The sequence below is a fragment of the Hippichthys cyanospilos genome, chromosome 3 (genome assembly GCF_059441005.1).
Source record: "Hippichthys cyanospilos isolate Australia breed blue-spotted pipefish chromosome 3, RoL_Hcya_1.0, whole genome shotgun sequence".
NCBI classification, from domain to species: Eukaryota; Metazoa; Chordata; class Actinopteri; order Syngnathiformes; family Syngnathidae; genus Hippichthys; species Hippichthys cyanospilos.
The window spans coordinates 2,102,501-2,239,326 of record NC_142371.1 but is presented as its reverse complement, the minus strand read 5'-3'; the positions used below and the strand labels follow the sequence as shown (position 1 = coordinate 2,239,326).

Sequence of the window (136,826 nt, the reverse complement as noted above, 5' to 3'; positions counted from 1 at the left end):
ATGAAATTAAAATGTGAATATCTACTGGATATTTCTTTCTTTAAAATGATTTCATTGCTTTTTAGAGTAGTACGAGTAGAGTCCTTGCACTGTCAGAAAAGAAGTGTGATCAAACATCTCGAGTTAGTGTGATAATACACTGACCAGCCACATTATTATAAGCAAATGTATGCCGTTTTCAATGACGCCGTCAGATGTGATAATTTACCAAAACATTCATCATTGCGGTTGCAATTTACTGCACCACGCTGAGCGCTGTTCCCAATATTTTTGATGCTCACGTAACTAAATGAGGTCACTAAAATAGTAGACAGTTAGACTTCTGTTAAATAATTGAATCACGCTCATAAAATTCCCTGTGGAAAGATTGAGGTTCCCACTGACAGTTGCTCCTGGCTTGAAGCCCTCTTTCTCCTGCTGAGTGTGGGGCAGAGGGGAGCCGGGGGGGGGGGCACATCGGCGGTCGCCCTTTTTACTGTTGTGCGGAACACACGGCCTATTAGCAGAGTGTGTTGTTCATTGTTTGCCGTCAGCTGGGTGATTCCGCCACGGCTCTGAATCGGTCGGGAGGCCCAACATTAGTGAGGCGGCGTTGCCGGGCTCTCCTAGGAAACTGCAAACAGGTCAACCGACTGAGCTTCCCAGGGAATCATTCATCCACAAATCAGAGCGCGTTGGGCCCGCTGCGAGCTGGGAACCAGGAGGAGAAATGTTTTTAGAGGCTCAAGCTACACGTATGTGTGAACGGAGGTTTTGCTTATGAGCGACATGAACAAACATACACGCCGACTTATGTACACCGCCGACCTATGAAAGCGCGTCAGTCATCCGGAGCTGCTCGGGGACACGGGTGGTCTACTGAAGGTGAAAACATTTTGACCCTGCTAATCTGCCGGGGTCAAAGGGCACATATATAAAACACAGTAGCTTTCCACGTCTGTGTTCTAAAGTGTAATCGATACATGTTGAGTTAATGTTTATACATAAAAGTGTATATGTAGGCGATGCCGGGGTGTTGGCCTGAACTGCGTCATGCAGCCGATTAGTTTACAAACATGTGGGTCAGTTTTTAGAAACACGGTAAATTGGATGGGCACGACTAGTTTGACAATGCGACCTTGATTATGGATGTAATTTAAAGTTTAAAAATCGCCAAATGTTGTCATTTGTAGGAACATGACACATAATATCTACTTACATTTTCTACATTGCTTGCTAATTGTGTTTGTTTAAATCACATTTACTTCCCTTGTGTAAGAATAACAAATAAGAAAGATCTGCCTTCATTTATATGCTATACTAATAAAGTTCCCTTGCCTTAAAAACTTGACACAGGAGCGCTTGACTGACGAACCAAGGACCTACCAACTGACAGATTTGCTATTCAAGTCACCATGCTGCCAATATTATATTATATTATATTATATTATATTATATTATATTATATTATATTATATTATATTATATTATATTATATTATATTATATTACATTACATTACATTACATTACATTATATCTATCCATCCATCCATCCATCCATCAACTGTCACTTTTATGGAAAAGTCTTCCGTGAAACCAACCTAAACACGCAACAAAAATATTTAATATAGAACTTAGCGTTCTATATTAAATATTTTTATTATGTGTTTTTGATCTGTAAATAATGACATTCAAAACACAACTTTTTTTTTTTTCTAGAAGTTGAGTAGAAATTTGGCTGGAGCTTCCTAAAAAGGTTTTTCCCTAGAGAGGCATACAAACCAATTTGACATAAATCATCAACCTGACAAAAGTATTAAAACAAAAACAAAGGCCAAACAAAATCTGGTGAACACCCAACTGGTAGAGCTAATCTGGCTTCCATATAAACAGATGATGTGCTAATTAGACCCAGCCGAGTGTTTGTGTGTCAATTAGTTAGCAGGATTATGCAAAAACTATACCGCCACTTTACACGAAACTGGAATGGCACATATGTAGAACTAATTATATTGTGAGAATTATTTTTACGTTTTCCCTTATGGCAGTTCACCCCAGCCCACAATTACCTTATTCTATAGCCCCTCGTGTCAACTTGTATTTTGTAATCCAACTGTTTAGTGCTATCCTCAAGTTAACTCATTTGTTTACTCATTCACTGCTTTTGTCAGTCAGCGATAACATTTGCAAGGGACAGGAGGGATTGTGTTAAAATGCTACACTCATTCATTTCTTCAAGTTCCCAGTACAAGTGTGGACTATCCGTCTCTTTTAAGCCATTCTATTGAAGACCCGTTCAATTTTGGTGACGTTCTCGATACATCTACAGATAGAGGAATTCACTATGCTGTCAGTGGACCAAGCATGGGGAAAAAGATGGGAACTTCACACAGGGCTGAAGCCAATATTAGAAACCCAAACCTCAAAACTCAAACCTCAAAACTGAGATGAACATGCTACCCACTGCCCTGTCTTTTTTGCTCTAATGATGACCTCTATGAGGGTACATAATAACGGGACAGCAACATTAATAAACCACAGAAGCCAAGCGCAGACATGTCAATAAAATACGAGTGCTATATTGAAAAGTCAAATTCCATTTCCCCTTCTGTTGCGACGAAAGACGGAGACAATGTCAGACCTTAATCCTGCACTGACAAGCCTGGTAAGGCCATCAGTGGGGGGAGGGGTACGTGGGGGGGTGACCCTCCTGCTGTCTTCCATTGCAGTAGCTTGTGGAGGAGCAGCTGTTTCCCTGCTCTGTCCACCAGGTCAGTTGTTTTCCAGACAAGTGCAGACGAGAAGAAGCAACTGCAGGCCGGCTGGCACGCCGTTCCCAGAATGTCAGCCAGGTTGCGGCGGTGACAGATACTACGTGCAAGCTTCAGTCGACCTGTTGATGCGCTGAGTGGAGCAGGGGTGAACGGTCACACTATCTGCATCCTGTCAGCAAACACTTTCCCCTCAAAACATGAATACCTGTGACTCTTTTTTTCACTCCATCTATGGATGATTTATTTACTGCATGCGTCTGCAATGATGCAGCGTAAATATATTTACAACAACAACACTTAGAGAAGTTCAAAGGTCAGTATCGTATCACATGATTAAACCATAACATTCAAAAAGATAAGTTACAGGTGAAACTACTTGGAGAAAATTATTTACTTCCAAATAATTTGAAAAAAAAAAATCAAACTTCAGAGTGTGCATGAAAGACCTTTCCATGAACTCACTTAATGGAATTAGCTAATCTTTTTGTATTCCAACAGTTTAGTGCCTTCCTCAGGTTAACTCCTTGATTCATTCAGTTGAGAGGCAGTGAAATCAAAAGCAGAAAACCGGGAGGGTTTGTAGTCATTTCATTAGCCAAGACGTAGTTCTGGGTTTCAAAATGGTTGGTGAACCAAGCTTGGTTTACCCTGTGGAAGACTTCTTGTTTAGGTTCTAGGCTCTAACGATTGCGCTAGAGATGAAGTTGAGCAAATCCAGTGCAAAGGTTCAAATGAGGGAAAAAATAATCTCCGTCATTCTCATTTTTAGGACCAAGCAGCGGTGAGCCAAAACACTAAAAATAAAGGTGACAGAAAACCAGAAAGCACTTACATTTGTAGAGGACTGAAATGGACTTACTTACAAAGCACTTTTCCATATTTAATAAAACTCGAGAGCCCTGACCTCAAGCCCAGTGACCCCTTTTGGGAGGACCGAGAAATTGGGTCCGACACATTCCACAGCAGCATCATGTAAACCATATTTTTCTTCAATTTCCACTTCCTGTACAGCCAGGTGTACCATTACCTTTGTCCATATTTGCGTTCAGGTTAAAGCACCCCCCTCCCATCCTAAAAAGTCAGCCGGTAATGGGCCAGGTTCAGCTCCATTAGTGTCTACCCTCTCCTTGCCCTTAACCCAGGCAAAACCATCAGCATTCCCTTCAATGACTTTTCCAGAGGGGGGTACGTTGAGTATATTTGGGATGACTTCATATTGTTTTGGATGCTATTATAGTACCAAAGCGGTATCAGCGCCAATGGACATCTAGGGTCATGTGGTATCCATTAAATGCAGACACAAACCACTCTCTTCACACCTGACTGTCAAGGTCCTTCACATTAGTGCCGACATTCCTCCGGCCCATTAAACATAATTAGGATTCTCCCAGCAGAATCCTTGACATTTCACCCTCGCCGCATCCAAACATTTTTACAATCTCCACTTGACTTTTGTGATAATCTATTCTGCTTTTTTTTTTTTTTTTTCATAAGAAGTCAAGCGGCGCCTGTTGACCACGGGTGAACTCAGTCGGTAGAAACGTCCCCTCAAACCGAGCGAGGAAGCTAAGCGGTATAAGCAAGCATTTGTTTGAAACTGGCGTGTGCCCAGCTGCCTTCCTCCATCTCCCATCAGGTTTCCCTTGGTGACCCTTTATAGTGTGCAAAGAGCGCGGCCCGAGTGTGTGCCGGTGCGTCTGCGTGTGTTTATGTGTGTGCGGTCGTGAGTGTGCGAGTGTGTTTAGGAGGTGCTGTTTCCCACAGCCCTGATCTAATTCCGTGGTAACTCAATCTCCGTGTGAGCGCTTCCCGGCGAGCGTTCTCCCACCCGTCGACAGTCCCCCTCTCTCTGGCCGGCCGAGTGGCTGAGCGTGTCTGACAGAGGCCCGGCTGAGTCCCAGCACCCCCCCCCACCGTCGCCCACCCCCTCCTTGGCCTCCGTGCTACCCGCCCTCCCATCAGGATTGATTTACTATGTCAACCGTTGAGGCTGTCGGCAGCAGCGGCGCTCGCAGCCGTGCCTGCATCCTGTGTGCGTGTAATGCTGATATCTTATACCTGTCAGTCAACAACTGCTCGAGTGTGTGTGTGCGCGCGAGTGTTGGCCGACGGACTCAATGAAGCCGCATGCACAAAAGGTGTGGTATTCTCATACAGACGCTCTTGAGCTATGGCGCATTATGCAAGAAAAAGCAAATGCCACCCATGCCGGTTGTAAATAGCTGGTTCCACAAAGGGAAATGTCTCCCAGACAGCTTCCATACAACAATGTTATCCTATGAAGCACAGTTTCCTGGCTGCCCCCTCTGGTTCCAGCCAGCACCCAGGCTCTATATTGGGCAGGGAAAAGACCAAGCTTGAGACCCATTCCTATAATGCCCCCCCACCCCCATCACTTCTCATTCTTTACTTTCCTGCCTTTGTTGGCATCAATTCTCATTGTGCTTTTTGGATAGGTAAGATGTGTTGACTTCCTTGTTTCTTTGTTTTGCGCTCAAAATCGTTTTTTTCCCCCCTCCTCTCAGGACCGCTTCTCATATTGTTAAAATGACACCGGCTTCTCAGCGGCAGGCGCCCATAACAAAGTTTTTAGTTACTCGCACAACATAAACAATCAAAGCATCCTATACCGATTTGGAGGACCACTTGTGCATCGGTTAGAATGTTTCAACAAAACAATCTTGATTACCATAAGGAGGCGTTTGCACGGCACCGTTTTTGACTGCAAGGAAACAGGGCCCAGCTTACCTAATAAGGAGAATGGAAATGCAAACATTTGGATTCAGGTTTCCATGTGGATGTTTTTGAAAAAGACATTGTTGTTTCCATGTAAACACTGAAAATGCTTGTTGGTGAAAATGGAGGCTATGCGTGTCTGCGTCCACGATAGCGGTTGGGCACTGGCTCAATTGTTATAAAAAATGCAAAGTCAATCCCCCAAAGGGGCTATTGGCGTGACAGTTCTGGAAAAAACAGCTTCGATTTACGGACTCCGAGGCCCTGGAAAACACGCTTGAATTTACGATGATTTAGAGTTTGGAAATGCAAACATGAAAAGGGACCGCAAAGTGGAAGTTTTTGAAAATACACACTGCAAAATGAGAGCATGCAAGTGGGGGCATGGTAGAGGACAACAACAAAAAACAACCATGCAATGTTTTGCTGTTTGTGTTGATCAAGATACTGGCTGAGCGCCGAAGTTTGAAAATGTTTGTTTGATTACTTAAAAGAGCTATATACTGCGCACAGTTCAGTTATTGTGCAAAAACAGTGGCAATTAAACATTTCGCAGCTTGGAAATGTCAACATGTAAACAAAGTAGAAGTTTTTACTGCTGATCAGAGATAGGTGAGTACCAATACCGAGTATTAGTATCGGGCTGATAACTGGCCTTATTTCAAAATTATTGGTGATTGCAGCCATTAGTAAGGAAATATTGTACGTATGTATGTAATGTATTAAAACTATCAGTGGTATCATAATTTGATATCAGTATTAGTGAGAGTATTCTATGGACTGATGAGACAAAAGTTGCACGTTTTGGAATGTGTCTGTCACACCATTTCAGAAAAAGAAAACAGTCAAACACGCTCGTGGCAGCGCAATGGAGTTACTTCAGGACCTGGATGGCTTGCTGTAATTAATTGAACTATGAATTACGCTCTTTACTGGGAAATCCTGAGGGAGAATGTTTGGCCATCAATTTGAGACCTCAAGTTTAGCTGGACTACATTCCAAAACCGACTAGCGAGAAAACTTCTGAAAGTCTTTAAAAAAAAGAGTTTGAAGTGGGCTTGTCACAGTCTGAGTGAATCTGAGTGGAATGCTGTGACATGACTTGATAAAGGATGTTCACGTTCAAAAACTCTAGTGTTGCTGAATTAAAGCAATTCTGTAATCAAGGGTGGGCCAACGGATCTCCACATAGATGTAAAAGACTCATTGAAATTTCAGAAAATACTTGGTTTCAGTTGTTGCTGCTGAGTGAGGCCCAACCGTGTTAAATTGAGGGAGCAGTTACTTTTTTCAAGGTCAGGAAGCTTTGAATAGTCAATTTTTTTTCCGCCGATGCAATTTTTTTTTCATAGACGGACAGAAAAAGAAATCTATTTCCACTGGGTCATTGTACCCATTCCAAAGTCTTTTTCGACAATGGTGCACGCTCCTTCTGTAGGCCCTCACAATGACCGTGCCCATGGCGTTTACAAGTATGCTCCCCATTAACACTTAACTTAGCAAGTCCACAAAGGAGAAATGGCAGATCACAAGGCTGCTTTCCAAATAAGCGCAACAGGAGACAGCACGTGATGTCCCCCCTCGCAGAAAGCAGCGCCGTGGAGCCGGCTACTTTTAAGGCCACACATTGTGTCGCTGCAGGAAAAACATTGTTTGCATATCAATGGAGTTGTGTGTGTGTGTATCAGTGTGGATTTGGGGAAGTGTGTGAGGGACGTCGGAGGCTTAATTGAAATGTATCTTCACCATGCAGGGAAAGTCTCAGTCCCGAGCAATGTGAACTCTGTGTGCGTATGAAACCTGCCATTGAGTCAGTCTACTGTATGAACGTCACAATTGATTCAACTCCTAGACGCGCGTGTAGCCAAGCAGGGCACTTGTGCGCTATTAATACTATCAAACTATTCAAGGCATACATGACTTACATTTTGCATAGCGACAGAATAGCAGCTAACTATGGTGGGTTACAAGTTGATTTGAAAACATTTCTCTGCAAGCCGGCTCCCTTCCCAGTGGATGCTCAGTGCCAGCTGTCTGCACTGCAGTAAAGCGCCGCTTTCCCAAGCTCCGATCCTGTGGGAAAATCTGTTGTGGCCAGTAATTGATTCCGCCCTGCCAGCCCCATTACTCTCTGCTGCAGTCAAACTGCCAGTGAGCTGCAGCAAGCCCGTTAGCACAGCCTCTTTTTAACTCCTTGATTCTGCGCAGCCCAAACATGTCCACTCTTCGCTTCATCGTCGTTTCTGTCTGCCTAGGCTTGTTCCGTTTGCTCTTATTTCTGTGTCATAATTTCACATGCTCTATTTCAGTGATACACATGACAAATTGGTTGTCTGGACACGATAGTCATTTGTTCATTATCTTTGCTCATTAATCAATGCTATAATACAGTATTATTATTGTTATTGCGAAGGAGATTTGGTTTACTGCAGGCCTTTGGAATTCACTGAGGACAGAAATTATAGTGGAATTTTTAAGTACAGTGGCTCCATCCGGTTCAAAATAAGCCTCTTAAGTTACAAAATACGTAAGTTTGAACGATTTCATGTTCTGCATGGCATTACACAAAACCACATCAAAGGATTAAGTCTCCTTGTGTTTTGCTTTTTTCTGATTTTCTTTGTAGGATAGTTGTTACATTTCTTTCAAAATAAGGATAATTAGGGCCCTTTTTTTGCCCTATTTTCACTAAATTGTCAGTTGTGTAATAGTTGCTTAGGCATGAAAGACTTTTAATCATGTCTTCTTTTTCAGCTAGGTGAACCTAATACGCCTTTGTTGAAGTCATGATGACTAAATCACGTCATGATTACTTTTAATCATGTCATGAACTGTCATCACACATTTCTAAAACGGTGTATGAGGAGTTAGAATCTCATGATGATGATTTTAAAACTCATCATGATTACTTCATCAGGATGCCTTTTAATTCAGTCATGGTGACTTTTAATTTCATCATGATTTCTCACTATTGTTTCTACCACGGCTTATTAGGGGCTCCACGACTTGGACTCTTATCGCGACGACTTTAAAACTTGTCACGGTGACTTGAAATTTTGTCAGGATGACTTTAAATCTTGTCATGTTGACTTTAAATCTCACCATCACGACTGAAAATCTCATCTTGTTTTGTTTTTGTTTTTTTTCTTTTTAACTAGGTGATCCTAATACGTCGGCTTAACTATAGTATGGGAACATTTTTTTTAAAATTATTTTTTGTTTTGTTTTTGTAATGCATCTTTATTGAATGAGTCAATCAATGTATTGGTTGCGTTTGCTTTACTATCAACAAGATTAAATGTATTTACTTAAATGTATTGACTTTTTGACCCTGGAACACATTAGTGTTATTTCCATGATTTCTAATGGGGAAAATCAAAGGTCGCACAAATCCAGTGACTTGTTTTTAGCATTTGAGAGCTGGCCTTACCAATCCACTTTAGAAGCCACTTTGGACAATGCGTTTTACACCGGTAAGCAAGAGTGAACCAAAACTGGCCACCAAGTTGAACAAACCTTTACAAGTTATTTGCCGCTTTTGGCTGGTCTTTGTAAAAAATTAAAGACACTTGAACGTTACACTTGTTCCATTGATCCACATTCACAGATGATTGGATTTGACAGGAAAGGTTAGGCAGCACTTGCCAGTACACAGAAGAGTGTCACAGACATGCATGATCGCTGTCATCAACTTGAGCACGCACTGATTACTCCACAAGGCAGCAATAGGGACACGACCCCCCTCTAAATTTACCCCACCCCACCACACACCCCTCCTCTGAAAGTGAGTCATGAAATATTAAATGCAGTCATCTGCTGAGATGGTTGAGTAGCTTGTCACGGCCTAACACTTACCACATGTCTAAACAAAGGTAAGTGCCCCCGCTAGCCAATTAATCTTCAATTAGGGGTTCTGCTCTGTGCCTTCGCATCTGTGTTTTCCAGTCTGGGCTCAGCAGGTGGGGGTGTGGGGAAAGCATGCGTCTGAGGATTATCATGCTCTGAGAGAATAAAGGATGCTTTCTGACACAAATATTCACATGACAACTCGGGCGAATGACACGTCTGAGTACGGTCTATTTAAAGTGCTGTAGATTAGAAAAAAAAAAAAGTGTATTAAATGGGCCGGTAGAAAGTCATGTTTTCATGTGATTTGCTAAGAGACATTAGAATCCTGAGTGATTCATCTGGGATTGTCATGACTCTGGCAGGCTTTATATAACTAGCAGCTGAACGCTGTACTTTCCCATGTAGAGGTCATGAGGCCACTGTCTAAGCACTGTGCTGGTTGTTTTTCACACAAGAATTCCAGCCCAATGGTGGGGGATCTAAGAGCATAAAAGAGAATCAGAGAACTGTACAGTATGTGCATCCCTTTAGAACTCCGCCCACTGCAATCTGCGCCCGGTGGCATTACGCCTTGAGCCGCGGTCCCTGTGCCTCTCACATTTTTGATAGAACAAGACGTTTCTGTGTGAAAAGCAGCGAAACCCCCCCCCCCCCCCCCCCCCCCCAATCTCCGCCCTCCACCTTTAGCCCGCTCTTGCCCCACTGTCGGTGTGCCTCGGACCAGGAGCCGGAGGCGCGGGGAGCATGGAAGGATGAAGGGATGAGGAAGATCAAAGCTGGATGCATGAAAAAGCTCAACGCACACAAGCAAGAGGCACCACTCTGACCTCTGTCAGTCGCGCACACGCGCACACGCACGCACGGCGCCCACGCTGGCCTCGGGTTCTCCCCTGATGTAGTGGTCACAAAAAGTCAAAAGCAGGGAGGGTACAGCACTCAGGGCGTGTGAGCCTCTCAGACCTGCTTGGTTACTGGACTTAAAGGGATGCCCCCTGTTGGTAGAACTCCGGTTGCACCATTTTCACACATCGCAACGCCATTATAAACAAAACAATTAAATGTGAATATGTTTTATTCTCGACTGCCCTTATGGTTCAGTGACCAACTAGATCCAAGCGATGGCGGTGCAATCGCTGAATAAAAAGGATATTCATTCTCATTGTCTCAGGTACAATACGAATAATTTTTCTCATTCAAAGTCATCCATATACTGTATGTCTTTTCAGATCCAGATAGTCATTCTCCATCATTTTTTTCTTCTTTTTTCTTTTCAAAATTCTTTCTGCGTTAAAAAAAGGGTCTGAAAATGTCTGGTACTGAATGAGTTAAATACCACAGTGCTACGTGTTGTGCTAAGTATTTTGCATGGAACATGTACATCATGATTTCATTACATCATGATGAGTGCAGATTTAGAAAGTAGATGTAGAAAGTAGAAGAAGCTACTGCAGAATTATTATTCCCCAAAGTTTAACTATGTAGAGTATGTATTTGAATAATATATCCATCCATCCTCTTGACTGTTTATCCTCACATGGGTCGCAGTGGATGCTGGTGGTACACCATGAACTGAATGCCAGCCAATCAAAGGGCAAGAAAAAACATTCACACTCCTAAATGCACCAAAGGATAATTTAGAGCATCCAATATACCCACCATGCATGCTTTTAGGAATGTGGGAGGATACCAGTGTACCTGGAGAAAAGGATGGGGAGGGATAGGGAGAGCATGCAAACTCCTCACAGGAAGGTTGGGGCCAGAATCAAACGCAGGACTTCTGAACTGTGAGGCAGATGTTCTAACCAGGCCTCCACTGTGCTGCCTATATATATATATATATATATATATATATATATATATATATATATATATATATATATATATATATATATATATATATATATATATATATATATATATATATATATATATATATATATATATATATATATATATATATATATATATATAGTTTCAGATATCAATTAATGCAGATTAAAAAAAAAAGATTAATAATTTTCTTTTCTTTTTTTTAAACCATTTTTGTTGGCATCTATTATGACACTTGCTATGAAAATCACATGAAATAACAGTTGCACAGGGGAACAACCAATCATAGCTCAGCTTGTGAACGTGACATGAACAAACCAGATTTCAGTCACAACTTTCATGCATCTCACAATGCGCTTCACAAGTTTATCACTTGTTGGTTCCTTACCAAAGGAAAAAGGTTTTCACAAGGTTCTTGGAACATGAGTTTTTTTCAGACAAATTTGTTAATGACAGCAAAATTGCCCAAATTAACGTTACTTAGAGTCAAATCTTTTTTCTTTACATCCGTCTCACGATAATCCAATGAAATCGAAGAAACACCAATCATATTTACTACATTTTTTGTTTTCTGAAAACGTTAAAAAATGTCTGGTTATTATGCTAACAGCTTGCTGCATTTCATTCAATCCGAAGCTCCCCAAGATCACAACAGCTGGATGCCATACATGTCACATGTCATATATTGATTCAAGCAATCAATGTTCCACTCTATCAAAGCCCACCAGCAGCAAAATCAACTGCGTGCCCACACTTCTACCTGCCGGCATGTAAAAGGAGCAGTTTAAGTCTACAAGAAGCCAAGTCCAACTTTTCAAATCCCTCTTGGCCTGTAGGATCCTCTCTCCATTATTCATGAATCCTCAGGTTGGACCCTGGGAACAAGCTGAGCGAGGCCCTGTGTCAATACGCAACACTGGCCGCCACAATGGGCCAGGCCTGCAACTACACTGTTGACAGACACCAACACAAAGGAGCTAAAAGGGGTCCCCCTCCGTTCTCACACACACTAAAGAATGAGTCAGTGTGCTGCCGCTCAGAGCACTGTTTGTACAGTATATACAGCTTTTGTCCAGGGCCTCTGTTCTACCATCAATGGGGCTTGAAGTGTTGATGAAAACCAGAAGGAAAGGACTTCTCTACGCCAGCCAGACAGCGTTCATCTTCATTGGATGCTATCTGGATGGATGCAGATGAAGGGCCGCATACGCATTCCATCATACAGCCGGCGTAATGAATATGTCAAGCATTAGAACCACATAATGTGCTAATGTGAAGATTGTAAATCATGTTAAGGAAATTTTCATCAATAAACACATATGTAAAAAACGGTGCAAACATTACTTTTGCAACAGCGCCTGTCTATAAAAATACCGAAAGAAAGAAAACTCCACCCATGCACACAATTAGACTGCACTTTGTGCTACACTTGTGCTGTGTGTGAAATTAGGGCCCAACATCTCAAGCAATTAGTTGGCAACCAGCCCAGTGTGTACTCAACCCCCCTCCAGAAGTCAGGTGGGATGGGCTCCAACACACGTGACCCTAGTGAGGATAAGCGGTACATACAAAGATGGATCTCAAATGTTCTGGACGTAACAAAATTTTTGGTTGTGAGAGAACTACATTACAAACAAATGCAAAATGACGGCTTTAACTGACACGGTCAAAGATGTGTTGAGAATGTTTTAATGCAGGCTGAATTACATCATTTTGGTGCTTTCACTAAAACATATTTAACATTAGCAGGTTAGGTTTTAAAGACACTGATTTTTATTTCGTATATGCTCTTAAGGTACGTCATCGGGTTCTAACACGCTTTTCTTCCGCCATCAAGTGGGGAAATCTTGCAACTACAGAAAGATGTTGCCAAGTATTTTTGATGACAAACTTTATGACACGCAGATAACCAGACCTGCAATGGTCAGCCCAATTTCCAGAACCAAACCCAATTGTAGACATCTTGAGTGTTATGGCGAGGAACACTGATGACCAGAAGCCATCAAACAAAGAAGAGGGGTTCGAAAATTTTCGGTAAGCGTGGCATCAAGTCACTCAAGCGGCAAAGTGAACGATGGCTGAGGTACATTCACGCTACTGCACATGAAGTTGTGACTGCAAATCTTAAAAAGCTATAGCTCAAATAATATTCATTGATTTATTGATGATAAACAAATGTCCTTTTAATGATTTGAGATAAGATCCCTAAATTATTTTCATTAATTGCCTTGACTTCCTCCAAATAAATACTCAGAATGACAGTTTTTTTGTAACAAGTTCAGTTGTAATGTTATCAGCAGTCTATGGAAGAAAACAAAATATTCATTTTACCCAAACACATATGGGTATCAATAATTAGTAAATGCCTTGAAACTCATAGTTTTCCAGTAAACTACACAACGCCTGTGGTGGGCAATTTTTGGGCTCAAAATTTTGTACTTGATAAAAATGTTGAAATTGACAAATGGATCAGGTCATTCATCACCGGCTCAAGGGAAAATAGTTCAAATGTGTGTGCAAGAACAGTTTATTGTCATCAAAAATAATAATTAATTGTCGTTTGTAATTAATATTTCAATTATTCCTTTTACAATTAACGAGTTATTTTTTAATGTTACAGTACATGTATATGTAAAATTCTTTAGAAACATGTTTTATTTTACAATTTTCAATAAATATTAAATAGTTTAACCGATTCATAGAAAAAAAATTGACAAAACTAATGCAAAATAGAAAAATCATATTTTATATAGTTTACTAATATATGGATCATTCATGCTTGATTTGATCATTTTTAAACAAAATACAATCACTTATTAAAATGAATAAAACAACTTTAAATAGTACGTATTTCTCAAATGTTACTAATATTCAACACATTATTTCAGATGAATACAGTATTAAAACGGAATATAAATATGACAGAGGACTATTGATATTGTAAAAGCTAAATCAATGGGATGTATGTGGCCCCTGGTCCATAATTTGCTCCCCCCATCCTGGTATTATTATGGTGAAAAAAAAATGCTTGTTTTCATGTTCACATTAAGTAAATGTTAATTTGTCAAGGAAAATAAAAACATAAAAGAATGAAAATCTACAGTCTACACTCAATGGTCCACTTCAGACCCTCACACCAGAATTTAATTTAAAGACACACCTCTTAATCCCACTGTCACCCTGGCAACGGCAGCACCTGCTCCTGATTGGGCAGCTTCACATCAAGCACAAGCTTCACCAGGCTTCAAATGTCACATTTTCTCAGGGCGTCAGTCTTTCTTCTTGTCCGCATCCTGCACCTAAAGAGTGAATTCTATTTTGTTCCTCTGTGCCACAATCCCACTCCACCATGGTTGAGCAGTTTGTTGGCACATGGAAGCTGACTTCCAGCGAGAACTTTGATGAATACATGAAGGCTATTGGTAAGCATTAAGTTCACCTCAGCATTGTTAAATGGTGCTAATTAACTCAAAATGTGTGTGCTACGGAGGTGTGGGCTTTGCCACCCGGCAGATGGGCAACATGGCTAAGCCCAACCTTGTGATCAGCGTGGACGATGCAGGCTTCATCACAATGAGGTCAGAGAGTACTTTCAAGACCAAAGAAATCAAATTCAAGCTCAATGAGGAATTTGATGAGAACACCGCGGATGACCGGAATACCAAGGTGGGTTTTCAAGGAATGTGCTTTCCCGGATGAGTCGTTAGCCGTACAATAAAAGCCAAAGTTGTTTCCAGACTGTCATCACGTTTGAGAACGGCAAACTCGTGCAGAAGCAGACGTGGGATGGCAAGTCTACAATATTGGAAAGAGAGCTTCAGGATGGCAAACTGATGGCCGTAAGTTCCGAAAAAAGGACGTTTTTTTTTTTTTTAATGCAACTTAACGATTGTGAATCCTATCTCCTCAGAAATGCATCATGGGTGATGTTGTTGCAATGAGGACCTATGAGAAGGAGGCTTAAGTCCTGTCTTTCATCAATAATGTATGTTGAACTACAAAAGCCATTGCAAATAAAAATCTAAACTGAGCGTGACTTTTCTGAATGTTTACTTTCTTTGGGAATTAAGGCCACTTTTTTTTTTTTTTTTAAAACCCACAAGTGGCCAATTGGCTGAAGTCTTGTCAGCAAAAAGACTGTTGCACCATGTGAGCAGTTTTTAAGAATTAGGTTCTAAGGCTTCTTTTGCTTAGCAGGAATTTGGGATTGGCACACAGCCATAATATCTACTTCAACTGGTCAGTTTAACACTTCAGACTGCATTTAAGAGGATTTTGTATGTCATTCACTAAAGTCACCTTTGGGTCACTCTGAAGCCTGCTGGGTTTAGCATTCTGGCGGGATACACCCCTTTCTTGACAATGGTCTTTTGTTGAAAGCAAGGACCAATTTCATATCTTCTACATTTGTGACAGAGTGGTGGTGTGGCCAAATCCCTTGAGGTCAAAGTGGTGACCCCGTACTTGCTAGGCCTCTTGTCTTGGATGCACAGACTGGAAGTAAAGCAAGCGTACTTCTAATTAAGCCTCTTTGGGGGAGTGGGCTCCTGGTGTGCCAGACTTTGTGGCTGGGGAAGATAATGACCACCCCCCTTCCCTTTTTTTTTTTTTTTAAGTAAAATTCTTTGTTAAAGAATACCAATCTTAATTTGAACGCTTTTCAATTGTATGCGGGACAGTTGTGACTTAAATGAACGGGACTGAGTATTTACATTAAGATTTTTTTTTTCCCAATAAATCTGGGTGCTTTAAAATTAGGTTGATTGTGTAACAAGTTATGCGTTGATCTTACTACAGGAATACATTTTAAAATATGACCCTGTTTATGAATTCCTTGGCCCAGCTTTGTTTCGAAATGTTGCTCACATTCAACAAAACTCATTTTGATATTAATTCGTGGGCCAATCTGGCCTGTACCATTTTCGTTTGAAGAGGGAGAATGGCGTGTGGGGTCGTTTGTTCCGTTCTTTTAATATTAAACCAACAAGTGCGTACAGCTTTAAACGTTGTAACTCCTTTGGAAGTAAATGAGTTTTCGAATTTAACCTCCCGTCAAAATCCACAAATTAAAATAAAAACGCCCCTCCAGAGGCATGGAATATTCTAGAATGACGTCGAACGTTGCGTCATTTTCATCCAACATGGCGGACACGGAAAATACAAACATGGACTCTCACACGAGTAAAGCTTCTAATGCGCTTAAACGGCGCCTCGGAGATGATTTTCAGAAAAAAGACAAGCCTAGGGGCGAGAAAGATGCACCTGAAAGCTGCACTACCGCGGAGTATTGCGAGAAGTTACAGGCGTGGATGTGCCAGTACTCCACCGGCTATGTGACTTGGCAGAGCTGGCTGGCGGCTTCTGCAGCCATGTCCTATCCGTGTGTTTTACAGTCAACCAACGGGACGTCGACGCCACGTCTCGATCCCGCAGGTCAGTATTTTGGTGTCCCGTTGTCGCCCAATGCGGCCGCCTCCGGCTCCTCTAGTAACCGAGGAGGTGAAGCCGCGGGTGGGGCGGCAGTGCCCACTCAGCCGCAGCAGCTGCCACAGGAAAATGGAAACGCACGGAGGCCAGGTAAATAGAAGTCGATGAGAGCATTACAATGTGCTACAATATCAGTGAAGCGATACATTGTGCACCTAAGTGTCTTGCAATAGCATTACCCGCTGCTCATTAAAAGGTTTTTGTTTTTTTTGCGTGCGAATTTCGGCAAAACCATGTATGTTTACCTAATCAATTTTCCAGGTCGTGAGTATACTATCCCATCACCTCTACAAAGACTCCTGGCTGAAATTGTGGACTTCTTCATTCTATTTTTCATCAAAGCGACCATTATCATCAGTATTATGCATCTGAGTGGAATCAAGTAAGTTCATAAGTGAGAGAGAAGATTTAGGGGTTGTTTGTCATACCGAATGAACCTAACTTTTTTTTTTTTTTTTAGGGATGTGTCCAAGTTTGCAAGGCATTTTATCATAGACGACATTGATGAAGAAACGTCTATGGAGGAGTTGCAGAAAATGATGCTGGTTGCTCTCGTGTACCCGATATTAGTGTGCATTTATGAGGTGAGGAGTCATGACTGGCCCATGTCAGGATATTTTACACTTTCCAGTTATAATTTTTTCCCACAATTATATGTGTGTGATGATTACATTCACCATTGGTGATTTAATTTGTGATGACGTGTTGTTGTTGGGTACAGACATATCTAACCAGGATGTCAAACATCTCATTCTCGTGCTAAAGCTGACACCCAAAACGAATCAACAATAACAAAAAAAGCCATCATTGTTGTGATCAGTAATGGGAGTCAGAGGTGGATGTGACTGAAGGAGCCAAAAACAGGCATTTTACTGACATTAAATGAACCGGAGAGGCAACAAAACAAAAGACGTGTTAAGAGACTGCACACAGGAACAGCCGATCCTCTTAGCAAATCAGACCCCTCTGGAAACTGCTCCTCATAACAGCATTTGGGGATGAATTATGTTCTTCAATGTTGATTGGCCAGCTGTATGTTCCCAAACACAATTTTTTGTCACTATGACATTTTCTACCTTAAAACTTTGTAACTAATGAATGAAACTTTGCTATTTACTCGGTTGATTGTGTGAAATCTTTCTTGCTCAACTCCGGAATAAAACTGAAAGTAAGAAACTTGAATGTAATGAATGAAATAAAAAATGGAGAAAAAAAATACCATGACTTTTAGTGTACAGTTAATGTTGAACTTTACTGACCTCACAGTCAGTTATCTTTAAATTGTGCTGTTTTTCTTTTATTTGGGTTAAACATTTACTGTTGCCAGGTCATACTAAAACATTGCTTAAGCTCATCAATTATCCAACTATATGTTTAGGTAAAAATTACACTATTCATTTGTATCCTCTGTTGCATCCATTTCGTCTCAGTAAGACATCAGTTTTAATTCTGTCCCACACAAATACATGAGACTATTTTGTGGAAAGATGAGGATGTCCTCTATTGAGCACACTAGGACTTGGTAAGGTAGTCAGTCAGTCAAAGAGGATGAGTCAAAAGATAGACCAAAAAAAAAAAACCCACAGTGGACACAAATTAACATTTCGGGTCTCTGAAGGATATAATACCTGTTTTAAGTAGACACTTATGGCTTTATTTGTCTGTCGGTTTTCCTGCAGATTGTGTGTATTTGGGGACCTGGAGGAGCCACCCCAGGAAAATTTCTAATTGGACTCAGAGTTGTGACATGTGATTCATCAGTTCTGGTTCAGCCTAACCGGGTCCTCGTGGTGCCGGCAACTGATGTGTCGCTGTCTGCGTGAGTGGAACGATTTTACTATTTTTAAAATCTCCAACACAAAAAAAATGGAATTCAAGGCAAATAAATGTTACTGCTTAATTCTTTTTGTATGAACGCTGTATTGATCAGAATACTGCTTTTAGACTAGTGCACATCAATTATATTATTTTGCAATGAAAATGTTTGCCTTGTGTTCCCCTTTAATATGTGTATTTTACTGGATGAAAGTAGTTCCTCTTGAATTATACTTTCAAATTTGGGATTATTGAATTAGAAGATTTACTTGAACGATATATTCATTGTATCTACACACAGCTTGCTATCCATTATTTATAGGCACACAACCAAAGTGTGTCATTCAAGATATATCTGAAGTCCATCTTAATGTGATCTATGTCCTTAAAACTGGTTCCCTTTAGTTTTGAAGTTGAGTTTTGGACAGAGAAGGAAATACTTTGATGGAAAAACCTGTTCTCATAATTCTCTGGCGTAATTCCTACTGTATCAGTAACAAGGCACCCTTGTAGCACACAGTAAAAGGCTTGAAATGTTGCTGCGCAGTTTGAATAGGAAACTTTAGTGCCATCTGGTGGACAAATTTGAAAGCCAGTGCTTGCCTTCTGCAATTTGAGGACCACAAACAAGCCTTGCCACATACAAAAAGTCACTAATTGTTTTTAATTTCCTGTGAATAATTTAAACTGGAACCGTCTCACAAACTATGATCCCGAAATATAAAAAAAAGCCTTAAAAAATAACACGTAAAACGAAAAACTGCAGACCAATTTGGTGAAAAAAAATCATAAGACCTTTGTCAAAGGTTTCGTGTTTACCTTTTAGCAGTCACCCAGGTGAGCAAAACCATGGTTAACTTCCTCTAGCAATCCAGACGGAACTTGTCATTAACATCCAAAGGTCCATGTTTATATTAAATTTAGATTAAGGTAAATGTGATCTTAAATCTGTATGGCACCAATGATTTTAAAAGGGACATGTTTTGTCACTAGAAACAAAGGCAGTGCATGGTAGTTTGATTTACATAGATAGCCATTTTCAGTGGTAATAAATGTGTTTCATAATTAATTTGATAACTTAATTATTTTCCCACGTACTTTTACATTTAAAAACACATTTTACAACTTGCTGTCTGAAAAGGACATGTACTCAGGGCTCAGTTAACAACAAATCACAGCTCAGCTGGTGAATGTCACGTGACCAAAACGGGTGAGCTGTGATTGGCCGAACTTTGAATACAGGTTACCAATTCCGGTTGACAAAAAAGTGGAAAATTGTATTTGTAAAGGTATTGTTACCGAAAAAAAGTTATGGTATCAAATTATTTATAGACAGAAATGTATTTTTTTACTGCTAGAAATGGTTGATAAGTATCACTCTAGGGAAATGATCAGGATTCTAAATAATAAATGTCCTCTGTCAAATTTGACATATATTGACATATTTTATGGTGGTTTGTCATTTGAGTTATGTCCATCTCTGTAACGACACATCTTTGTATCATTCAACAGATCAACTGTGCGAGCCCTGAGCAAGAACTTTTCAATCGCGTTCTTCTTCCCAGCTTTTGTCACGCTTCTGTTCTTCCAACACAACAGGACTGTGTACGACATGGTCGCCGGCACCATTGTTGTCAAGCGCTCAAGGGTCAGATGACCCAGACGAGCATCAGCGCCTCCTGCGGAACGCGCCGTGTCAAGTGTTTGAAACTAAATCTGTGCAGAACTTATTTCTGGCCAGCGTGCACAGAGGGCTCCATTATGAGGGCAGCGAGGGTCTTATGGATTGCTGCGCCACAACCTGCGCTTGGTTTGTGTCTTAACGGCTGCATGGCTGTCTGTGCCAAGTTCACGTCTCATTTTTCAAATACGGATGGTGAGGGCATCTCTTCAATGAACACATTTTGCCTTTTTAAAATACTATTTCAGATCAGGGTGTACTGTGTTTGTTCACTCTATACTGATGTTTCTAATCCACGTATTTATAAGATGATTGCATCAGTATATGCGAAATAATTTGAAACTCGGCCTTTGGACTTGGCTCATTGTTTCGGTACTTCTATTTTTCAAAAAGCACACGTGGCGTATTGAAGTCTAAACCCGGGTAATCCTCATGATTTTTTGAAGTATAAATATTAAGGAAAGCGAAACGCTCACGTGGTTGAATTGGACAAGAGTGGAGCCTGGAGCGCCACGCGTAATCTCTTCCGGAATGCAGCCTGTGCAACCTGTGCTCTGGTCAAGAAACTTAAGAATATACAAATAATTTGTACCAAGGCAGGTGGTATAATGGCAGGATGTTTAGCACACCCGCCTTACAGTTCAGAGACCCCAGTTCAAATCAAGCTCGCTCCAGCCTTCCCGTGTGGAGTTTGCATGTTCTCCCCGTGCTCTCGTGGGTCTTCTCCGGGCACATCTGTCTCCTCCAACATTCCCAAAATGTGCATGCTAGGTGTATTGGCCACTCCAAATTGCCCTTAGATGTGGTTGTGAGTGTGAATGGTTGTTTGTCCCTGTGTGCTCTGTCCGCCGCGTACTGCCCGAAGACGGCTGGCCAGCGAACCTAGTGAGGATGAGCGGCTACAAACAACGGATGGATGTACCGAGGCCTAACTATTGCATCATGAAATCTTGATTAACTGTACAAACAATGATCTTTCTAAGCTGCATTTTAATGTTTTTAACTATCACACAAGTGTTAATAAGTGAACCACACGTATAATAATTTTAAAACGTAAAAACTGTGAGTCTCTAATGACCAAAAGACAGCGATGATAATTCAAAGCAAATACTTTTTCTAAGCCTCCTTATGTGGGGGGGGGGGTGGAAAGTTGACAATTGTTTAACAAAACTAAATAAATCACTCCCTTTTATGTGACATGTTAATGGTCTTGCTGCTTTGAATGAGTTTGCTTACTTGATGTATATTCAGGGCGGAGCTCTCTCGAGGAATGACCTAAAGCCCAGTAGTTAGGTCTATTTACTTTGCTTTTTGTACAAAAGAAAATTTGCGCCAACCTATCATGAGAGCAGTCTAAAATGACCTCTAAATGCATGATTTACATTTTGTTGAAACGGCTCTTAATTCAGCTCAGCAGATGCAAGTTGTAATGCCACAAATGTTACTTAACTAAAATAAACCACTGATTTTCAATCATCTTTGTCTTTCATTGTAGATTTAGATTGGAGATTTAGATTTAGATTTGGAGATTTAGATTTTAAAACATTCTGTCAAGCTGTTGGCAGACTTGTTTTTATGAAAAACATTTGTTGGTGATGCAGTAATGTTTTTGTCTGCTACTCGGTGCAAAAATGCTGTCAATTCTCATGATTAATTCAGAGCAAGCAAAAAAACAAAAAAAGCTAGCATGTGATCATGATGTCCTCTTCCTTGGTAGACCGTGTTAAGTGTAGGTAAACAGAATCCGACATGGAGTGGTTTTATTTTTATTTACAAAATCAATTTTGGGATATTTTATATGAAGTCAGAATTGTAGTAAATGAGAATCTTGATTCTTTTGAGTATATTTTTGATAATTTGCATTTGCATCACTCAGAACATTATTTTAAAAATCCACACATGCAAGTTTTAAAACGTTGTTTCCTTATGAATTTGGCTCCCTCTAGTGTCCATTCAAGAGTTATTCATCTGCATAATATTGTCCTTGTAAACATTCATACAGCAAGCTGCAATGTAGTCGTGTCTTTGTTGTGGCAAATTAACATTGCCAATAACAGATGTAAATTGATACCTCCCAAACATCGCTATCTTTAAGATGTAATTTTTACTATAACTCCCCACACGTGCTGCCTCCTGTGGATTTAGTCATCAATTTGTACATTGGCATGTCGTGGCCCCCAACCAGAGAGAGAAACTGCAGGGAGATTTTTCAAAATAGACAAACTGATTGCTTCAATTTATGACATACATATTATTGAACTACCTCACTGCGCAATACATTTTTCCATGGGTAAAGCAAGTGTCATCGCTCTCCATTAGCCACACCAATAATTTATGTAAACTGCTGTGAGAATCGACCTTGTGTTTGTAAATTAGTCATAACTTCATAACAGTAATACCAACAGTAGATGCATAAATCCACAGAGCAGTAGAGATGGCTGGAGTAATCATTCTTATAAACTGAAGTTGGGACATTCGAATGCCGTAAAATATGTACATAATTCTATGAACAAAATTTTGTTTACTAGCAAAGTGATGTGTCGTTGTCTTGCTTCCAATTCAGAATCGATATCAGTCATGCGCAATACTTTTCTAACTTGGTCCCGTCATTATGAATGAACTCATCTCTAGTCTGGTGAATAAAAAAGTGTTACCGTGACATGAATAAAGCACTCTTCAGAGGCACACAGAGCTCTGCCGCTGCTACAAAAATAGATACGAGGCAAGCACGAAAAAACTCACGATGACTGATGTACAATCGTGAAGTTCCCCATTGCGTGCGTGGGTATTAAATAACCTTTTGGACCTAAACTGCTTTTAGTTGTTGATTTTGACCAAAATAGTTGTCTTGACAACCATGAGGGGACTGATTCTGGATTATTTCATGTTTTTCGTTGACAAGGCAGTTGCTTGCTCTGATGTGCATTTGCTGCAAATAAATTGTGTGTACAAAGGGAAAAATGTACTGGACGTTTGATGTTAATTATTTGTATTTAATTAGTTAAAATTAGTTCATGCGTGTTATTACAAACTACATAAAACAGGGTGTATGATACCTATGAATCAACAGCTAGGAATACAATTACGAGACATAAAAAATGCACTTGAATGAAGAAATTTTTTTAGTACAATTCTGCATTTGAATTGTATTTAGTGCTGCCCTCTGCTGCTGTAATGTAGTAGTGATACTGCATTAGGCAGGGGGGGAGTGGGGAGGCTTTCAGTAGGGTCAACGTGGTCATTTAAGTGATGGTTGGGTTCCTCATATGAACACACGCTGTCAGATTATATAACGGGGTGTAAATCAATATGTTACATACATGCTTTGAATATAGCATTGGTTCCATTCTAAGAGGGAGTTTGCGGCTGAAGCCAATGAGCGACACACTGAGCAGTGTTTGGCATTTTCCAGATCGGTTTGGTTCCCTATGATTCTGTTACTCCACCCCCACAAATCACTCCCTCCCGGCACTGCCTAAACTATGTTGTGGAGACGTGCGTAAGCAGTGACTTTCTATTTTGAGCTGAATGAAAAGGAGTCTTGGCACTCGGGCTCGGTCGAGAAGAAACCGGTTTTGTTCTGAGGTGTTTTGCTTTACCTATGTACACAAGAAACTAATTGTGTTTCATTATCATCCATGTTGGAAAAAAAAATCCAACTGTCAAACCTTCCAAAAACAAACCCTCGGTTACCTAGCCACCAACTCCTAATTAGGTCATTACAGCTATTTTTTTTTTTCCTGCAGGATGTCTTCCACAAAATAGTTCCAGTCACCGTCTACTTTGTTTCTCATCCTAAACAGACACTTTTTCAACTCTGACTTGGATGTGCGCTTTGAGCAATTTCAATTGAAAGACATTCAAAGCCTGAAATAATGAAATGATTCTGAACTTGTATCCGGATATAAAACGATAAACATCCTCCAGTCCAGTACAATGAACAGCCAGTGTTATGGGCATTTGACCACAACAATTTCCTGGATTTTAGCAATGAAGAGCCTGGAGCTTGTAAAGTGATTCAAATAAATTGAAATGCCTTAAAAAAATAAAATAAAAAAGAACTTGTTTTCAGCATTAAAAACAACACTATTAGTTGCACATATTTAACGCAATAGTGAATGATAATTGCAATTTTTTTTATCCACTTTTGTTGTGAATTATAATTTTCTTTTAGCAACTGTGGTGAAAATTACGAGTGAGAACTGTATCCAAGATACAACGAATGAACTAATTTCTATTTTTTTTTCTTTTAATTCATTTACCCATCAAACAAACGCAAAACAAATAAACATGAACTATTTTAATTAAGTTTAATAGGTCGGAACTGGGACAGCATACCTGTAACCACGCATCAACTGTTTGTGATTGTCTTAAATGTAACATTTTACGGTAATATATATACTTGGGATGGTACCAATACCAAGTAATGGTGTTGGGGAAATACCTGGTCTTATTTCAAGGTATCAACACCCTCCATACCTAGTGTCGGCCACTCTCTTGGAGCAGTTTTGCAATCCTGAACCACAAATTACATTCAACTTGAAGAATAGAAAATTGCCATTAATTTGAAAAATTTAGGGGTTGGGTGCGATTTGAGCTGGGTGGGGGCCATTGGACCTTGGCGCATCGCTCTCCGTTTTTATATATATATATATATATATATATATATATATATATATATATATATATATATATATATATATATATATATATAGTACGTATATATATATATATATATATATATATATATATATATATATACATATATGCATATATATATATATACATATATGCATATATCCCACCGTGTCCTGGCTGGTCCACCGTGATCAAAGGAAGGGGTGATTTCAGGACACCACTGTAATCATCCCCTCATTTTCTAATCCTATATACAGCCTAATCATTTTTGTAGGTATAATGTCAAATTAATACACATTGTTACTTTAATTCATAGCTCTAATATCAGAGGCCATCTTCTTTCCCCGAGGCACTGCAGAGAAAAGGACGAGCAGTAATATTTCCAAACAGCTAAAATGAGGTCATCCTCCATGTGGATTGCTGATTTTGTACTGTGGCCATTAACTAATTCACAGGCTCTCAATAGGCTCTTTGAGCGTGTCATGCTCCCAGCCATTGAGTCGCGGCCACGTTGCTAGCCATCTTTCTTAATGTGGACTGGAGACTGTGGAGCGGCCTTGTTGCCATGGCAGCAAGCACTTTCACATTCTCCCCGCATAGCGTCGGAGCGTTGGTGCTGCTACTTCCGAACCGGAGCCCAGCCACAGCCGGAGGAAGGTCTGCTCTCAGACTGGACCTCACCGGGGTGGTTTTACCTCCCACTCTGCTAACACATGCTCCCATAATGCTGCCACCCACTCACTATTCTCCATTCTCTATTTTACTAATGCAAAGGATTTCCCCAGGGTGCCCCCCCCCCCCCCCCCCCCCCCCCACACCGCCCAAACATTCCGCCTCCTCTTGCAGGATAGAACAGAAAACAGGACAGCTTCAGTTCACCCAGTTGGTCAAGTTTTTACAGTTTTTATGACTTTCATGTTTGTAGCTGTTGTTGCATGCTAAGAACTGTTGTGTATTTTCTTTTGAAAGACATTGTTTAAATTTGGTCTCGAACGATTCCTGCAGTTATTTGTAAGATTACTGATTATTTATATGTTTTATCAAATTACTGTAGATATTTGTTCGACGATGCATAACTGTATCTCTATCTCTTTGTTATTATTTGTTTGTCTTGAAATTAAAGAGATGCTAAAATTATTTAGCCATTTTCAGTAGCAACATTCAATTTAAAAAACAAACTTCTGTAATATTAATAAAAGGATAATATAAAATGTGTAATACAAATCCATAATTGATTTGATTTGTCATCCTTTTAAAATGCCATTTTTCCACTTGCTGTAATGTCCATTCACAGCGCAGCTTGTAAGTCAAATGACCAAATTCAGAAAACAGATGAGTGCAATGATTGGTTGTTACCTGAACCTTGAGCGCATGTGATGTCATTTTCAATCAACGGCAAGTAAAACGTTTCAAAAACTTTCTTTCGGTATAAGCTTTTTGTCCCGTAAGTGTTATCAAGACTCCCACGTTCTTGGCAGGAAACAATCTACTGAAACATGATTGGCTGGTGCATCCACGTCATGGATCGAGGCAGGAGGACATGACCAGTTCAAACAGGTATGGGTGGTATGGTGTAGATACTACGAATCCCACACGGATGCAATAGGCCATGTATTCAACCAATCGTAATCTAGGGATACCTGTTCTGCAAGCGGAAACCAATTATATTGCATATTAAAGTTATTCGTTTTTTATTAATGTTCTGCCAAGATCTCAAGTAGGATTCTTAAAATAAAGAAATAAAAAAAACTCCAGGTGTATATACTGGAAATCAACGTAAACGTTGCTGTTGCCTTACCAAAATAAGTTCAGGAATGCTTGGCGTTACTTTGGCGAAGGCAACTCAGATCATTTTCACAACAGTCTTCTCTTTTGTTTATATATCTTCCATCCTTGGAAAAGATTGTTGGCAAAGAAAAGTTGTAACAAATATGAGTCGCACCAGCTTTCCGGATAGCTTGACATATTCTTAAAGGAGAAGTCAATCCAAAATGTTTTCGTTACAATATTATGTTATTTGGGGCAGCACGGTGGAAGCCTGGTTAGCACGTCTGCCTCACTCTTCGGAGGTCTTGGGTTTTCTTCCGGCTCTGACCTTTAGGTGTGGAGTCTGCAGGTTTTGCCTGTGCCTGCGAGGGTTTTATTCTGGGGACTCTGGGTTTTTCTATTACCACTTATCCTGACTACGGTAACTGGCTTGATGGTGCCTATCCCACCTCTGTGAGCAGTAGGCGGGGGACATCCTGAGCTGGTTGACAGCCAATTGCAGCAAACAGAAAATATTGTAAAGAAAATATGTGTACTTCACTTCCTCTTCAGATATCCATCCATCCATCTATCCATCCCTCTTCTTGACCGCTTATCCTCACAAGGGTCACAGGCTTACTAGTGCCGATCCCAGTTGACTTTGTGCAGCAGAAGAGGTACATCTTGATGTGGTTGCCAGCCAATAGCATGACACACAGAAACAAATGACCATTCACATCCACAAACACATCTAAGGGCCATTTTGAGTGTCCAATATAACTAACATTCATGTTTTTGGGAGTGTGGAAGGAAGCCGGAGTATCCAGAGAAAACACACACAGGCAAAGGAAGAGCATGCAAACTCCCGACAGAACTGCCGGAGCCGAAATTGAACCCACGACCTCCGCATGTGAGGCGGACGTGCTAGCCAGTCTTCCACTATGCCGCCCCCTTTAAATATAACACCCAAAATAGTAAGCCATCCACTTATGTACTTTCAACACCACTTGTCCTTTTTTCAGTCACAAGTGAGCTGGAGAGGAGCTTTAGCCCAGATTCTCTAAACTATGAGAAAGATGTCCAATGCACTTGCACAACATGCTGCCCCAATCACGACATTTCCTTTCTGCGCTACTGTCATTTATTCCAGTCTTCTGAAAGTCAACTCACACATGTCAGCGCTTACGTCATACACTGCACAAATCTCAACACACCCCGGTTAATGGTTGTGAGAATGAGCTCTGTAGTCAGCAAGCCTGTCATTCACCTCCATGCTATGCTATAATGCAACAAGTAGACATGTTTACACCCACCTAAGTTTGCTGGCCTAATAAATATTCATCATAAGCACATATCTTTCATTAAATCAGCTTGGGATCTAGTTGTTCTTCTTGGCTGTTTGCATCATGGTTTTTATTGCTTGTGTGTGGATCAGTGCTACATGTCTGGACATGTCTGCAACACTTATAGGAGGATCTCACAGCAACCGTGCCGCGAGGAAACAGAGAAGCCAGAGGCCAGTGATGATACTTGGATCCCATTCATTTTGGACACCTACACCTTTTTGAGGTAACCTGTAGAACTTAAAACTTGGATATATTTGTCCTGTTAAAAGCTCTTGCCAGAGATAAACCGGAAATCTGAGTGTGGAATAGGGCATAGTCTAACAGCATATACTGTTCGCAAGTGTGAAACCACTGGAGATTGTGTGCAGTGTGTTGCTGTGGGCAAAAGTATTACAGTGCATGCGGGAATGTCTAGTGTATTATAGAGCTACTGGAGGTGGGTGTTAAATAATGCAGGATTGTGAGCATTAAGCAGTAGAGTGACTTCTTGAAATAATACTATGTTTATTTGAAATAACAGCTCAGCTGGCACTGCTACTATAATTTTGTTACTGCAAACACAACTCTTGAAGCATACACTGTGCTAATGCTAGTATAAATATGATCATGCTAACCTTCACAGAACTGGTGCATGTAGGCAATGTGTTGAAGGAACACAGGAATGCATGTGATAGTGGAAAAGTCTTAGATCAGAGAGACATATTTGACAGCTCCACACTCGAATGCAGTGCAGCAAAGCTTTATGCATCATAGCATTCATTGCTAGAATTCCCATTTCAAAAGCTTGTTTTAGCTCGCTCAACTGGTTTGACAATTTAACGAGGAAAACTTAATCCGTCTGCACGTGTTTTGCTTTTTTTTTCACTCTTTGACATTTAAAAAAAGGGCAGCATCAAGAGGGTGTAACAGAACATGAGAAGAGATGAAGAAGAATATGAAGATGAAAAGAAGGACTACCTAAGCAAACTCACATTCAAATCACAAGTCACATACATGTAATTGAAATCTTTTATGGGTATATTGAAATCACATTAATGACTAAATAATGTTTATGTGATAACTAAGAAAGCTAAAGCTAATACAGTATTGAAAAAGCAACATGTCAACATACATGTAAAAGCACATTATATGGTCTGTCAGTTGCTATCATTGATTTTTAAGGTTTGTTTCAAATGTGTTTGTTTTAGGCCTCTAATTAATGATTATTTAAATATTTGAGTTGTATCAATTATTTTTTAAATTACTCTGTAAATGATCAGCTCTTGAAACACGTTTCAATTCCCATCCCTTTATTCCAAACTTGGACTTTTTTTTTTTTTTTTTAGTAAAAAACGGACTATCATAGTATTTCATGATTCTATGACCTGTTTGGTCTGTAATGTCAGAAAAAAGGCAAATATGATCATGGCTGTTTTCCAAAATAAATGCAGATGTTTGGAAATGTTTCATTTTGATTCTATACAAGATTTATTTATTTTTTTTAATGGAAAAAAAAGCTGATGATATAAAATTCTGAGATGCTGAAATTCTAAGGACTGGGACAATTTTAGGTTTAACAATTGATGATTAAAATAATTCTTGATTAATCAGTACTTTGAGATATTACACAATACTCAATGACCCATTTTTAAATGTTGCACTCAACAAATATTTAATGTAATAAAGCAATGGAAACTACCTGTAATTTTAAAACGACTAAAACCTTTACCCAAACATGCATTAAAAATAGTAATAAAAAGTATAACAAAAACATCCGAATTTCACATAGTACTAAAATAAAATAAAACCTAACTATGAAAAATATAAAGCTATTATAACTGGTTTAGACATGGCTTAAATGTAAATGAGATAGACAGTTAAATCCTGGATGTTTGGCAACCAGTCCAGGGTGTCCCCCACCTACTGTCCCAAGTCAGCTGGGATAGGCACCAGCAAGCCTGTGACTAACACCCCTCCCCAAAGAAAAACATTTCTTCCCAATCATAACTTGGCAATGGAACAATCTTGCGAACTGTATCTTTTAATCTTTTTGTTCATGGAACATGGAACCCTTCCCATACAGCCAAATGATCTCGCAGAGTGTTTATTAGACCTCTTGTAAGTGTAAGATTTTGTTGGGAGTCTCTTCCTCCCACCCCCAGGGTCCTGTCAATTTGGAGGAGCCACCCTGCATGCGGCGTCTGCAGAGGGGCAGATAGCAGTCTGTCCTGGCACTAGAGTGCCTGTCTGCTGCCTGACTCGCTCTCTGCTCAGTGCCCAGCAGGGGAAAGTGGACCAAAGAGGGCCAAGTGGCTGGGTGTGGGTGTTTATTTGTGCAGTTTGCCATGTGTGTTTGTCTTGTGAGTGTGTGTATTTGAATGGAGGGGAAATATCTCTGGGGGCAAAGGCAAGGGGAGGACTGGTTGTAGGTTAGTCTGAGTCATTTTCCATCTGAAGAGAAGCTCAATCATTGCAGGCCAGATTAGATGGAGATTTGCCTCGTGAGGGGACATGCATATGAAAATGAACAAGGGCAGAGAGAGCATTAGAGGGGCTTTGCTAACACACTCCACAATTTAATCCTCTGTCAGTTTTGCGCGAACGCATATGTGCTGGTGTCTTTGCATGCCCATGTGAATAGTTGTGTATATTCACGCACATCCATGTCTGCCTATGCAAACCCTTTCTGACTCAGTTTGCTACCCTCCTTCGTCCTTCTGTCTGTTGCTCACTGCCACCCTCCCTTCCTGTGAGAGCGTAGTCTGGGCGCGCAGCCAAGTAGTGTGTTTTTTTTTTTTTTGAATGAATACCTGATGGCTGATGGGGCTGGCGGAGGGGGAGGAGCCTTGTCAGTTGGAGTACTGAGGGAGAGAGGCAGGGAGAAAGAGGAGGGAGAGTCACAGAGGGAAAGAGAGAGAGAGAGCTGGCGGTCTGGTGGCCTTGCATAACACACGTTGGAGAAGCCTCGCACGCAAGATCTGGTGTGGGGCTTTTGCACAGGAAAGGGGGGGCCGGCGGAGGGGGGGAACCTCCTCTGCCATCAGGCCGATTGCAGGGGCAACGGAGGGGCAACTCCTAAACAGGGTCCTTGCACAAAGGAGGCTTGCGAGGGTGCACGTCTCCAGGATTCACTCGGTTGAGGCGCAGGAGGAATCGTTGCACATGTTCTACAAGCGGTGGCTGTGGAAGGACTGGTGAGCTATTCTTAGTAGTCTAACCAGCAAGGGAGGGGGAGGGGGGGGGGGGGGCTCTTTGCGTTTTGATTTGTGGCATAGTAGTATTTTCTGTCCCGCTAACTCCACTGTGTCTTGCCACAAAAGAAATACAGGGAGGCGATTTCAGATGTTGAGGTGCTCGCTCTGGGAGGGGAAGGAGTGTGTGTGTGTGGGGGGGGTTCTGCTTATCAGCCTGCCCGGGTATGTATTCTGCGTGTATCCGGCACTGATGCAGAACTCTGGAGTCATTGTGGAGACAAACAGCCTGAGCGCTCAGCCCAGTGTCTGTTCTTTGGCTGTAGTCAAGCACACGGCGCGGTCCGCCTCTTAAAGGGACATGCACACGTACATTTCACACAGAGAAAAGGTGCGTGTGTTTGTGTGTGTGGCAGTAAAATCAGCAGTAAAATGGCATTTATGAATACAAATCCAGACTGTATGGTATCGATCTGACTTTTGATTTAGGCTCTGGGATAAAGGCAAGGTTCTAATTATACACAGAGAATCCCATATGGATGCCTTTCTCTGTTATTCCCCTCCGCTGTTTCATGCATGCTCAGATTGATAATGATGATGTTTTTGTTTTCTAAATATAGCCACTGCTGCACAGTGCTGTGAATCTATGTCTGGTCTAGCAGGTGAGATGAATAGAAGCATTACGGACTATGAATGTCAGTCCAGGGTCATTTTATTTTGCCTTTTTTTGGGGAGGGGGGGTATTTTTTCTTAGCCGGGACGCTCTAGATAGAATACCACTCCTTCCTTCCCTTTTCTTGCTGCAGAGATGTTATTGCTATGAACCTGAGGATCAATGCAAGCGCAAGCGTGGGTTGGATGGAGGGGGGGGGGGGGGGGGGGGGGGGGGGGGCGTACTCCTGCGTATGAGAGGACATGTATCTATCTGCCTTTCACCTGGAGACACAACAGCTACACGTAGTCATGTGATGTGTGCAGGTTTTTGTCACTTCATGGCAGCATATGAAAATGCCTCGTCCGCCCCTCCTTGTCTGATACCATACCGTCATCATACTCGTCTTTCCCAGAGGGGACGGTCCAGGGCTGGATCTAGAGTATCCTGACATGCATGTCTTGAAAGCGTGCCTTTGTTCTCCATAGCAGGCGTTTGCCAGTCCCTGATCTAATAATAGCTTACGAGATCAAGAGATGATGTTTACGCGTGACCATGTGCACAGTGAGTGCTGTGGTAATCTCGATAAAACACCTTAGGCAGTCTTTTCTTGCCTGCCGCGTTGGCCGAGATGATGATGTCATTACAGGTGTTGCTGAGGTGGGGTTGTTGCCACAGAGTGATGCTGCACAGCGTATAGTGAGAGTGAGTGAGCGTGGTGACATCGCAAGGCGGGGGCTGATGCTGCAGGCGCTGCTCAATGTGGGTCAGGAGGAGCTGCACTGTCTTTCTCACCCCATTCTCTCTCCCTCTTCCCCATTCCGAATCCTCTCCCGCTCGATCTGTCATCCTACATTGTCGATCTCGCTCTCCTCCCCCTCACTCTTTCTCTACACTCCTTTGTTACATCTGATGGCTGTACCAGGCTTTATGATCACATACGTTTGCTCAGAGTTTTCTTTTTCTGCTGCTTCCTTGAGAAGCCTGTAAACTTCTTATCTTGCAATAGGCTAATCCAAAGAGAAAGCGACCAAGGTCCACCTCTGATTACTTTATATTTCAAGTAGGCCACTTGTGATTGTCTCGTATAGTGAACCTCCTATGTAGTGTGGAAAAAAAAAGTAGCTCATTTAAATGTAATGTTGGTTGTGTGTGTTTGTGTGTAAGTGTGCCATGCACTCAATCTCTGCGCTGCCTGTAGCTAGTGAGCAATTTAGCGGTGTCTTGTTCATTGACCCACAGATAAGCCAGTATAAAAGAGCAGAACATCCAGGAAAGTACAGTGGAAAGTCATCCAATTGAATGTTGAAAAAAAAATCAGTGACAGAAATTCCAACTGCATGATGTGACACATTTGTGTATATCCTGATCCTTTTGGAGTTTTGCTTTTTCTTTAGCTTTTGATGACAGTTACTCAGATACAAGAAGCAGCCTCAGCAGGGGGTGTTTAGGGTTGAAGAATATTCACTGGACTCACTGACTCACATTCAAAGCATTCCAGTGTCACCACAAGTGTTGACACATGTTATCAAAGTTAAACGGGAGGGTTTTGTTGTTTTTACATTGTTTTGTCCAGTGGTTAACTTCTTTTTATACTTACCTAAGCAATAGTTCTGGTCTTTCTTTTTATTGTCCTTTATTTCCAATGGAAAATTCCAAATCCCAAAAAAATCACAGGTCGACCAGTGCAGCATGTTTGACTATGGTGGTTGCACTGTATAGGGCCCAATGGAAGGCAAATGTTGTTTTAGCATGTGAGGCTGCATAGTAAACAAATGTTAACAAGGTTGACTAGTGTTTGTGTGTGTTTACTGCGTTAACACATTTACAATATGCAGCAATAGAATATGTTAATTAATCCCTGCAGTCAAATATTGACCTTGGGCTTGTTGACATCGAGTAGTTGACTAAAGTAGGATTCAGAGGGATGGAACTTTGCTATAAAACTCTTCAGTGATAAGACTCTTACATTTTGCAAAAAGGCCTCTCAAATTAATGTCAGGCTGGTTTGTTCTGCTTCTTTAATGTGTCCAATGACTGAGTCTAGCTAGAGGTACATTTTTATATTTAAAATTGTCCTGTCTTATAATGAGATCTTGGAGTTGAGGAAAAGGTAATTACAAGATAGTTATTCTTTGTTACATAATTAATTCGATCTGTACTTTACTGAAATGCTTTGACACAGCCAACAACAATGCACATGCTCCACATAAGCATGGATACATTGTTTCCCAGGAAACCCCAATCACTATAACTGTGATAAAAATATAATTGTAATGCTTCTCTGATGGAAAATCTTCTTGAATTCTGGTATTTTTTTTTCAATTTTAAAGTTTTATGTCTCTCACTGTCTAATAAAAAGAAAACGAGTTGAGTTTAAAGACAGGATGAAAGTTATTCAAGAGAAAATTTGAGTTTTCCAATAAGTGTTAGAAAAATTGTACATAGGTTATCCCATATTTGTTTTCTGCAATAAGTATATTGTTAGTATGGATGATTAGAATGTTTCCTGTTACTGTTGTATGTGAAGAAATGGAATTGACATGTCTCAAGCAGCTGCAAAAAAGAGACGGGTGCCAAAGAGCAAAAGCAGAACGGGGAAAGAAGATAGCAGCAGGGACTCGTAAACCGCATCTCCCATTATCACGAACTGATTGTTCACATTGTTGTCAGATGTCTCCCTCAACCCTTAAGGACAGCAATGGCTTTTGTACCTAGGGCCAGCCCAAATGAATAAATGAGGAGTGGAAAGGATGAGTGATGAGACCGGAAGGAGATCTGAAAGGTTAGGTTCCTGCCCGCTCTCCTCGCGAGAAAAAGAACCGAGTTGTCTTCCTTCCTGTTTGTTGATTATTAAATGTTCGAGGTTGCCTGAACCTGACATTAAAAAAATTGCGTGAATGTTGGCAAGACAATTGAGCAGTTCGATACCTCCAACAAGCTTGAGAACCACTGCTCAAGAACAATAACAAGGGCCCTTATGAGGATAAGTGGCTCTAGAATGGATGTATTTATACCACCTAGTGGCTAAAACAGGCACAGCATTATTAGAAACATGAAACCAGACACACTTTTGAAGTGGAACACTATGATGTTTGCCTTTTTAGCACTCAACGCTTCACTGTAAAAACCACTTGAGGAACACATGGTTGTAATAACTGTCACATACATTATGTCTTCAAAGGTCTAATTTCAAAAGAAAACCAAAAGAACAAGTGTTGCATAACCACAATATTCCCATAATCCTGGTGGGTGTGAAGGCAAAAGAAGACAGAGGGAGTTGAGCAAGGCAAACAGAAAATGCACCTTGGACTTTACTTAAATTGAGTTGCACCACGTTTTATAGTTTCAATGACTGTAATATTTTTACATTCTTACTGAGCATGTTTGATAAATATACTCTAGTATAAACATAAAACACTGTTCATGGCAAATTGAACATCTCTGTAAGCAATATGCACACAATATATACGTACTTACCCATTGTTTTGTGTCTGCCACCAGATGCCCGCCGTTGTGGACAAACTGGATACATTAGAGATGATTCCGCGTGAAGTTTATGGAGCTCATTTTATGAGCTTTAGCAAGCCCCCCTTGTCTGGACTGAAACCTGGAGCAGTCTGCTAGTGACCACCAGCAGAGCCACTGCACCCTGGCAACGAGAGACGACATTAACACTGAGAGTGAGAGGTAGTCAGACTCTGAACACAATAGAAGCTCTAACAACAGACATTTCAAACACATCTGGCGCAATGAAATCCAATCAGGAGCGAAGTAATGGATGCCTGCCGCCTAAAAAGCGAGAAATTCTGGCGCTGGAGCAAAGGCCAGTAGTAGCGGCTACATCAACTCCTCCAGTGGTCCATCATAATCCTGCTCCTCATACTGAGAACCTAGCCTGGCTAGCCAGTGTAGCCAGTGAACGGTGCAGATCCAGAGACTCAGAGAGCCCAAGATGTCCCATACCTTCGACTTCCTCCTCTTCTCCTCCCACCATTCCAACCTCAGCTACTACTCTGTCAGCAGTGCCGCTGGCCTCGCTCCCTGCAGTTTATCCCGCAGCCATTCCTCAGCAAACAGGAACCATCCAGTTTGCTCAGCTTGGACCGAATGTTCAGTTCATAAGCTCTGGGCCCTATGCTGGCTACATTTCCTCTCATGTGGTTCCTGCCAATAGCAGCCCGATGGGACAGCGCACTCACCTGGATGGTTACACCACTGCCCTGATATCACCTGGCACCAAAGGGGAGCAGCAGTTCCAAATTGGCCTCTCTCCTACAGAGCTTGCTCCAGTCTCCCTTCCAAGCTCTCCACAAGTCACCAGCCAGTACATTCAACTTGATAGCAGAACACCTTTGACTGTCAGTGGAGCCAGTGTCTCTACACCCGGGGCCCACCTCCATATCCACCCTCATACTGCGGTCCTCCCTCAAACGCTCACCATCGCACCCTCCCAGCTGGTTGTCCAGTATGCAGATGGTTCCACCGGAAAGAAACCAGAGGTGCATGCTAAAGGTGTGCTGAACGGTGAGCTAGAAGCAGTCAAACAGATGAAAGTTCCCAACCAACCAACAAATCATCAGCAAGTTCAGAGTTATGAGGCCCGACACATCCTTGTGCCTGCAGACTATGGCCAAAACCCATCAGGGCTTCAGACCTCCTTAGTACTTGTGGCCCAGCCAAACCATAGTGCTGATCAGGAACATGGTTCGAATAAGATTTCCTTAGTTCAGACTGAGAAGGGAGGCATCTGTTTAGGGAAACCGATATCAAGATCTTCATCCTTCTCCTCCCTCCCATCATCAGAAGTGATTAAGTCTGTCACGCCCCATACAGTCATTCAGACGACTCTACCCCCTGATGAGCTGCCAGCTAGTCTTTATTCTTCGACGCAAGCACCCATTATTGGTTATATAACCAGTGCTAACCAGCATGCAGTCAGCTACCATGCGGCACTGCCACAACACCTGGTCATTCCAAGTGGTCAGTCTCTGCTCATCCCAGTCAGCAGTGCAAATAACGGCACAGAAATTGAGACCAGCCGTGCTGTCAGCTCCCTGACCGCAACCACAACGCCTCAAATATCAACCGCCATGCCTCATGCCTATCTTGCCACTGCCCTGTCCAAATGTGAGTCTCTATGCCCAGATGGAAATCAAGTTCCCCCTGCTATAGCCCCGGCTCCAGCTCACCCGGCCTTGCCTTCAAACCCTGCAGTGGCAGCAGCTACCTCCCCAGTCCCAGCTCCAGTCACCATTCCTGTCAATGCTCCGGTCCCTGCTTCCATCCAAGCTTCTCCCACCATCCCCTCTCCCTCCTCCCCTGTGGCTCTCCCGCCTTTCTTTATGCGAGGCTCAATCATCCAACTTGCTGATGGGGAGTTGAAGCGTGTGGAAGACCTTAAAACAGAGGACTTCATTCAGAGCGCAGAGATCAGCAGTGAGCTGAAGATTGACTCCAGCACAGTTGAGCGAATCGATAGTGGTCAGAGTCCTAATGCTGTGGTCATACAGTTTTCTGTGGGGGAACTCAAAGCCCAGGTGAGATTTACATTTTTCTCGCACAGTGTATCACTACTATCCATAATTGAATGCCACTTGATGGAATTTTCAGTGGGCCTGGTGGTAGAGTGAAAATGGTAGTAATCAAACTTGTAATATCATAATAGGCAGTGAACATTTTCAGTATATTGTTTCTTAGAGATAATAACATTCAGGAAATGTATCAGTGTAGACATGTTTAATATGCAAGGTTTTTTCCCATTCATGCAGCTAGCTATCTGCTGTAAAATAATCTGACACATGGTTGCTCTTCTTTTCAGTAAGTAAAACATAAAAGGCATGGTAGGGTAGCCAGGATCCTGGAAATGTAATCAACCCTTGTGCAGTATTGTCTCCATTTTCTTTTTCCAAATTCTCGCACATTCTACCTACTAGTAGTATTTTAGCCGAGGGATGGCACACTCCTGGAAATGTTAGAACTAAATGGTCATGCCATTTCAAACTTCTGACATGACAGCGCCCTAGTGTCTCATTTCAAAGCTTTTTCTTTGATGTAATATGCCTTTAATTGGAAAGGATTGGATTAAAATACTGCACAGGGGTTAGGTTCTACAGACTAAAGCATAAAGTGCTTATGGTATGTGGTATTCCTTATAGATTTTCTTTACAAACATTACAGTTTAGCAGAATGCTTCAGGTACCCACATCTGTATTTCTGCAGGTGTGTGTGGAGGTGCTGGTGGAATATCCCTTCTTCGTATTTGGACAGGGGTGGTCTTCATGCTGCCCTGACCGCACCACGCAGCTCTTTGAGCTCTCCTGCGCTAAGCTCTGCGTGGGAGATGTTTGTGTGTCGCTGACCCTTCGGGGTCTCAGGAATGCTTCCATAACAGACAGTCAGAGTTTGGGGGCTAGAATGAAGACCACAAGACTCTCTGACCCCAGCAACAACACAGATACGGCTGTCAGCAACAGTCCAAAGCCAAAAAATACAGGCATTAACAGTGGTATTTTTATGAAGGCTTCCGGTGTCGAAAGGATAGCTGGATCTGTGCTAGCACAGCAGTTCCCAACTGAAATGGAACTACATCCAGGCTCAGTGGGGGGAATCTGGGGAGGAGAATCTGTGCTGGCAATCTCTGGAACTGCAGGTAAAAGACAGGGATCAGAGAAAATAGATATGCCCACGCTCTGCAAAATACAGTCCAGAGATCCAGATAGAACCACCGTCCGTAAGAGACGGTGGTCTGCTCCGGAGAGGGACCAGACTGAAAGGGTGGAGGGGGAGCCTCCCTTGACTCTGCTCAAACCCTCCATCATTTCTCAGGAGGTGAAAATTAGCATTGAGGGGCACTCGAGCAGTGGCAGAGAAAAATGCTCAATCAAACTATAGACTATGGAGAGAGCTTCTAAGAAATGTGTTTGTACTGTGTTTATCTACGCCGTGTTCTCTCTATTCAGACTACTATACCTTAGCAGAGTTTACACAGTATCACCATTTTATTTTCTGCCATAGGTTGAGACACCTTCAACAAAGGACAGTGTGTGGTCACACACACTGTGCAATCAGTGCAATCAAGCTGTAAGCAAAAATGAGTGCAGTCAGTGTGAATGTTGAGCTTGTGTGTTGGTAAGACACTTCTAAGTGTGTCATCTATCATGTGCTGGATCTCTGTTGTCACATTGTTCACAGCCATCACATTCTGGACTAACAAACATGAACAAGCACAGAACAGATGTTCATAGGTCATAGGCGATGTTATGAGCGCTTCGCTCACATATTTAAGAGTCAAAGATCAACCAATGTATGATTTCATGACGATATTGATTTGGCAATAATCCTGGCAGAGGTATTTGCCACATTACACATGTTTATTTTTCAAATACAATCATTCAGTCTTTAACACAGAGTGTAAATGCTAAGACGGTTGGTGTGGATGTGATTGTGTTCGTCAACAGTGCGACACTTGAAGTGCACAGGGGTCAGGTACGAATGTAAAAACCACTGCTTTTTGTCCTCAATACTGACTTATGAAGTCACGGATGCGTTGTTTGCTGCACCTTCACTGACTACAATGCTTGACAATTTCAGACAGATATTCGCAATATTTGTGTGGCAGCAGTCACACAATAACATTATTATTTTTTTTTTTTTTAGTATTTTTACAATAGTTCAATCCTAAAGAAAACAGGAAGCCCTAAGAAAAGTGTTTTCACGGCTGTCAGCATTTCTATGAAAACAATCAAATTTCTGAATAGGTTCATGGCAACAATGTAAATGCTGAAAAAGTACAGTATATGACTATACCTTTCGGGGTACTAGCTTGTAACTACGGTGGTATCTCAAAAGGTTATATGCCTGAAAAAAAAGACACTTTTACAACTTGGGAGCACACCTGTACTTTTACTTTGGAGTCCATAAACCCTTTTGGGTAGGGTAAGGTAGATTGGTCCCTTCAGGGTCATAAACGGACTATTTCTGAAACTGCAATATGAAGAGAAGCCAACAGCAAACAATTGCCTTATTACGCATCCAGCAGACAAGAAGAAACCTCAACCTCCATTTGGATTCAAGCATAAGCCTGATCAAATTCACTCTCCCTTTTAGCTCTGTTTCAGTTCCCTGGGGGAAATACACTATGTGGCTCCACAGCTACTAAGTGATCCTCTTGCTCGCTATCAGCTTCCAGCTCCCTTTGCAGGCTCACCACCCTGGGCATCTAATGCCGCAGTTCCACTGCATAGTACAATATGTGCTCAACTCAGCTGTACTCTTCCTCGTTCAGAGGGGTTGATTTTACACTTCAGTATACTACTCGGAGAAACTGTGAAGAGCAAACCTGAAAGCACCAATCTGGATTAAGCAACAGCATTGGAGAAGAACGAAGTTTCTGGAAGGACAAAATCAAAATGACCAAGATGACAGCGCTGCAGCGATATCTGGAAGAATTCCTACATGAGTGCATGAAGGTGTTTCAGAGATGGTTGGGAAAGTGCGTCACCGGAGGAATTCCTTAAAGGGAAGAGTTGTCCTTTCTAATTTGCTTCTGAAAATCCTTTGTGACACCACGCCTGGAACTTTTCTGACATTACACGTAGACTACTTGAGCATCGATGACATACCTAAGGCCCTGAAGCTAACTTCGGCACACGTATGCTTTCCAGTTGGATGTACTTCTAAGCTGCAGTGATACAGCTACGATAAAGCCACTCAACTAATGAATCACCAAAAGGGGATTTCGTCACCAAAATGGTATCACATACAAATGGTATCACATCCATGAGCCAAATAAGTACTGTGCAGTGGAAAAAAAATCATGCTCTTTGGGTTTATCAGGTACAGGGAGTCCCGGGCAGTAAGGGTCTACGACTTCTGATTTGTTCAAACTACAAATGTTGCGAAAAAGAAAAAAAGTACAACTTTGTGTCATGCCGTCCTAGTCTTATTCTGGTTCCAAATGTATCTTCTTTTAAATTCTAGTCTAAATTCTACCAATAAACTGTTTGAATTGTGATAGTCAATTGTTACTATCAAAGCAGCTGCATGAGTAATAAGCAACGTCAAGGCTAAAGCACAAGATCCTGTGTTAAGATAGTTGAAAGTAGAGAGTGTTCAGATCTGATTGAGATTAAGGGAGTCAGGTTATCATATTGTTGGGGACATAACCTTATCAGGTTGGCTTGGTTGCAAAACCAGGAGAAGTTCTAGTCTTTAAGTATCTCCCAGTTACATCAGCGCCTCTGCGGCATCCGTCTTTTTGCTATTTCCTTCAGTTTTCAGAATAGAGCCAAAATTCTACAGTTCATACTCAGGAAGGGTGTGTGTGTGTGTGTGTGTGTCTGTCTGTATGCATACTGTATGTGTGTTTGAGATGGTAAATGTATGTGTTTGTGTACGTTCTGAGCTGCAGCACTTTGATGAAGCATCCAGTGGGTGTGGGGTGTTGTCAAAGGCGATAAGGGGGCAAGACCCCCAACACCCAGTGAGGATAATCAACTGACTGTTTATCATAATGTCCTACATGTATAATGATGGAATAGTGAGGCAGGGAATGAAAACACCCATTGGGCAAACTATCTCACCTTTATTTTTGATGATGGATAGAGCTACTATTTAGAGAAAGAATTTACCGAAAGCCAGCTAGTGTTGATTTGTACAATAAATTGTATCTTAGAATGTGTACAGTGTGTGTATAGATATTCTAACCCTTAATGTAGCCTATGTACTGTATGTGCCACGGCGACCTTTCTTCAATCATTCCATTGATGCAGACATCAAGAGTGGTCGTTATTGCTTCAATTCATGAATGTGACACCATCTTCTTTGAATCTGGCCTCCTCCTTTGAAGAGATGACTTGACCTTGCACAGTGTAAAATTCAATACGTGATGATCCCATTCAACGTGATTGCCACTGTCATTTTCTAACTACTGTAGATGTTTTCTTGTAATCCTAAAAACAAAACAAAAAAAAACCTATACTAAAAAAAACCTGACTGTTCTGTTTGTGTTCTGCTCAGGCTAAGCACTGCCCGCTGACTGTTGTCCATCCGATGTTTCACATTGTTCACTTCAGTGCATAACGTAACCACTCAAAATGTGCCAGCAAAGTACGGGTTTCATTTTTTTTTCATTTTCCAGTCTAAGAAAAACTTACCATACCAATAATCTATTGTATACCGCATTTATGCTGTGTATTGTATGACCTCCCCCTCCCCTCCTCCCCCTTACAGTCTGGTTTGCTAAAAAAGCTTCTAAAAATGCACAATAGCCAAAAGGATGTCACGTTTTGAGAAAACAACCCCTCTTGTTAGAGGCAGTACATGTTGGAATTTTCCATATGAATTTGTGTATTTAGACAAAAATCTAAAATGATATCACAGCACAGATAAATCAATAAAATGTGGTGATGACACCAGAAGATAAGTTGAAAAAAGTCAAGATGTTGCACGGTAAATACAAAGCCATACACTTTCAGAAAAAAAAAGGTATATGGTACCTTGAGGGCTACAATAGCTTGTCAGATGTGTAGTAACCACAAAGGCACTTAGATTTGTACCCTTGAAACATACATTCTACAACATGGGACTATACCTGTACTTTTTAAGTCATGGAAAAGGTACACCAGTTAGATAGCTGTCCAGTTTTAGCTATAGGTTTAGCTATAGCATAAACAAGTAAATCCACCACAAACTCTTCCAAAGTAACTCAAATGAAAATTAAGTCAATATGGACACGTAACAAGCATGTAAAACATGACTTTGCGTTTTTAACAAGTTGCAGTATCTCATCTGGAGATTGTGGCCTTGCGGTTGTCAGGAAGATTCTCCAGGAAATATACCTAAACTAACTACGTAAACCACATGCTGGTTTCACACTGGTAGTAATTTTTGTACATAAAAAGGGAGTGTAGCTTGGTGAAAATTTTCCTGCTAAATGCCCGTTATTGAACGTGCAGATTTGCACTTATGGCATGTGTAAACTCTATTAGTGTTTTCAAATAAAAAGACCCCCAAATAATAGGCAATTCCCAGTGCCCTAAATTATACTAAAATAAGGAATAATGTTGACTATAATGTACTGCTTTGCACTTTGACATAATGGGCCAACTTTTGAATTGTAAATAGCCAAAGTCTTCCAAAACGTGGATGAAGGAGAGAATAATAATAAAAAGTTCAAAAACCAATCCAGATGTCACTTATTCAACAAAAAATGAGCATTATGCTTGTGTTCGCACCACTTCAACACACCCCATTACGAGCACTTTCTTTCAAAATCATCCTTACGCTGACTTGTACAACAGTTTTGTAAATGGGGTCTGTTTGTTGGCTAACTCTCAGCCAAGATTACCCGATGCCCAACATCACTTTATTATGTATCAATAATGTTCCCCCGTTTTGATGGTGTTGAGGTTTGCTAGTCAGAAACTGTTAAATATTTACTTACAATGTTTGATTTCAAATTTGAGAAAATATATTAAAGAAATGAAGACTCTGATGTAATTGACTCGATTTTTTTGTTGAGCCATCTTTTCTTCTCATGCGTCAAGGCTAACGCAGCATTGCACATTCAATTTGCAAATCATTTACTTTCCCAAACCCTTTTCACCATTTACTTATTTTTCCTTTAAAATGTAAACATTACCAGCACACATGGCTCTACTCTTTTCTATAGTACTGTACTGTATATTATGATTGTTTCATTTTCTAAAGAGAGCTAATAATAAATATATCACATTAATTATATTTAATGCTTCAAGTATAAGAATAATTAGTAACTAATTGCAATACTGTAATTGTATTTTCCTCATGAAATAATTACGTAGTGGCTATGTCATAATTTGATGCATTTTCAGTCCCTATGAAAAGCCTCAATATTAATAATGACTATTTTATGAACATTCGATTAGTCGTCTTCTAATTTGAGCACAAAAACAATGGCTGTCAGACACTTTTCAAAATGAATGACCTTGGCTCAGATCAGTCTGTTTATACGCTGTCAGTATAACAATTTTTTCATTTCAAAGACACACATTTGCAATTCAAATGTAAATAAATTCAATTACAGTGCGTGGTTCCTTGGTTGAATTTACAACCAATGTACTTATTTTGCAGCTCTAGCTGGAAGCTGTTAAGCCGCTATCCCAGTGAGGGGTGAACGTTGGCGTATGTAGGCAAGAGTAGACGCTCTTTTGATCTCACCAGGGTTCGTCCAAGATCACAAACATTCACCAAACATTGAGCATGTTCAAACTTTCCTTGCGACAAAAGCAGCACTGGCGACATCTTCCGAACGTTTGCGACCTTGGGCAAACTATGACAAGATGAAAAAAGCCGCTACCTTTACGGACACTGGCAAATGTTCGTCTCACAGTGGAGAGGAGCAAATGTTGATGATTGTCTGCAAAGGTAGCAGCTCTTTTGCTCTCTTCAGCATTCGTTGAATGTCAGCCACGTTAAATGTCTCCAGAGGTCTCCAAACATTTGCTTGTTATGCTCTTGTCGTGAGGAAATTTTGAACATTAGTGTCTGCGAATGTAGAGGCTTTTTCATTTTGTCAGGGTGCGTTCAAGCTCACCTAAGTTCACCTGTATTGCGCTTGACGCAAGGAATTTTGAAAGAGTTCAAAATGACCCTGCGACAAGAGCAGGAAAATTTTTTTTAAAACTGTTGCTGTAAGTTTGACAAACCTTTGGGCAACCTCTAGCGGCATGTTGGCAAACATTGGCAACCTTGAACGAATCCTGACGAGGCCAAACGAGCTGCTACCTTCACCGACACTCGCCAACATTCTCCCCTCATTGGGCTAGGGGCTTTTAAAATTTCTTTGCAACAGGAGCATAAACCTATGTCAAACATTTGGAAACCTTTTGGTAACCTTTGATGACATTTTGGCAACGTTGATGACTTGGAACGACCCCTGATGAAATCAAAAGAGCCAGTACATGCTCTCATATTATCCAACGTTTGCCCCTCTGTGGGATAGGAGTTTTACACATGGAACAAGAGCTTCAAACACCGTAGAAGAAACATAATTTATCAAAATAACTTAACGAACTGAAAGAACGAAATGGTAAACTGTAAATTGTAACAGCCAACATTCATGATAATTTTTACATGATAGCACGACAACATACCATGCCATTGTACTCACCTGTTGTATCCGAGCAGCGCAAAGTACAACGATGTTTTACATGATAGGATATGCTGAACAGATTTCGGGGAGATTTATGATGATGATGATGATGATATTGCTGGAGCTGAGTACATTTTGCCACGGGGAGTGAAAACTACAAAAGGAAATAGGATAGTTGGTTAAACCTATTATACTACTACAATTACACCTTGGAAATGGCTCATTGGCTTCAGTACCACAAAAACATTGAAGGACAATGACGCATTTATTCGATAAAAAAATATAATTGTTTGACGATAGTCAAGCTCACTCACAACTGAACAAAAATACAAGACTTGTGTGTTTAAATTTCACTCGCTCGAAATAAAACACAATGACTCGCGTTAAAATGGCATCTATTGCTAGAGTTTTCCTCAACAAGCAACACTTTGTCCTTGGCTTTTGCTTACTGTATGTGGAACCAAAGAAGTGGAGAAGAAGAAGAAAAAAAAAACGGAGTAAGCAACTTTCCGACAGCAGGTGCTGCGATAACCTAGCTAAAGAGCTAACGCCATCTGCGACAAGCCTTTGATCAATAGTGATTAGAACAATTTAACTTATTTATACCTATGATTAATTTTATTTTTTGAAAAGTAACAAATTATGGCTTTCACACGCACTCCCAAAACAAACAAACAAACAAAAAATAACCTCATAAATGAACATATAAATAAATAGTCAACAGTCAAAATGGCGTGTTGCGTATGAAACTGCTGATTCACAGTGCAATGGAGCGATTGAATGCAAAGCCTTCCTTTTAGTGTACTTGAGCGCTGCCAAACCACTTAGGGTTTAACATCACATCTAGCTAATGGAAAAAACATTGAAAATGTATTATTTTTGTAAGTTCTATTTACGGACGTGTTACCTAGAGGGAAATGCTTCATCCTCACTAGTCTTCTTCAAACCCCAGGGGTGCTTTTCATTTCTTCTTTTTACCACAAGGGGGAGCAAGAGATCTTTCTCAAAAGTGTAGGTGCCGGCGTGAAACGGAACACTCAGCTGACAGGCAAAATTGACAGTACAAACGAAAAACTCATAATAAAAGTCGTTGGCGTCATATTTATTCTCTGTATTTCCCATTTACAAACCAACACATTTTAACTGGATCTCAAATCAACCGCAGAATTCAACGTTAACATTAAAAAAAAACATCAACAGCCACACATAAGGTACAATATGTTTTTTTGAATAAATTGTGAAGCTAAATGAGAAGTTCAACTACAATGACTCAAACATGATACCGGGTGAATTTCCAATTTTTGGGTGCTGCTTACAATATGTGATACTACCCCATGTGTGTATAACATACAACACTATGAAACCATTACACACACAATTCAATCATCAGACATGGTTTACCATGTTAAGTGTTGAAATGTTTCATTGCAGCAGTTACTGTAGGTAAAGTCGGAAACCAGCAAACCTTGAGTTAGTGAGGCGGTACGTTTACTGAAACCTCCGGAGACCATTTTATATGCTATTTCTTTTGCACCTCACATTATTTGTTGTGGCGCAAATCAGTCAAGACAACTGTTTTGTTGTAAAGCAAAACTAAAATCTATTATACTCACCACAACTTCAGTATATACATATACACTATTAAGCTCTGATAAAGTAATGCCAGTGTAAACAAGCTTCAGTATCACGCAATGTTCAAATATTGCACATACATTCATAAATACACACTTTGCTTTGTGCCTTCATGTTAATGCATCTGTATGTGTGTGACACATGTGATGCAGAAAAAAACCTTGGATAAAGGAAAGCCCCCAATGAACACACATACACCCACGCACACACAATATGTACAGTACAAGCACACATAGAAACACACAAAGCATACAAGTCACAATATTAGGTACACCTGCACAATGGAAGTGTCCCAAGGCCAACAGTAGAAATATTTCTTTGCATTTTACGGTTCAGAACGTTGTCAACCATTAACCAGTACTAAGATTAGTAACAAGTAACTATCAGTCCATCCATTCATTTATTGAAATAAGATTTTCAATTACAGTATTAGTTTTCTTTCGGGGTGGCTCGGTGGGTCAGTGAATAGCATGTCCGCCTCACAGTTCAAAGGTCCTGTTCAAATCCACGTGGCTCCGGCCTTTGTGTGTGGTGTTTGCATGTTCTCCCCGAGCCCACGTGGGTTCCCTCCGGGCGCTCCGGCTTCCTCCCACACTCCAAAAAACATGCATGGCAGGTGAATTGGACATACTAAATTGTCCTTATGTGTGATTGGGTGCGTGAATGGTTGTTCGTCTCCGTGTGATTGGCTGGCAACCAGTTCAGGGCCCTCGCCTACTGCCCGAAGCCAGCTGAAATAGGCGCCAGCGAGCCTGCGACCTTTGTGAGGATAAGCGGCTCTAGAAAATGGATGGATGGATGTTTTCTTTCACTGATACTCTTGAGATGCCACAAGAGGGCGTCAAAGTCCCAGCTTATAGGAAAGTAGTAATTTGTGTCAAGGAAGTATGTTGAAGAGAGAGGCTAGGTTTTGCTATATTCAGGAGGGGTTAAGTTTAGGTTGTGTTTCTAGTGGAAGATACAGAGCATCCTCGGCATAAGTGCATGAACATGCTTACTTTTGGTGCATTTTTTTTTCAAACCATTTGCTTGCCATTTATTTTTATGTATGATGATTGAAATGATATGAAAGTTTTCATATCATTTTCATGATCAAACTAACAATATATACAATTATTTGCTCTTCACTGTACTCCTCAGCAAATATTGTGCAGTTGTACCCAATATTGTGGCTGGTGAGTGTATTAGCTCACATTCACATAAGCACAGATCAAGACCCCTCTGTGCCTCACCTGTGCACCTAAGTTCTTATAATGTGGAAATGTGAAGAAACTTCCTCACGTTGGTCTGTGGTGCCCCTTTGTCACCACAGACAAACAATACCCAAAATGTCTTCCTCTGAAGTGTGCTTGCTTTTGTGCTGCCAAAGCCGAGCGTCTTTGTTCCTCGCCTGATGCAGACTGAAGCAAAGTGCTCCTCCCAGGCCAGTTCATTAACAAGCGAGGCAGAAGTTCTGTCAGTCATGTCAGGTCCAACAACTCCAGATCTCACGTTGGATTCAGTTCAGACAGAAGGTGCACATTTCTCATAGAACCACCGTTCCTCTTTATAAGGATCTGTTCCACGTGTCTTTTAAGCATCCCCTGAGGTCAGCTGCTCTTGGTCGGAGATGTTGTCCCCGGCTGGTGGCCTTGCCCGGTCGAAAAAACCACACTGAGAGGAAAAACGACGATGCTTTATCATAGTACTGATCAAAAGATGCCGATGCTGGAAAAGGTGTTTAGTACCTACCTTCCACATTGCGAGTGTTAGCACAGCCAGCACTAGCAACCCAAGCAGTATGGCTAAGATGATGACCCACAGTGGAACGGCAAAGGAAACATCTGGTGTCCCCCATAACACAGGTGTCCCCATCTACAAGGAACACATTCAACACAACAGTCAAGCATCCATGTTCAATATTGATTATCCCTTACTATCACAGCTGACCACTTATACTGACACCCCTAAAAGGAAATTTAAGTCTTCACTCTACTTAACATATTTGTTTTTGGACTGTAGGGAAAACCGTGATTACTTGTGAGCACTGTGGAAGAACAGGCAAGATGCAAAGTGAAAAAATGGAGCCGATGCAAATTATAAACCAGATTTGTCAAAAGTCAAAATCTCCCTGAATCTTACCGAGATGGTGCGTTGGGGCAGGGTAGGGGGCTGGACCCGATAAGGCATTGCCAGGACCATGAAGGTCACAGTCGAGTTGAGAATGTAGGGGTCATTACGCCGCTGCAGGACAAATATGCAAGTTATTTGAGCAACGACCATGACGAAGCGTGCCGAAGAACATCGGCTGAACTGACAAGACTGCTTGTATTTCAAAGGTCACGGATGTGACTACAACTTTTTTGGTTTCGTTACGCAGCTAACCTAGCTGGGCCCAGTAAACAAAAGGTTAATGAAGTAAAGATGTGGAACCGGACGCTGACCTGCAGGAAAGTATGCGCCCACAGCCTGGATCGGACTTTAACTACAGCACTTTGGCCGCGATCCAATCGGCCCACGACGCACGTGATTCTCAGGCAGGAGATGTTGGTGCAGTTCTGCAAAATACACACCTGTGAACCCATGTCACATTCTGGAGAGGTCGCACAATAATGCGGGTTTCTCACCAGGGTTTTACCGCTGTGACTGTGGGCAGTGTTAGCGGCACGTTTATGGCGGCGAAGAGGAGCGCTGGTGTTCCTTAAAAAGCCCAGTAGTTCAGGAGTATCTTGGAGGGATGAAATCTAAAAATTCAGAGAAAATGCTGTTTGAAGCTTACATTGCAAAAAAATAAAACAATAAGAATAAAAACCCTAGAGAAAAATCACAATGACAGTATGATTGATGACAACATTCATTAGGTCACAAGCCATCTTGGTTGTTTTTTTTTCGTATGTACTATTGTTCTTTGCACGCAAAAGCAATTGTGCACATTTTCATTAGGAATTTCACTGCAGATGCTATCATTGTGCATAGGAAAATACTTAAGCAGTAATTTCTGCTAATAAGCAGAATCTTCTTTTTTGAGCCAGCTGGCAAACAAGGCGGAGAACAGACAAAACAACGGGTGAATTTCTTGAATAAATGGGTAAAAATTCTGCAGCGATAGATAAATGGATAAGCTCCAAGTAGCAATGCTGGGTGGTTTGAGTGTATGCATGTTTTTCCAGTAGTTAGGGGCATTTATCCGCCATAATTAGTATTTATAAAAATGCCATTTGTGGAGATCCCATATGAAAATCTGCCTTTACCAAGATGATAATACTCAGTTTTGTTTTAAGGGTAATTTTCATGTTTTGGTTGCCTTTTTCAGCTACTGAGCCTTTGCTAAGGTACTGTATATTTTTCATACGCTTCTCCTATTGCTATACATAGTGACACATCGACATTCGGCTCCATTGCTTGTTTTGGTGCACCACCCAGTGGCTGAATGACTGATGCTATATGTGTGCTTAATAAAACTTACTGATTTAGTACACTAAAGACAATATTTGCAGATGGAACTTCCCAAAAAGCACTAGGGCTGAGAATATTACCTGTCACTGCAAACAATTTATTGTTTTAGGTGCTCAAATTTGAACGAAAAGGGGGCAAACAAGCACGAAATGTGCCCAATCTATTTGTCAAGAAAATAATGACAAAGAAGAATAACAGGAAGTTACTGACCTCATAATAGCTAACAAGTATCTCTTATGTCTCAAGTTTACACATGAAAGATTGTTGAAGCATAGTCTGTAATTGACTTAAATGCACTATTACACGTGTAATGTAAATATAACATTATACATATATATATATATATATATATATATATATATATATATATATATATATATATATATATATATATATATATATATATATATATATGACAACTCAACTGCGTCAATGCTAATTGTGATTGCTAACTGGTTAGCATAAGCAAATATGTAGGTTTCTAAAAATTCATATGTATCGAATATAATAAATAATGACTATTTAAACCCACTGACATCAACCTTAGTAATTTATATACAAAAAGGAGGAGGGAGGGGATAACTTGATTGTTCAATGGAATAATCAATAGTAAAACTGATTTTACAAAGATTAGATAGTGACAGCCATACAACTAATGGAACAAACTAAACTTAATACAAGGCATTGTTGTTGTATTTTTTCAACTATATTGTTTACTATTGTATACACAAAACTGTTATTTGTTTACATATGTACTGTATGTGTTTGTATGTATATGCAGTGGCCGTCGAATGTGCATACTTTAATCTTACCTGCAGCCCAAGTGGGTTGAGGCTGTTATTTGTCCGACAGCTTACGGGCCCATCAGTTGTAATCTCCATTGCATACAGCAGGTTCTCGTCACGGAAGCGGGAAGGCCAGCCGACCTCAACCCCAGCTTCCCGAATACTACTGGGACCCGAGTTATGGAGCTGGAGACGTTAGAAGTGGTCGAGAAGTTAGTCGTTTTATTGCCGTGGGCCTCAAGTGACCATCTGCTATAATTGGGTTATCATAACTGTGGCGTGATGACACGGGCCACCTGGGCTTTTGGCTACACATTGCAACACTTAATAGGCCTTCACTCAATGGGGTCTCAAAGACAGATACAAGACAAAATACAGATTCGGCCCATGCTTGGCATTGGGGAACGAATTCGGAGCTTAAATGAACCATCAATTCAACAAAGCCACCTTCCCACTCACTCACACATTCTCGCATGGGCACACACGGTCATTAACAGTGAGGTAAGTCATCCAAACAGGACATGATCCTGGTGCTGCGGGGCAAGAATTCTGGCGCAAGGAGCAAAAAAAAAAAAGGGGGGGGGGGGGCTGGTGGGGGTGGGACTGTCCTTTTTAAGTAGAAGCAGCTGCCAAGCGGGAAAAGTACCGCCAATGAAAATCATTATCAGCTGCAGGAACGGCCAGACGCTGCAGTGCTCTAGTTCAATGAAGCAGTGGGCCCTTTAAAACCCAAAGACATCACATGTACAGCACATGGACGCACACCCTCATTGTAAACTGTCGCCAGTTTGTCTGCCATCCTCCCTCCTATCTGTAGTCTCTACCTCGTTTTGACCTTGTTTTTCATCTTGCTAATTATCCCATGTGGAAAAATCACGTTCGCCTCCCTGCTTTCACAGCATTCATTAAACCTCAGATCATCTTTGAACTGAGTATATTTGGATTCTCGTTTTACTATTTTGAAAGTTGCATTCCTGTCGCAACCTAGGTTAGGTTGCTGCATCTGTTTACCTCATAGATGTGCGTCACCTGTGGACCAACATCATCTTCTCGGGCGGGTTTCTCTTTGGGCTCCCAGTGTGGGAATGGCAGCACCACCTGAAAGGGATGAGACACCCTGTGGAGGCCAGAACACGCATGACTCAGTGAGGGAGAAAGAGCTCATGAAGAAACAGTTACATGACTTTAGATTTGCCTATCGGAGCGGATATTGGTTTCAGCATGTCTGGGTTGAGTTGGGCCTTCTTTTACGGCGGATTTTTAATGGTTGACTATTGTCATGTAATTGCCGTGTACTGGAGCCAGAGTTAAATCACACAACTTGCGTATAATTAAAGTAAACTGTAGTCAGAGCTGGTCACATTTAAATATGCTGTGTTGTGTTTTCAAGATGACAATAAATATAAAACAAGCACAGTCAGACGGTGCAGATTTTTGCCAGGACGTAAACAGTTGTCACCTACAAAATCTAACTATTGCGTGAAATGTTTACATATGGTTCTTTTTGAATTAGAACAAATTCTGGATCCACACAAAACATTTACCACTCTTAAGCTATTCGGATCTCACATAAGCACAACAAATTACAACCTGATTGAACCGTCTTTGAAAGGGATATAAACAGTTGAGCACATGTTAAACAGGATTTTCCGTGTTACATTTAACACACTGCCAAAACGTGCAATCTGGATCGGATCTGGATGAACTTGGATGAAAAAATGTTTTTTTTTTTTTTTAACCTTACATAAAAGTAAGCATTTGACCATATTTGCTCATATAGAAAATGATACAGTATATGAAGTTCAAAATACATACAGTTTTAAAATCATGTGCTTCATTTCAAGCTCTTTAACTCTTGAAAATTCACAGCTGTGAAGTGAAAGTCATTTCAGGTCATGATACATCATCTAAATCTTAAGATGACAGAAGGTGCCTACTTTGAAGAATCTTGATTATAAAACAGGATTGATGAACTTTTTGTTTTTGGTTTCCAAAGTAATTCCATCAGCACTTTTTTATCCTTTAAACGATTCAAGTCATATTATACCATTGAGTACATATCCTAAATAATGATTAAAAAAATAGATAAAAAATAGAGGCAAGGATCTCCAGCTTTTTGACAGCTTTACTGGGATGTGCTACAGTTAACCTGCTCTACTAAATAATGATTAAAAAAATAGATAAAAAATAGAGGCAAGGATCTCCAGCTTTTTGACAGCTTTACTGGGATGTGCTACAGTTAACCTGCTCTACTGTCATGGCCACCAGTAACATTAAATGGGAAATGAAAGTAGAGACCATAAGGCGGTTGTGTACGAAAGAAATCCCAAAATGGACATCTCTGTTGAAAATTTGTATTTTTGTCAACCCAATACTAATCTTCGTGACATACGCCTGGTTTTGTAATAACACATCATATATGTAAAAACAAAAAGTTTGCTGTCCAGTCCGTGACAAAGAACGGTGCTCTCCCAAACTTTAAACGGATGCACGATGGCAGCTGACAACACTTATTGTTGCGGGTTGTTTTTTTTTTTTTTTCGGATTCAACTGATGAGAGCAAATAGATTTGGAGTTTACAGAGTTTGCATGTTTTGTACGCATATCAGTGTGCATGCCCAGAGCTCACAAACCCATGTGCAGATGATTACAGCAGATGTTTTTTTTTTTTTTTTTTTTTTTTTTTAATAATGCACATTATTCTTTGGAGGAAAAAACAAGACCGAAAAAGCTCCAAGCACACACAGAAAAAAAATGCAAGGACTCACCCTCGTAAATCAATTTGAGCTTTGGCAACGATGGCTAGATTCAGGCTGACTGGGTTGCTATCAGGGTTGTCTTTGTTGGAGCTGTGTGGGGGGTAAATAGTCACAGTGGGTGTTAAGGAAATAAAACCCAGAACCCCCCATGCTGTAAAACTGTGACCTAGTATAAGTGACAGGAATGTCTTGGACGATCATTGTATTCTGTCATCGTGTATAACTAATGTGAATTTCTATGGCATTGGGCCTTTCCCATAGTCAACTGTCTGTGTGTGATAAATGATGATATTTACACAAAAGCTACACATTGAATGTGTGGACAGCTTTTTCTTAGTCTAACATGTACTTCGACAAACATCCTTTTGTCCAGTATTGAATGTATTTAAAGTGCACCGGTGATGGGTTATGGATGTGCGTCACTCATGGTAGGTGTGTTACCTGTGGATCTGTAGCTCGAAGCTAATCTTTGGACCAGCATCTTCAAGCCTTTGGACAGAAAACCGCAAACCAACAGACAGCTGCGGAGAATAGAAAAAAGTCCGTTTAAGAGAGTTAAGAAGAAAGGCATTGGATGTGTCCATTTAAAAGCCACATGATAGTCCGGTGTCCATTAATGGGAAAGGAAAGGGCCAATTAACTAGGTCATTCTTTTGTTATTATTTAAGAAGAAGATCCAGTTTGTACTTTGTAGTGTTGACAAGACGCACACTAAGATGCTTGTGAATCCCCGATGCCCTCTAATGCAAAACACATGCGAGCGTGCGCTCATTGTGAAAATACCCAACAGTGTACGTACACATATGCACGTGAGCCCTGCACTGGACATCAAGCCTGACATATGGTCACGAAAATGACAGCAAGCAGACTAAAAGAAGAAGCCCCATGGGGGCATGGAGATTTGAGGCCGTCGATATGGAACGCATTAGTGAGGCTGGAGGAGAAGAACCAGGCGCTGAAGATCCAAAGAGGGCAAGCGGGTATGCATCGGTCAAAGCGAAGACGTCACACGGGTCCGAGCTAAAAGCGGCTGTTAAATCTTTACCGTTGTCGTTTTATTCCTCGGAGGCGGAGCATCTGTTGTCAGCATCCAAAAAGCTCATTTTAGGTGCCTTAAAATATGTTGCTCCCTTCGGTGCTTGAGAAATTGCACAAGGTCATTTTAATGCTTGTATATGGCTCAAGATGTACCACATTAAAGCTAATTATTTTGGTTAAAATGCTGACTGGGTGACTGAGGTGGGATGTTGACAGCAAAAATAATTATTAAGAATAATACATATTTACAAAACCTCACAACAAATGAAACCATAAACCTGTTTTTTAGAGAGGAATGTTTGCAGTGAACTATAAAGGGATAAGTAGACAACCACTATCAAATTATATCCATTATCCTAGCAAAGCCCTTCTGGATTTTTTATGTATTCCAATATATTATGACTAAATAGTTTATTAGACTTTAATAATTAGAAATGAGACTAGTGCTACTTACTAAGTAGAAGAGAAAACATAACCTTATTCTATAGTGGGAAAGACAAAATTTAGTCCAACATTTCTTAAAACTCCTCAAAACTGTATGACAAAAACATTTTGGTGTTATGTAGACATCTAAAAAATCTACTTGAGCAAGAATGACTAGGTTTCGTTCTGTTAATGTGAGGAAAGTTGAATAATCAATTATCTTACTGATGTTTTCGCAGCGCAGTAAAGTGGCCAACAACTATTTTGATTGCAGACTTTGTTTCACATAAAGAAACAAAATAGATTGGCTAATAAAACATAACAATAAAAATATACCACTATTGCACTGAATTTTTATTCTTTTGTCCTGTCCCCAAGTCATATATTCAACCCAAACCTTGAACTGGTCTACAATCTAATCAGATCAGATACAGGAGCTGCAAGTTTGCACATTAGCAATAAATCTATATCTACTATCGTAGTTGTTCTTGTTCTGCACTGTCGCTCATGTAATGGATAGCTTTACATTGTGCAGGTATACGCAATGTTGCGGCCATTGTGTGTTTCTAATTCATTTTAATGAAAAGGTCTACTTTTTGGTTATTACGTTTGCATTTCATCGCACTAATTCAAACTTCCTATTGCCCTTTTTTGGTGATTTGCTACTGTGACATGAAGCAGAAGGAACGACTGAACTCCAGTGATGACAAGACTTTATAGGCAAGCATGTGCATGGGGGTGCATGCAAGTATGTTCGGCACAAGCATGTGGATTCCTGAGAATCAAGAGGGGGCAAGCGGAGAGTTAATAACTCTCATCTGGACGGCTGGGCCGCACCCCCACACATATATATACACACACATTTTGCAGACCTCTTTCTTCCCCAAGCAGTGTAACATGACCACATACAGTAATTGATTTCTAACAATGCCAGGTGTCACATTGCCGTTGACACCTTCACTAAGATTCTACACCTTGACACCCACACATGCTAATGTGCATATATTCATGCAGGAAATGAAGATCCGCTATTTTACAAAGCCACGGCTCCCTGCATGTGTCAGTCATCAAGGAGGTAACTGAAACTCGCAGGTATGCAGGACGATCAGTTGGCGTGTGAGCGGAGTCAAGGTGAATGAAATTTTGTGGAATGGAATGAGGGTCAAGGAGATGATCGCGAACCATTGGAAACAATCAATCAGTCTGCATTAAAGCTGAGGAGATGCAGGACCGGCTTTTCGGGGACAGTCCACAAAAGGTGTTGGAGGCAAAAGAGCTTGATGGATTTCGAGAGTGCATCCACTCACCTCAGTTTGGGCCACCATGGGATTGCCCAGGTCACACACCACAAGCCTGGAGTCATTCACCATCTTGTATTCGCAATTCAGCTGAGCCAGAGACTGAAGGAAAAAGAAAAAACACCACAAAAAGGGAGTTGGGAGATTTAGTAGAGTGGTATACAGGGTATGAGGTGACGTTTAGGCCATAAATTGCATTTAACTCTACATACATGAAAATAAAACCCCTTGTTACACTAAAGCCCCCAAACCCTTTCATATTCACACCGAAAAACCTTTGCCCCAAAAAATCATATGCAATTTTTTTGTACTCACTTTTTTTTTACGCGCAAAAAATTCTCACACATTAAAAAAGCTGTCATACACTTTATAACAAAGACATACCTCTAACATCAACAGAAAATTACTCATACTAATAAATAAATCAAACACACACAAAAAAAAACAAAGACACCTAAAAACATGCATTCAAAAACATTTCAGACCAAGAATTTTTTCCACAAAAATCATATTAACACAAAAAACCCTCTCACAAAAAACTCATATGGACCCAAACATTTTCTCTCACACCCCCAAAACTCATACTTACACAAAACCTAACATGCACCCCAAAAAGCGCACATTGGGTTACACCCAAAAAATAACTACAACACTGTAAAACACAGGCCCAAATATTTTTTATTCACCAAAACCCTCTCACCACCACACCTCTCACACACAGCATGAAAAACAATATTTTTCCCTTTAACAATTCTTTTTTGTCTAAGAGTGACATTATTTGCAAGAGAGAGTCAAAAATGATGTGAGAGTTCACTCAAAACTGAAAACAAGAGTGACTGCTATTTTTGGGAGGGGTGAGCATAAGTGTTTTTAGTGTATGTGAGAGTTTGTGGCCTATGAGGCACCTTATCGACAGGAGGCAAGGGAACAAAAAGGGAGGGAAACATCATCAAACAGCGGGTAGGGGGCAAAAAGAGGAGGTGGAAAGAAGGATGTGATGAATACTCTGACAGTAACAACCTCATCCATCATGCAGCTCCATTCCACTCATTAGTGTAGACACGCACACACACGCATACACAAAAGTAAACACGCCTACACAGGGCAGTTGACCCTGTCGATTTCTGGGGGCCGCTAATGCCACTTGGGTATCATAAAAGGAAGCTTTCTGGGTCTTTGCCAGCGAAACATAAACAGCTGATAGTGCCGCCTTAATCAGGCCAAACAAACCTGGTCACGACATAACAGGAAGTGACGTCACACTGTAACTGTGGGACAATTGCTTCATGGTGAGGATTGTATTTTAAGAATATCAGCGTGGGTAGACAGATCTTTGATTTAGTGTATATGTGCGTGTGTGTCAAATGTGTTATTCATTTCACCTCAACTCTTCTCTCCACGCCAATGTAGTCAGCTTCCGATGGGATCAGTACATGTAGCTCCGTCTCGTAGGCTCCTTCTCCTCGGTTTGCTGCAGTTATGGTTAGCATCACCAAATTGTCATCGCCGATCACTAATTCGGAGTGGTCCCTGTGGAGGAATGGAAGGGTATTTTTGGCCATGTATGCAGGCTTGAGGCTAGCCTTAACTCATTCACTACCATTGATGACTACAGATGCAAAGTCAACTCATTCACTGCCGCTAATGGCTAAAGATGTCAAAAATCCATTTTAACTGGGCCTGCAGTGAATGGGTTAATAATTTGATAAGGCCATGCCCATTATGAATCATCGCAATTCCTGATTTTACATTTCAAGATCTAAGCATTTTCTTTAAAAATAAAACAGTGTATTCTCCAATATTTTAGTCTTAACCAACTTCTATTTAATCTTAACCATGATTTAAAGACATTTTGCATATGGATGCATTAATATTTGACTGTACTGAAGGGGTGAAACAACGTGATTGGCTAAGAACGATCTGCTTTTTCATGTTGATAACATTTTCATATTCCCATTGTGAACAATGTTTTTTTATACTCCAGGTTGGAAAAGATATAGACCATTAATCCTTGTGTGGTACTTATTTTGATCAGTCCTTTTATTATATAGGAATTTTACAACAAAGGGAAAGCATTGAAAGAAGACTGTAGGGAGCTGAAGTATTTCAACATGACATGACCATTAGGTATCACACTACCAGGAGTGTGCCATCCCTTGGCTAAAATACTGCGAGAATGATCAAAATACTGCACGAGGGTTAAAAATACTTACGTATGTGTGGCCCACGTTTAAGAACAAGAATGATCTACAATCCAACACCCAAAAAACCCAGTTTGGATCTATGACTTGGGTCCAATTTGGCCCAACTTTCTAGGGTGTATTCACGCAAAAAAAAAAAAAATAATGGATCATTTTCATGAAACATAAATGTGGATAAGTGGCTCTAGAAAATGGATAGATAGATGGATAGACTGAGAAAGTTTGGTGCGCCAAACTGACCCTAGTAGCTGGTCAGTCCCTTATTGACCTAAACTGGGTTATTTTTACCTAAATGTCTTAAAAGTGAAGCATTTGCGGATTTAAATGTCCTTGACCTCAGCTTGTATATGTCATTCAGTAGTAGGCGACAGGATGTTTGTATAATGTTGCCATGGATGTGCTGTCTGGAAGCACCGCAGAGAGAAAGCTGGTTCCCACATACATGCCCCATATGGTAGACTCAACGACAATGCGCAACTATGATGTGAACCTTTTTCATTGTTTGAGGACTGACAGAGTTTTGGGCTTGGGTTTGTCTCTTTCTGACTAGTGTTTTGTTGTTGTTGACGTCTTACATGCTGGCAGTGAGCTGAAGGTCCGGGACGCAAATATTGTCGTCGCCGCAGTCCAGGAGAATATAGGCCTGAGAGGGAGAGCATCGTTATGAAGAAATAAATGCACTACGTTGGATGCAACCCAGTAAATCTCTATCAGGATCCAATAAAATTATTTTGAATATTAAAATGTTATAAAATGTGTTAAAAAGCACTGCTGTTGTGTTCATACATACATGCTCTTGCAGAAAGGTGCTGCTGTAGTAGTTGAGGACCGGTGGGAGCGTCTGGCCCTGAGTGGGAGGAGCCAAGCTATAGTTGAGAGCCAATGTGATGGGAGTTAATTTGTCTCGGAACTCATCTTCCTCCTGTGACACATAAAAAAAAAAAAAAAGTGAAACTTGGAGAGACAAGGTGGTCTGAAAGTGCCTCTAGTGGGCTCTGCTCACTTTTAGGTAAATGCCATAGTTGAGGCAGGCCTGTGGATGGTCGTGGCCCAGCGTTAGGAGTCCGGTAAGCTGAGCCTGCTGGTTATCCAAGAAGAGGACTCGCTTCACGCCCCCTCGGACACCTTTCAACCAATCCAAATGCAGCTCCGCTCTCAGTACTGAGGAGCATGTGATTGTGATGGATGCAGGAATTGATTTAGTACTTTGGTTCAAAAAGTAAAATGCATATACAGGGGAGTGCAAAAGTAGGTATACTTTTGTGTCATAGTTAAATTGCCAATGTAACTGTCAATTGTAAAAGGACAACTATTTGTTACAATAAAAATGGTTTATCAAGTGAAAATGATCAAATATAATGTCACTAGACTTTAATTCTACTTCTTTTTCTCATATAATTAAGCATCATTTCATTCAAACTGTAAACCTAGTTTCGCACCCCTCTGTATAATCCTTTTTTAAATGGGTAACAGTGATGAAATGCAACATGTATAAAATCTGAATGGTACAGACGAGTCCAAATGTGCTTACCCACAGAACTGGGGATGCCCACACCACTCACTTCTGCACACACGTCCACTCTCAGACTGCAAGATAAATGATGCAGAGTTAATGTTGCGTATAGTTCTCAATGCGGACAAGCTAATGGACTTAATCCAGGTAATTTATTTTGTGGGGCGGTGAATTCCACGGGGAGCATTTCTTTAGACAAACAGACATGGGAGCCTGGGCAACTGTACAGCATTTCCTCTATTTATGTGTTTGTCGATACGTGTGTATGTGGGTGTGTGTGTGCGTTATCGCCTTTTGAAATCAAGGAAACAGTAAAGTGAGCTCCACATTAGGGGCTGCTAATGTCCCGTAATGTAAGGAAGCGTGGGGATACTCTTGAATTAAAACTGCTCAACACGAGGCACAGTTTGTTTAGTTTCACTTCAACATCTCTAATGATGTACTGAGCTCATGTGAGTTGACTCCAAATTCAGCAATTATGAGCTGGATTTCCCGAATGTAATAAATGTGTATAACGCAGATGCTTTAATGCGTGTGGTAAAACACGACCCTTTAAACAAAAAACACCCCGCAGTTATTTTGATTTATCCAGCTGTTTTTTTTTAAGTATTGCAAGTGTTTTATATTGTATGCGCAGTATCTGGGTGGGTGTGCGCCAATGTGATTCATATGCAATATGTGTGTGGCATATCGTACGACATATGGGTATGCAGCAAACAGCCTTAGCGCTTTCTTAGTCATGACTGCAGAGAATATGGAATTGTTCCCAAAAACACGTGTGATTTATGACCAAACACATTGTTATTATTAGACATGTTTACTGTAACTCCCCCTCCCCAAGTTATATATTTAATGGGTGAGAACCTTTAAGACATTTTACACCACAGCTTCATTCTCAATCCATCATCCATGGCCTATCTCCTCTTGTAAAATATCAGATAAGCCACTTTTTTTTTTTTAAATACTGTGACCGATATTTGTCTAACCTCAATCTGTTTTGCCTTTACAAGAACAGCGAGTAACAGGCACTGTCACTAGGGGATGCATGCTTATAAGCATAAAAAAGCTAAATATGAAACACTTGATTGGATCCATTTTTGCAAACTTATTTAAAAAAAAAAATCAAGTGGAATGCATTGTTTGCATATTGAGAAAAAAAAGGGGGTTCGGTTTCTGGATTTTCAGTGGTGAGACCACAAACTACTTAAAAAAAGTGTTAGAGTCAACAGCATTATAATAGCCTGTTCATTTGACAATGTGTTTTGAATAAATATAAATACTAAATGTATCAGTGATTTAAGCTCTTTTTTAACTTTATGACTTGAGCTGAAGTTCCCATAATAATGAGTAATGCAAAGCAAATTTACAATCTGTTTTGGTACATACTGTAATCACATGATGTAATCGTAAAATCCAATAGAAAAGGCAGGCTCCAGCAGCTCAACTGCGACTCTAAATGATTGTCTTTCAAGCCTTGTGATTGGTTAATTGATGAGTAAAGTCAAGATTGCCAAGACAGATCTTGCTGTGTTTTTACAAATTAAGAGCAAACGATTGGAGCGATTTATATTTAAATTGCATTAACGTGACTCCTTTGTAAAATGTTCTAAAGCTTTATTTTGTTACGTTTCATAGGTTACAGATGCACAATGGCATTGACATTACTGTCTCCAGAAATCAGAGATGATGTTACATCATCTATCTTCCAGAATGGCTAAATAAAGCACATCTACAAATGGCGAAAATACATTGCCAATAAAATATGAGGTCACCTTTAATGACATACTAATGGGAGGCCTCAGCTTGATTGAGTCTCGAATATATTTTTGAGGCTGCCGCCTCAACATGTACCTTTGCATATGATAACATATACCAAAGGAAAATATCTGGCACAAACGAAATTGTTAACAAGCTAAACGCATACAAGGCAGCACTGTATAACATGCTGAAGATAAGAACTAACCTTAGCTAGCATGTTTTCCATAGTCACAAGTCATTGAATCAACAAACAAACTAATGTTGGGCATATTATCATGAATGACAACATCATTACAAAGAAAGTACAACTTACAAACGCTCGTGGGTCAGATTTCACAGAAAGACAGAACGACGTGTGTGTCACCGACAGTGACTGCTCTCAACTCAGGCCACACCGTCCTTCCTCACACCCAAAATGTAATATCAACAGTGCCCAGAGGCGGCGCCAGAAAACAAAGATCAAGCAAACAAAAGGATGAACTAAATCAATTCCAAAACATCATTATTTAGGGTGTGGCCCATGCAGCCCGGTACCAGTTGATCCACAAACTGGTGCAGGGCTGTGGACTGGCGGTTGGGGACCCATACTCTAGGCCACTCCTCCCGGCTGATGTCCAAGACACTATTACAATCATTTGCCGTTTAGCTGTCTGTGTAGCATTATTTTGTATCATTTTCACTCCTGGCATTTATTAAATTGACAGCTAATTTGCTGTTCAAAGGTAGATATGCTCTGCCGTAACTGCTTTTTGCCATTCCAGCAAGACCTCTGTGAAGAGTATTCAGTCACACAAATTAATTCTGGTCCTTCATGATTAGCTTAAGAGTTAGCGAGGCTAGTTTTTTGTCTTTCCCTCTTTTAATCATTCCTCATGGTCATTTTATAAAAATGATACTCGTAAGAAATGCAGTTTATTCATCGGCCGATTGTTTCTCTGACCGAATCATTTACAGGGAGGAGTAGCCAGCTAAAGCCCGTTGTTAAATGATCTGCTGCTGACTACCCTTCTGTGACCGACATTAGCAGCCAAGCAAATCCTCCTGGACTTCCATTTCAGGCAAAGCTGTTTTTTCTTCTTTGTCATCCATCGTTTTATTAAATTAACTAATCCTTAGAGGTTGCACTGAATTTTCCCTTGGTGACTGACTATGAAAAACTCGCTGAATTTCTTTGCCTAGTAAAATTGCCTGTCTTTGCCTATTGTTACAAGTCATGACACAAACCGGGTCTGCCATCGCTACAAACGTTCACCCCTTGACCCATGGGCGCCTCCCTTATGGCGTCACTTAATTCTATGTGCCGTTGTTTGATCCTACGTGTGTGTGTGTGTGTGTGTGTGTGTGTGTGTGTGTGTGTCATGGCATATCTGGTTCCATACCCACGAACCAGCTTCAGGCCTGTTTATTTGAATTAACTGAGTATTATTATGACACAGCTCCATAGTTTAGTGCTTTTTGTCAATCAGGCTCAAATCTCTGTTCCCGTCTTGGCCGCCGCCAACACTCACACGCCAGCGCACCGTGATGGCAGTGAGCCTAGCACACTTCTCTTGTCCAAACAGTCCCATTTCCACCCCTAATATGTTCAAACCAACGCTAGACGGAGGTGCGGCAGCGGGAGATTTTAGACTCAGGCTTCATTCAACTGTCCAAATTGACCCGCGGGAAAAAAAAATACATTGAAAATACGATTAAACGGCTTCAAATGAATTGAATCCCTAAAGGTGTATGAAATATAGCTTGCTATTGCATTGGAACCTGGCTGATGGCGTATATGTAAAAACAGAGTTCAAATAATTAGATGTGCGTGTATGGTTCTGTGTAAGCGTCAGGATTTTGGCCACCGATTCGGTATTCATTACAGCAGCAGCAGATCTCATTAGTAGCATGTTTGGTTAAGACTTTTATCCGTTTAGTTTTAAATCACCAGCATGTATGATAAAAATAATAAGAAAATATTTTTAAATTTTCCTTTCTTCAATCACAGGGGGTTTAATGGAGTTTTCCAGAAAGACAGATTGGAGGATTGTGATGATATTAGGCAAAGAGCTATACTGAAAAATTTGTATTGCTTTTGGTTGATTTTAAATACAGGCAGTAATCAGTTTATGGCAGAGCTTAATTTTTATGACATAACTCAAATTTGTACATAATTCACTATCCTTGTAAAATCATAATTACAGTGAATATTTGTTGTAACATTTTTATGGAGCTGAAGACAACTGACCTCAAAGTGTCCCTATCGAATCAAAACAAACAAAAACGGGGCTGACAAAGTGGTCATATTTTGGTGTGTATGTGCGTACTGTACATAGTGTGTGTCAGAGGTCTTGACAGAAAAATAATTTTTTGGCAGCCTATTAAAAGATATTTCATGGAATAAATTAATGCATAGACAAGATCGTGGTGTAGCAAAACATTAATTATGCATGTTTTCTTTTTCTTCTGGGTAATCTGTAATAGTCTCATATTTCGCATATGAATGCGTAGACATCTTACCAGGTGACCATTGTATCGGTGAGAGGCAGATGACATTGTCTGTCATCAGGATTCAGGATTCTGGGAGTTAGGATCATTTCTGCATCCACTGACACAACTGCTTGCGCCCTATACAAGACACACATTTATATGCCACAACACAATTGAATGGAGGCTATTTTGAGAGGTCAGCCTGCACTTTTAAAGAATCAAGGGCAAGGTCTTGCATTACCTGTACACTGACACCTCTCCGGCACCAAATGACCCCACGATCAAGTCTGCATGGGGGAGAGAAAAGGGCGGAGACGGTAAATAAGAATGTTTCAAAGAGGGCCACAGATGGGATTGATTTTAAGTCCTCAAACAATCTTCATCAACACACACTCCTCCTGTTTAATGCACAAGGACACAGTATGAGGTGCGGCTATCACTCCACTCTCGCTTTTTACCACCGACCCAGCTCAGACTAAATTCAGACACCCCCCCAAAAATGTGCAAGTGTATGTTTATATTTTGGCTACATCGTTCCGCATTATTAGGCAGCAACGCAACCCGCAAAACATAGCAACACAATCTCATTGTCAGCAGCTATTTGTTGTTTTTAAGGATTTTGGGACAAACGCCTAACTTTTAAGTATCTGTCGGATTTTAGAAGAATGCGGGTATTTAATGCGTGCGGTCAAGGAGACACATACCAATGAAAAACTCACATACACAGACTGATTAAAACAATCTGTCAATTGTAAAAAGAGGCACTTAATTGATACAAGCCACCAAAACCAGACACAGTCAAGCTAAGTTAACTTGATCCTGCAAAAGAAATCCCCATGGAGAGTCACAACTAATGAGAGTTCTATTTTCATATAGTCAATTAATCACTTGTGTTTTTACAGTTGGCCAATGCATTTTTTTGGGGCAGAAAGTGGGAAAACCAGGTTGGATGCTGTGATTGACAAATGATATTGCACTTGCAATCAAAATTTGGTTGACTTAATATATGCAAGAATATTACATATACAGATACAGTGGCTTTGTGGTTTGTGTGTCTGTATTTGAAACATGCAGTAAAAATCAACTTGTCAGTACAGTATTTCATGAATAGTTAACAGACACAAAATATGACTAGGGTTATTGTGTTAACAGGTAACAGATGAAAGCCCATCAAAAAGAGAACGTTCGCCAAGTGAAATGGCTGGGAGCTAGTAGTGCTGTCACCATTATCAACGTGTTATAACAAGTTTTAAACACATATTTGAGGACATTTTTTTTGTGGTGAAAAAAAAATAGTTATCATAACTGTCCTCCAAGCCCAAATGACATGAAAAAAAACTTGCCTATATAGTTTCATTGTACCCACGTCGTCATTCTTTGTGGTATGTGGGTGCGTGTCCTTACCAATGTATTTAAGAAAGTGACTAACGAAATTGGAAAGAGTCACATCTGTTTCGTCTTTGCCTGAAAGCACAGCATTAAACATTTAGGCCCAGTCCTTAGTCCCCCAGGGTGCTATGTGCCGCTATGTGTGGCTGTGACAAGAAAGGACCTCGAAATGTGACTGTTGTGGGGCATTTGGAGCTGTATGGAGAGGGAGCGGGCTCGTGGAAGCACAATGAAAGGCGGGGGAAGGGGGGATTGTGTACTTGGCCTTTAATAGGCTGCGATCTGTGAAAGCCATCAGGGGTAAGGTGTGTTTTTCACCAGATGCTGAGAGATTGAGGGAACCACCTTGCTCCTTAGTTTCTTGGTCCCTCTGGTTGCATTTGGGCTGTAGAAGGTGGAAACACCATCCTTGCAATTGCCAGGTATCTTTCCTTCAAACCGCTCTGTGATTTGAGGGTTAAATGGAAGCCTCATATTAAAACAATGGCTTACATTTCCGTCTATGTCGATCCTTTTGTACAAGTGCCCAAGGTTTTAACGGAGCTCTCTCTTGGTGACCAAAACTCTTGAGCTGATGGTGTCCACCTATTGCTAAGAAAGCATGAGCTCCGAGCAGAGTTTAGACAGACTGTCAAGCTGTCACTGAGAGGACGTGCTGACTGCAGGCAAAACTGCGGGGGACCCGCAGCGATGAGGTGAGGTCAAAAGTCAATGGCACTCAGTGGAAAAAAAGGTGGTTTCAGAGGAGATGCTCGGGATTTCTTCGTTCTTGGGTGTCTGTGTGGGATTGTAAGATATTCAGTGACTTATTTGTGCAAGTGCATTGGGAGATGGGTTTTCCATATGATTTGCAACATTATACGGTAATGAATAGCTGACAAATATTATTTCTGGAGTATTTTCCCTATCTGCGCTATTGTCGCAAGTTGAAAGAAGTTTGCAATAAATTTGGACTTGATGACAAACGTAACGGCCGCATAACACCACACACATTGATGAACACTGACGTGACTCTGTAAATCAGCCCGCCTGTGTGACTGGCAGGTAAACGTTGCCCATTTTTCACCTTTCACCCAAGATGCGGCGAAAAGGTATCCACAGGGAATCTGAGTGTGATTCAGTGGCTGACCCTCAACCCGTGTTCCTGCAAGCGCTACAACACATTTAATGAAATATTGTCTCCGTGTTTTCAGTCAAAGGCTTTTACACACTGGGGTGCTTTTTTTATTGAAACATTGTGTTTCTAGAGCAAGCAACACAGCAACATGTGTACTTTGTAGCTTTAAACGTCAAATGAGGAAGAGAGTTTGGACAAAGGAGCAGACAGGACAGGGACGTTGGAAAAGAAGAATGTCTTAGCACACAAAAAAAATGCAACATAAGCAAAACTAAGATTAGACTCAGAGACAAAACTCGTAAAAAGAAACTTAACTAGAAACTAGAAAGATAGTTTGACAAGACAGCTTGACATTCTGACAATGTGTCACTGAGAACTTACATACAGCATCCATACTTTCAAATACCAAATCTAAATGACACAATAGGTAAACTAACAAACCATAGCAACTGCACATTGAAAATACATCAAGGAACAAACCAGTCTCAACAGTAAATACATACAAGCCCTAGTACGTCAAAGGAAATGACTACATAAAATGACAAAAAAGTCAAAATTACAAATACATGACCACAGCAAGGTGACTAGATTAGCGTCTAGTCGCCAATGAGGCAATGCCAGGCCGGGCGCGGATGACCCCAGGGAAAAGGATTTGTTTTTGCCATGTGAAGTGTAACTATGACAAAATATGTTGTCATCTTTTTTTCAAGCACTTAGATGTACTTGGTTTTTTTCTGATTCGGCATATCTTTAACCTGAATAAATGCTGTAAAAAAATAGTTAACAGCTTTTGAAGGTCAGTTACAGTTTTAGGTATACTTTTTTACACACCTTTTATAGGTAATAATCTTATTTATGGCGTATTGGAGGGGTTGCAAAATGTTTTCTCTTTTTTAGGGGGAGGGTGCAAGTAAAATTGAGAAGCACTGTTGTAATGTGACTTCTACGGAACTGCAGATGAAAACTAGCTTACTTACATACATGATTAATATGCACTTTTCCCTTTAAATATATGTTACAAATTACAGCTGAAAATGGCAAAACAAGCTTTGTATCCTTTTTTTTAGTGTCCTAATCATCTTGAAATCATTTTTATTTTAACTATTTTTTTTTTTTTTAGTATTTATGCATTCTTAGTCGTTTCAATACATTTTTTATCTCTTTTGCATCCGAATGTCAGCGATTGGATTTGTCAAACTTTTTAGGTGTTGTGTCTTTGCTTGTGTAAAGCCCATTGCATTGCCTTGTGTTTGCAGTGTGCTATATAAATAAACATGCCTTGCCTATATTTTTCCCACTACCCTCAGTTTCCTACTGAAAGCAGTCAAATAAAAACAAATGTAAACGACACCGCCCTCAATTGGAGCTAAAAGCAGCTCCAATGAACATTAATAGCGACACGCAGGCCTCCTGGTTCCCTCATAAGGTTGATCAAACATTTTTGCATCCTTTGAACAGTGTGACTTTACTAGCCTGCAAACGACTTACCATGAGTGTGTGCCTCACTTCCGTCTAGCGACGCCTTAATGACAGGCGACACGCTTAAAGGGCACATGCCACCCAGCGCCTCAAACCAACTTCCTGCTGCACCAAAATTTCAACCTGTTACCCTTGTATTTTGCATTTACCGCACAGTCTTTTTAATTGCAAGATTTCTAATTAGCAGTTACGCTACAGTAAGTCTCGCACTGACAAGGTACCGGAAAACACACCCTAGACCGCTAATGAAACGAATCAAAAGCCACTCAACATCCGTGTGTTCAGGCATAGAAATGTCCATCGCTATGGCCACATGCACACAAAAAGGGGAAGGGGTGGTGCAAGTAAAGAAAAGGTAAAGTTAATTGTGATCTTATCCTTGGAGTAGGGTGGTTCCAAATTGAGGAGAAAATGAGCTAGTAAAACAGTGATTTTATAGCCCTGCTTTGTTTTAATGGCTTATATTCCCTCAGATGTAAACAAGTGTGTATACAAACTGCTTTACACGTAAAGAGGTCTACTTTTCAATTCGATTAAATGGCAGAGGTTTGTACTTAATGTGAAAGCGGTGATTCAATTAGGCCCTGCTTTAATGACTAAACCTTATTGGAGAAATGCATTACGTGGAGGGATGGAGTGGGTGATGGGGGATGTATAGGAAGGAAAAATGGATAGATAGATAAATAGATAGACAGACAGACAGACAGACAGACAGACAGACAGACAGACAGACAGACAGACAGATAGATAGATAGATAGATAGATAGATAGATAGATAGATAGATAGATAGATAGATAGATAGATAGATAGATAGATAGATAGATAGATAAACTCCAAGTAAAGAATGGGTTGGGTTCATTGGCACAGCTCCTTGGCAGCCGTCCTTGTAAATGATGACTTTAGCAGAGCGAGCCGAGGGAGGCAACAAAGGAGAACATGGCAAAAGGAGGACGGATGAAATGTAGAGGTCAGGAATGAAGAGGAGGGAGGATGTAATAGGAGCAGCTGGAAACCAAAGGGAAAGGGAGGGATTTGCAACTTTAAGGGGGAATTTTGATGATACAAACACAGACAGCACGCAGAGCCAGACTGGCCAGGTTATGTTTTTACCTGGGTACTGGTTGTGGTCCAGGTCCTGGCCTCCTCGTAGGGTGAACCCAAAACCAGGCAGGCCGCCGGCAGGGTCGGAGGACGCTTTTAGCTCTTGGCTCAGGGTCAGGCCACGCGTCGTTGCATCTCTGTGTCCATTGAAGATCAATACACGTCCGCCGCGATCCTCTCCGCCAAACGGACAGCCCACTGCCACGTCTGAGAGATGACACACATGCATATGGTAGAGACATCAGCACGGTTCCGGTCCCTTTGAGAGCAAAGCAGGGGAAAACATTCCCAGCGACCTTCGTCTACCTGCCCCCATGACGATATGAGTAAGCTCTTCAGCATCCTTTCAAATCACTGCCATTGGTTTAGCTATTAATTATGTCTTTCTTTGACATATTTTGGCCATCACAGGTATCTCTGTATTTGAGCCAGCTTGGATGTTGAAATCTAATCCCAACTGTCTCATAAGAATTTGACAGAAATCAAAAATGCAAGTGCTTTTCCATGGCACGTCACTGAAGGGCTAAACTGCAACTAATTCGACAAACAAGGAGCACACACCGCTGAGAACAAATGACATTATATTTTATAGAGAAATAACTGAGAAATGTAAAGCTATGGCAAAAATCAAAACAACTCAAATGACACTAGCATCAGTTGGCTATTAGCAGCCAGTGCCTGTTGAAGCTAATAGCAGCGTGCGTTAAATTAGGTTGTTACGGCATCATTTTCAATTAAAGAAGGGATCGGGCTGAACCATTGTCCAAGTCCATCCTTGTTTACATACAGGAATGTGGTCATAGGCGAGCGCTCATAATTTTGAGGCTGATGTGCGAACCACTCATCCATCGTGCCATCACGTGCTATTGATTTGACTAAAGTACTATTGTTAATTAAATGATAATGGCTTCTTGTGGCTCTTTTATCACACAATGCAATCAAAGTGTAAATTTAGCTGATATTGTTTTCTTTATAACAGGAAAAGTTATGCTTATTTAGCTCATCCTAAAGAATGGAAGAAATGTTTTTCTTTCTATGTTCAGGAAGTTATTGCTGTTCCTGCAACAGTTATTATTCTTTACCACGGCCTGAATGCTAACTCATTTCCTATCATCCCTTAGCATTTTTACTGCTCAATAATAAGTAAACTAAGCTCCAGGCGGAATGAATTGTTTCAATTTTGCAGAAAGTAGGGTTAACCAGTTTTGTCTTCAAGATTAGGCAACCGTCTCCCAGCTCTTGCTCCATATCTTCAGGATAAACATAAGAAGCCTCACTGATCTTCTCATCTAAATCTTGGCGCGACAGCAGGTAAGAACATTTCCAAAAAAGGTCAAACTATTACTACAAACTGTTGCAGATGGATTCCACACATACAGTGGAAACACACACACACACACACACACACATACAGTACATAAATCAGCATACATAAGCACCTGACCTCTTGTAACAAGTCTGATCATTATATTCAATCAGTTTTGGTGCATATTTGTATGAACCTACACAAGGGAACAACTCCATCTTATAGTGCATAAACACCTCAAGACATCCTGTTTGTCTCTGGAGCTGCTCAGCCTAAGTCAGTCTAAACAAGTAGTTCCACATGAAGCGGCGTGAAGAGTGGATAAGTGCATCCATGTGTCTATATACTGTATACAGTATACACCGTACGTATGGAATACATTGTAGTGGTACAGTATACACTGCATCAGTAAGTTGCTGTGTGCGTTCATCTAAATACATAATTGCACAACTGCGTGTGTAAAAAACACAACATACACACGCACTATTTTGTGAAAACTTGTCTTGCAGGCTTTAAATAATGACAACGGTCTCATGCTCACCTGATTCAGATATTTTTATAATGTTGATTATGGAATGGTTATTCATGTGGCTAGACAAATATGACTTATTTTTCTTTGAACATTAAGATTGTGATCAGGGTTAGGGCATTATAGTGTTTTACTTTAGCCTTAAGTCTTTCTGTATATTGAGATATGTACTGTATAAACTGACAAACAGTGTACATACTCTCTTTCCCTCTCTTTCTTGCTTTCTCTCTCGAAGAGAAATTATATACACATAATAAATCAACACATTATATACAGTATATATGATAAGTTTTCACAAAATCAGGCTTATGTCTTTGAAAACTGAGATATTGATTTTATACGTTCTAATTGCAAACTTGATTCCCTTCAATAACAATAATAGTTTGAATGCGTTTTCCCCAAAACTGAGGATTTCAACATTCAAATCGCTGTAAAATTGTATTTTTTCATCCGATTCAGACCAATTAGACCTTAAATTTGCCTCATCATCCAATAGGAGAACAGTATCTAGATGCATTACACTCAAATCGCATATTGCATGTTTATGCCGAACAAAACCATGTTAAACCAAGTAGGTACCGTGCATTGGAAAATGGGGTCGCAATTGGACAGATGTCATCAAAAGCGGCTCCAAAAATGCGGCAAAGATATTAGGATAGAGTACAGTGTTGTACTCTGTGTTTTTACATGGAACACCACTGTAATGATGTCACAGTCATCACAGAGATTAGTATGTGCAGTTGTGACAGGATGTGAATTGAGATGATTAAAAATAAAAACACATGGCTTCACAGACCGTCAACTCTGCTGCTCTCATCTGGTTTAAACAGCTGATTCTAAACAAAACGTGAGGCTAAGCGCACGCTTGGATGGGTCTCTTTCTTCTAGGGATGCACAAAATTGTGTGATGACATCTGCCAGTGATTACGTACAAATGGAAAAAAATGAGGGTACAGGTATGTTTTTTCACACTTAAACAATTCGACATGCGCAAAAATAATCACTGACGATTCAAATTGCGAAGCCTCCGTGACGATCGTGAGGTCATCCCCAATAATGGAATCACGACGACACGGGTGTGCACTCATTAGATTAAAAAAAATGTCCACACGTGTCACTAAGAGCTTCTTTTGCAGCCCCTGGGAGCTTGTCGCATCCTGACAGACAGCTTGATGTGATTTATGTCGCCCGTCAGTGAAAGCCTCGCTATCGATCCTCTGGTTATTGATCTGATAGTTTAACGGGGCCGAACGCACATTAACAGACTGGTGTCCATTATTAAGTAAAACAAGAATGACTTGGATGGATTGTCGTAGGTAAAGGCCCAGATGTGTATCCGTCGACCATGAAGACCTCGGCTCCGTGTACAATGGAGCTTCGGGCTGGTGTGCATGTGTGAGAATCCAATCAACGTGAGGATAAAACAAACACACTGAGGAAAAATGAGCTCTGGGCTCCAGGACAGAAATTCACTCCCAGATGATTTCTATCTCAAGGCACATGTGGAGGGTTAAAAATAACTTGCTCAGACAACAAGGATTTTACCTTGCACAACACGGGCGGAACCGAGCTTTCATCGCAAGACTTCCTGGCCTGTCGAACCGGGCTCATGTTTGAGCTTTTGATGGGATTTCCTCTGTCACAGACCAAACAGTCCAGAACGTACAGGAAATGCAGAAAAAGATCTGTCATCAGCTTTACCTTTGTGCAGAATTGGCAGACGGGGGAGGGGGGGGGTCACAATCCCTTTAACACCTGTTTAAATGTGAGCACCACTCTGAAAGTGTAAACAGCCGTTCACTGCGCTTTGGCGAACACAATGGCTGAAGGTTGAGGGAAAGGTGAACTGCTTTGTGTTTATTATTTCATTTCTAAACAAAGAAAGCCCTTCTAAATATAATCTTGTGAGGGCTTTCGGATTAATTAAGACAAACTCAAATCTAAATTGAGGGAATTCGAGTGCGAGGGGTGCACGTACTGCGGGTGGGCGAGTATCGGTGGTGGAGGCCAACTTTTTTCAAATGTGATGAGCAAATGGTTTGAAAGGTTGACTTCTTTAATATTACCTCTTTGAATGTAATTTTGGTTTACAATATACATATTCATGATGCGATGAGATGCGTTTTCACAAGACCAGGGTTATGTCGCAGAAAAAGTTAGTTCGTTTTGAGTTATTGACAAAAGTATGTACACATATGAATGAAAAATGTTGCTTGAGACCGGCTGCCCACCTCACGCCAGGGTGGTCTGAGCGGTTTTGATTGCATGAGTGGAACACAAATCCCTTGTCAAAAACCCCAAATTCCTCAATTTTCCTCTAATCCCATCACATTTGTTTTGTACAAATAACTCTGAAATTCTGGTGAGCACAGGCTCCATTGAATATGTTGAACAAAACACACTAGTATTTTTTCTCATTATATTATTTGATAAACTAGATGGCATGCATGCCCTAATATAGAAATTGGCTCATAAATATTCTTTGTAATATTGATGTCATAATCCTATAATAACAAGGTCAGGTTTTTGTTATTATCTGCCACTTCTATTTCAGCCTCAAGCCAAAAATGTCAAAGATTGTGAAGTATTTGAGGAGGCGTTGTTTTTGTTCCTCTCTCATTTGTTTGTGTTACTCAGATAAATCTCATCCATCTTAATTTATTTTGTATCATTTCTTTCCCACACTTTTTTTTTTCCACGCCTTCATCTTACCATTGTATCCGTCATTGTTGATGTCTCCCAGGGGTGCTATGGCTGTGCCGAAGCGCCCGAAGGTGTGCGTGCCGGTGAGGGTGACGGGTCCTGAGAAGGTGAGTGGAGCCTTCTGCAAGTAAATGTAGACCCTCCCCACTTCTTTGGGCTTGCTTTCCATCTCTCTCTCCATGTAAAGGGGGGCTCCAACAAGCACATCATCCATCCTGGATGCACAAGGAGGAGTTCAGGCAATACTTGCATACAGTACATTCAGATATCATTTGGTCCACTTACCCATCTCCGTTCAGGTCAGTTACAGCCACTGAGTAGCCAAAATAAGAAGCCATCTGAGGAAAAGAGCAAGCGTACATATTATACATCATAAATATGTGTCTACCAATCTACCAATTTCAATATGGGGAAAATGGTCAATGACCTAAATGGCCTAACATTTAGGCCAGAAATGGTAAAACATTTGCTCTTACTTTCTAACAAGTTATTTAAACTCAAATTTATATTCCAATAGCAAGGTTATCAGTTGCAAACAACTGAATACCAAAACAACTACATCATTCCTGGTCATGTCAACCATTGTTGACATTGGTAGAACAGTAGTATCATTTCTTACTGAGTGACACTTTGCCAATTAAAATTTAGCAACATTTTAAAGTTAAATGCTAGATGGGGGGGCCACCTGGTGGTTAGCACGTCTGCCTCACAGTTCAGAGGTCCTGCGTTCAAATCCAGCTTGCGTCAGCCTTCCTGTGTGGGTTTTGCATATTCTCCCCGTGCTCGCATGGGTCCTCTCCGAGGACCTCGGTGTCCCCCGACATTCTAAAGCTGCATGCTAGGTGTATCTGACACTCCAAATTTCACTTAGACGTGATTGTGAGTGTTTGTTTGTCTCTGTGTGCCCTCCAATTGGCTGGCAACCAGTTCAGAGTGTCCCCGCCTACTGCCCATAGACAGCTGTGGTAGGCTCAGCAAGCCAGCGACCGTAATGAGTATAAGCGGCTATAAAAAATGGATGGATGGATGGACATTAGTTGGGAAATTAACTTATTGGAATTAATGGGAGTACCTTATTACAGAACAAGGAATAACATTTGGTTACCTAAACTTGAATGAAAATGTAAACCCATCTTAATTTACGGCAGAAGAACCATAGGATTTCTACAGGCCAGTCCATAAAGAAAGGTCATTAAAAATAACTAGAATGTTTAAAAAATAAGATGTGTGGGGACTTCCACGTCATCTCTGCATTTTCACATCCAAAACATGCATGTTAGTTTTAATGAGGACTCTAAATTATCAGCCAAAAATTTTCACAATGCATATAAACCAAACATTTTTATGAATTAAAAAGTGTTCAATCGAATATTTCTTCAATTCCATCAGCTAAATATCCATGGAAGCTTTCTATGGAGTGACTTCCATAATAGCTCGATAAAGAATATGAGACAAGTTTATTCTTTCATTCATATTAATTTAATATCAAAAGTGAATTTGTGCTCTGAGGCCGATTCATACTTTGCATTTGAAAAGGTATGCCTGTGGAATTACAGTGACCATGCCGCTGCTCCTACCTGCTCTCCAGTGAAATTGTGAATGAAGGTCAGGTTGGTAGAGTTGATCATCACAACCTAAAAAGACAGAAAGACCACTTGTGATGACTCGGCAGGTTTCGCCCTGACCGCACAGCATACCAGACAAACGAAACAATATGAAAATAAATTACAACAGAAAACAAAAATGCCTTTCTTTTGATTCTGTCCTCCCCCATTACCATCTTTTGTGCTACCCTTTAACCCCCCTTCTTGCCTCCTCCTTCCCCAAAAAGTAAGCCTGCTTGTGGGGAGAGATAGAGGGGGAGGCTGAGAATTCCTTCATAAGACCTAAAATAACAACCACATGGGGACAGCCGGCGGCCTAACGCACACACTTACACTGATGCACACACACACACTTACGCGCACAAACATTCGCATATGTTGTAAAGACACACTAAACCAAGATTGATTTGCAAACTGAAAAAGAAATGCAGATAAACATAAATATCAAATTCATAACATTAAATGTTAACAAGTCCCAGTGGGACGGTTGTCTGAAACATGAAAACAAGCAACATGCACCCCTTATTACACTCATTATACCAATGTTGCATTCTCTCCCAGGCCTAAAACACACACTGTTGCAGAGTGCACTCTGCGTGCACTGTGATTGAGAGGGGAAAGGGGGGCGAGTCGTGTGTGTGAAGGCGGGTTAGCGGGGTGACACCGGGTCAGTGCCCTCCACATGCAGCGGAAGCAGTGTGTCATTAGGGAGGACGGACACAGTCAGCCCCGGGGACAAGTTCCCATAAGAGCAGACACCAGTGAAACACAGTGCTGTATAGAGCACCCATTTGGTACTTGGAAAATTTCTTCCTGGCTCTACGTTGACACACCGGTTTTTTAAAGAGTGATGATACTTGACAAGTTCAGGGTCTAGGTCTAAAAGTGGTGAACCACAACTATCCACCATCAGACTCAGTGTATTGTTCTACAGCCTTTACAAAAAGAGAGATTCCTCTTGTTGTTGTTGTTGTGACGATGATGATGGTGGCGGCGGTGGAGAAACAGAGTGCTGTGTATTAGGCTGAGATGACTGTGGTAAAATCTGGAAACACTTTCCCATTCGTTTGTCACATAGTCGAACCGGTGGCGATGCATGGGATGCAGTCCTCAGGTTGAATCAAGTGTTTGTGCCAAGTAACAACACCTTTCGAGGTATAACAATTAATCAATGACTAATTGAATATCAAATTAATTCATAATTATTAAGGGAAGCAGCAAATTTTCAGCCATTCAAAATTTTTGCATGAAAATAGCAAAAAAAAAAAGCATTTTCCATTTTCAGACAAAAGACAAAAAATCTGAAACATTACGTCCGAAAACAGGATGCTGTGATGTGGCAAAAAGCAGAAAGCGTCTTCATGAATCCCACACAAATACAAATGAGGAGTGTGCCATTGTTTGGTAGGCAACTGTTATAGAATATTACGGAGGACAGCATCAAAATAAACACTCCAAATAAGATAATGACGACAAAGCAATAACAGTAGTCCATTGTGACTACATGTATGTAGTTCGAGCTCAAACTCCAACAACACAATCGCAAAATCACCCAACATAACTCTACAATGGATTAATCATCAAAACTAGCATAACTGTGTTTTATTGCTTTAATCATTGCCAATATAACAGGAGAGCAAGGTAAACATCTTAGCCCGGGCACATCAGGAGCGATAATGGCAAACGGCAAAGGCACACACATGTAGTATGATGTGCTTTTAGTGAGCTTAATAGTAGACTTTAGCCCAGTTTGTTTGTGCTTGGTTTTTTTTGTTTTTTTTTGGATAAAAAAATATTTGCATGTCACGCATAGTCATGCTACCTACCAAAAGCATCTTTGCAATCTACTCGTTGGCTGCAATTGGCGTATTTAGGTATTCAGTCAAGTATGGTGGGGTGCTAGGTTTATGAGGTCAGTTCCCGCAATAAGTTGTAATGTGTTGTAGTCTATCAATAACCTATGCGGCCATAATTACAGGAAATATTTGCATGAAATCCATCTCTAGGTCATGAATAGAGTGTTCCCTTGCTACTTTGTGGTTCAGTTATTGCGTTTTCAATCTATCCAAGCCTTTCATCTGTGACCCTCAATTGCGGTTTTCCCTCACTGTTTTGAGGCTTTTCTTGCTATTTTCTTTTCCGAGCCAGACCAATCATGAAATATCTATTTTTTAGGTGAAACATTTTCTTGATTTGTTTCAGTTATTTAACTAAGATCTATTCTGACTGTGCAAGAAAACGGTACTTGTTTTCATTACTTTTTTTTAAAAGATATGCTAGTCTATTAGTGTAGTTTTCCTGTACAGTATTTTAATATTTTTTTCATGTGAATATTTTTCATATATTTCCTATCTTTACATTGTAATCATTAGATCCTAATACTATCAATATTGTTTCAAAAATATCAAAACTTCTATACATACATGACTTGTTGTACTCACAATTTGCACATATGCAAAGAGGACTAAGTAGAAAAAAAATCAACAATATTTTCTCAGAATATAATAAAAAGGATAGACTTTAGCCATCTAATCCACCAGAGCCCACAACACTGAGTTGATTACAAAATTCAATGTTACAATTGCACTACGTGTCTGTGGAGCAAATTGCAACAGGAACTTATTTTTCCCTTGGGAGGTTTGCACATGAGTTCAGGGGTCACTCAAATGCGCTGAGGGCACTTTGATCGTAAAGGTTCTGAACTTATTGTATGATTTCCTCCCAAATCCTTGGAAAAACACACAAATCTCAAGTACTTTTCGCATTTCAGCGTCCATACTCACATATCCAAAGTTCTGCGCTCCTCTCGGCACGCCGGCTATGAGCTCTGAAAAATTCCAAAATAGACTTGAATTAGTGCGCGTGTGGGAAAGACTTATAATCAAAGACGAGGGTTCGACGGAGGTTTGTCAAAGGCTTTAAACTCTAACCAGCGCACTAACTGTGAGAAAAGAAGAGCTGAGAACACACTGTTGTCATGGTGACTGATGAGTGCAGTGCAATTAACATCTTGGGGCGATCAGAGACCCTTTGCTTTCCTGTCCTCCAGCTCTTTCCTTTAACCACAAAGTCATAAAGTACAACTTCCAAGCCCTGTTCAAGTTATGAAGAGCTCTTCGTTGTGAAGACTCACAAGTGAGTGCCGCACCACAACACTTGCAGCCAAAGGCTGGTGTAACTTTTAAGACTCTGACATGTGTTGTGCCGGAGGGCCTTTGAGTTGGGCATTGGGGGTTCATAAAAGCAACCTCATTCAGTAAAAATCCCACTAAATGGTGATTAGCATCGAGGCGCCAATAGATATGCCATAACAAATGGAGGCAATGGCATCGGGAGCAATGTTGTCTTTAACGATCCATCCTTCTTTTGGTCTTTATTGACAGTTCCCTGGTGAAAGGAGTCAAACTGAGTGATGCAACCTTGTAATTGCCTAATCCAAAATAGGCTTTATATATTGTTTTTTAATTATTTGTTACACGCACAAACAAACATATATACATAGTTTTGAGTGCTGGTATTTTGGCGTAATTAAGTTGAGAGGTACTGTATTTATTTGATGGAGACATTTATTCATTCTACACTGCGACACCTGTTTTGCAGTTATAATCCACCTATTGGAGGATTGCACCGCCCCAAAAAAATCTTTACGAATATAAGATGATGAAATCCTAAACCCTTTCCGCAGATGCTCATTAGATATTTTTATTTAAGTCCAGGAGAAACTTTAAACCTGCAGAGGTCTGTAGAGTCTGCCACTAATCATTCTAATCAGTCAAAGTGGAGCGCAGGAAATCCCGTTATCAGTAATTCCCAAAGACATGTCCCCTCGGGGTCGTGACCCAGACATTCAGAGACAGATCTCATTATTGCCTGCGAGTTCAGAGCTGCACATTGTCATCCAGCTGTGTGCTCGGTCCCTTTGGGTCACCTGATCACACGCCACAGTGATGCGAGCATCGCAAATGCAGGGGACAAGTTTTTGGTGATGCGCGTGTTCTTTATTGGTTTTCTCACCTTGTTCCGAATCTCCGGTAAACTCCCCCGCCGCTACAGAGTAACCTAAAGAGAGAAATTACAACATGTTACAACATTACAACATGCTGGGGACATTTGTAAAACATTTACAAATGGAGATTTAACTGAAAATTATGTAGTATGTAGGGCTGGGAAGAAAAAAAAAGTTGACCAAGTAGGGATTACAATATAATAACAATTTGACTAAAAACATCCAATTGAAAAATCAGCCTGAACCATGTTTGCGCCACTGTTTCCTACATGGACCTTTCTTGCAGATGTGTGAGGTGTTGCACTGGCAACAAGGGAGAAAACCTCCCCTAAAAACGGGGTATAAATATTCACACGTACAGAAGATGATAAATAATGAGTAATTATATACGCTCCATCTCATGTTCCACCTTAGATTATTAAAAAAGGTGGTAGGCATAATTACACGACTATATGATGGAACTAACAATAGCATGATCAATTTTAAAAAGATTCGATAGAGACAGCCCTACTATGCATGCCAGGCCAGTGGCTGGCGATGCAATTTTGAAAACTTAATGAAGAACAGTTGCAAAATCAACTCATACATACAGACAGAATGAACACTGAACAGAGCTGTCTGGTCTCTACTCATACGGGCATTTTTTTTTTTTTTTTTAATATATTGCCAAAGAGGCAACGTAAGATGCAGTGTATGTCTGCACAGGGGTAAGACATGTTTCATTCCCTTTATAATTTGCACGTGAGATGTGCAAGCCTTGGCAAAAGATTGCGGGAGTCCACAGAGGAAGTGAAAGTACACTAAGTAAGTTTATATGAAACTGCAAGCAGGCCTCCTTGGATTGATGGATTGAAAAACTGCAAGTGGGCACTTGGAGATTGCCTTCGATTGTTTCTGTCTGTGTGAGAGGGAGGGGGAGGATGGGGGATTCCAGGGATGAGAAATCTATAAGACTTTGTACAAAAACTGCACATTAAATCGCCAGTAGAGTTTTCACACTTTAAGGGTCAACATCATCATGTAGTCCCCAGAGAGCAATTCAATAATCCTGATGGAGTTGACACAAAAATCTTCAGAGAAGAAACAAGTTAAATGTCCTCAAACATTGCTGGGACAAAGAGTTGATGACGGTCAAAATTTGAACATTCCCAGCTCAATCTGTATGGAAAATAGAGACAAAGGTTGGAGTGAGAGAGGCTACTGGGGGAAAGCAGACGTTCGTAGGCTGGCTGAAACATCAGAGAGAGCATCATGTTGGCTCTGGCACAAGAGAGAGCACACAAGCTGGAACCCTGGAAGAGATGGGATGTGACCTTGCCAGTCATTGCTGACCCGTTGTCTGGAGGGTCAAACCACCCACTGAAGTTTGTGGACTACTGGACGACCTCTCTTCCAGGTCAAGGCTTATACGTTTGCATCGTAGATGTCAAATATTACAGAATTGATATAGTGTGTCAGGGCAAGTCGCCATGGTTTGATGAGAAGATGCCAAGTCCATATCTATAACTTACTACCAGAAATCGATCCTGCCGGGAAAGACGCACAGGCTTGTCAACTTTCTCTGTTTGGCGATAATGTCTTTTGAGAATGTCCCAACTTTTCTGGGGCCAAGGCACATATTTTAAGTTTGAAAAAATCTCACTGCACACCATCAAACCAGCATGTCAACAAAATACAGTGGGTTCAGTGGTTTCTTGAGATAGAAGTTCAATTTTTTTTTAGCCGGAACCTCATCTGTCTTTAAACATTTTGTGTCTCAAATTCTCTTTCCCCATTGAAATAATTAAAAATGCCATGAATCTGTTCAAAACAAAACAAAAACAAAACCCAAATGTTTATCTTTGCGTTTTTAAATAAGACAAAATACTGTACCCTCTAAAAATATAGAGTAATATAATTACTGGTAAATAAAATGTAAAGAAGGAAACCGTTTGTCCACCAAAGATGTGATGCAACTGCAGGAGCTTAAAAAAAACCCACACATTTCACAAAGTCAAATCTATATAAGATTCTCTTATACATATAGCGCCACCTAGTTGCTACAAAAATTTTACAAAAAAATTAAGTCATTCATAACAGTGTTTTGTGTCATGAGGAAATTTTGAACATTTCCTCGTGAAAGCAATGACGACTTTCAGAACAATTAAGACATTCCGAATGTGCTAAGATTGTCTTGAGAACAAATGCGACATTGAAAAAAACCTGACAAAATCAAAAGAGCCGTTACCATGGTCAACAATCACCAATGTTCAACCCTCAGTGGAAGGAGGGCTTATTCACATTTTGGTGAATTTCATGTTTTCAAACATTTACACTATTGGTCAGTCCAAACGTTGGCCTCATCTTTTACAACTTAATGACCGATTTAAAGTGTTGAAAACGGCTTGATCTCTCTGCGATGCTAATGGTAGAACAAACTTGCATTCTTGGAGTCTCATGAAAAGTGATGATTTTAGAGATACAAAGATTAGCCTTTGTGTATTGATGTTATCTGCCTGCATGTGTCACACTACAGTTTGTATTCAAACATACAATATATTGCTTTTATTATCATGCTAAATGTTTGCATATCAATGTTATCCATTTTGTTAGCATTAAGCTAGCATTAAAGAAATAAAAATTCTCAAATCAATTAAGTAAATAATGATTAAATATCCCACAGCACATTAGGGTGTAAGTTACCGAGATAACTGTCATCATGTGTGTCTTCAGCAGCAGATGTGTGTTTCTCTCCTGGAACTCGTCTCAGCACAGCTTTCAAGGAGTAGCCGTTCAATATCTCAGCTACGCCTGCTGTCATCACTTGACCTGCACAAAGATACATACGATTAGAGATATTGTACATAGAACAATCCGCTTAGAACCGCCTGCGTAGCGCTCACTACAAAATGCTTCATTGGTCGGGTAAAAAACAGGAAACATTCTTAATGTTACTTAAAGCTCTCAAGAAAACATCTGTCTTTTTTCACGGCGAGGATTTGTGATTTACATGCGCTCGCAGAGACACAAACAACACCTTTGCTCTGCCGTTGAACAGCAGGTCAAACAAACAAACCATTTTATCTACAGCCGTACTCAACCTTCCATAAATCCTCTTTAATGTGCATGTGTGCGCGTGTTTGGACTCAGGCGAAGGAAACGCTGCACTCTTAACCCTCCTGGCAGCTTAACATTGCCTACTTGGCCTGACTTTATCTCCCAAAATAACACATCAACACATTAAACTCTCCATTAAACTTGATTAATGAAACATCGTTTTATAATGGAGCACCCCGTACGCCAAGCAACGAGCTGACCATACCCTCACTGGCCGCAACATTAGGCACAAATTCAGAGTGTGCAATATTGTGCTGGTTGACGTGGTGTATACTGCACTGTTTCATGATACACTGAATTTCTTCACTACTGCAAACTATAGCCACAATAATAAACAAATTGTTAAATGAATGCCTCCCTCGCGGTGTCAAAACAGCGTTATTATCGTTTTAAAGAGAATTTTTGATACACGTATTGGATATCGTGTGAGTGTACCTAATGAAGTGCCCAGGGAGTATACACTGCTGATGATGATCGTTTTGTATAATAGTCTATAAAATCCAGGCAAAGTGCTTTTATAAACATTAAGAGGAAGTATTTTAACTGGAGGCAGCCGGCCTTGCCGAGACGAGGGCATCGAGAGGGAGCAGTCCATTAGTGTAGTTTGCTGTGGCTTTTATATGCTACTGACACCGCAGACTAACAAACAACAAACTTGGATCGGAAAAATATTGTTTGGTGGTTTCTATACACCTGTATCTGCCTTTTTTTATTTTTACCTTTAGTAAAGCTATACTAATGTATTGTTTTAAATGACAAACAATTACCTTATTTCATAAGGATCTTCATTCCATAAACAAAAAACGGACTTTCAATATTTTTGACTTTGACTTAAATTCCTCGTAATCATAACAGAAATAAAAATATTGTGACGTTATCATTGTCAACAAATGAACGGCCAGACAAACTTTTTTTTTTTTTTTTTTTGCTGTTTGGCTGTGGACTGATTATATAATTCTTTTCTTTATTTGAGTCACCAGGTGAGCATTCCTCTGCAGGATCATTCCTTACGGTAATGCACTAGCTCGCAAATCTTCCACAAACCACAACCAGGAATTAGCCTTCCAAACAGAGAACTGGACAAACAATACTGAAAGCGCAAAGTGACTTTTTTTTGCTTTTCCTTTTAAGTCAAAATATTCTCACAATTCTCCTTGCACCAAAATGGTCAGCCATAACCTGTAATCTAGTTTGCCTTTGTGCCATTTTAAATAAATGAAACACTGCCCAATGACACCAACAGGAAACAAGAGATGAATGTACATCTACGGAACAGTGTTTTTCTTAATTTAGAATAAGTGAAGAGGAAAAGGAGGGACCCTGGAGAGCACACATGGAATAGTGGGAGTACTGGCACACTTGTGCGAGTGAACTCCAATTCTACGTCATTTCAGCATTCTGCCAGAAATCAACATCCTGCAAGCGATCCATCGTGCAGGAAATGCATCTGCGCTGTCCAAATCCTTAACCCCCTCCTTCACCTCGCATCCATCTCGTGGCCTTCTGCAACACGTTACTGTCATCTCCTTAATGACCCGCTATCACACTCGCCACCTTTTCTTCTCAGAGCCTCCTCCTCCTGCCAACTCTGTCATAGAGAAGAGGGGCCATTCCACCTTGCTCCATTACCCCCCCAACAGCTCATTATGGACACCCACTTCCTGTCACACTTGCAGAAGAAGTTAGTCTCTATCATATCTTTGCAATTACACATTTTTTTAACAGCTAGTGCACCACTGTGTGTGTGTGTGTGTGTGTGTGTGTGTGTGTAGGGGGGGGGGGGGGGGGGGGTGTTACTGGTAAACTCATCATCTTGACCCAAGCTGTCTATATGTAGTGAAAGATATGAAAATTAACAGTTTGGGGATTGATGGTTGACCTATTTTATTTCTCGTCAACTCATTCACTCCCCACTCTTGAGTTAACCCATTGTTGTATAATGGGTTGAAGTTAGGGTTGTTACTTTTATCACTTTCAAAACAATTATTTATTGTTTTACATGTGGAATATGTTTGCAATATGTTTGCAAAAAACAAGTTGTTACTTTTGCTACAGTACAAATCTCAAATCCAAATAAGCAATAGCGGGAAGGCGTAGCACCACCATTCTGCGTTTATTACTTGATCACAGTAGAACTGGCCTGGTCTTGATCAAAATTTATGAGTCTGCCCTGTCTATGAAGGTCAAGACTGAGTAATAATGTCCTGGATTCCAAACTGAGACAGGGACCCAGAGAAAGTGGTTTTGAGACCAGTCTTGAGACCAAGACCAATTTTGGGGACTACAACACTGCCACAGTGGTGCAGCCCACCCAATTGCAGATCTGCAGGACCTCACATCATCTGTGAAATTACTAGAGATGCAGCAAAATGAAAATGTTTGGCCAAGATTGAAAATGAGAGGTGCGTGTCTGAAAACAAAACTGCCCCCCCCCCCCCCAAAAAAAAAAAAACTACACTTTTTTTTGGCACGTTGCCTCACGGCAGCCAATCACCATTGGGAATGGACTGTAACATTACAAGCAGCGTCCTGTAAGGTCTGTTAGAAAATTGATGAAAATGAAACTACATGGTGTAGCTCTGAATTTTATTCTTGTTTAGTGTTTTAATGGCTGTTTAAAGAGGAATCATTTTAATGTGCTCCAGTCTTTTGGAACTAAACATTAAAGCAGCATTATTCTTCATTTGATTAATTGACATAGCAACCACAAGAATGGAAGACAGCAGCCTTCTCTATTTGATTAGTTACAAGCGACTGAATGGACCATTTATTGTAATTAATTAAAAACATCAAAGTCATTTCACGACGTCATTGCCTTCATCTAGATCAGCTTTTATAGCTTGATAGGGAGCCACATTTAAAGTTATTAACATTTAAAGCATTGACAGACATTTTTCTGTTTGAGTTCGAAATGTCAGACTGTCTTTGAATGTACCACATGCATAGTTTGCTGCTAGCGCAAATTTTGGAGACTTATGTCCTATCAAACGATGACAGCATAATTTATAAGCGGCTTCTTAACGTATTTCATCAGCGTTCGAATATGATTTTTTAAATGACAGTCTGTCGATGTTGGTAGCTCTGCAATGTGACAGCAATAAAAACGGAGTCACGATTCCAGAGGACTCAAGTTGGCCAATATGATACCATGGATACGAAAGCTGACTTCAAAATAAAGCCCTCTACCACTGTTGTTCTGTTGTCCATGTGTTATTTGTTTTTATTTAGCACTCTGAAATGCTTTATAGTAGTTTCCTACCAAGTAGTTTCCTACCAAGTGATGCCCCTCCCCTTCTCCTACGCGCTCGTATGAAATGGTATGAAAAGACTTTTTTCTAGTTTTGCATCATCACAACATTCGTTTTGTGATGTATTGTTCCAGTTTTATCTTTTAAGTAAAAAGATGAAAATGTGTATTTTTTCAAGCTTTTTGGTGACACAGTGCATTACCAACATCAGGGCTAACCTGCATTTAGAATTGACACTATTCAGAAAAATGGACCCCTTGTCTATAGGTGTAAATATATGAGTGAATGGGTTTTTTCTTTTCATCTGCTCTTCTATGGGATAGGTGACACTAATGAGAATAAGCCATACAGAAAATGTATGTAATTGTACGTATGTATGTAGGTACATATTACATTTCAGTCCCTCGTTAAATTTCCCTGTTTACATTCCAGTCACCTTTTGGAGACTTTATGGATGGATGTTTGGTTGAATTTGAACTTCTTTGACTTCAGAGGTTCCACTCCATCGATTTAGTGTATGCGTAGTGTGTTACTACATTTACCTTGCCAGTAAAAGCTTCCAGGGCCTCCTACCACCAGCCTTCCTTCCTGGAATAAATACAATTACTTGCGGTCAGTCATGTGACAGGAACTTGTGAGTGCATGTGACTATTTACGCAGCAACAAATGTGGTCCTGTGTGCATATGTTAGTACGTATGCGTGTATGTTTGATTCCTGCTGTCAGCCATGTTGACAACATTTGCAGTGAGTGAGAGCTTCCTGTATAGGAGGGTTACGTTGGACCATGAGATGGAGGTTAAAGGTCCCACAGACTTTACAGTTAAAGAATGCATATGTGTCCATCTAGTCTATTGTGTTAAGAGGCACGTTGGGACAAGAGGCTCCCCACGAGACAAGCAGGCTCCCATCTTTCACGATAAATCTCAAAAGGGAGGTCTCCCTTTGTAACTTTAAGAAGGGACGTGTCGTGGTGTGTTCAGGGAGTCTTTGCCAGTAATGTGCTTTTGTTTCATTCATTCGTACCTTTGTGAAATCCACACTGAAGCCCGCCTGGCAGAAGCCCTGCCCCTCTGGGTCCGGGTCATCTGCAAACCACAAAAGCACACGCATACACACAATTGCGTGTAAAGCAGCAGCATGTCATTTGTTTTAATCAGTGGGAAAGTTTCTTTTCTGGAGCTAAACGCTCATCTGACACGATGAGAGCGTATTACTCATATCAGATGAAACAATTTCATACAAAAAAAAAAAAGAAAAACAGCATTGTCGAAGGCATATTTTCATTTGAATTACACAGCCTAAATGTGCATGAAAATCAAAAGGATGGATTGTTGGAGGCACCCCGAGGTGAAGCTTGATGATGTGTAGCAACGCACATGCGTGTATAAACACAATGTTGATTTATGGGATGTAGGGAGGCTACACAGTCAAGTGTTAGGGGAAGCGCAGAAATTTGACATATGATAGGAAATGCAGTGCAGCTTTATGTCCCCCTTGAGAACGACATGGTTCACTGTGTTAAGTGGGGCTTTGTTTGCACTGGCACGCACACACATGTATTTCTGTGCGATGACGACCATAAGATGCACGTGTATATGTGAGTGTGAACAGAGAAGGATTTGTTTGCCGAGAGTAAAGCGATAAAGGCCACATTTGATCTACTGTTTATGAAGTGCCACCTGATAGCCTCCATTTGTCCTTATCGTGCTCGTATCACCCTGCAGGGAGGGGTGACAGCAGGAGGGACCTGGATGTGAGGGCGGAAGGGTTAGGGTGCAATGCAGGAAAAATCCCTACAAGCCCATTAAGATGACAGAAAAAAGACACAGATATACTATCAGTTGGGGAAGGACTTGAAAGTGAGATGTGAAGTAGCAAGTCCATTTATCAGGAGAGTATTTGGTGTTCGGGTGCAACTGGGAGGGAAAGCATGAGATCGCAAGATAAGCTCTCTTGACGGGAACCTAATCAGGTAGCCTTGCAAAAGCTAATATGATACATCAAGAGCTGTATCAGATAAATAATCTGGTACACCAAAATTTACACTGTTTAGCATCTTTAATAAAGATGCTAATATATTAATAAGCCAGTTAGCAGTCATTGCTTCATAACGCCAGATGTGTCTAATAATTTGTCATTCTCATGTAGCTAAAACAGTATAATAATTTGAAAAAAAATCTTAGGATGAGAATGCAAGCTAACACATGATAACGACACAATGTTAATTTATTTAGCTTCTGTAGCTTTTTTAAATGTACCTACATAATAGGTTCATTAAAGTGGTACTTATTTTGCTATTTTCAGCAGTAAAATGTTAATATTTTGCCTACATTTAATCAAAAACTTAATATTTTTATTAAAGCTTAAAAAGCACATTTTGCCACATGCTGTCAACAGAAAATTATACCATTTTAGCCCAGCGTTGACAGGTTTTATGAGTTTGGCCATGTGGCTTTCGCAAGCTGAGCTGTTGGTTGTGAATACGTGTGATAACATTTTCAGTTGACAGTAGGGAAGCATCATTAGCATTAGAAAATTTGAATCGAATATTGATGATATGGATAAAAATGAAAATACTGTACATGTATTTGCTCGGTGAAATATAATGATAAATATGGGTTACCGAATAACGCATATCCACTTAATTGTGGAACCTGTAAATTTCGACAATCAACATTTTTTTTACTACTTTTCTCCTCCTTAATCAAATCTCTCCCCGTAAATTTTCGAGAGATGAATTTTCTGGCTAGACCAGCAACTGTGTTATGTATGTCTGTCAGGCCAGCCTATATGGAGCACTCAAGGGGCTAGCTAGTGGCTAATTTATGCTAGACACAGCTATATCTGAGCCCAATCTGCTAGCAAGCATTGGCAAACAAGTTATGTATGACAACATCAGAATAATGAAGTTGTTATTGCCCAGAATTATCAATTGAATGTGATTGCAGAACAATATTGTGTTGTTTGTAGTTGGGAACAATAGTTGCAAATAGTAGAAAGACATGTCAAACTGTTATGCCAGCTCCTGGGAAAAATAACTCATTAGGTCATGTTAGACAACTTTATTTTGATTTATTGTAGTAAGTTAGACATCAGTTAGGTGCGTCATAAAAACATTGTTAAATAAATGCCTTCTAAAAGTATTCATCTAAAAATATATTGCATTGATTTTTACTCATTAGCTTATGTTGTGGCCAATGAATGCGTGCACTCCATTCAGATTCTTACAGAAAACTGCAAAGGCAGAAAAAAAATAATAGGTGAGGTGGATAGGAAGTGTAGGCGGAATGGTAGAGTGACTCACTAGTCCGACATGGCGAATATTCTGCGTAGGCACTGAAGTTCTGGACGGCCACGTAGCAGGTACCCACGGGATCCATCTCCCCGCTCAGCTTCACCGTACGCCAGTGGTAGAGAGGAGCGCACGCCTGCACAATACATTACAAGTTTACTTTTGGAAAAACAACCTCAAAAGCAGAAGAACAGAAAATCAAATGATTTTGATTCATTTTACATATTTTTTTCACATTTTTTAACATTTTTAAACCACAGAAGTAACACACATAGTAATATATTTTATTGTCACATTCTAAACTACTGTTATACTGATACTTTAGATTCCTTTTTACTATAGCAGATCTCTGACGATTATGTACATGGTACCGCATCATTTGCTGTGATATATAGTCTGACGTGCTACTAAAGTTGAAGCTGCTAAACTGTTTTATCTTTTTTTTGCTACGGACAATAAACATTTTATTACAATTTTCCAATGAATGCTTACCACTACTTTGCCTTTGTGTGTCCTAACTGAGGCTCCAAACCACTGATGGGATTTAAACTCCAAAGGTTCTCTGCTGCCATTTACCTTTATCATGCGGTTATCTGGAGACATGAAAGAGCAAGAATGAGCAAAAATGCATGAAAATCATTAATGTTGGCATCAGAAAATGTCATGAACTTTGGCGCTGACTCCATTTATCTTTGATAAAACACAGCCTTAAACAGACCATTAAATAAACACCAAAAGAGACATTTGTCAGGATGTTATTGTTCTTATTTTTTTAAATAGCTAAAGCTGGTCTCATAAAATAGAACAGCACCTGGGAGAATAACACATAACAAGCATCTCCCCGCTGACTGCACTAAATTGTGTTCGGACTGGTGTAATGTTTTTTTTTGTATGTGTTTGTGGATATTTTCCACCATTATTGCAGCTGGCTCTCTTTAGGAATGTGTAGCCCCATCTTTGTGAAACACCTTCCTTCAACACATGCTCATTCAAATTCGCACTATGCATGTGCACATGTTGCGCCGACCAGTTCACAACAATGCCTGGCTGTGGTGAATATGGCATTTTCGTCATTAGTTAACTGACTGATTGATTTCCCCTGGGGAGTCTATAAAATGTTATCATTTGTCACCAAAACTTTTTTTAATCCGTGTTTTCAGAACACTACTCTTTCACTGCCAATCCTGCATAAAAATATGGTTTAAAAATCTTACACTCACTCCCAACCTCGTATAAAAACAGTTTTTTTTGTTGGTTTTTTTTTTTGTGTATGAGGTATCTCTGGGCACTGATGCATCTCCCCTTCAAAGCACAGGGCTCAAAAGCCTTTTCAAAGCTATAAAAATATCCGCTGGGTGGCAGAAGTAAATTTGGTCAGAGATCAAGAGATCAGACAACAAATAAAAAAAATGAAAATTAACAACAGGAAGAGGGGGTGTCTGGCAAGCTTTGAAGAATGATGACGAATGACAGAGAAAACTGAAGAAAACAAACAAATAACATCAAAGAAATGTTTCATAAAGGAAATGTCCAAGAAGGAATCAAAAGAGTCTAGGATGAGACAAGCAGTAAAAAAAAGCCTCCCAGGAGGCGATAGTGTCACTCGGGTTGCTCTACATTGCGCAAATCGCTCCAAGTTCCGCGTCTTCTCTCTCAGGAGAAAGACTGATGACTACAAAAAGATGACAAAGTTCAGATGGATCCTGATCCATCCGATTATTGGGAACAATCTAGCGGTGCCACCGGCAGCAGAGAGACCCCCCCCACGTGGAATTAAGTGCTAGCTTAAACAAACTTCAAATTTGAAATAGCGGGTTAGGACCTCATTCATATGCACTTCAGTGGTGCCAAACGTGAAGTCATTAAGAAATGCTTAGTTTGGTTTGACGGAATTTGGTTGAGCTAGTCGCATCAAACACCTTTGAGATAAACGTCAGCGAGATTGTGTGAGGCCCAGCACTAGTGATCTCTCTGGCCCTCAAGTCCCCACAAACTATTCTTAATCTTGTATAAATCTGTTATAGTGCCAATTCTGTTTATATATTTTCTTTTCCTGTATGTTCAGATGTCCCAATACTTTTTTCTTTACAGTATGTCCAACTAATTTGCTTCAGTCTTCCATCCACCACGATACTGACATGACATGTCTGCCTTTTGTCACTGCTATCATGAAAACACGCAGGTACGTGCACATAACCGTGCACATGTGAAACTGACGCATGGATTATAACCAGCAAGACAGATGCGCACACACAGATGTTTGCCACGCTTACCCTGGTTATTGTGTACATGTGTGCTTCTTTCTCGTCTGGTGTTTGTACCTGTAATAATGGGTCTGCTGTAACTCTAGAAATATCCACCATGGTCTCCGTCATCAATCACCTAGTAGTCCACAAAGAGATACTGTACATACTATTTAGATAACTGCACATATACAAGCACACACTTGCAACTGCTGGATTTCAGAAAATGCAATTAACCCTGAAACACTTAACTCTGAAAACTGAACCTTTGTGAAGCGCTATCTAGAATTATCTGAATAAAATCCTTTGTCAAAAACAGACAATTATATGCAGCGTTGGGAGTAATGCATTACAAAAGTGTTTTGTGGCGGCTTATGTCGTATGTCGAAGATATGCTGCCGCTTCCCGCAGTGGATTAACCAGCATTTGGAAACCTTGTCAGCAAGATCCCTTACGGAACTAGCAATAATGACAAGGTAAATTAACACTAATTTTCACTGTACAATTGCTAATAATAGTCTATAAATAGTTCTGGTCAATATGTATCAAGATGAAGCACACAATAACAATGATGTTGGCTAGCTGCTAATGTTAGCCCCACCAAAACCATTTGAAACGTGTCCCTAACCTAGCCAACTGAACTCAAATTTGAAAATTAGCATTGAAATTGTGAAATGCACTAACTTTTTTTTGCCGATAGCATAAACGAAGCTTCACTGTGCTGTGAAACTAAGTAATAAAGAGATTAAAGTAAAAAGATTTTGCACCTTTTCTTTAAAGGTTTACGATACAATACAGATGAAATGATTTGTAGTTGTTTTAAGCTTAAGTCAACTTTTCACTGGATGTGTAATGAATGTAATGAGCTCCATTTAGAACGGCAAATCCATATTTCCAGTTATAGTGATGAGAGTAATATAAAAGTACTGCAATAGTAGTGTAATGCATTACATTTCAAACACAGTAATATTGTAAGGTAACTAATTACTTTGAAATGATAGTAATAAATAATAATAATAAATAATGCATTACAGTTTTTAAGTAACTTGCCCAACACTGATTACATGCAAGAAGAGAACTTCCAACGCGCGCCAAATCCATTGCCTGTATTGTTCATTTTTGTGCATAAGGTATCCCAAAGTACGGATAGCTGTAGCATTTACGGCTGGCAACCAATCCGGGGTGTCCGCCAGGCCCACAAGACAGCGATCCTAGTGAGGATAAGCAGCTACATAGATGGATGGATTCAGTTATAATCAACAGCAAAAAGCTCATTTTATTACCAAATTATTTTCATGAACACCTCACAGCTCAGCTTGTTAACATCACATAACTAGCAGGTGGGCCATGATTGTTCGTTACCCGAGCCTCAAGCACAAGTGATGTCATTTTCAGTTGACTGCAAGAGGGAAAATATGCATTTAAAAGTATTATTGTCCATGAAAAATAAATTCATTAAAACAACAAAGAAAGTGGGTCTCTACATACTTATAGTATGCTGTATAATGCAGGCTTTTATTTTCATACTTGTGATCATAACTTTTCTTTACAAAGCCTTCAAATTTGATGCTGCTCAGACGCTGATTTAAAGCCACTTCCTCCAGCCAAGTGGGCATGAAAAAGTCATTTTTGCCCTCTCATTCTGAGGATGTTAAGTCATCTCAAAGAGAGCGAGGGGGTGGATTGATGGAGGAGAAGGGGAGACAAGAGGAGGGGAAAGGAGACAGGGATACATTTTCAAGATGTAATGAAAAGCAGACCTCACCCAATCCCCCTTCTTTCTTCCGAAAGGGAACTAAATTCCCATGTGCACACAAAGCCCCCCACCACCACTCATGCTCCCCGCCTTTCTTGTGTTCTTTATTTTAACCTCCTTTGGAAATGAAGCAGGAGCCGATTGGATACTTTGCATATCAAACTATTGAGTCTTGCCCCAGCAAACCTGACTGCCATCTTTTTGATAAAACCCACACGCCTTATCGCTCTTGTTTTTCCATGCAAACAGCACGAGCATGCCAGCTCACATACAATTAACTCATTGGTTTCAAATGTAACAACTGAGGTCACCTTTAGCTTTAAAAGGGCCATACGCAAACTCTTTCCGTCAAATATATTGAGACACCTCTCGGTTCAGAACAAAATAAGGGCGGGAACTCACTGGCGTTGTCAAAGGGAATTTGTCTGCAGCTGTCAGGCAGGCCAGGCCAAGGGCAGTAGTACACAGACCCGGCCTCCACAATGCCAGGCTGGGAGGTATTGGCCTTGGGAGCCCCTACCAGCACACTGAACCTGCGGCACAAAACACATCTTATAAGAAATGTAAGGAAAGAAAAGGCAATGCATATCACAAAACATCCATTTTCAGTCATCCATCTGTTACGTTACAGTTTAGCGCAGCATATTCAGAGATAAGTTTATTCCTCAAATCTAATTATACTCTATATATTTAAATACGTTGATACATATGTGCATAGATGAAATTATTACTCAGCAATGTTTCGGTTCCCTTATCAATTGAAAAATAGTTTTGAAAATTGATTGTTTGGGTGTAAAGGTGTCCAAATGCTCAGAATTCACAACAGCAAATATTCTCAATTTCATTTATCCTTTATTAAAGCAGACTCATTAGCATAGTAAAAAATCAGAGTAAGAACTTTACAAACATCTTTTACTTTGGAAATCCAATTTTCTGACCTTTTACACAACAAATCAGCAACCAAATTACAAAAATAAACATTTTTTGGACTGCCAATTCGATTTTTTTTAACTTGTTCACTGCTATTGACAGCTACAGATGTTCCCATTTTACTGAGCTAGGTAATGAATGAGTTAATTATTTTACTTGCTATTTTACGCCCTTGTTAGGTAGATGCAAAGGAAAAGCAGAAAAGAGCAGCACTGCACCGGAGCATTGTAAATCTCTTACTTAGATTTCTGTGCTGATAAATTGGAATTTCAAGTCAGCTACTCTAATTATACTTTCGGGCGCCGCTAATATAACCACAGCTCTCTGTGAGACTACAGCAGACAAAAGGAAAGGAACGGGAAGGGACAACAGTACAGTTTCTGTAAGGTTTGATCATTTAAGATTTAAGTAAATGTGTACTGCAGTAATGTTTGCCTCAAAAATGTAAAGTTTAAATACTTTTCACATTTAAAAAAAATCAGGTACTCACATACACATAGATGAAATTTCATCAAATATGATTTTTATGGATGGTAGCTGACACCCTTGACTAATGCTTATCCAATATAAGGCAACTGAGCACTTTAGTGTGATCATTGCTGTGCTTCCACACTTAGAACACGGACATTACCTCCAATTCAAATTAAGGAATGGAAATCAATGTTTCATATGATACTACCCATATTTACATATGCATAGCACACAAAATTCTGTCGGTCTTGAAAATTGAGTGAAAATACACAAAATACTGGCCGTCTAGAGGTTTCTTTTTTTTTGATAATGCTTGGCACTAAAAGAGTTAACCATGAAAGATGAGGAATTACTGTACAAAAAAATTACATATATGTCTACACACATAATGTATCAATGTATCATTTGCATGCTTATTGACTGTATGCATGCACTGTGTGACTATTCCTTTCCTGTACAAGCAGAGACAGATTATTTTTAAAGGTCAAATTTCTACAACAATATTTCATAGTTGTGCATTCAAATTCTTTGATATTTTCCCTATCCGCTATTAATATATATCCACTGTACACAGCACAATTTGTGAACATTTTATCTAATGCTCTATTTGGCTACATGAGGATAAAATTTGCATTATCCAACAATCAATAGGATGCTGTGCTCTGTACCAGTCTCATGTATACATGATCAGGTTGAAGAAAACTTAGTACTGAATAATCCTTCATGTAAAAATGTTTATGAAGTTCTTGAATTGGAACGTTGGACCTCTGGGGATTATGCATGTCTACCTTAGTGTTGCGATGGACAAAGTAGCCACTCACGTTTTGCTGTCGGTGCTTGCCTGGAAGAAATCCACGGAATAACCGAAATAACTCCCAGTGGGTCCGTGGTAAACGGTGGGATGCTGTGCGTAAAGGTTGAAGCTCCATACCCCACTTGGCGCGCACCAGAAGAAGGAGACTAGCCGGAGTATCAACACTCCCGTGTGCCGTGAACGCTCCATCCTGATGCTTAGGACCCCCGGGTTCAACTGTGGAGGTCCCGCCGTGCGCAAGGTGAGGTCGCCTCAAGTGCCGGCTGCAGTCCGTCTGGATCACCGCGGCCGCGCTCCTCCCCCGGATCTTCTCCTTCTTCTGACCCCCTTCAAGCCGGCCGCAGCAGGTCTATGCTTGGGAACCTCCACAATGCAACCAAGTCCCACCCCCGCCCCCCTGCTCCAAACTTTTACCCCCATACTCATAGAAGCGCAGACATTAAAACAGGCACAGACCTCAAATGAGCGCGCAAAGTTTGCGTCATCGCTCCGTTTATGGCGCGTTTTCCGCATGGGGGGGCTTCATGCATCGTTTTAAATGCCTGAACAATAAACACAATCTAAACGCGACTTTAACGTGTACACATGCGCAGGAAATGAGGAAATTGTGTCGTGCATTCAGAACTAACATCCCCTTTGCTTTCATTAAAACAATGTTCCCTTGCGTTATGAGTCATCCTCTTGAAAAAAAAAAGTTAACTTTTTGTTTTACAGGCATTTTAGTGTCATGTTGGGATTTTTGGTTGTGGGTTTATTTTGGGGGCTATCTGTTTTTTCCCGTTTATGTGGTTCCTGTTTCTGTTCCTCTCGCGTCAACAGACAGAATAACAAAACGAGACGGTCTTTTTTTTTGTCTTGATTTGTAAGAAACATGCCTCTTTCTACAAAAAGGTAGAATAAGACACATTGTAATTTCACAGGAAATTGCAGTACGCATATGTAAAAAAACTGAATGTCTATTACTAAATATATCTTTGGGATTGTATGTGTAAATAGATATTATTTACTACAAATAATGCAATAATTCATCAATCTATGCTGCTGACATATAGTGACAGTCCGACCAACCAATTGATCTTCCACTTGGCAGCAGAAGACAAAATTAAGATGTATAGCTGCTGTACTTTGGGTTTTTTTTTCATACAATTGAATAAATCGTGAGTTTATATGAGTTTATATATATATTTCAAATCAGATTTATACTCCACTAAGCATCTTTCAAATGTAATAATTTGTGATTAAAACAACAATAACGTTGCTGTTAGATTTGCATCATATTGGATGACTTGGCTATAAAACAACTGCAAAATCCCCTGTATCAAAAACATTTACAAAAAGATCATGATAATGGACTGAGAAAAAAACACTTTGGACAGTCTGCTTAATTTAACAGAGCTTTACAGGCGCATTAATAACAAAATAAACTCCTCTGGCAGTCTGACAGTACAGCAAGACAAATGAAACAGCATTAGTGTCTGTCAAGTAAAAAAAAAAAAAAAAACTTTGAAGAGTCCAATGGAGACGCTTCCAACACCTGTCATCTCTCACTTCCTGACCCCCTGCCCCCATCACTTAATTGCCTGCTTCACCTTGTCTTTGAGTAGCTTTCATGCTAGAAGTATGTATACATCGTGAAGGGTCTGCTCTATGTCCACATGTAAATTTAACATGAACAAGATGAAGGAAAATGTTCTGCAAAAAGTCAGTATAATTCTGTTTTTTGAGCTGCAAACAGCAAAAATCTAGATGCCCATTGAAATCGCATAGCACAAATGCATTCAAATAATCAAATTTAAAAATAGAATATAAGGTAATTCACTGCCAGGTTTAATGGGGGGGAAACATAAATAAGCTTCCCCAAGAATATAAACATGGAAAATTTTAAGCAAAAAGTAACGTCTTGCTAAGCACATTAAATGAGAAAGTACATTATATTTGCATTTCTACTATCTAAGAAGTTCATCATGTGCTGATTCGTTTTCTAAGCGACAATAAGTGCAATTGTCATCAACACATTAAGCTAAGCACATTAAATGAGAAAGTACATTATATTTGCATTTCTACTATCTAAGAAGTTCATCATGTGCTGATTCGTTTTCTAAGCGACAATAAGTGCAATTGTCATCAACAGGTGACACCATTTTGCATACTGCTGACCGGGGGCTCATTCACTCAAATTGATTATCAACGTACTATGAAAATATTTTCTATGTATTAATATGTTCTATGCTCCTCCACTAGTCTTAAACATGGCATTCTGCTGAATATTGCATTTGTGGACTATTAATTAATCATTATGCAGCAATATCAGCCCATTTTTATCTTGCCACTTGCTGTTGACTAAAAATGACATCACAGTTGCTAATCATAACTCACCCAGCAAATGTGACTAAACTCAGAAAAAAGGTGGTCTGCGATACCTGAGCCTGGAGCAACTGCGGTATCATTTTCAGTTGCAGAGTGGCCTCAGGTGGGTTTTGCTGCTTAATTCATATTCCACTAACACAAGACACAATCAGTTCTAAAGACACATCTTTACTTTTTTTCAAGTCTAGTCATACTTATACAGTATCTGTAATTATTTGAAGTATCAGAATTCTAAGAGGGCCTAAAATTGGCTGATTATGAGAATGAAAGAACAACGGCCTTGCATAATACAGTAGTTCTCAAATGGGGTTATGAGAACCTCTGGGCGAACGTGATGGCACGTGAGATTTTAACAAGGTTTCTGCAGGTATCATATCCAATTTAATGCTTTGTAATGCTGTGACATTACACAGCCACGTTAAGTATAACATTGTAAAACAGACGCTATACGATATACCTTTTGGAGTTATTGAATAAAACACATTTAATAAATCAGACATGGATGGCACAGCACTGTTTTAAAAGTCTTTTTTCTTTTGTCCAAATATGCTTTGCGGTGGTTAGGAGGTACTAGGCTTGAAAAAAAAAAAAGGTTGAGGACCAACAGTACGCAACATGGTAAAATAAAAACTACTTGATGAATAACTAAGTGGTTTTGGACAAGTTCATTCAGGCTGTGTGCAGTACAAGACAAATATCCGTTGAAGTGTACTAAGTGAGAACACATCATCTTACACCATTTTTATCAGACATTTACCTCACCATCCCGGAGATTTTGTGAAATATTGCTGGCGAGCCTAAGCAGAGTGCAAACATGTGCGGTGAGTTAGTGATGAAGGGATGCATACGGGTCCGGAAACTTGACGGTTCCTTTCCTGACGATGGCTGGAGGAGGACTTCACATTTAAACAAGAGAGCAGGATGCCAAAAAAGTGTTTATTTCACAATCTGAACTGTGAGCATGTTAATAAATACATGAGCGCCTGGGCAACCTTTTCAATGTGGTGCATGAGGTACAGTGTCTTGAAGACATCGAAGAAACCTTCGCATTTCGTTGCGTGCCTACGTTGGTCCTAACATTGTAAACGTTTAACAGTGAGAGTGAAAGTCTGTGTGTTCTCACGTGGAAGGCTTTGGTCGTTCCTTTTGTTTTTCCGTTCGTCATACGTTAGAGTTGCCGCAACTCTATAAGCGCTCCTTGGTGTGATTGTGACACACTATAGTTCAACATAAACATCCCGTGTGACAAATAGCAAGCCGTGCTGAACAGACAATAGCATCATGTAAAGGTGACTTGAATCTAGATAGAAAGAACGAATCTCAGGCATAAATTTGTTGGGAGTCTTCTGTGTGCATTTGTGAAGTTCTCATTCATCATGTTGCGTGTGTGTGGTTGCGGTTCCAGTCTCTATGAGCCCCCGTGGAGCAGAGCCGCGTGCGTGTGTGTGTGTGTGTGTGAGAGAGATGGAGGCAGTAGTGGTCCGTTTCACGTACAAACAAGACTAGTTGAGTGATGGCGAGCGCTCGGTGGTCCAGAGCAGCTCGATGTAGGGCCACTTGGTCTGTAGGCAGCGCTTGACTGGAGTGTCGTCGGTCCGTACCATGGGGTCCTCAAACCCGAGCACCAAAGCGGTCCCTTCCACGTATTCTACCTGAAAAAACACACAAATGTCAGTCCCGAATTTTGAGATTTGTCATATCCAAAACATAGGCGGATACAGTGATTTTATGGACACAAACGCCTTTGAACACTTTTTTGTTTTCATCTGAATACCAAAATACTCAATCAAAGCAGCCCTTAAGGGGAAATACAGAATGTGATTAAACAAGCTCAGCCGCAGCTGAAAATGAAACTAACAGAAGTGCCTCTCCTGTTGATGTTTACGTTTGCACGCTAGCTTGTTTATTTTCTCGCAGTCTGCTCAATAAAAAGAAAACTCTGACAACTGGAAGATTTATAACGGGTATTCTTTTATATTCCAAATTTGGACAATGTATTGTTTCTTCTCATGGACATGGACTCAATCTCGTGAGGCATCTCATCTCATGGGATTTTGTCTAGTCTCAGTTTTTACAGTAGCTAAGATAAAATCTAGTGTTATCCCAATCACATTCTTTTTGCACCTGAGTACTAGTTTCCTGATTTTGGGGATCTGCTGATATCGATTCAATAGCTTGGTAAAGTGTTAGGGATGGAAAAATAGCATATTCAAGTTGTCTTATTTATTTTAGATTGTTTAAAAAGTTGTAAAGTCCCTTTTATTTGGCTACTTTTATTGCCTGCTTTATTATTAAATCGATTATGGAATGTAGTCTGCTCGAGGATGTGAACGGAATAAGAATTTCATTGTGTAGTATTACTATGCATGTGACAGTAAAACTCTTGAATCTTGAATCTCGTGAAGCAGTTGTATGAACCAAGTAGCCTAAAATATTTAAATCCGGGTATGTTGCCCTGTTAAATACAGGAAACAGATTTTTTTTTCTTTTAGAATTATCAGTGTACTTTTCCAGCCCTTAAAATATAAATCAAATGAAAATGTTCTTACCCTGATCTTTTCCCCTGATTTCGATCAACTGATAATTATGTGATCAGGCCCGATGTCCAATCACGTAATTGATATGTGAAAATCGCTACTAAAATCTGAATTCAAATAAAGCATACAGTATGCCAGTGGATGAATAACTATAGATCCAATACATTCCAGTGGGAAACAATATGGCATTATTTATTTTGTTTTCTCAGCTCAGCAACACACGGTGGCATTATCAATCTCTCTTACAGGCACTTGTCTTAAAGTGGTGTAGGCTGAGATGCCGGGTGTCGATGCCATTTTCGAGTAGACACGCCCATATGTGCAGACACAATAATACTTTAAATAAAATACTTTTGAGCAGCTGTTATACCCATTTGAGCCTATGGAAAAAAAAAAACCTTCTATGTTTCTTGTGGTATACCTCCTACACCTTCAGGTAGACGTATGGGAGAGTAAAAAAAGTTGTTTGACAGGCCCATCCATGCTGACAGCTGCTGAAAGTGATATTCCTGAGTACCAGGCTGGTCTGCAGCTACAGGCGGGTGCTGCGCACACCGACAGCCATCGGTCACAGCACTAAGCCTGTCTAATAGGCCTGCCGGTGAATATTTATCACAGCTGTACTGTTGACACTCACCTCTCTGCCGTAATGACTTTGAGGAACATGAGGCAAAAACGCCATGGAGTTTTTGGCTGGCTGGAGAGGCTATTAGGCTTGCGACGGCTACTGTTTATTCTGGAAGGGGAAGGGCACCGCCGACAGCGAGTGTGTGTGTGTCTGTGTGTGCATGAATGATGACAGGGAATGAAGAGATGCAACGTGCAAAGATGGAAGCATCACTGTCTTCAACGGGCATTTTAAAATTGATAAAACTTTTGATGAAAGGATCAATCGAAAAAATGACAATGCAAAAACACTCTTTAATGATTTGGTTGTAGAGATAGACTGATATGGGATGATGCGGATTTTTAGTTGAAATTAAAAAAGTGATAATTATTTTGCTTTTGGAGGACAAGAGATTATCTGAGATTCCCAGTTGAGAGACTGAAATTCTCAACGATTACCCAAAATAATTCTTGATAGTTTGGTAAGCGTTTACTTGCCGATTAATCGATTAATTATCGCCTCTACTGTCTTACCCTCTCGTTGTGGTTGGACTGTTTGAGTCCGTTGTAGTGGTAGACGGGAAACGAGTCCGGGATTCCTGAATCCTGGAACACAGGCCGGTAACCAGAGTGAAAAACATCCTGGAGAGACTCACAGGCCAGAACATAACGGTACAACTGGAGGTTAAGACCCAGAAGTGGAACATTTTTGACTTCAAATCCTGGCAGCTGACTTACAATCCTGCGTGTTACAATCTAGTGTAACTCCAATTACCACATAACAGCCAAAAGTAGGAGAACAATGACATTTGTGCTGACTTTGGCGAAAAGATACAGGATGCTAATAGGGTGTGTTGTCTGTGTGGCTCATGTTTGTATGCCTTCATATGAAACCCAAACCCTTGAGCCAATCCCACGTGTGTCTGCGTGTGCGTCCACTTGGCTAATGGCGGCATAATTCCTTTGCAGCTCTGACCTGCTCCTCTGGTAGGTCTCTAAAGCCCTGATCACTTTAACACAGGTCTCTCTATCTCAGCCTCATAAAAAAAAAAAAAAAAGACGGCTTAACTGCTCGTTCTAAACTCTTTAGCAAGCAGCATCATGATTGTGAACACACGCATAGATTTCACGTGAGACACCGCAAGAATTTTTGGAGCAAAAGCCTTTGATTAGCTGCAACAGCACTTGGCTGGATAGCCATGCTTTTGCAAAGGTGATCTCAATCTGATTTCTTTTTTAACCCTCCTGTTATGTTTCTTTGCAAGGAACAGCAAAATTGTCCCTTGGTCACTTTGACCAGGGGTGCAATTAGTTCCCCAAACATGTATGCAATTTTTTTCGGAAACAGAAATAATGTTTCTGGGTCGATATGGCCCATAGGCATATTTAATTATTATTATTATATATGTGAACTCACTCACAAAGTAACAAATAGAGATGTCACTCATGCATATTTTCTATCAATTATTCTATCGATGAATCAAAGAACTGGATAGATTTTTTTTCGCATTGAAAAGCATTACAAAACCATTCTTTCTCATTCAGAGTTTATTTACCAATTTGTGTTGTTTATTTTCTATTGTTTAGTCATTGAAAAGCAACTAAATAACTATTAGCAATATTACACAAAAGCAAGGGTGTCAAACTAATTTTTACCATGGGCCACATTGTAGTGATAGTTCTTTTGTCAGAAAGCCGTTATGACTGTGAAGTCAAATAAATTTGAAGGATAATCATCACACATTTACACATTTTAAAATCGGAGGCTGTTAAAATTTGTTCTAAATGGGTATTAATGACATAAATAATGTAAAAGTTGAAGACAAAAATTTTGCATTTTAGCCAGAAACTTGGAAGTCATAATAAACACTTCAAGGGCCACAATAAATGATGTGGTGGGCCGCATCTGGCCCTTGGGCCTTGAATTTGACACCTGTGCACAAGAGGAAACTGATGTTCAACTCATTTCCAGTTAAACAATAGGTCTAAACATTTACTCAGTTATTAAAATAGTTGTTGAATAATTTGATAATCAATTACTTGCCAATTAGTCGATTACATTTGACAGCTCTAGTAACAAGGCAATAATTAAATTCTACCCATGTGTTACGTTTATTTTTTTGTAATAGTAATAACATCCTGGTATATGTGTATTTAACCAAACACTTCTGAAACTACTTTTTGTGTGTGTTACCCCCCTAACTAACAAATCTTGTATTCCGCCCACCTTCAAAACATAAGTAGAAGTCTTGGGTCATTTTGACCCCGATTTTGTTTATTTATCAAAGTTGCAAAAATGTTTTAAACTTCAAAAATCATTCACAAAAATGCTGCAGATGTATATACTCAAAATTTAGTTTAACTTTCAATTTGTCAGTTTGACCCACAACATAACAGGTGCATTAATTGTGATAATCACAAACAAATGGGCATGGTAAAAATGTGTGGGTCCATCTTTGAACATACCTGATCAGGAAAGAATTCCAAGAGGAACGGGCCCAAAAGAATTATGCCCAAGTTCTCTGGATCCAGCTTGTTCTTTACCAGATTGACACTGGAGGGGAAGGAGGAGGGGGGAAATAAAAAAAAGAGAGAAATGTTAAGAATAGAGGAAAACATCACGTCAGCTCTCGTGAAGCCATGTTTTGGTGAGCGCCTGCGTGTTTTCACAAAGACTGTGGTGCAACTAAATATACCACTTTCCAGACATTCCTGTGTGTTAGATCAGCGGTATTATTGTTATTACCGAAAAAAAGACTCTTGTTCGATTGCCCTTTTAAGGCATCGGGGAAAAAGTAGTCAGCAACTACATGCAAATGTGATGTCTGTATACACGAAGTGCCGTTTTAAAAACGGCTTAGACGCCATACGGTGATGCATGCGATTTTCTCCATGTCTAATCCCTCCTTGAGTATAACGCAATCAGCTGATGTTTTCTCTGGAGCTGCTCTATGATTTAAAGCCATGCTTCAATCGGTTTCCATGCAGAGACACCGCGCGCCTTTATCTGGAATTGGTTTGAGGAAGTCACGCTAATTTCAACAGCGCATTAGCTTAGCTCGTATGAAAGGGCTGATGCGGTTTTGATGAAATTAGCAGTTTTTCCGACAATAATGGAGACAAGAGAAGAGAACGTTCAGCCACATGCTAGCTTGTAACATGTAACAAGAGATGAAGTCCATTTTCACATGTGCAGGACCTTCAAAACTTGTATGGAGTGATGTTATTTAAACATCTTTGGCTCATTTTGAAGAAAACGTTTGCTGTTGCCTTGGCAATGCAGAATCAGCCTTTAGCATGGAGATGGGAAGAAAAAACAGGTCTTTTTGAGAACCGTTTCCAAGAATTTGATTCTTTGGAATCATTTGTGTGTCTAATGATTTCACTCATTGATTACTCTCAATGATGTTAATGAGTAATGAGGTCACACACAAGAAGCATATTTTGGTTCTGAAATGTTATGTTGATGATCAGGCTCATTATGAAGCTACTGCAAAGCTTACTAATAAGCTAATCATCTGAATCCGGTGTGATGCAAGGAAAAACTTGGAAAACATGCAGGACACAGGCCCTCCAAGACTGGAGTTTTAACATTTTCATTTAGCTAACTGATGTATGACTCGTCAGGAGATTTCAATTGTGTCATTATTTTATAACTTAATAAGCCTAAGAAACTTGAGTCAACTAATTAAACAAAACTTGAGTCAACTAATTAAATATGTGGTAGGTAACATGCTTAACAAAACAATGTGTAAGATTTAGACCGCTTTTCATTAAAAAGAATAAATTAAATGATTATACATTTCAAAAACTTGCATATAAATGTGTTCTTAACAACCAACAGTGTGTTTTAAATATAATCGTAGGTCTAGTTATCATTAAATGATATTACATGGGGAGTGGCACTCCTCCGCAGGCTGCCATGTCTGTTATGGCTACGGACAATGGTAAATGCAGCACCTCCCGCTGTCCGTAATGAAAAATATGGTCTAAATCTTAAAGATTGTCCCTTTAATTAAACAGTGTACAGCCTTAAAGATTGTCCCTTTAATTAAACAGTGTACAGCTTTAGCATTAAGCGCATACATTACAAACATTCTTTGGCGCAAGGGATGCCAATACCAAGGTGACTTAATAAACTCCACTTTGCAACTGTTAAAAGGTAGAAAACATTCCATACCGATGATGTGAAATCACTATGAGTTCAACATAGCCCCAAGTAGGGCAAGAAACCATATTTGGTGTTTTAAACCTGAGTCAAAATGAACACATTAAATGTTAATTTTCATTACGAGGACTGCACTGGAAGAACTCGCTTAAATGAACCCAATCCCCCAAAACAGTCGTTGCAGCCTGAATAAAGGTGATCAACTTCAAACAGAAGGACACAGAACACGGAATACTTTTAAAGCTGACAATATCAATATCAAATGAACAGAAGCTGACCATCAAAGGAAATCAAATAAACAAAAACAATACAGGCATTGTAAGGTACCTGGAAAAGAAAAAAACATACAAAAACGCATGTCCGAGTTCTCCTAGCAGTAAAAGTACAAAACGAGTTCCATCAACTAACTGAACATTATTCAATATGGTACATTTGGGGCTGCTACACTGGTGGTGTGTGTGGCAAGCAAAGAGAGAGAGAGAGAGGAAAATAAAATACCCCCCATAGCGTGCTATGTTGCGTTGTGATGTGTTGGCCATATGGGGCTCTGCAGAGCACATCAGCGGTCCAAATACTCGACTATGCCCGTAGTCCCAGCGCAAGGCTTAACACTCCTTGGTGGAAAACGTGCTTCTGTCTCAAGCAATGCTTTTAAGTGTTTCCTCTCTCTTACAGGCTTTCTTCCTGTCGTTAATGTTCTCCCTCTGAGCCTCTGATTCAGATTTTTTTTTTTTAAGTCTGGCTATTTCAGAACAGTCGGCTCTAGCTGTACTTTATAGGAGCCTGGTAGTGAAACGTGAGCTGGGCTGTTGACCTGGCCTGGCCGTGACTTTTGGAGTGGGAACTTTAGAAGAGCTACAGGTGCCACACACACAAAAGACATGCAGGGACTTACTACTCTGGCTCCGAGACAAGGTCGAGAGCTTTCATCACATCCTGCAGCAGAGAATCTGGGATGAAGCCGTTATCTGGAAGGAGATACACAAAGATAGATGGATGAAAAAGTTAGACTGGGACACAAAAAAAAAAAACAAATGACCTTGACCCATACCGCACACATTTGCGCCATATGGGAATTAACTTGTGATGCGAGTCACACAAATACACCTTGCCCTTTCTCTATGACCTACATTCCATGGACATGATGATCACTTTACCTGTGAGGAGAAGCTTTAAATGTTAACATGTGCTTTTGAATGCGCGGCGGTCTGAAGTTGGAATGTGACTCACTCAAACATGAACGTGTGAGTCTATGCGGGCTCTTAATAGGAATGCTTCTCTCAAACGAGTCCACCTCACTCAGAAGACTAGAATTTATAAAGCGACCTAGACTGACTGTGTGGCTGCATCCTCATACCTGTTGGGAGGGTATGTGCTTTTTACTACTTGCAACACATGTAGCCACGCTGACTCGGCGTGTGACAAGTCAGATTTATAAGACGCCAATTTGGCACTCCAGTGTGCTGAAACATGGCTATAGAATGTGTGTAGTGTGTTCATAATGTATGCTATCATGTAGACTACATCCACTTACACATGTGTTTATGGTGGCCATTTAAATTTTACACAAACTCTAAGTGAAGGTGAGTGGGAAGGCACACTCGAGAAATAGATGAGTCAAAAAGAGGCAGACTCAATTTTTGGGTTATTTGTTGAACCAAAAAAGCAAGGTTAAATGAACAATCTCATCAAACAACTATACAACAATTGGGAAGTTTTGTGGGTTTTTCATTTTTGTTTTGTCGAAAGCAAACAAAAATAACCCATTAAAGAGACTGACACAACTTGCTGGGTTATTCATTGAACCCAAAAAGATGTGGCATAAATGAATAACCCACAAAGCAACCCAATTTTAGTTAGTTTTTTTTTTTTTTTTGGGGGGGGGGGGGGGTGGTATTTTATATAGCTAAACTCTAAATTGAATAACTATACCTAAACCTGTATCCTTTTTAACATTAACACAAAGAAAAAAAAAAGTAAAACAACTTCCAACAACAGTTATTTATTATTTTTTGCAGCATTTACACCTAAATGTGAAAAAAACCCAACAAGTGCCAAATATGGCAAAAACAAATGCTTTTCCCTGGGGTCATCCATGCCTCCCCACCCCTCGCATCGCCTCGCGCCCCTCCCAGGGGGGCTCGTCACACTATTTGAGAAGCACTAGGTTATTTGTTGAACATAAAAAATTGGGTCCAACAAATAACACACAAAACAACCCAAACATTTGTGAGATACTTTTAACCCAACAGTTTTTAGACTGTAGTTGCATAAATACAAATAAATAAATCTCAAACGGGTCAAAATGAATGAAGGGTTGTTTTTTATTATGACCCAACCTTTAGAAAGCAATTAGGAATAAATATTGCTGTTTTATTTCATTCATCTTATAATATGATCCATTTTCCGCAGCGGCTTATCCTCACTAGGTTCGCTGGCTTGCTGGTGCCTATCCCAGCCGTCCTGGGACAGCCAATCGCAGTCGCAGGCACACAAACAGTCATTCACACTCACAATCAACCCTGAGGGCAATTTGGAGTATCCAATACACCTACCATGCATGTTTTTGAAATGTGGGAGGAGACCAGAGTGCGGAGAAGACCCACGCAAACTTGGGATGAACATGCTATTTCCACACAGGAAGGCCAGGGCGAGCTAGAATTCAACATGGGACCTCTGAACTGTGAGGCTGACCTGCTAACTAGTCGGCCACCCAAGTTACAATTACAACTATTATATTTTATTCAGTAAATATTTATCTTACACAAGAGGTCCTCCACTTTTTACATTGTACCAAAATGCTGCAGATTAGTGGTCGGGGACTAGTGTCCTAAACAGAAAACACTCCTTCCAAACCCATTCTTTTTGTTAATACTATTTCATCACTTTATTTGTCCTTTCCCCCAATAACCTGGAAGTGACAAGGAGGGAAAGAATGGGATTGTTGACCCAGCTGTACAAGAAGCTGAGCTCAAAAACCTAAACAACAACAGTGGAGATGAGAGAGAAAAGTCGTTCTGGTTGTTGAAGAGAAAAATATTGTTAACAGAGGAAGAAGCTTAGGGCGTTGTTACACCTCGCTAGATAGGCGAGGAAAGCTACGTCGATTATAGCATGTCTCCTCATTAGAGTGAGCACGTAATAAATACGCTGGAGCAATTGATTACCTTCAGGATCAAATGACTGAAAGACCCTCCTTGCCTGCTCTGATGGACACTCCGGACCAACCAAGGACATTTCCTAAAGGCAAGAAGACACATAGTATATTGAGTACAGATGGAGAAAATGAAGTGTGAGACCGTACATGGTAAGATGAATGTTTGACTTAAAATGTCTCGGATTTTCAGCAAAGCAAGCAGATAGGACACGCGGGAAGTGTAAATAAAATGGATGTTGAGTTTCTGGCGATGTAACGACTCGGTGTGTGTACACGCAGCGCTCTGGTCATGTAAGTTGAACATACATGTGTGTGAGCAAGGGGCCAGTGTAATCACTGGAGTCTGCCAGGCTATTAACTGATTTTCTGATAAAGTCTGCTGACTTGTTATTACTGCAAACATTCAATCAGGTAATCAAGTCCTACACATAAACATGATTCATGAGAAACTCCGGGCTTTGTTTGTTGGTGAATTTCACCCAGATAAGATTAGCAGTAAGAAAATATTAAACTGTAATTTTTGGATATTCAGTCATTTTGATAGGTTCCTTAGGATATTAAATATAGGGGACTTGAATCCCGTCTTAACTCCTGTTTTCTGACGTTCCCAAACATGGGTATCAAATATCGAGAATGAAAACATGCCTGTTATTGTTTTTCTTCTGATGTAAAAAAAAAAAAAAAAAAGAATAAATCACTTGAAAGGTGGGACTGACTAGTTCCAAATACCAGTGAGTTTTGGCCTGAAAACCCACCAGAGGAATGAATGTTAGTTTCCAACATGTCAGTGCACCCCAAAAATACATCTTAATAACTAAGTTTCTGAAAAAATGGGAAAAGATGTTGCCTCAAAAAGAAAACTAACCTTTTCTGTCTTTTGTCGCCAAAGACCTCAATGGCAGTGAATGAGTTAATAAAAGAACTGTCATTATTTCTAATGACCAACACTGGACTAACACAAAATGCCTTGCTGTTGCAAATGAGCCCTGGTCATCTCAGTTATACTTGGCCTTTATTAACGCTTGATCTGGACAGGCAGCTAAGGTTTCACGATCCACTTATTACTGTGCTCAGTGTTCACTCGGGAGGGAGACTGAGCAGAGATGACTCCCAGCTGCTTTTGCTTCAAATACAAAGAAAACAGACCAGTCGACACGGTGATCTGTCACACATACTATAGCCTGCCCTGATTTGTTAACATTATAGGCTTCATAAATCTGCTGGGAGATTTGTCATTACCTAAAATTGTCTGTCCCACAAGGAATATAAAAGGTGACCGATTATCATTGTTCTAAAAGTTCCTTGTTGAACATTAAAGTTGAAGTCTTGTCACATCAGCTATGCTGATCAGCTGTAAACCTCAGTTGTAATGTTAAGTAGGGCTGTAAAAAAAAAAAAAGCGACCTCATCAGGTAAGTCAATTTTAAAAATAGGTTGACAAAGTATCCGCCTCGAAGCTCTGCTGGAAACATGCTTGCTTCACTGTTTTCTACATGGACCGATGCATGCAGTGGTGGCTATACACTCCCCAAAAAAACATGACATCACAAGTTTGGGATCATTTTCAATTGAAAAAGACCGACAAAAATAAAGTTACATTCAATTGGCGCCAAGTGTACATGGCGTATCACAGCTGTTGCTGTACTTAAGAGAAAATGTCCATATGTAAAGACCATCTTGATGTCCTCCTCCATTTTTTGTATTTGTTCACCAACTAGTGACCAAATGGTTGATCCTATTAATGTGCATTAGAGAGAGAAATCAAGAGTAAAATATGCCCATTCTGCTTGTCATGAAACAGCAGTAGAAGACGACTAACAGGAAGTTAGCAAACTTGTTGTGACTAACAGGTAGCTGTTGCTAATTGCAAACCATTTAGCACAGGCACATTTTTCGGTCTCTTTTCATATGTGAAGAAGATAATAAACAATGAGTATTTATATCCACTTGCTTAAACTCAAAAATTAAAAAAAATAAAAGTTTTGTGTGTGTGTATGTGTGTGTGTGTGTGTGTGGGGGGGGGGGGGGGGGCTACTTGATTATTAGAATAATAGGGTAATCAATTTTAAAATGATAGTGACAATAGTGACAACTCTGGTGTTAAATTTGCTGTTATGCAAGACACAGAGGTGCATTTAACATTGGACAACAAAGTTCCGCTGTAGCTAATTGTCATCCAAGATGTTACCTACAACCAAAAACAGACATCCAACACATAGTTGTAAAAAAAAAAAAAAAAAAAAAAAAAAAAAAAAAAAGCATTATCACTGTTCAGTAGGTTCTATGACAAAATTGGTGAGTTCTTAGAAAATGCAAAGTAAAATAATGTCGGCCCAAATGACGTGGTTCTGTGTGTGATGACAGGTCTGCTCGGTTGCCTTTGATCTGTGTTTTATTAGAGGCCTGAGGAAGATGCTGCTGAGTTGAGAAGCATGGGGAAAACATGGGGCAAACATACTCCACGGGGAGTGAGTGTGTGCGTCTCTTCTTGGTGCCATTACATTAGTGTGAGTATGTTTGTGTCTGAAACACGGTGTAATTACCCAAAACGTTTATTTGCCTGGATAAAGAACAACTATATTCAAGTTGCACATGCAGAGATCCTACAAATGACACTTAAAACAAGACATTATATCAACAGGGCAAAGTGTGTTATGTGTGTGGCCTTGAGGAACACATTCCATTCCCCAAAGTCCAACGTTTTTGGCTGGAATCCTTGACCCTCTTCAGAGAGCAACAACAAAGCTTCTCAACACTAGAACAAAGTTAAGAAAACACAAGGCAAAAATCAAGCGTGTCCTATTAAACTGACACTGACGTCAGACCACGAGAGGAGGATGGGGGGGGGGGGGGGGGGGGACTGTACATATGCACCAAAAAGAAAATCTATAGACCAGCCATTTTACATTATTTCTCACTATACCTAAGTTTTGTCATTTGAATGAACTGCACTTGAGACGAATTTACCTTGCGCGACAAAGCTACTTCAAAATTTGAAGTACTTCCTTTTTGTCTTCCATCCTTCCTTTTTGCCCCCGTTCGACCCTTATCTCCATATGCATGAAACTACATGAGTGCAGCAATTTACCTCCGGTTCGCCCAAATAGCTATTGTATGCTCCGAGAGGCTCTGAGTGCCCATGGAGCAAGTCTGAAGTCTCAGTTTCAAGACAACAAAGCCGCGATCTTGTCAACTGCCACGACTCCAAAAAAGGAACACTACAAGACAACCTAAGAAGATTTGCTCCATTGATACATTCTGAATGGCTCTCAACTCTCTAACTCGAATCGGGACATCGTATCTCAGTCGTTTTTTTTTGGTACATGAGTTTCAGGTGTGCCAGAAAACGGAGGTGACACCACAGAATGGTTCTGTAGCATTCTTAACGGAACAAATAAAATACACAGGGGGAAAGGACGACTAATGCAGCGCACACACAGCCTTTCAGCCTTCCACAATGGCCTTTGGTCTAAGCTGTCAAAGATTATTAATGACTGTTAATGTACACCGCTTTGCTACTTTTTGCTTCTACAATGTCCTCACCTCAAAGCTCCTTGAAAGCATGACATTGTATCTTAAATTTTAACACCATGATATATTTGTAGGAGGCAGTACACTGATTTTCTGGTCCCATACAGTAGTTCTCAATTGAGGATACAAGAGATATGAACTTAATCCCGACAGTTTAAATAGTCTGACTATGGCTTTTTCAAAAATCAGACAAAATAGCCAACAATTGCAGACACGAACTTTTTACCTTCATGTACTCTAATCATTTATAGCAGTTGTATGCATATAACAGAAGTGTTTTTTGTTTTTTTAAATATAAATCCATACCATAAAAATCCATACCATAGCTTAGTGTCCTTGTGTTGGTAAGACTTATGGAAGTGTTTTACTTGGACAGGTTCTATCTACAGTGACTTGTAATTTCAGGGAGAAGGCAATCAAACTAAGGGCAAAAGTAATCCTTTGAGAAAGACAAGATATAAAGGCTGTAACAGTTAATTTTTACAATCTGATTAGGTGAGCAATGCTAAGATGTTGTGTAAAGAATTGCCCTGAGTGTCATTACTTTACACAAAAACCTAAAGTCCCAGTTTGTTTAAAAAAAAAAAAAAGTACATAGGACAACATAAACTAAACGATAATGTGGTAAATGACACCCAATCAACTCCTAGTGATAAAAATGTCCTTTTTTTATGACAAGAACTATGCAATGCAGTTTGTGAGTTGAAAGGGAAAACTTTCTTTTTTTTGTAACAATACATTTATTTAGTCATAAGGAATGAGTAACAGGCTGGACCCTGAAGAGTGAAAATTCACATAATTGATACCTGTCAAAATGCATTGGGAAAACGAATGCTATTTTATTCATTGTAATTTTTAAAATTAATAGGCCAATTAAAAGGTAATCATATTTTCTTCAAACGTCTGCATCAAATAATGCATGTCTGTCAGAGCACAATTCTAACTGGATTTCTGCAGGTGCAAATTTGTTTTATTCTATTTATTTTATTATTCAAATGCGTTTTATTCTTATGATGAGAACAGTACACATCAATATTCATATCAAGGGCAATTTTATTTTTGTATTTTTTTTTGTATCATATTAATAGTAAAAACTATTTTGGACGTGTATAGTCATCAATGGCACTGAATAAGTTAAAGCCCATGAAGAGGTTTTCTGTTATTTAATGTCATGGAAGTCTGTGCTCTCTCCATCAAATCCTTTCACATACAGTACACGTCTGTTTCTGATGGCATGGCTTTAATCACCTTTTGTGGTTCTGCCAACAAAGGGGAGCAAATTTGACATCAACTCTGTTTGCACTCTGCACATATGTTTTCTCTGTCTTGTACCAATCCTTGAAGAAAATTTGCAGCGTGTGTATGCATCCACAGAGTATTCTCAGGACACAGAGCGCCAGCAAGGCTGTTCTCTCGTCTAATAAATCACTGACCCAGGACATGACTACTGTACAGAGCCACACACACAAACACACCTGTAACTCTCTTTAAGTAGAAACTGAACAACCCTCTTCACTCACCAAGGAGGGCAAAGGTCAGTGAAAAATGTCACCCACGCGCAGGCTTTTCCAGAATGACCACTGCACTGTTCCTTGAAGGACATCCTGACCCAATCGCTTCCTTCTTTTCAGTACCCATTGGGGTCCGATATACTAAAAAGACTTGTGGAAGTGTTTTACTTGGACAGAAGCACAAGATATAAGGGCTTTAACAGTTATTTGATTGTCACTATATTTACAAAATTAATTATTTTATCAAATAATCAGATACACATTTCTTTTAAAGTGTTTCACAAACTCATTTTTTCTCATTTAAAGGTTAAGTAGTTTTTTTTTATTCTGTATTGTTTGTTGAAAAAAAAAAATCAAACCGTATCACTTGAGAAAGATTTGTCGTTGTACTCTTCAACCGTTCTGAATCTGATTGAGTCACGGTTGGTCATTGTAAGATCAAATGTCATATTTTGATCCAACACAAAAGATGAATCCAACAAATTTCACAAAGGACTACAGAATTCCGAATAATTACTGCTAAGAAGCTGAAATTTGAGATTTCCATCATTTTAAGTTCAGCAATCACACTGTCTGATTACTCGATTATTGAAACAGTTGTTGATTAATTTGATCATTGATTAGTTGCTGGTTGATTCATTTTGAAAGCTCTAAAACTATCATCGATGAATCGAAGAAAATGTTTTAATTTTCACATCTTTATTAATCATTTTATTATTCTCAGTACAGAAAGCGTGCTTACATGATTGGGTTGCTGGTTTACTCCGTAATATGCCAGAAAATTTGCAAATGCCTTATTCTGATTCAACACTGCTATCCAGTCTGCTTTCACAGGGGACAAAAGAAATCAGAGAATATCTTCTGTCAAATGACTGATGAATCAGATTTTGTTTTTTATCCAAGGGTTTTTATTTGCGTTTCTTCATGGAAACAAATATATTTTTTTTTTCAAAATCATAGCACAGAAACATGTATTAAATTTTTATTGAACAATTTGGTTGCTGGTTTGGTCGGAAACATTCTAGATCGACATAATTGATCATTAATTTCCAAAGTGAGCGATTGCAAATGTCTTACTCTGATTCAACGCTGCTAATTAGTTTGCTTTCACAGGGGACTAAGAAATTTGAAATATTTCCCGTCAGGAAGCTGAAATGATCAAAGATATTTCTCAATTAGTTGTCGATTAAACTGCACGTCCACAACATACATAACAGTACTAACGCGGTCTCATTAATCATAATCAACTCTTTTCCTGGCATCTCAAAGACTGATTGAGTTACAGGCAAGCAAACATTTCTCGCAAGCACACAAGCAAAAAGTGTTAATGGGTAGAGAGATGGTAGTATGGCCTTTGTGTAGGTAGATTTGATTTAAAAAAAAAAAAACACTAATGTTATTAAGCTAATGGTCAAAAAAGCCACAGTCGCACACTGGTGACAACTCCAGGGAATACACAGCCGTCCCCAATGGCAGACAGAAGGAGCGACTAACACATCAGAAACAGGGATCGGATGTTCAGCTTTTGTGGAGGATGTCTATATTGGGACTAAAAGCTACATTAGCAGGTAGTAAAGCATTACCATCACAATGCCTGAGAAATCACAGTCTACTTCAAATAAAGCCTGAAAGCAGATTTACCGACAAGCCGAGCGGTTTTAGCGCATGTTAATGGTGGCAGAGCGTAGAGAAAGCCATCTACGGTACGTCAGAACACATACATGTGCATATATTCCGGTCCAAGGGTACAAATGGATCCAGATGGGAATTTTGGAAGCACTTTCACTCACAGGAAGTCATCCACCTGACCCACACATACACACACAAACGCTAATCAGGATTAGATTCCCTGCACTCACTGGAGAATGTGCGACTCTGTTTGTGAATGTCACTAACACCAGTGCAGCTGAGGCAATCACCAACCAACACATGATTCACTCAACTTGTAGGCATGTAACTGAGCATTTAATCAATGGCGTATTACGGGTATGATGTTATGAAGATGATTGCCAGGGATTCTTTTGTGTGTGTGTGTGTGTGTGTGTGTGTGTGTCCAGTACTTTGTTTCTTCAACAGAAAGGAAAATTGATTGGGTACACATCAACCAGCTAGCTAAATATATGAAACGTTACAATATCTTATGTTACTTTTTCAGGGACAGAGCTGTTTGAAAGCAGAATTGCCCTCGTGCATACACACTTTGAATTTGCACAAGCTGAAATCTGATGATTCTTACTCCAGAGGACCATTCATTGAAGTTGAAACAACACAGATGACCTCAGTATGAATGAGGGCATTCCACACAAAGTAAGGTAGCCCTGAGTACATTTGCATCTGCGACTTTGTTATTGGGATTGATCTAAGAATCATTTAACAAGTAACCCCTTAAATGGAAACTTGTTTAGCCATTTTCAAGCTAAACATTTATTCATTGTCCGTTATAATTTGAAAGTTCATTTATTCTCATGCACAAACAATATTTTTAAAGACACATATTTGCTGTTGACAGAAAATGACATCACGTGCTCAAGCCTCAAGTAATGACGTTTCAGAGCCCACCTGTTTTTTGAGGTCAGTCATGTATCGTTCCCAAGGCGCGACTAGGGCCAGTGCACTTGACACTCCCTGGCCACCCCCACACAAGAGGAAAATTTTAGTATCTGATTTTTCAGCCATTTTTACATACATACAGCATTCTTAGAGAACCTTGATTCCCGCCGCAAGTTATTTACACTATATTAACCACATTTTAAAATTAAAATGTATATAATTAAATAAAAACATATTACTTCCAAGTGCAGCTTGCCGACTGCCAAAAAGATGACTGGGATGGGCGCCATTAAGCCAGCAGCCCTTGTGAGGACAAGTGGAGAGGAAAATGGATGAATGAAAGTTATATTTAATGAAACGCTGACTGTGCAAGCTTCTCCTGACTGAAATGTTGTGTCACCTTGGCCACTGAGGGAAAAAAAAAGTACACCTTTTTAGAAGATGGGTCAATTTTCCTTAAAACTGCTACAAATTGACAATTTTCTATGGTTCTCATTTCTAATTTTTGATCGTAAAGCACCCACATGCTGGTATCGACTTCCCATCGTGAAAACCTGGTATCGATGCTCGCCCATCCCTAGTACAGTACTCTCGCCCATGCCTGTGTCTTGAGAGTACTGCACATGTGCTGTCCTGGTCAGTCAACAGCCAGTGGCAAAATGTTTCTAAAGGGATTCATTTTGCATGAAAATTACTCTAATTCAGTTATCAAATTAATTATAGACACAATAGTAATGTTTTACTGCTGAAAATAACTAAATGAGTTTAGTATCCCTTAGAGGAATCCAAAGAACATCAATCCAATGTTGCTGGTAACCTAAACAATCTGTTATGATGTAATATTTTCTGATGGACGGATGCTTTATACTTCAAAAGCAGGCCTATCTTGACATCTTTATCTGTCAAGCTATCCATCTGCTAAAATGCTTATCCTGTTCATGGTGACAGCAGAATTTCGCGTCGATCCCAACCATCCTATACTCATCACTGCCAGTCAAACACAATAATTGTGAAGGGCACATTGAGCCGGAACTGATCTTCCACAACTGCACAAGTCATGGATATCAGTGATTCCACCTGCGAATTAATTTTTCAGCCAAGTACCCCTAATCAGCACGAAGTATTTTTGGAGGGGGAAAAAAAAAGTAGATTTTATTTAACTCCAGAAGACTGATCGAGCAACACCAACTGTTTTATTTCTGGCTCATTTACCGAAAAATTTCATCACTAATGACAACGTGCATTCGTATAAATTTGAACAAAATTAAGGCATACGGTGTTTTGCAAAGGTGTCCCTGTAACACAAGCAATTTGGTTGTTTCATATTCCAATTAATTTGCTCTTAAAACGAAAATGTCTGGTCACCGCATTAAAAAGCAGCTAATTTGATTTGCTGATTCCTGCAGAAATACTGTTAAAATGTCACATGTTGTCTGAAGTGCATTTATGTAGCTCCTGGAGTAGAGGTACACCCATTTGGAAATTGCAGCTCTATATGAACCATTACAGTTACCAAAGGCTCAATCATGAAGCTATCTGCAGCAAAACCACAGGGGGCAAAGGCCAAAGAGTTAGAGTTCAGGTGGAGCTGCACATCTATTTCATTAGTGGCTGCTCACGGTCAATCAGCAAAACTTTTAAAGGGAGCTGGAGTCATAACTAATATATTAATCACAAGCAGACCAATGCATAGTGGGTATGATTAGATTTTAGTTCAGACTTCCGTAGTTTCTTGCCACACATGGGAGTGATAAATACTTGAAAGAACATAAACAGAAACTGGAATATTGGTCTTGTTGCTTACCAGCAGATTGTGTACAAGGGATGTAGGGTTACACTCATTACAATCGTTTGAGTGCATAAAAAAAGGATTGAGTAACTGCATTTTATCGGTCTTAAAAATTGAATGAATTGAATTAACCTGGACACCAAATTTTCACTACTTCAGAGGCAGTGTTGTGGCCTTTCTGAAGTCTTCACCTCCTGTAATTATTAATATTTCCCATCCATTGGCCATGATCTCTTCCCACAAATGGACTCCAAACCTCACTCCAAACAAATACAAACGTTCATCAATCTCGTTCAAACAAACTCAACCGAGCTTCTTTCCAGGTTTGACATCACTAAAACTCCTTTCATTGTGTTCCTGCAATCCCTCCTCTGACATTTAAGCAAAGAAACACTGCCTGACCGTAATTTTGGAAGACAAGAGTTTATTTGACTGACATTGACAAGGAGTGCCTCTTGAAGCTTTGTTTGAGCTTCAATAAGGACTGTAGACTTATTCCTGCATTACTTACATCAGAACCGCTTTAGGGAAGAATGTCTTTGCGGTCAGTACAGCCACAAGTAATTATTACCACAATCAATGTGGCTGTTATGTACCGTACAAATGCACACGAGGCAAGAGGATGTGACACAGTCATGGTTTTATGTCACAGTTTGCACCGTGTTGGGCTTGCATGTTTAAAAAATGAAAAAGAAAAAAAGATAGGCGAAAAGCCAAGAAATAGAGCCGGCCATATATGACTATGTCTCTGACACTCACTCTTCCTTGCACTCACTCCTCCCTTACACTGATATGTGAGCTCACTTTATTAAATCTGTTAAGTGGGTTCCATATTTTGGTTATCCTAACCTGTCGAGAGGTCTGGCTTTTATGAAACACTGTGTGACATATGTTTAGACGATTATGGATGAGAGTATCGAACTTGCCTTTGTGAAAAACACAGAAAGGTGAGTTTCACTGCCAATGATCCAAATAGGGAACTTGGGCGACTTCAGGAAAGTTCCCACCTGAAATAAATAAGAAGATAGAATGTAGTTAAAATTAATATTCAGTAGATTCATTATCACTGTTAAGAATCATATTGTGTTTAAAGTCTGATGTGAGGTAATGAATTCATAAGAGATCCGAGACGTTGCATGAATTAAAGATGATTTCTTTCACAGTTTAATGCCACTTTGTAAAACAATATAAGTTACTGTTGGAATTGTTGTTGGCCCTATTTCATGCAGAAACCTTGTTTGAGCTATTCATTTTCTATACCACTTTATTCTGCTTAGAGCCATAGGAAGCCAAATAAGCAAACTGCACTGAAGTCAGGCCAGTGCACCTCTGCAAGTGTGACTCACATGTTTTTATTTTCTAAATACAGCAGCCAGCACTTAAATACATTAATACAATTGTCTCTCATAAAGTCAGTTCCTTGTTGCAGTTGAGAATAATAGACAACATTCTAGCGCTTACATTTTAAGGAAAGTATTAAGAAACTCTTTTAATAATCGAGTGTCAAAAAAACTAGTGACATAGCCGTGTGTGGCTGTTAAGGAAAAAACATTTTCACACAGTCAAAACATTTTCAAAAGTCAGTTCCTTGTTGCAGTGGAGAATAATAGACAACATTCTAGAGCTTACATTTAAAGGAAAATATTAAGAAACTCTTTTAATAATCGAGTGTCAAAAAAACTAGTGACATAGTCGTGTGTGGTTGTGAAGAAAAAAACATTTTCACACGGGAGTCTTATCAATCTTTTTCACTAATCGAGTGTCAAAAAAAAACTGGTGACATAGCAGTGTGTGGCTGTTAAGAAAAAAAACATTTTCACACGGGATTCTTCTCAAAAATTTTTTCGTTACAGCAAAATAATATGTACAGCTCCACTGTAAAACTGAGGTTGTGTTTATTTGTCTTTCTAGCGATGTTAACACAGTGGTATTCTCATTGAAAGTGTGTATTTTGTCTAGGGAATGTGTTTATATTTTGGTAACTGTACCTTACAGTAGCGTAGTGACTCCATGAGCGTGAGGAAGCCAACTGATGCTTGCTTATGAATACCGTGTAGCTCTGAACATGAAGACACACACAAGAGGACAGAGAAAAAAAAAACTGAATTGCAGAGCGTCCACATAAGCTTAAAACTATTGCCCTCTGGTGGACATGACTGAAAAACAACTCTTCAAAATTATTGCATAGGACGGGTCGGCAACCCCAACAATATCTAAAAAGCAAAACCACAAATCTGCTAGGAGACGCAAAACATCGACACCCTTGTACAAGCTTCATAATGATGGCAACGCATGCTGCTGTTGTCTATATTAGCCTACTATCAAAATGACTAATGAGCATTCATGATTAAATGTTTTATTTTCCCTACAGCCTATGCATCAGGGAGAGAATGCCGCACCTTCCATGTATTATGTTTTGTTGCATTGGTCAAATTATCGAAATACAATAAAGAAAACAGATGTCATTTTTATTTTGAGGATTTGAAAAAATAACAACGAACGCCATCCTCTGACCTCAGCAACAAAATCTATACTGACAAAAATCAGAAGAAGTCCCTTTATAAAAAAACAGCCAATTTGTCACTAAATATGTGCCCATGACAAGATTGTGATTTTACCCATTTAATTTGACTTGTGTTTCGGACATCAATGGACAGCTTCTCAACATCGGGCATGTAAGATGTTTTTGTCAACTTCTCATTACAAAGCAAACAATTCTTCTGCATCCGCAATGAAAGCAAATGATTTGGTCCATGAACCATTGAATCCTCAGTCTATAAGTTTCTCTTTTTTCCTTTGGGATCCACTGCATCAAACACATGCACACCCGCTGTTTTTTTTTTTTTTTTTTTTGCAACAGCCAACAAAAGAAATGTGCGTCACAGGCTATGACACAAATCTTAGTTAACAGAAATGTTGCATTGGAACATGTTAAGAATGTTTGTGGCTTGTTGGTCAACCATATTGAAACAAGAAACATTTTCCACTCATCTTTTTCAATTTTCATACATTTTTGAACAAGCCTCTGGGAGCCACTTGGGCGGTGCTAAAAAGCCGACTGCGGCTCTCGAGCCGCGGGTGCTGACCCTTAATGGAGGAGAATCATATTTGCTGTTTTGATTTGTTCTATAACTTTTGAGTATATAAAATATTTGATGTCTTACTCATTCCAGAACACTCTCGATCTCCATCCCAGACATTAGAGACCGCGTGGCCCGTAACGAGGAGGTTCACCAGACTCTGACTGCAAAATTAACAAAAACAATATCAATAAAAACACTTACAAATGATCTTTTTTAGCCATTATGAGTGTGTCCATGCAATTATCTATCATTTTGTGCTGAAGTGTTAAAAGGGGTTCGTGTACCTTCCATGACCATGCACAGGGTCTATAAGAGGCTCCATCGTGTCCTGTATCTCATTTCTAATATTCTCAATGCCCTGTAGTGACAAATATGTAAACATTCAACTCTTGACATTAAACATCAAACATGATGTATAAATCCATTCTTTTTTTCTTCCATAATTGTACCTTGGTAAGAATGACAGAGTAGAGGAAAAGCAAAACTCCACAGCACCCCCTCCAAGTGTGGAAAAGAGAAAGCACTTCTGCTTGAAGATCTGACACAGACATCACAACTCGCTTCCTGCAAAAATTGAACAAAACAAATAACATTCTTGGAAGCCATTAAATACTAATAATATGTTATGTTTCGTTTCATGAAAATAATGTATTACTTCATACATTTTTGTTGAAATACCATTTTACTCCAACTTGGAGCTTTACTATGACAAATATGGATCTTCGTTAGCATGCAGTGCCTTTTGTTGAATGTGGACTGTGCAGGCAGCATGCCCTGTGGTTTAGGATTAATACTGCTACGAAAAACAGCTTCATAATAATTTCCGCTGGTTTGTATTTGTGCGTGGCTCTGTGAGATTAACAGTAAGAAAGTATACTTGAATAAATAAGGAACATGATGAACGTGCTTACTCAGCAAAATGCAAATCAAAAAGTTGATTAACTGTCAAAGTGTGTTGTATTTATTTGTTTACAAATAATGGGAGGTGAATGGCTAGATGTAACGTTCAAGCATTGTTTTAGATGTCCAAAAGTGTCACTTACTGAAGAACACTGTGAAATCGCTCAAAGCCAAGGTCTTCAGCAGCCAAAGCAGCTAAGTACAAGAAAACAAACATACAGCAGATGTAAAAAGTCTATGCACTTCTGCTTAAATGCCAAAATTTTGTGATAAAAAAGGTGACAATAAACCATAATTATGATAATAATATACTTTTTAAGATTAAATCATTCACTACCAACTCACTTAAAAAGGTTTTTGGACTTGCATAGCTGTCAACAGCAGTGAAGGATGGATACTATAGTTGTGTGCCAAACTTATAAAAACCTATCTTTGACATCTATGGCATTCAATGTCAGTAAATGAGTTTATATGGTTTATAACCTGTATAGCTCAATTGTGAGAAAGAGAAACCTTGATAGAGTTAAGAATGCTTCTGCACAATTATGTTCATCTTTTTATAACTACAATGTAGCTGTTTTCAAAATAAAATCTAACTAATTAGAACTCATGTTAACAAAACCGTCAGTCTTCTGTCGTCATTATTCCAAATCAGAGCACAGAAGACAGCAAATGTTCAAACTCACTGGGTTGCTGCCCCTCTAGTGGTTGGCTGCTTTCTGGCGCTGGCATGTCCTGTGTTTGCGACTGGGTCTGTGCTTTCGTATGCGTGTGGGAATGTGGGCTTTGTCCCTTGGTCCACGACACAAGGCAGAACCCTGTGGATGTGCTGGAACAGGCCGACTCCAGGATTTCACTCAGTGCAGAACACATGACAGTTTTCTGCTCCTCCTCTAAAAAGCACACATGATTTAATACGCATACAAAAACAATGGTAAAGGATCTTGATTTGGTGTACCCGTCATGTGTCTCCAGTTTGAAGTCTCTCGGTTAAAGAGAATAGTCTTTAAAAGGAAAGCCTGTAAGGAGAACAAAAAGACGCCTCACTTAATGTGTGCACTCCAGATATTCGATCAAAGGGTTTAAAAAGAAAGCATACCTGTACAGGTACAATTACAGCACATGGTCCCCCTTCAAACTGCTCCAGTGCTGTGTGCTCATGCTCACTGAACACAAACCCTGTAATCGAGATACAGCAAATATGCAGAAAGGTGGCATCCTTTTTCAGTAAGGCCGTGTGCATGTGCAGTTGTGGTACAAGAGATATGAGATGACACTAAATGTACTCTATGTTGCAATTAAGCACACACAACATCGTACCTTGTGTCCATCTGCGGAAGATGGAAGCTGAAACTGCCCCGCTTGTTGGTCTCCCCCACACTAAATCCACCAGCTCTTTATTTATGTCTGACATGACCAATTTTTCTGCAGGCAGATGCACAGCCACTCACTATGCCTGCAACTTATATTTGTTGGGTCCAATTTTTAGTCCGAATGATAGTCCACTGGGCAGGTAGAGCCTGTGGCATTGGCCACAAGCTACCTGTGGAACAAGACAGCCTTCTTCTTTGAGCTGGCAGAACGCTGGTTGGTACAAGGAATGACATTAACGTGGTCCCGTTAGCCTGCACGTAGGTTAAAAAACAGACATGCTAAGCAGGGGTATACATGTGAAAAAACTTCATCTAATAAACAAAAACGGACCGGGATAGGAATAAAACTAGAACTGCACTTGAAACACAAAAAAAGCAATTAAAACTGGAAAGCTAGCTGATCGTTACAAGGGTTACAAATAACGAGTAAAATGACGACAGTTGACAGGGGCAACACGAATGCGTGACTACCTTGTTTCATGCTTGTGCATTTACTACGCGTGTGATACATTTTGAAGCCCAAATGTGTTTGATAGGTTATGATAACGCAAGTTAGCATTAGCATTAGTACGAGTACCAGCTAACCTTGGTGTTGATTAGCAATCCAATTTACTGACACTACGAGAATAATATTGTCGAGTATTACCAATCGACAGTCATCACGCGAGGGCCTACTTACCAGAAATACAAATTCGAGTCAAGCTTCCTTATTGATTGTGCGATGTCATTAATATGAACGCCTCTTGTCATTCGTATTTACAACGGAGTCCGAAAGCCTGTGCGTAAATGTAACGTGCTTTTTGATTGGTTGAACTCCAGACGCGTCCCTATGCGTCAGGGGTGCGTTCTCAACATCTTGTGCCATTGGTCCATTTGTTTGTCATTCATGTCAATCCCGCCTTGCTTAATAGGTAATACCCAAATAGTCATACAGTATAAAATTTATACTGATTACTAATGTAGGTAAAAATGAACAAATGATGGTCTTGTGTTGTTAATTCGCGATCAGTTTTTCTGTCGACAACGCGTTTATTGCATTTTGTATAATTTGTCCACTGTGAGCTTCCGTAGCAAGTAGGATGCAATCCCTGGGCGCATGCGTACAATGTACAGTTTCATTCCATGTGTTTTGAGAGATCGCTTTGGGAGGAGAATCTACTCCAAAATTCTGAGTTGTTGAAACGTAAGGTATCGTATTCCAAATTATGGGAGGGCAGGCTAAAGGTAAAAAGAAAACTAAAACACGAAGGAAAGACAAGCGCCCTAATAACGGTAAGGTAGTGATTGAAAGTATCAATATACGCATCGTAGCGTGTACCATGCCATAGAAAACTCACGCTTGCGTACCACTTAATGTATTTTACCATTCTAGATGCCGCCATAGTGGGCTTGACACCTCAGGAGAGGATGAAAGTGAGAATGCACGAAAAGGCAAAGAAGAAAACAGCTGCCAAGTACTCTGCTGAGCAGCTACTGGAAAAGGTTGACACATACACAAAGATGCAATGTGTTGTGCGTTTTCTTATTGTTAACGTCGTCATGCTTATGTTGCACAGACTGAAGAATGCATGGACAGTTTTGATTTTGAGATGGCTGGACTCTACTGTCAGCGTGCCCTTGACGTGGAGTCCACCAACCTCCAAGCTCTTGACATGATGGGACACATCTCCTCTGAGCTTGGAGACACTCAGAAAGCTAAAGGAATATCCTTGTTTAATATTTAATCATACATTCTACTGATCCCTGTAGCTTTCTTGACCTATTATGCAGGTTTTTCTGCGTGCTGTGGAGCTGAGCCCAGATGCAGGGCACAGTAAGTACATGTACCTGGGGCAGCTACACACAGGCCAGGAAGCTGTTGATTACTACACCAAAGGAATACAAGTTCTGCTTTCTGCATTGGACAAAGGAGCACAGACCACAGTAAGAGGACACTGATTGAAATAACAGGCCAACATTAAATATTAAATCAGTCTATCTATCCATTCAGTCATCCGTTCACCCGAATGGTGGTTCTCAAATACATGTTTGTAACCCCGGGCCACGTGGGAGAATTGGAAACAGTACACTTTTCTCTTCAGAATAAAAGCAAAGTGGAACATTAAGCAATTAATTCCCCAGTATTTATAGTGAATCCTTTGCACAATGTTGTATACCTTTTTGTTCAGTTTTATACAATGGTACATTTTCAATTGTGATCATTTTCACACATTCAAGCCTAAAATAAAACAGATGGAGGTCCACAATTTTTGAAAAAGGTAGTTTCAAAGTTTCAAGCCTAAAATAAAACATGGCGGTCCACAATCATTGAAAAGGTAGTTTCAAAGTTTAATTAAGTGGAAACAAATAGCTGGCACAGCACCCTCTTTTAAGACTCTTTTTAATTAAATATTAATCCAAAAGCAATGGTTAGTGTGGAAGCCTATTTGAACCACAAGAAAAATATATATATTTTTTTTAACGTTAAAGACTTTTCCAACTGGAATTTAGATTTTATTTTTTAAATCTTCAGAAGGCTGTTTCCACCAGCGGGGAGAGATTGGCTTTTTAAAATTGTCAGAAGCCCGGTTCTACCTGTGGAATCTTTATTTTTTTAAGTTCAGGAATTACGGCAGTCAAAAAAAAAAACCTTCTTGTACAATCCTATGGACAGGGGTTGGAATAAGCATTAGAATTTCATAGGCAAGCCTCATTGCGAAAGCACTACTTGAAAAAAATATACATTACATCTACACATTACATCTATACATTTACATCTACATAAGCTCCTTGTCCTTATGGAGTCATTTCCTGTATTTTTTCCAGACCTCCTTGAAAAAATTCACCGCTTTAAACGAACTTCTGACCGTGAAAGAAAGAAAGATGGGCATGTTTTTCTTTTAGTGGGAGAATATCAATGGGCTTCCATTGGACATAATTGGCTAAAGAAACATTTCACATGGGTTACATCATTGAAACAAGGTTGAGAACCACTGATCCAATCTAATGCAATCTGTTCTAGATACCTTCCTCCCTACTTCTCTAATCTCTTAAATACATCTAATATTTAATTTATCTAACTATCCATTTTGTTCATGTATCATCTGCATCTCGTGAACCATCCATCTATTTATCTAGTGGCTGTCCCGCCACACAGGATGTATTCTACGTTTTTGCCACTAGGTGATGGTGTTGATGTCTGAATGCTTTGCTTGCTTTTTTTAAATTTGATTTTATTTTTTAACACGAATTAGGAATAATGTGCTGGATTTGATATTCGTTAATATGTCTTAAAAATACTGTACAATTTGGCTCGGGAAACTTTTCAGGAACTCAACATGCAATTACGAATGCATATTTATATTATATAAGTTGAAGTCATTATAGTACGGTATTTCTAATTGTGGTCATGTCTTCTAAAAAGGCACAGGCCGGAGCTGCAGCACCTGTAGACGAGGATCCTGAACTCCCGACAATGAAGGATGTCAGCATGGCTTACTGCTCCATCGCTGAGCTTTACCTAACAGATCTCTGGTAATTGAGAGCTCAATTTGTCTTTGGACATCTCTTATCTCGCTTCATGTCGCAATTTTGTTTAATGAGATGACATTTGTCAATGTGTGCACAGCATGGAGGAGGGAGCTGCTGATAAGTGCAGAGAGTTCATTGAGAGAGCCTTGCAGTATCACCCTGGCAACCCTGAAGGCCTCCAGCTCATGGCCAGCTACTTGTTCAGCACGGAGAAAAATCAGGTCAGGTCATACACGCACACACGCAAACGCTCATGGGATGAGTTATCACCACATTAAAGGGGGAATATGCTGAGTTAATTATTCCCAGCAAATTGAATCGTATGCCATTAATCAGCAGATGGACACTTAAATTATCAGTTGCACACGCTCACAGCACGTCATGTGGATAGGAATGCTAATTATCAGGCAGATTTTTGAAGTCATGTAATTGTCTGACAATGAGAGAGATAACCAGGAGCAACTGATTGGTCTGGATAAGGACATCCCAAGAACTTTCATTTATTTGAGAAAAAAAAAAAAGTTTAAATGATGACTGGATGAACTTTTCCGTTCAGTACAAGGACATGCAGTACTAGTATGCGTGTTCAGTCGGAAATGTGTTTCACACGGTAGCATAAGATGGTTTGAACAAGTTATTCTCAAATTCACTTTCGAATCATTTAAATTCCTTGCGAAGTGAGTTGGAGACAGTCTGCATATCAAGTGAAAGGTTGTAGGCTGACCTTTTCTTGGAAATGTCTTTCCTATTTAAGAAGTGGGAAAATTATTTTAGATTTGCATTTAATTAAATCCTAATGAAGGTTTTGCCAACCTTTCATAACCCTCTGTCTCTTTCTTCACACCTTGCTTTTTTTTTGACATTTTAATTTCACATCATGAGTAATAAGAAAGTGGAACCCCCATATTGGAAGGAGTTTAGTGAAATTTTGCATGTACAATTAGCTCATTTGGTCCTAAAAACAAATTTATTTATTTTTTTGAATCCATGCAATTCCATGAAATTTACTTTAAATTTTTATAATTATTATGTATTTATTAAAAAAAAATGTGTGCTTGGCTGGATATTAAGGTTATAAAGTGTTAAAGTAATTGGATATACATAAGATACTAATGTACTAAAGTTAATCAATGACTTCAGGTACTAAAGAAGTAAAAGAATTATTTTCATATGTATGCACACAAAATAATTGATTAGTGCTAATTAGTTTGATACATATTTTTTTAAGTGTTTAAAGTAATTAATGACATGACTTTCTTGAGCATTAAAACTTACATACTAAAGTAATCAATTACTTTAGTATTTAATTCATTTAGTACTAGCCATTTTTAGACAACTTAGCTAAGCACTTGGAGAAACAAACAAAACAAAAAAACAAACAAAAAGAATACCTGGAATTTAATGTCTGGACTCACATAACAGAAAATAAAAAACTTAAAATATTGAGATTGAATGAGTTGATTACATAAGGGCATGTCACACTCTTGCAAAATATTTTTTACAATATACATAATATACTCAAATATTTGTGCAGCAAATTATTTAGGATGTTGTTCAGAATAGCTCTTCACTGAATAAAAGACTAATATAAAATTCTTTGTTTAAAATTTGGATTGAAGTAGCATAGCTTCTAGCCATCTTTTGGCAGTGTGTTGAACTGTCCCAAAATATTTTGTGTCTATGGAAAAAAAAATATTGAAATGCCATCTCAATATGTATTTTGTAATTGCAGAATTCACTGATGTGTTATTCGGATAATATCATGTCCAAATTTTCTACTCCAAGATCATCCAAACCTGCTTTGCATGAACGTAGCTTTGGGAGTTTAGACCACGCTGAGACATGGTCCCCAATGGTCAACTTTTTTTTTATAAGGTTTAATGGAATTACACCTGAAATACCAGCTGCTAAACTGTAGGGGGCGTTCTTGCTCCATTGACAGAATCCCACATCCAGGTTTTTTATTCCTGATGCTGTTTAGGAAAAGGCACCTTTATGAAAAAGAGCGATTCAACGCTCAGAATAAATCATATGTTCATATAATGATTTGTTGGTATGCGTTGTATAGCGTCCTTCAATGTACTGCTTGTGTTTGTGGCATCTTTAGGAAGGCAAAGATTACTTGTTGAAGAGTGTCAGATTGTGGCTGCCTGCCCAGAAACAGACTGAAGCATCCTTCAGCCTGGAAAATGACATGCAGGTGAGTTGGAGCGCCTCTGTCAACAGCCTACGTTTATGTTTTCCCTCTTATTTATAAAACACTTTAGCCGTAAAGGATTTTCACAGAGCACTTTGCCACTAGCACAAACACCATTCGAGATAGAGAAAAGTAGAACATAATGAAAAAAGGATAATAAAAGTGAAATGTGGAACCAACATTATGTTAAAGTGTGTAATTTTGTGTGAGGAGATTGCAAATGAAGGCAAACTGAATAATGATTTTAAAGAAAGTGACGAATACAAACGTTAAAATAGAACGGATTCTATATGTGACCTGAGTTTGCATACATAAATAGAGCAAATGTGCTTATGACATGATACAACAATCCCACAGCGGCGGTATCTTTGTGTCCCTTATCTTCCACAGCAGCTTGATCCAAACTCGGACTGCTGTCATGTTAGCTGTGATTAAGAACCACGTGGCCGTAGAACGTCCCGTACCTTGAAATTGGATCTCGCCATTATCGGACATTGTGCGAGAACTGTGCTTGTGTAAATGTTCTGTGTAGTCATTGCAGTATTTTTTATTTTTTTTTTGTCCCGTTTTCCATTGAACCAGATTCCGTCGTATGAGTCCCGCATCACCACAGCCAAGCTTCTCATCGAGAGCGAGGAGTATGAGGTAAAAAATAAATAAATAAAAAGTGTGCTGAACTCAAGGACTTCTGCTCTTGTTGTCACCCTGTTTGGGTTTCGTGACAGGAGGGCGCCGAAGCACTTTTTTTTTCAATGAATCGCTTGGAAGGTTGCGAGGTCATGGCTGGTCTTTATCCCCTCCTGAGTCCTGTGTCAATAATTGAAGGCTGCTATTGGCAGTGGTGGGCAATGCTACTGGCCTGTTGGAGGATGGGAACAAGACTTAAAAAATCTAGAGTGGTACTCAGTAGAGCAAAGACTTCCATCAAGGTCAAACAATCAATTACTAAATGTCAGTTGGACTGAAACATCACAACAAGGTGGCGATATAGCAGTTCATTACTTGGGGTTGACTCAAATTAGAAACTGGATGCGAACTGCATTACATGGTAAGCTTTTATTCAGTTCACCATCTATTCGGAGTGAATCGGCAGGTGGGGGTGCAAAACACGTGCCGGCTTGTAAAGTATAAACCAAGCTACTTTTGCTGCAAGCTTGTTTTCGCCATAGTGAACTTCAATGCAACGCAAATGCATTGCAGAAAAAAACATTTTGTATTATGCAACGGGTTTTTTTTTTTCGTTTAATGCCGAAGTAAAATAGAGAGTTTTTCACAATGGGGGATTTTTTTTGCACATGCAGGTTTCGTTGTAGAGGAGTTTTACTATATATATATATATATATATATATATATATATATATATATATATATATATATATATATATATATATATATATATACACATATATATATATACACATATACACAGTGATCCCTCGCTACTTTGCGCCTCGCCTATCGTGCCCTCTGCATCGTGGATTTTTTTTGGGGGGGGGCTATACTGCGGAGAGACGTGCTGTGACTGTTTCCTGCATGCCAGACAGATGAGGTAACAATAAATGCACTTGCCACAAGTGTGGGACTACTGCAGTACACATATTTACTTAAATCTTAAATTATTAAACCTTACACAGTAACTGAACAGTTCCCCCCTTTCCATCCCTTGGAATTTTCACGGCAGCCGCGGTTATATTAGCGACCCCCAGAAGTCTAACTTAAGTCAAATCTGTACATAATCAAACATGATAACAATGAGAGTTTACACTTGAAATACCATTTTATTATAAAATAAATCTAGGTAAGAGATTTCCATCGGCCGGGTGAAAGTCTTTGCTCCTCTGTCTTGGCTCTATCCAGAGCAACAGCCTGTATGTTTTACACTTAAGACCGACATGTCCAGGTCTGTGTACCAAGTGGGAGTTGGGGTGGGAGTAGATTACAACTTCTGCCCTCTTTGCTCGATGTTCGCGCCAGGAGTCAATCGCGTGTCTTATAGAAGTACCAGTTCCCCTCTTGAAATCAAGTTTGAGTGTCTTGCAGGACACTTCTTATATCTTCATTCAGAAAGACTTCAATAACTTGCTTGTAGAGTTTGTCTGTGCATTTCATTTCCAATGATAACTCTTTTTCTATTGACATGGAGGTCAATACTGAAAGTTGCTTCTGTCCAGTTTATGTTTTGCTCTTCTTCAGCCATTTTCGCTGAAAAAAAAAAAAAAAAGTGGGTAGATTTCATTTTTCTGCTCAATGTCCGCGGGTCTATCTTTTCTCTACGCTACGCCTTTAATGCAGATCGGCCAAGAAACACAATATGGCTTAGTTGAGCAACATTTTTTTTTTTAAATAACTTTATTTAACAACTTCAATTTTTCAACGTTCAATATAGTTGATCAACATAGCACAGCCTCCCATGAGTATCCAATCACGTCACGGTCAGCACAGTATAGTCTAGTATAAGAGTAGAACAGATCTCTATACCTTTAACTTGATATATACCAAATTGTGCTTTCATCATGCCACCCTTGTGCAGTGTATTGGAAAACAGTACATTGGAAACTAGTCGAAAGCTAAGGTGGTGTGCAGCCCATTAAACGAAACGAAACGATGTCTTTTGAAACTTGTACAAGAAGTCATGTTTGGAAAACCATCAAACGGCACCAAATTTGTCCAATTTCTTTTGACTCTTTATTATTATTACTTAATGATCATCATTTATTTGAGGACGATGATGTTGGATATCTCACAATAACTATCAGAAATGATTTTGACTAGGTCAGGAAAGAAATAAACATCAATTTAGTAGCAACGCTGATTGGCACTAATCGGCTACCTGGTGCCAGCGGGCACCACTTTGGTTGTTCCTGCTCTAGTGATTCACATTTAGTAGCAGTATAAATGAAGTCGGAGTACGAGTTGCTGCCATGATATGATTATTACGGCACACTTGCCCGCTTAATCACCCATCAATTCCCCATATTAATTACTGTTTTTTTTTTTTTTTGCGGCTAAATGCTTGTCGGTTCTGTGCAGAACCTCACACTCATTAGTGTTTGAAGTCATTTTCTGTGATTTCCACCACGCTAACAGCGGTTTGGCTATTTCCCGTTCTGATCCACTGATTAATTTGTGCTCAGTTTTGTTGAGAGGTTTACGGTTACTACACGAGGCGGTGGTGAGAGGGGAGGATGGGCTGTCAGGTGTACCAGTAAAATGACAGCGTCTCAGTTCACACTTTCTGACGTGTCATTTGTCTTCATCCGGCTGTCGGTGTCAGCATCTGCAGACACTTGTGACTGCTTCATAAATAATAACATCAGTCTTTTGCTGCATGAGCTTGTAGGCATTTATATTCATTTACACCTCCTGCACACCATATTTTTATTCCTCATCTATTTTGCAATTTGGAAGCTTGTGACGGAAAATGAGTTTAAAGGCAACGGCAATCTTTTATTATTGTCTGCCTTCTCACAGTCTGAGACTAATCCTGATTGAATATGAACACACACATACATATACATATTCCCAGAAGGCTATGAAGCCATCCGCAACATTCACAAAGTTTTACATTCTCTAAAGTTGTTTTTTTTTCTGCTTTGAAGGCAACCTCCCTAGCAGGTTGGCAAAAACTGACCATTTGTCCATATTTTTCTCCATCGTGTGTTTTTGTTTGGTCTCGCGGAACAGGGCCAAAGCTTTGAAAATTTCGCGTGTCTCCATTTGCCAAAGAAGCATACTGCACGTCTAACGGTGCATTTTGGAAGAGCAACAGTGTTAGAAGAAAAACACCTGTTTGTGTCGCACTCTTTTTCTGATGGATCCAGTTTGGCCCTCCACTGTTCTATGAGTTGGAATTGGAGTAAATGGAGGGTGTGCCAGAACTTGTATGGGAATGACAGCCAAATAAACTTTTCTTTGTGACATTCTCTTAATAATGATTACAGTGACAGAAAAATTTTTGTGAAATGTCTTGTGTGTCCCGTCCTCCAGCTCACACTTACAACATAATGGTGACTGTATGAGTTTAACTCTATACTTACAATTACTAGAGTGTCCAATTGATTCTATTCTGTAACTTAAGTTGTACAAGGCGTGTTCTGAGCTCCCTTGCCAGAAAGACATGGCCCAGCAAATGTTGAAGTTGGAGAAATTTCCAGAATTGGCTTTGTGACCATTCAAACTGTGACTGTAAGTGGACAATGCGCCACTAGTTATTAAGTAAATGGCTTGCAATTCAATATCTGGGGTTGTCAAAGGCAAAGCATTATCTTTGAAAATGAATTTTAGTTTTGTAAAAAAAAAAAAAGGCGAAGTTCTCGGTTTGTAACCAATCCTAAACGCGGACGAAGGTTTATGTAGTCTCACAAAACATCGCTTGATGGCTCACTGGAAAAATAATAAATTACCAAGTTTAAAGACCGTATTAGCTGTACATCTTTGACGTACCATCTCACATCAAAGCACCTTGATCAATGGAGTGGGATTCTAATGGGCAGAGCTAAACCTAACTAGTATCGATCTAAAAATAGTTCCCTATAATTTTCAATATTTGCGGACTGGCCCGGTCCCTATTTCCTTTTTACATTATTTCCGATGTGGAATTTTTAAACTTATCTGCACCAAGCTTGAACAGTTGCTATCATAAACCTTCACCTCAACATTGTAACTTCCTTCCGGTCAGTCAAGTGTATTCACGAAATGATGATGGCGTGATAATAATTACAGATTTCACACCCATGTAAGAAGTGAAATTTAAAAAGTGAAATCAATATACAAGAAAAACTTGATAAATGATGAGTGTGTTGATGGCCAGATCGAGTAATTCTTCAAAGACAAGAAAATCAACTCTATTTAGCCTGATGAATGATCTGTTTATTGCTTCTTTATCTTATCATTTTCAAGTTGTCTCTAAGGGGAAAAAATGCCTGTTTATCTTTTTTTTTTTTTTTTTTTTTGGTATTACAGTCACGGGCCCCCTAATTCACCTCAGAAGCAGACGTACAGACAGTCAGACAGACGGGCGGTCCCCCGACAGCTATTAAGGTGTCTTTCAGCATATTTATTAGCTGATGGCTGGTTTCCCTGCTTTGCTCTTGTCACTCTTGTTTACTTTTTTTGTCATTGAACGTTTGTGTTGTGAAATGTAGCTCACGAAGGCATGCCGCTCCTACTTCGCAATGAGTTAGACCTGGATTTATTTACTTTTGCGTTACACTTTGTGTGCCTGAGTGTTCTTGTGCTTTACAGATGGTTTACCCTCACTGACGGCGTGATTCGTCTTTCACGTCTTTCCCACTGGTAAAATGGTTCAGTTAAACAAAATTGCCTCCGGATTGCTCAAGGTGCACACAACAGCTATCATTATTTTTTTACCCCCCTTGAAAATTAAGGTGGTGAAATAAAGAGGGCAACACGTACATACCGACTTTGAGGCGTACGCATTTATCTTTGTGGTGCTGCCTGCTGTTCACTGACCACTTTGGTGTTCTTTATGATGCAGCCTTTTGCCCCATCTTCTCAGCAAGCAGCCACTCTCCTCCCTGTAGCGGTGCAGATATATTAATCTTCTTGCTTGTTGTTGTTTAGTGTGAAGCAGCTTAAGAAGATCTGAATCTTTAATCACAGGCCCCCAGGGTTGACCGATGTAGTTAGGAAGCTCGGCACTTGGCCATGATGGAATGGTTATCGCTGCTCACTTATCGTGGCTCCCAGATATCTCTTGTTCTATTTTTGTTGCTCTAAAAAAACGCCTGCTTTATGGCCGCTTCGAACTCTGACAGATCTCTGCTGCCATCTCTTATAACTTCCTATCTCAAATTTCGAAAGATTTTACTGTCGTTGTCAATACGGATAACCGATATTTGGAGCCGATATTCGAAAAAAATAAATTATTCGCGAAAAAGGTAAATTAGAAGGAAATAAAGATCTATCCATCCATTTTCTATAGTCGCTTATCCTCACAAGTGTTGCAGGCTTGCTGGTGCCTATCCCAGCAGTCGGCGGGTGACACGCTGAATTGGTTGCCAGCCAATTGCAGGGCACAGCTGGGCGAACAAAACATTCACGCACCCAATCACACTTAAGGACAATTAAGTGTCCAATACACCTTGCATGCATGTTTTTGGAACGTGGGAGAACGCCGCAGTGCCCGGAACCCACGCAGGCTTGGATAGAACACGCAAACTCCACACAGGAAGGGTCCCCTAACTGTGAGGCGGACATACAATTAAAAATATTAGTGTTGTCAAATTGTGATTAAATAATTACAGCCGCACTGTTATGCTTTTTAAATCACATTATATCATTTTTAATCTCTTAACTTTATGCTTTCTGTTAGATCTGTTGTTATGCATCACACGCCTTGAGCTTGTGTTGTTGGGAGTTGAAAAACAAAGGTCAATCACAACCTCACTCACTGATTGGCTGTCATTTTGTTTGGCATAACCTGATAGGCTTCTGTTGTAAGTAGGAGGGTAAATTCAGCAGCAGAGGGATGATGTGAAAATCGAAGAGCACGTGAGTGTTGTCAGCCCGATTCATGGTATATTTAACTTAAAAAAAAATCGCGCCGAGTGCACCTTTGTAAGGAGTTTGCTTACCACTGAATTAAACTAAATTATAAAAAATGTTTCTCTTCCAAAAGTATTGAACTATGACGGTACGTTTTCTAAACAATTACAGTATATATATTTTAAAGGGGCCGTAACATGATATTTGCAGTTCAAGTGGCGAGCCATGCAACAGGCAAAACAGGCCTTTTACAGACATTAAAATACAAAGCGGTGTCGATATACCGCTCTGATTAACACACGTTCCTATTGTCGAATCAGTCCCCATGGGAACCAAGTATTCATAATAATAGTTCTCCGCGCAGGTGAATGATTCACTACTTACGCTAATTGTCCAGCCATGTGCTCCCAAACACAATTTTTGGCCAACTCGGCAGCAGTAAAATTTTTGTATTTAATAAATAAGACGTTGCTGTTTACTTGGCCGACTCTGTGCAAAATCTCTCCTCCTCAGCTCTTGAACCAAAATGAAACTAAAAGATGTGGAGATGGTTGGTGTGTATTTTCGCTTGCACAGGCGGTGGGCTTCATCTGCATGGGTGGGGCCGGTGTCAGAGCGTAGAATAAGCAAGGAATTTTTATAAATGGATCAAAGAAGGAAAATAATACTTTGTATGTGTTTAGGGTAAGAAATTAACTTTGAAACATGATTAATAGCTCCAAAACGTTGACTTTTCATGGTGCACTATAGACAACATACTTCTTTTTTTGGGGGGGGGATAAAATTCTAAAACATTCAGTCAGTTCCCATGGTCATCAACATCTCCTAAAAAGTTGAATGAAAACTTTGTCACTCCCTATATTTTTCCATTATCGATGAAGTACCGAAAGAACAGAAATGTTAAAACGTCTTTTTTTATTTATAAAACTCAAAAGTTGTAATGTTGATGCGCAAAAATAATCATTTAATTGAATACATATTGATAATTATTATTAACAACAAATGATAAATTTACAGAACTAATATTGTTCAAATCCTCAGATTTTCAGCCTCTCGACTGTATGTTAGCAGATTTCTTAGTCCCTTGTGAAACAAACTGAGTATCACTGCGTTGAATCAAACAAACATTTATAAGAATCTGTTTATTTTGGAAAACAATGAATATTTTTCAGTTCAGTTCAGTCTTTTCTGCTGTTTTGCATTAGTCATCAAACTATTAAAAACAACACTTTTCTGCACTGTTTGAAAAAAACGTCTGTTTTGAAAAAGAAGTTGGAAATTCAAACATCTTTGACATCTGTTTAATCGAAAAAATAATCAACAGATTAATTCATTATTTAAAAAATCATTTAATAATAACTTCACACAGTATTAAAGTGATCTATTATTGGACATCTGATTTGTTAAAAAAAAAAAAAAAAGGCCAATGCCATCAAACTTCCAAATCTCGGCACCGGTAATCGGACAGGCCGATAATCGGTAGTCAACAACACTCAAACATATTTCAGAGGCTGTTTTCAAATCCATCAATCATCTCCTGGGATTAAGTGTCTTTGTTTGGCTATTTTTAATTAGACATCAATTAATTAAAGACCGCAGGTTTTCATCCGATAATTAGTCCAACGATCACTCAAGTGAAATGGGCATTTGCACGCTCCTAACGAGATATTCTCAATTAACCCGTCTTTCCCCCTGCGCATCCTGGCAGCACACCTCTTTATTGCCTCCGGAGCCGCACACGCTTAATGAAAAGAGAACTCCAAAGAGCATGAAGAAAGGTGGTGGAATTCAGAAGCTCTCCAGC

General features: G+C 39.9%; 6 protein-coding genes across 6 annotated transcripts in view; 4 read left to right on the top strand and 2 right to left on the bottom strand.

Moving 5' to 3' along the window:
• Positions 1-14,431: 14,431 nt before the first annotated feature.
• LOC148425401 (fatty acid-binding protein, adipocyte-like) lies at positions 14,432-15,205 on the top strand. Its single transcript, XM_088409693.1, has 4 exons — positions 14,432-14,591; positions 14,660-14,835; positions 14,907-15,008; positions 15,080-15,205. Exons 1-4 carry the CDS (start codon positions 14,519-14,521, stop codon positions 15,131-15,133), a joined length of 405 nt encoding a protein of 134 aa, XP_088265819.1. The 5' UTR covers positions 14,432-14,518; the 3' UTR covers positions 15,134-15,205.
• A 1,072-nt stretch (positions 15,206-16,277) lies between these two features.
• On the top strand, positions 16,278-21,628 carry LOC148425400 (protein FAM8A1-like). Its single transcript, XM_088409358.1, has 5 exons — positions 16,278-16,746; positions 16,918-17,038; positions 17,117-17,240; positions 18,336-18,475; positions 19,984-21,628. The coding sequence occupies exons 1-5, from the start codon at positions 16,278-16,280 to the stop codon at positions 20,126-20,128; spliced, it is 999 nt and encodes a 332-aa protein (XP_088265484.1). The 3' UTR covers positions 20,129-21,628.
• A 9,201-nt stretch (positions 21,629-30,829) lies between these two features.
• On the top strand, positions 30,830-43,201 carry LOC148425399 (ataxin-1-like). Its single transcript, XM_088411567.1, has 3 exons — positions 30,830-31,055; positions 35,209-37,244; positions 37,927-43,201. The coding sequence occupies exons 2-3, from the start codon at positions 35,457-35,459 to the stop codon at positions 38,596-38,598; spliced, it is 2,460 nt and encodes an 819-aa protein (XP_088267693.1). The 5' UTR covers positions 30,830-31,055; positions 35,209-35,456; the 3' UTR covers positions 38,599-43,201.
• A 2,719-nt stretch (positions 43,202-45,920) lies between these two features.
• Positions 45,921-95,425, bottom strand: LOC148425398 (integrin alpha-8-like). Its single transcript, XM_088410258.1, has 30 exons — positions 95,244-95,425; positions 93,424-93,554; positions 89,515-89,615; positions 89,035-89,158; positions 86,754-86,815; positions 86,272-86,317; positions 82,068-82,193; positions 79,394-79,438; positions 78,163-78,206; positions 75,353-75,409; positions 74,061-74,113; positions 73,785-73,990; positions 69,247-69,444; positions 64,392-64,437; positions 64,181-64,288; positions 59,942-59,997; positions 59,414-59,571; positions 59,201-59,332; positions 58,986-59,053; positions 57,592-57,739; positions 56,219-56,311; positions 53,892-53,971; positions 53,460-53,540; positions 51,703-51,808; positions 50,719-50,877; positions 49,078-49,194; positions 48,895-49,008; positions 48,593-48,694; positions 48,203-48,325; positions 45,921-48,124 (listed from the first exon to the last, which is right to left on the bottom strand). Exons 1-30 carry the CDS (start codon positions 95,423-95,425, stop codon positions 48,044-48,046), a joined length of 3,147 nt encoding a protein of 1,048 aa, XP_088266384.1. The 3' UTR covers positions 45,921-48,043.
• A 3,095-nt stretch (positions 95,426-98,520) lies between these two features.
• LOC148425397 (ubiquitin carboxyl-terminal hydrolase MINDY-3-like) lies at positions 98,521-123,615 on the bottom strand. The gene is made up of 16 exons (XM_088410257.1): positions 123,488-123,615; positions 122,756-123,060; positions 122,535-122,614; positions 122,394-122,454; positions 122,122-122,328; positions 121,579-121,630; positions 120,985-121,099; positions 120,820-120,893; positions 120,617-120,696; positions 119,441-119,511; positions 118,379-118,459; positions 108,082-108,154; positions 105,810-105,882; positions 103,213-103,300; positions 101,281-101,352; positions 98,521-99,255 (listed from the first exon to the last, which is right to left on the bottom strand). Exons 2-16 carry the CDS (start codon positions 122,847-122,849, stop codon positions 99,106-99,108), a joined length of 1,371 nt encoding a protein of 456 aa, XP_088266383.1. The 5' UTR covers positions 122,850-123,060; positions 123,488-123,615; the 3' UTR covers positions 98,521-99,105.
• Positions 123,616-123,901: 286 nt separating this feature from the next.
• LOC148425396 (uncharacterized) overlaps positions 123,902-136,826 on the top strand; it is a 37,632-nt gene continuing 24,707 nt past the window's right edge. Inside the window, exons 1-8 of the mRNA XM_088410917.1 lie at positions 123,902-124,080; positions 124,181-124,290; positions 124,365-124,511; positions 124,579-124,731; positions 126,212-126,321; positions 126,416-126,539; positions 128,426-128,518; positions 129,098-129,160. Coding sequence (XP_088267043.1) covers positions 124,014-124,080; positions 124,181-124,290; positions 124,365-124,511; positions 124,579-124,731; positions 126,212-126,321; positions 126,416-126,539; positions 128,426-128,518; positions 129,098-129,160 — 867 coding nt within the window. The 5' untranslated portion in view covers positions 123,902-124,013. The remainder of the gene's footprint in view (positions 124,081-124,180; positions 124,291-124,364; positions 124,512-124,578; positions 124,732-126,211; positions 126,322-126,415; positions 126,540-128,425; positions 128,519-129,097; positions 129,161-136,826) is intronic.

Coding starts and splice junctions, on each gene's coding strand:
- LOC148425401 (XM_088409693.1), top strand. CDS start 14,519: ATGGTTGAGCAGTTTGTTGGCACATGGAAGCTGACTTCCAGCGAGAAC. Junction 14,836..14,906: donor CGGATGACCGGAATACCAAG/GTGGGTTTTCAA, acceptor AGTTGTTTCCAG/ACTGTCATCACGTTTGAGAA. Junction 15,009..15,079: donor AGGATGGCAAACTGATGGCC/GTAAGTTCCGAA, acceptor CTATCTCCTCAG/AAATGCATCATGGGTGATGT.
- LOC148425400 (XM_088409358.1), top strand. CDS start 16,278: ATGACGTCGAACGTTGCGTCATTTTCATCCAACATGGCGGACACGGAA. Junction 16,747..16,917: donor TGGAAACGCACGGAGGCCAG/GTAAATAGAAGT, acceptor TCAATTTTCCAG/GTCGTGAGTATACTATCCCA. Junction 17,241..18,335: donor TATTAGTGTGCATTTATGAG/GTGAGGAGTCAT, acceptor GTTTTCCTGCAG/ATTGTGTGTATTTGGGGACC.
- LOC148425399 (XM_088411567.1), top strand. CDS start 35,457: ATGAAATCCAATCAGGAGCGAAGTAATGGATGCCTGCCGCCTAAAAAG. Junction 37,245..37,926: donor TGGGGGAACTCAAAGCCCAG/GTGAGATTTACA, acceptor GTATTTCTGCAG/GTGTGTGTGGAGGTGCTGGT.
- LOC148425398 (XM_088410258.1), bottom strand. CDS start 95,425: ATGGAGCGTTCACGGCACACGGGAGTGTTGATACTCCGGCTAGTCTCC. Junction 79,439..82,067: donor ACATGATGACAGTTATCTCG/GTAACTTACACC, acceptor TTCTCTCTTTAG/GTTACTCTGTAGCGGCGGGG. Junction 53,972..56,218: donor CCATGGTGGCCCAAACTGAG/GTGAGTGGATGC, acceptor TATTCTCCGCAG/CTGTCTGTTGGTTTGCGGTT.
- LOC148425397 (XM_088410257.1), bottom strand. CDS start 122,849: ATGTCAGACATAAATAAAGAGCTGGTGGATTTAGTGTGGGGGAGACCA. Junction 122,329..122,393: donor AAACTGGAGACACATGACGG/GTACACCAAATC, acceptor TGTGCTTTTTAG/AGGAGGAGCAGAAAACTGTC. Junction 103,301..105,809: donor CTTGTCTCGGAGCCAGAGTA/GTAAGTCCCTGC, acceptor CTTCCCCTCCAG/TGTCAATCTGGTAAAGAACA.